This window comes from Neoarius graeffei, chromosome 4, assembly GCF_027579695.1.
Source record: "Neoarius graeffei isolate fNeoGra1 chromosome 4, fNeoGra1.pri, whole genome shotgun sequence".
Classification (NCBI taxonomy): domain Eukaryota; kingdom Metazoa; phylum Chordata; class Actinopteri; order Siluriformes; family Ariidae; genus Neoarius; species Neoarius graeffei.
Window position 1 is genome coordinate 61,684,136 of NC_083572.1, and position 126,583 is coordinate 61,810,718.

Here is a 126,583-nt window from a genome sequence, read left to right on the forward strand (position 1 = left end):
TAATTAAAGAAGTTAGCTTATCATGGTGATAGCTACCGCAAAATGTGATGCTGTTTCTTCTGCCTCCTGCTAGACGGTTTTATGTAACTACACAAGATTTCATCAATTTTAAATGTTTTGAAGACCTTTCCATTAGTTCAGCTTGCTATCTACATATTTGCATTTTTTGTCATCTTATTTAACAGAAAAATGCCACATACGCCATCCAGTGTGTGGAAGCAAAATTCCCAAAATTCCCTAACTAAAGTTTCCATGGAAAGTTTCTGGAAATTTACCGGAAATATACCAGAAATTTTCCGCCCCTTTGCAACCCTAGGCCTAAACATGAACTCAGCCTAAGTGTTACACATATAGAATCTGAACTAATCTGAATTATACTAACTAAAAGGTGCATGCGACATACCGGTGGGCCAGTTCTGATAGACATTAGATATTATCTGGGGGGCCAAATAAAATTACACCGCAGGCCGGATTTGGCCCCCGGGCCTTGAGTTTGACAGCTATGCTGTAGGATATTTGTGTGTTGGTGTAAATGTGTTAATGTTTGGATGTTTGTTTCCTACTGCTGTCTTTCAGACGACCAATGTGGTTGCACATAGGAAGACAACTGTTCTACAAGGCCTGCCTTTCTTTATGAGAGAGACTCGGGATTCTTTCTTCAAGTCTTGCCTGGTAAGCAACATTATTCTAGCTACATTGCAATCAATTACTTAAACTAATATGCATGTTTTCTGAAGATAATACCTGACACTTTGATACAACAGGCTGGCATTTCAGTGCTATTTGGTGAGTGTTGTTGGTCCTCTCCATTGTCGGTAGGGTGTATCTACTGAGACATGAAATTGGGTTTGGCTGTTTCAAATTGTATTTTTGTGATGTGCTTTTCCTGCAGGATACTGATGTTGATGTGGAATACGCACAGCTAAAGCAAGGTACCCGCGGGGTCTTAAAAACTTGAAAAAGTCTTAAATTTACTATTAGAAAATTAAGGCCTTGAAAAAGTATTGGATTTCGTTTGCAGGTCTTAAATTTTGTGCATCAAGTATTATTTTCCCCCTCTCTTATTTTCAGTCCCGCAAACGAATAGTATTCCGTTTCTCGTGGTTAATGTGTTCCGCCCAATCAGAAGTGGCTGCTCTGTCACAATGTCAGCAAAAAAAACTTACCGTGGGCGGGTAAGGGAGACTAGAAAGTCGAGGCTTCAGTGATGGGCAAATGTCGATTTAATCCTCTGTGGGTACAGAATGCTAAATATGACGGTTCAGCCAGTGCCAGGGAATATGTGGGAAGCACAGTGCACTCTGTGCAGGAAGACATTTAGACTTGGAACCAGGGGCGCAGATACGTTTTTTGAACTGGGGGGACAAAGCTGCCAGCAAACCACCCCCACCCCCAACATGTGTTGAAATTATGGCAGGGAACGCCAGATTAAACATTAAAACTGCCTTCTGAGCACTGTATCTACAGGCTACCACCGAAAGAAGGAGGCTACCAGAAAGGCATCTCTACTCCGTATGATTTTACTTTCACTACGACATTACTTTGAACAGACTATCAAAAAATTGCAAGGTGATATGATAAAGTAAGGCACAGTTTACTTACAGTCGTTTTTTGAAAAAACGATGCAATCGTTTTCTGCCTTTTCGGTTTGGCACCCTTCATCATGCCGTGTTGGGGTCCTGAACTAGGAGCTGTCCCCGATATGCCTGTCAAACTTGTTGTGGGTAACCATAGCAACCAAGCTCGAGCTCGCAACCTGTGCAGTCTGCGCAGCTCAACCAACTGAATATCAGTCTTTGTTTTGTTTTATGTGAGTTGTTGCAACTATGTATGTACTGCTGTGCACCTCAATAAACCGAATGGTAATTAGTCTTTTGATTTTTCCGTGAGGTTTGCCTTATGCAAAGAAAGACAGCATAGACGTTTTTTCCTCCATATAAGTGGGGGGGACCGAACGAGGTGAATTTAAATCTGGGTGGGACGAATCCCACCCGTCCCACCCTCTATCTGCGTCCGTGCTTGGAACCACGGGGCAGATGGCCTTAGAATCCCATATGAAGAGCCCCAAACACATGGCATTAATGGAAGTTCGTTTGAGGCAGGCACCAATAACCAACTTCTGTGCGCCATCGACCTCCTCAACCTCCTTGGCTAGTGACGTTAACGTTAGCAATGCACCGCCACAGACACAACAGCCAGCAGGAACTATACTTTGCGGGTCAGCACTGACGCTTAAGGCAGAGGTAATATGGGTTTTAAAGACTGTGTCAGACCACCACTCATATACCTCAAATGAGGGAATCAATAATCTTTTCAAGAGTATGTTCCCAGACTCGGAAATTGCGGCTACTTTCTCATGTGGGAGCAACAAGACCGCTTATATCACGAAGTTCGGTCTTGCCCCTTTCATCACGAAGGAGCTGACCCAGCATGTCAATGAGGCCGCAGGTTTTGTGGCAATGTTGGATGAGAGCCTCAACAAAACAACCAAAACGAAACAGCTAGACATCCATCTGCGCTACTGGGCCGGTGACCACGTTCAGTCGAGGTATTTTGGCTCGCAGTTCCTGGGTCATGCAAAGGCGGTGGACCTGCTTAATAACTTCAAGGTAATTGGCTACAGCTATCTTTTCTGAAGTATGGTGAATGTTTGGAATGACTTTGCCCAAAGTAACAATATCTTTGTATTGCTGTTAGCCTGCAGTTTGTTGCTGGACTGTCATGTGTTTATTATATCTTGACCAAAATAGCCGACAGGACAACCGGACACAGAGGCGCGCGTCCTTTACAGGGGATCAACATTGGAATCTTATCGGTCATCGAGGATGACGTGGCCAGAGCTGACAGCAGTGCAAGTGTAAGATGTCTTTCTGTCATTTTGGAGGAGCAAATTGTCCTTGATGATGTCCCAGACCTTCAGACTGCCATGGCCTTGCTCTTTGGACTGCTTTATGTGTTGAACATGAAATATCCCGAGAACCTCAGATATACTTTCGAAATCCTCCAGAAGGCATTCATGCATCTGGACACAAACCTTTCTGCAAGAGTCCTCTCCTTCAGAAACAAAATGCTGAGGTTCTAAGAAAGAGGTGTGTGTGCGCGTGCGTGCGTGCCTGTTGTAGAAAGCAAGCCAAACATGTTTTAAGGTTCTTTGTTCTTTGGCTATTTCTCAATGTTTGCTCAGTTTGAAACATGCTACTTTGAAAATTTTGCCACTTTAACTACCATTTTAATACTATTTTAAGCCCATACACAAAGAGAAGGCTATTACTTATATTTGATCATATTTTATGTTTCACTGTGACACGTTTTGTCTGTTGACTTCCTCACTGGAGTCTAACTATGAACAATACAAAGATACAATGTTAACTAGTTCCCAAAACAGAGAGAAGTCAAAGGTATATATCTCATCTCATTATCTCAAGCCGCTTTATCCTTCTACAGGGTCGCAGGCAAGCTGGAGCCTATCCCAGCTGACTACGGGCGAAAGGCGGGGTACACCCTGGACAAGTCGCCAGGTCATCACAGGGCTGACACATAGACACAGACAACCATTCACACTCACATTCACACCTACGCTCAATTTAGAGTCACCAGTTAACCTAACCTGCATGTCTTTGGACTGTGGGGGAAACCGGAGCACCCGGAGGAAACCCACGCAGACACAGGGAGAACATGCAAACTCCACACAGAAAGGCCCTCGCCGGCCCCGGGGCTCGAACCCAGGACCTTCTTGCTGTGAGGCGACAGCGCTAACCACTACACCACCGTGCCGCCCCAAAGGTATATATATATATATATATATATATATACACACACAGTGGGGCAAAAAAGTATTTAGTCAGTCACCAATTGTGCAAATTCTCCCACTTAAAAAGATGAGAGAGGCCTGTAATTTTCATCATAGGTACACTTCAACTATGAGAGACAGAATGAGGAAAAAAAATCCAGAAAATCACATTGTCTGATTTTTAAAGAATTAATTTGCAAATTATGGTGGAAAATAAGTATTTGGTCAATAACAAAAGTTCATCTCAATACTTTGTTATATACCCTTTGTTGGCAATGACAGAGGTCAAACGTTTTCTGTAAATCTTCACAAGGTTTTCACACACTGTTGCTGGTATTTTGGCCCATTCCTCCATGCAGATCTCCTCTAGAGCAGTGATGTTTTGGGGCTGTCGCTGGGCTACACGGACTTTCAACTCCCTCCAAAGATTTTCTATGGGGTTGAGATCTGGAGACTGGCTAGGCCACTCCAGGACCTTGAAATGCTTCTTACGAAGCCACTCCTTCGTTGCCCGGGTGGTGTGTTTGGGATCATTGTCATGCTGAAAGACCCAGCCACGTTTCATCTTCAATGTCCTTGCTGATGGAAGGAGGTTTTCACTCAAAATCTCACGATACATGGCCCCATTCATTCTTTCCTTTACACGGATCAGTCGTCCTGGTCCCTTTGCAGAAAAACAGCCCCAAAGCATGATGTTTCCACCCCCATGCTTCACAGTAGGTATGGTGTTCTTTGGATGCAACTCAGCATTCTTTCTCCTCCAAACACGACAAGTTAAGTTTTTACCAAAAAGTTCTATTTTGATTTCATCTGACCATATGACATTCTCCCAATCCTCTTCTGGATCATCCAAATGCTCTCTAGCCAACTTCAGATGGGCCTGGACATGTACTGGCTTAAGCAGGGGGACACGTCTGGCACCGCAGGATTTGAGTCCCTGGTGGCATAGTGTGTTACTGGCCTTTGTTACTTTGGTCCCAGCTCTCTGCAGGTCATTCACTAGGTCCCCCTGTGTGGTTCTGGGATTTTTGCTCACCATTCTTGTGATCATTTTGACCCCACGGGGTGAGATCTTGCATGGAGCCCCAGATCGAGGGAGATTATCAGTGGTCTTGTATGTCTTCCATTTTCTAATAATTGCTCCCACAGTTGATTTCTTCACAACAAGCTGCTTACCTATTGCAGATTCAGTCTTCCCAGCCTGGTGCAGGTCTACAATTTTGTTTCTGGTGTCCTCTGACAGCTCTTTGGTCTTGGCCATAGTGGAGTTTGGAGTGTGACTGTTTGAGGTTGTGGATAAGTGTCTTTTATACTGATAATGAGTTCAAACAGGTGCCATTAATACAGGTAACAAGTGGAGGACAGAGGAGCCTCTTAAAGAAGAAGTTACAGGTCTGTGAGAGCCAGAAATCTTGCTTGTTTGTAGGTGACCAAATACTTATTTTACCGGGGAATTTACCAATTAATTCATTAAAAATCCTACAATGTGATTTCCTGGATTCTTTACCCCATTCTGTCTCTCATAGTTGAAGTGTACCTATGATGAAAATTACAGGCCTCTCTCATCTTTTTACGTTGGAGAACTTGCACAATTGGTGGCTGACTAAATACTTTTTTGCCCCACTATATATATATATATATATATATATATATATATATATATATATATATATATATATATATATATATATATATATAAAATCATATTTTCTATTATGTTATGTACTGTGGATTTTTTTTTTGTTTTTTTTTAATCTGCTGACTTGTGCAACTGTAAAAAGTCTGTTAATTTGCCAAGTAGTAGACAAAGAATTCTACAATGTTAACTTGTTTCAAACACAGAGAGAAGGCAAAGGTATATTTTTATTTATAATATTTTATTTTACATTGTGAGACTTTTATTTATAACTGCTGGCTTTTATTCCTGAAAAAGTCTATGCTAACTTGCCAAATTGTGAAGAAAAATAAAGATGCAATGTTAACTAGTTCCAATTTCATTACCTTTTCATTACCTTACAGCCAGAACCAGAAACTGACACTTTAGAGACGTTGTATAGGAGTATAGACTAAGCTTTCCTCAACAGAGGCCAGGGAATTCCCTCCTTGTATGTCGGTATTTGTTTCTGTTTGTGTAATAATAGGCAAAGTGAAGTAGAACTTAAGTGTTGAGAGGTTTGTGTTAACTAAAAAATGTAATGCACACTAAATCATTGTTAAAAAAAAATAGTCAAACCAACTTAAAAATGTAACGCAACCTGCTGCCAAAGGATTTTGAGTAAACTCAACTTAGAACCATGATGTGCCAACTTGCTCTTCTAAGTTAATTGGCATTATTATTTCAATTTATTTCAACTAAACAATTTGTTGGACTGAACTTCTAAAGTCAAGTCAACGTAAAATACTCTTCTATGTGAACTTAAAAGAATAATTTAGTTTTTGTGCCAACTTGCTTTTCCAAGTTAATTGGAATGATTATTTCACTTTATTTCAACATCACAATTTGAATGCGCTGAACTTGCTAAATAAAGTAAGGTCAACATAAAATACTCATCTGTGTCAACTTAAAAGAGCAAGTCAGCACAACAATTTGGCCCGGAGTTGAGTTTACTCAAAATCCTTTGGCAGCAGGTTGCGTTACATTTTTAAGTTGGCTTGACTAATTTTTTTTTACAGCGTATGAGACTGTGATGTCAGTGACAAAGTCCAGGGAGAGGTGAGTCTTTCAGGAACTGGAAAGGGTTCCATGGTGCCATCTGAGTGGTGATGAAGTGTCTTTGCCTGGGCACAAACTCAAAGATGACACATGTTGCTGCAGATCAGCATGACAAGATGGCACCAGTACCACCAGTCAAGGAGCAACTGATGGGTCATCCCAGGTTGTCCCACAGCCAAAGTAGTGAACTTGCAGCTCATAGTCCTTGTGGTTTTACAATTTTCTTACTGGGTTTGTCAGAAGTCACAGGGTCATTGGCAGCAACCTCCTGGATCTCTCAGTTAATGTATCCAAGGATGGGAGTAACCAGGCAGGTGGGTGGTATGATGGGTCTGGCAGTGGTTTCTGAGAGCATAGACTCTCAGACACAAGACAGGGTATCTGCATTGGCGTTCTTTTTTCCAGGTCAATAGGAGACAGTGTTAAAGCAAGTAAAGACTAAAGCCCACCTGGCTTGGTGAGGAGTGAGACACTGGGCCTTCTGATATGCTCCAAGTTGCAATAGTACTGAAGTTCCTGATGAACCTTCTTTTTTTTTTAAAAATGGTCTTGAGGTCCACTGAGTAATTGAAAATAAGCCAATAGAGCCCTGAACCCCAAATCACGAGGTCTGGCCCACACTGACCCATTGGCACTAACTCATCTGTCATGTAAAGTGTGCAACATGTGAAATAAATTGCGCACTGCTCTACTTAATTTTGACTTCATCTCACACCATACACTTGACCGCCGACCTACACTAACGTGCGTGTAGATATCAGAAGACGTGCGTATTCTGTATGGTCCTCGATGAGCTAGCTAAAGCTGCCTGTCATCTCTGCCTGTTATTACCAGAAAGTAACAGATAATCATTAATTATCCTCAACCAAGAAGAACATGGCCGACATGAAAAAGCACAAAGTTGACCAGGAAAACCATCAGTTTAAATCTGACTAGACTGATCAATGTTGTTTTATTTTACCAGACCACGCCATTGTTAAACCAACATGCTTGATATGTATACAGACCGTAACTGTCTGTGTAAAAGCAAATAATATACAGCAGCACTTCGACACTATGCATCCTGCAGGTTTTAATGCTGACTACTCTACAAATTCACTGATTAGTGAGCGAGCACCCATTGTCCATCTGTCAATCTTATTGTAGTATAATAATAATTACAAAAATAATACTAATAACTTCATTTGTATAGCATTTTCATACTGAAAATGCAACAGAGCTTAATTAAAAAGAACAAATAGATGAAATAACAGAACAGAAACAGTGGAAAATGCAGTACTACCGAAACACAACAAACTATAATTGGTAAAAAAAACAAAAACAAAAAACAATTAAATAAAATAAAGAGAAATTACAATAATACAAAAATAAAAGCAAATTATATTGTTTGCCACAAGAAAAGCGAATAATACAATTTGGTATTTATAGCAGGGCGGCACAGTGGTGTAGTGGTTAGCACTGTCACCTCACAGCAAGAAGGTTCTGGGTTTGAGCCCCGTGGCCGGCGAGGGCCTTTCTGTGTGGAGTTTGCATGTTCTCCCCGTGTCCGCGTGGGTTTCCTCCGGGTGCTCCGGTTTCCCCCACAGTCCAAAGACATGCAGGTTAGGCTAACTGGTGACTCTAAATTGAGCGTAGGTGTGAATGTGAGTGTGAATGGTTGTCTGTGTCTATGTGTCAGCCCTGTGATGACCTGGCGACTTGTCCGGGGTGTACCCCGCCTTTCGCCCGTAGTCAGCTGGGATAGGCTTCAGCTTGCTCACAATCCTGCACAGGATAAGTGGTTACAGATAATGGATGGATGGGTGGATGGTATTTATAGCCTGATATTATTTGGTAAGCACATACAGTATTTTAAAATTGTCAAACTGATAATTATGTGTTGGTGTGCTATTGAGATTATTTAACCCCATATTTTAAAAGTGACAAACTGAAAACTTCTCTCTGTCTTCCTGTCTCTCTTCCTGTGTGTGTGTGTGTGTGTGTGTGTGTGTGTGTGTGTGTGTGTGTGTGTGTAAATACTGTACGTCCTCCAGTCTGACTCTTTGCTCATTCTCCCTTGACTCTTCTTGAGGTCAGTGTGGTTATAGAGATGCTGTTGATAGCTATGTAGAAAGCTGTTTAGACATTTTGCAGATGCTTGCACTGTTTAACAATCAACGTTGTTATTGTTAGTATGCAGACATACACTTACTGGCCACTTTAACAGGAACTTGTTCTTGATTCTAAGATTACTGTTCTTGGCTGGCAGGAGTGGAACCCAATGTGGTCTTCTGCTGTTGCATGCTGAGATGCTTTTAAGAAGAAAAAAACTTTATTTGTCACATGCACACTCAAGCACAGTGAGGTTCACCCTCTGCATTTAACCCATCTGAAGCAGTGAACACGCGCACACACACCCAAGCAGTGGGCAGCCATACTACAGCGCCCTGGGAGCAGTTAGGGGTTAGGTACTGTGCTCAAGGGCATTTCAGCCCAAGGCCGCCCCATGTTAACCTAACTGCATGTCTTTTCTGTTCACCAAGGTGGTAAAGAGTTGCTATGAATTGCGATATCGTTCCTGGAAGCGAACCAATCTGGCCATTTTCCTCTAACCTCTCTTATCAACAAGGAGTTTTTGCACCATTCTGTGTAAACTCTAGAGACTGTTGTGGTGTGAAAACCCCAGGAGGTCAGCAGTTTCTGAAAGACTGAAACCAGTCCATCTGGCACCAACACCCATGCCACAGTGAAAGTCCCAGAGATCACAATTTTTCCCCATTCTTAGATTGATTGATTGATTGATTGATTCCGAACAGTAAAGAAGATCTCATCTCATCTCATCTCATCTCATCATCTCTAGCCGCTTTATCCTGTTCTACAGGGTCGCAGGCAAGCTGGAGCCTATCCCAGCTGACTACGGGCGAAAGGCGGGGTACATCCTGGACAAGTCGCCAGGTCATCACAGGGCTAGTAAAGAAGATATAAAAACAAACAAAAAAACAAAAAATAAAAATAAAAAATGCAATCATCAAAACATCATCATAAACAGAATAGCGTAGCCACAAGGCAATAACATAATAATGTTCGGAAAGGATTAGGAAGAAGTAAATAACTTATCAAATCCTAACCCTCTATACCACCGTTAATCAAACGTCACTTTCCACCATAATAAACTATATATATAAAAGAAAGCAAAATCAACGACAACAAAAAAACATACCAACATACCAAGACATACCAACATGGTATAATATCGCCCAAATCAAATAATATATATACAAATACTTATGCTATGCATATATACACACATACAATACATATATACAGTACATACATATACACAATCCATACGTACACAGACACCCATATCATAATTATGCATATTATATAATTATGCATATTATATAATATATCCGAATGTACCCATACCCACATATATACACTTATATTATCAATAGCATGTTATTGTAATTCCTCCTCCCTATACCTCATAAAGATCTGTTCCTTATACCTTTTTTTTTAACTGGTTTATAGTTGTACGTTTCATGAGCTCCACATTCAAACTGTTCCATAGCTTTACTCTACAAATAGAGATACTGAACATTTTTAAAGCTGTCCTAGCACTGCGAATTTTAAATTTCAATTTCCCCCTAAAATTATAGCCCCCCTCTCTATCCGAGAACATTGTTTGGATATTCCTTGGTACTTAATAATTCCTTACTTTGTACATTACTAAGGCAGTTTTATATTCTATAATATCCCTGAATTTTAAACATTTTGAATTTAAGAATAGTGAATTAGTATGATCTCGGTAACCAGCACTATGAATTATTCTTATAGCTCTTTCTTGAAGTATAGTTATTGCATGAAGTGAACATTTATACGTATTTCCCCACACCACTGAGCAGTAATTTAAGTACGGTAAAACCAGGGAACAGTAAAGAATACGGAGTGAATTATAGTTCAGGACATGCTTAGCTTTACTCAACACAGATATGCTTCTTGATAGTTTCATTAGTATGTATTTTATATGTGATTTCCAATTAATTCTATCATCTATTATTACCCCAAGAAATTTATTATTAGAAACTATTTCAATATCAACACCATCTACCTGTACATTTATTGCCCTATTTATTTTATAATTATTAAATAACATGATTTTTGTGTTAGACAGATTTAATGATAATTTATTTTGATCAAACCAACTTTTTAACCTGCACAATTCTGAAGAGATTTTCTAACTCATGTAAATTTGTTCCAGAACAAAACATATTTGTGTCATCTGCACATAATACCATCTTAAATATCTTTGATACATTGGACATATCATTTATATAAAGAATAAACAGTTTAGGACCCAATACTGACCCCTGAGGGACACCATAATCAATATTTAAATGAGTTGAGACAGAGTCACCCAACTTCACAAATTGTGTCCTGTTGCTCAAATAACTTTTTATCCAATTTAATACAACTCCCCTTATCCCATATTGTTCCATCTTATTAATTAATATATCATGATTAATAGTATCAAAAGCTTTTTGAAGATCAATAAATATCCCAGCAACATGCTTCTTATCATCTATAGAGTTATTCATCTCATCTCATTATCTCTAGCCACTTTATCCTTCTACAGGGTCGCAGGCAAGCTGGAGCCTATCCCAGCTGACTACGGGCGAAAGGCGGGGTACACCTTGGACAAGTCGCCAGGTCATCACAGGGCTGACACATAGACACAGACAACCATTCACACTCACATTCACACCTACGGTCAATTTAGAGTCACCAGTTAACCTAACCTGCATGTCTTTGGACTGTGGGGGAAACCGGAGCACCCGGAGGAAACCCACGCGGACAACATGCAAACTCCACACAGAAAGGCCCTCGCCGGCCACGGGGCTCGAACCCGGACCTTCTTGCTGTGAGGCGACAGCGCTAACCACTACACCACCGTGCCGCCCCTATAGAGTTATTGATTTCTTCAATTGATTCCATTAGTGCAATCTCTGTTGATCTATTTGCTCTAAATCCATATTGACCATCACCGAGTAGTTTGTATTTTTCAGTGAATTTATCTAATCTGTTATTGAATAGTTTTTCAAGAATTTTGGAGAATTGAGGAAGTAAAGAAACAGGTCTGTAATTTGTGAAGCTGCATTTGTCCCCAGATTTATACAATGGAATTACTTTTGCTATTTTCATATTGCTTGGAAATGTACCGGTTTGAAATGACAAGTTACAGATGTGTGATAATGGTTTAGAAATCCCCCCCAATAATAGTTTTCATTAGTTTCATATCAATATCATTACAATCTGTGGATATTTTATTACTACATTTATTAACTATATCAATAATTTCCCTCTCATCTACTGGTGAAACATAGAACAAGAATTCCTCTTTATAATATTATCTATACAATCATCATTTGTTACTGGATCAGAGATATTTTGAGCTAATCTTGGTCCAACATGAACAAAAAAATTAGTAAAACTATTAGCAACTACCAGTACATCCATGTTATAATTTTCGATACCTTTGTCATTAAAGTATTTAGGGTAATGTATTTGTCCAGAACCATCTTTAATAATACTATTTAATATATTCCATATTCCTTTAATATTATTTTTGTTATTATATATTAATTTACCATAATAATCCTTCCTACATCTCCTTATGATACTTGTTAACTTGTTTTTATATTTTTTATATTTATTTTCTGCCTCTTTGGTTCTTAATTTAATAAATTCTCTATATAGAGTGTTTTTCTTCTTACAGGCATTTTGTAATCCCTTAGTAATCCAAGGTTGGTCATTATAGTTTTGTTTTGTACTATATTGCTTCAGTGGGCAATTTTTATCATATAATAATTTGAATATAGTTAGAAAGTTATCATCTCATCTCATCTCATTATCTCTAGCCGCTTTATCCTGTCCTACAGGGTCGCAGGCAAGCTGGAGCCTATCCCAGCTGACTACGGGTGAAAGGCGGGGTACACCCTGGACAAGTCGCCAGGTTATCACAGGGCTGACACATAGACACAGACAACCATTCACACTCACATTCACACCTACGGTCAATTTAGAGTCACCAGTTAACCTAACCTGCATGTCTTTGGACTGTGGGGGAAACCGGAGCACCCGGAAGAAACCCACGCGGACACGGGGAGAACATGCAAACTCCACACAGAAAGGCCTTCGCCGGCCACGGGGCTCGAACCCGGACCTTCTTGCTGTGAGGCAACAGCGCTAACCACTACACCACCGTGCCGCCCAGAAAGTTATCATATGCTCTATCAATGCTATTCTCTATATAAACTGATTCCCAGTCTTGTATTAATAAATCATTATTTAATGCAAACATGGCCTCCTCAGTCCTAACTCTTCTATACTTAAGTTTATGGTCTGTCACATTTCTCTTATGATTACAGTCATAAATTGTAAAAACTGGTAGATGATCACTATCACTGATTAATATTCCACTTATAATGTTATCTATATCATTGGTAAATATATTATCTATTAAGGTAGCACTATGGTCAGTAATTCTGGTGGGTCTGGTAATTTTTGGGTGAAGACTCATACTGTACATGGTATTAATAAATTCCTCAGTCATACGGTGCTTATTAGGGTTCAACAGATCAATATTAGTATCCCCACAAATGAAGATAACTTTTTTATTATCTACTGTAAATGTCTTTTCTACCCAGTCCTTAAACGCCTCTATACTAGTTTCTCGCGCTCTATATATACAGCTAATTAATACATTTCTACTTTTTTCAATATTAATTTCGATTGTTAAACATTCTAATAAGTTATCAATCACTGTTGTCATGCCATCTATTAACTTATAATTCAAATTACAGTCCACATACACCACCACTCCTCCTCCACCTTTATTTTTCCTGTTTATATAATTAAATTCATATCCAGCCAGTTCGAAATCCACTCCTTTCTCCAGGTCAGTCCAGGTCTCCATTATGGCAGTTATGTTGAATGGATGAGTAAACTGACTTAAGTATTTCTTGATGTGTTTGAAGTTAGTGTACATGCTTCTGCTGTTGAAGTGTATTATTGATAATTTTCCCACAGCCTTAGTGGCAGAGCATTTTTTAAGGATTTTCCACTAGGAGACCAACTGGTCTGGGCAATACAATCACAGGCCCCAGAGTCCATGCGGCTGCACTGCTGTGGCATATTCTGTGATGCAAATTGCCGCATTACGAATCCTCGTTTCAGCCAGCATAATATCAACATAGTTAATGCAGTGCCAAGTTACCATAACTTCATCATAAGTATGGTAAAATACTAAAATTACACTATGAGTTTAAGTTATTGTTTTATTAACTTTCATAATATTATATATTTTAAAAAACAGTGAAAAATAAGAAATAAGAAAATCTTCAATTTTATTGCTCAATGTGAAACATAGTATCAAATAACTGTATATTTAGTCTATAATTTGGAAATTGGAACAGTCTTGACAACCTAACTTCAATATTTCTTAAACATTCCAATCCAAAGAAAACAGTCTTATGAATTTGGACCAGCAATTCAAGCATCTCCCATAATCCCATTTCAGGTTTACCTTTCAGCATCAATCTAACATAACTTGGTTTAAAATTTGGTCTCCCATGCCCCTTTTTCACCAAAGCAGTTCCAGGGCTGGTTGGGGGCCAGTGCTTAGTTTGGAACCGGGTTTTCTGTTTCCACTGACAAAGAACTGGCTCTGGGGCCAGAAAAACCAGTTCCAGGCTAGCACCAACTCTCTGCTGGGCCAGAGGAAAGAACCGCTTATGTCAGCAGGGTGGCGGAGTTGTTAAGACCACCAACAATAACAAGACCACGAAAGATCGCCATTTTTAAGCGCCAAGAAGCAGCAGCTGTACAAACGCAAAGTCATCCATTATTATTATTGTTGCTGCTGCTTCTTCCGTGTTGTTTTTGCTTCGATATTCGCGCCAAGGTTTATGCAAACGTAGCGACATAACTGACGTATACAGTGACGTAATGACGTGGCTTCCCTTAGCACCGTGAGCTATGGAAAAGCAAACTGGTTCTCAGCTGGCTCGCAAGTTGAACGAGTTGTGAACCAGCACCAGCACTGGCCCCGAACCAGCCCTAGAACTGATTTGGTGGAAAAGGGGTATCAGTGAAGCTGGTTTGGCATTGACTAGGAGACCAAATCTGGCCACTGGGAGACCATTTGGTCTCCCAGTAACTATGTTAAAAAATGCTCTGCTTAGTGGACTGATTGTACTGTTCCTCTTTGTAATAGTGGCAATTGTCCTTAATCAGAGCCTCCAGGATTTCGCGATGTTGCAATTTGCAACATCAACGCAAATTCAACCAATCCCTGCAAATTCAGGGCGGTGTTGTAATTATATCCAATCACCGCAACTTTCCCGCAAATTTGACCAATCGTTGGCTTCGTCTTGAGGTGACGTCGACAAACTACCTTCCACCTTACTTCCGTATATACGTTCAAGAGAAGCAGCATGTGCGAGTCAGTGTTTATGTAGGCTTGAATTCTGTTACTGAAAGTGTGTTATGTTTACAGTGAAGGACTGTGTGCACTTTACATTATTTTTTTACTTAATACAAGAAATTAATGGATGGCAACATTTTTGCCAAAATGGTATTTTATTTTCCATTGTTTAGGCAGCTTCAGCATCATACTGTGAGATTCTGTTCAAATTGTTTTTTTCTTCTACAACCCCGATTCCAAAAAAGTTGGGACAAAGTACAAATTGTAAATAAAAACGGAATGCAATAATTTACAAATCTCAGAAACTGATATTGTATTCACAATAGAACATAGACAACATATGAAATGTCGAAAGTGAGACATTTTGAAATTTCATGCCAAATATTGGCTCATTTGAAATTTCATGACAGCAACACATCTCAAAAAAGTTGGGACAGGGGCAATAAGAGGCTGGAAAAGTTAAAGGTACAAAAAAGGAACAGCTGGAGGACCAAACTGCAACTCATTAGGTCAATTGGCAATAGGTCATTAACATGACTGGGTATAAAAAGAGCATCTTGGAGTGGCAGCGGCTCTCAGAAGTAAAGATGGGAAGAGGATCACCAATCCCCCTAATTCTGCGCCGACAAATAGTGGAGCAATATCAGAAAGGAGTTCGACAGTGTAAAATTGCAAAGAGTTTGAACATATCATCATCTACAGTGCATAATATCATCAAAAGATTCAGAGAATCTGGAAGAATCTCTGTGCATAAGGGTCAAGGCCGGAAAACCATACTGGGTGCCCGTGATCTTTGGGCCCTTAGAAGGCACTGCATCACATACAGGCATGCTTCTGTATTGGAAATCACAAAATGGGCTCAGGAATATTTCCAGGAAACATTATCTGTGAACACAATTCACCGTGCCATCCGCTGTTGCCAGCTAAAACTCTATAGTTCAAAGAAGAAGCCGTATCTAAACATGATCCAGAAGTGCAGACGTCTTCTCTGGGCCAAGGCTCATTTAAAATGGACTGTGGCAAAGTGGAAAACTGTTCTGTGGTCAGGCGAATCAAAATTTGAAGTTCTTTATGGAAATCAGGGACGCCGTGTCATTCAGACTAAAGAGGAGAAGGACGACCCAAGTTGTTATCAGCGCTCAGTTCAGAAGCCTGCATCTCTGATGGTATGGGATTGCATTAGTGCGTGTGGCATGGGCAGCTTACACATCTGGAAAGACACCATCAATGCTGAAAGGTATATCCAGGTTCTAGAGCAACATATGCTCCCATCCAGACGACGTCTCTTTCAGGGAAGACCTTGCATTTTCCAACATGACAATGCCAAACCACATACTGCATCAATCACAGCATCATGGCTGCGTAGAAGAAGGGTCCGGGTACTGAACTGGCCAGCCTGCAGTCCAGATCTTTCACCCATAGAAAACATTTGGCGCATCATAAAACGGAAGATATGACAAAAAAGACCTAAGACAGTTGAGCAACTAGAATCCTACATTAGACAAGAATGGGTTAACATTCCTATCCCTAAACTTGAGCAACTTGTCTCCTCAGTCCCCAGACGTTTACAGACTGTTGTAAAGAGAAAAGGGGATGTCTCACAGTGGTAAACATGGCCTTGTCCCAACTTTTTTGAGATGTGTTGTTGTCATGAAATTTAAAATCACCTAATTTTTCTCTTTAAATGATACATTTTCTCAGTTTAAACATTTGATATGCCATCTATGTTCTATTCTGAATAAAATATGGAATTTTGAAACTTCCACATCATTGCATTCCGTTTTTATTTACAATTTGTACTTTGTCCCAACTTTTTTGGAATTGGGGTTGTATGAAGCCTGAGCCATTTATTTTATTAGTTTATAATTATTGTTTAATTTAGTCTTCAGGAGAGACTGCCTACACACAGTACTAGTATTAATAATTTTTCTTTCTTACATGAAAGCTGAGGCATTTGTATTATATTTGAAGGTAACTTCATGTTGTGCTGTGAGGTTCTATGCACTTTAACTTTTGAACCAACAGGTGCATTTGGATAAGTAAAGCCTATTTTTCTGCATTTTTGTAGTCCTGGTAATCTTTTATATTGGTAAAGTTGTTTATAGGACCATTTCTCAGTGTCTTTGTTTTTTTAATCAATAGTTTTTCAGTAATAACTTAATATTTAACATATCACTCAATTTTAATCTCAAAAAGAGAAAATCGCAACAATTTCTCGCAACTTTCACTTCCTCCCGCAATGTAATCGCAACAAAAACCTAAAAAACACCACAACTTTCATCGTAATTTTGGAAAACCCCCCACAACATCAGACATTTTAGCCCGCAACAATCACAAAAAAGGCCCACGAAATTTCAGGGCTCGACATTAATGGTTGTCCGCTTGTCCAGGACAAGTGATACTTTATGTTGGACAAGTTCATCATCTCAGTTACTTGTCCGATCGGACAAGTGCCAAAATACACCGATATTCGGGTTACATATCAAATTTATCAGTTTATTCACATGATTTCCGAAGCATTTCACTCGACATATTGTTTTGATGAATCGCTGGATGTTTCTATTCGGAAAGAGCGATGTGCGCATGCGCAATATTCTACTTGCGAAACCGGCCAATACCACTTGGCCAATGGGGTCAGAACACGCAGAACTCAAGGGTTGATAGATGAAGATGAATAGAAACTTTATTTGTATCCATTCATCTGTGAGTCAATAGAGGTGTGGAGGTTTTCATAAGATATATTATCTTGTCATTTGATAACTAGATTTCAGTGTATAATAATCAGTGATTTACAGTATTAATCAGTCAATGTTGTTATCAGTTGTTTTTATTTGTAGCATTGTTGTTATTTGTTTCTCTTGTCCAAACTAGTGATATCTCATCAAGTCATAAATTTTATGAGAATGTTACTTTTTGTGATATTTGTTACTGAACTGCAGAGTACTGATCTGTGTATATATAATGGTTGGTGTTTCTGGATCTCATAGTATAGTTATTCTGTTCTTAAAATTTTATGTTCATAATTTCTACTCTATTGGAATATATTGCTTCTGAACTTCAGCATAATAATTGGTGAATTATGGTATCAATCAGTCTGTTTTACTATATTTTTGAACTTTTGCCTCAGTATATCAAGTATTGATTACTTTTGATTCATAGATATTATGCATATGTTGTGAATTCGGAAACAAATGCAATAAAGATTGTTGGGTTACAAATAGTTTATTTGTGGGGGTTTTTTCTCAAATATTTCTTTGGACAGGTCAACTTCACATTTGGACAAGTAAATTTCCTTTCAACTTGCCCGACAGGACAAGTGGTTTCAAAAGTTAATGTAGAGCCCTGCGAAATCCTGGGGGGACTGCTTAATGGTTGAAAAAAAAGTTATTGTCCGGGTCTGTGTCATTTTCTGTATCCAATAGTTTATGGTCAGTGAATTCATGTGATTTCGGTTCCAGGTTTTCATAATCAACAAGCATTTGCGTGAGCCGAGTAGTGTTCCGAGTAATGGATGAAGGAGTTATTTCGGTGTGTGTCATGGCTGGGTTTGGTGTAGTGTCACGTCGGTATTGATTACCGTACAGTCCCGATAGCATCACTGGTATTTGTCCAAGTCCTCGATGTTCCGTATGACCAGAACTCTCGCCTCCTCTGGTGTCCCGTTCAGCTTGGTGAAAACTTTGCAGTTGGTGATCCATGTCGATTGAATTTTGTTTTCCTTCTTCAGATGTCATGCTTTTCTGGCAATGTCAGCATTGTGTTTTGTCAGGTGCTCGTTGATGTAGACGTTTGTCCCTTTCAGTTTTCTTCCTTGTTTCAGTAGTGTAGCTTTATGTTTCCGGCTGATGAATCTCATGATGATGGTCTGTTTGTCTCTGGTGTTCCTCCTTGGTAGCGGGTGGCAAGCCTTGATGTTATCGCAGTCCAGGTGAATTCCCTTGGACTGCAGGAAAGCAGCTACCTGCTGCTCCGTGGAGCTCACATCCAGCTCCCCGGGCTCCTCCCCGCTGATAGCGGTCACCGCCTGAGCGTATGACCGAGGTTTTACCTGGAGCCCGGTCACGACAATGTCGTTCATTCTGGAGTATTGCTCCAGGTCGGCCACTCAGCTTTCCAGGTCGGCGATCCGCTTATCCTTCTCCACATTCTGGATCCGCAGCGTTTTCACTTCCGCCACCAAGTCCAATATGCTCTTCTGCTGCAGCCTGACAGCAGAAACTTCTTCCGTTATGAAGTCGAGTGACTTTTTTATGTCATCGACTTCCTCAGCAGTGGGGATCTTCTTTGGGCCCATATAGCCCGGTAGCAAGTTGCTGGGACAACCAGCTTTCGCCGTCAGCTGTTAGCACAGCTCTTATGTTTGAAATGAACATTAACTGAAGCTCTTGACTTGTATCTGCATGATTTCATGCATTGTGCTGCTTTCAAGGGATTGGCTGATTAGATAACTGCAGTAAACAGCAGGTGGATGGGTGTATGTAGAAAACTTTGTAGAAAAGTTGACACAGTTATCTTTACCTCAGGATACTCAGTCACCTAGTAGGTGCCACTTGCTGTAATGTCATTGTTAATCATTGTTTTTTGCTGTACAGTCAGTAAAAATGTTTCTGGTTTGAGTCAGACATAAAAATGTGTGTGTGTGTGTGTGTGTGTGTGTGTGTGTGTGTGTGTGTGTGTGTGTGTGTGTGTGTGTGTGCAAGGATGTTTATTTTTCAATACTGGTGGGTGTGTGAGTGTTTAACCCTGGATGTTTTGGTCCTTGGATTGGCATGCTTGACATAATTTGGCCCTTGGGGAAAACTAATTGGGGACCCTACAGTAGAGCATGTCCTAGAGAACAAAACTGATGTAGGATTGGAAAATGCATTCTACAAAAAAAAAGAAAAAAAAACACAGGATGTACTGTTCACCAACTGCTAAAGAGGTGTTCAAGTTAAGACACTTTTTACTTCGACTCCAATCCTACATCATCCAGACCCATCACACAGGTTCAGGCTGTGATGTCATAACAGGAAAGTGAACTAAATGAACTCCACCCAAGCACCTATTACTTCAAGAGGATGACTTTTGTGGGATGGAATGATGGCACAAGCAGCCAGAAATTGCCACAAAATAGCTGGCCCTGGAGGAGTGGAGGCACAGACCCAAAGGTCCATCCATTCTTCCATCATTCTGACCAGTGGAACCTGTAGTCTATCAGGAGACTCTCTTTTCTTGCCAAACCAGATGGGCCATGTTTATCACTTGTTACAACTTCCCAATATCATAATGAGCATGTTCAAAAACAATAAAGCTGAGGTTTTATTTTGTATCACACTAAAGAATAATTAACATCAGATGTGATTCTGAAGGTTTTTTTTTAATGCACATGAGAGGTGCATTACATATGGTAGTTATGTTTTCATTTTAACAAACATTTCAATCTACACCAATTACAAATGCATATGTGTGTAGGGCTGTAGGATGTGGATTGAAGGTCTTAGACTCAAGTCTGGTTTCGAGACGTTTTCTGTATTGACTTAGGCTTGTCTCAGATTTATTGGCATGTGTACTTGGACTTGTCTGGGGTGGCATGGTAGTGTAGTGGATAGCACCGTTGCCTCACAGCAAGAAGGTTCTGGGTTCGAGCCCAGGGGCCTTTCTGTGTGGCGTTTGCATGTTCTCCCCATGTCTGTGTGGGTTTCCTCTGGGTGCTCTGGTTTCCCCCACAGTCCAAAGACATGTGGTTAGGCTAACTGGTTACTCTAAACTGTCCATAGGTGTGTGTGTGAATGGTTGTTTCCCAAGCCCAGAAATGGGAGGCCTGTGGCAGGAAGGGCATCCGCCATAAAACTATACTCCAATTAATATAACATGTGGATCATAGTCCTGACCTGGCAACAGTGCTGGACAAGGGAGAAGATGTTGGACTTGTCTCAGTTTTGGGCAATAGTGTCACTAAATATGGTGAGTACTGTATGTAAAATAATGTTCATGTTTTCTTTTCTCATCCACAAAGTTTGACAATAAGTAATTCCCTTTTCTAGAAAACACAGGTAAATCATTGGTTGAAATGCATGAATGATTTTTAATTTCCCTGAGAGAACCCGCCCAAAGGGATCAATAAAGTTCTATCTAATCTAATCTGATCCCAACTATCTGAAGTAAAGGTTTAGCCTTGAAAAAGAATAGATGGTTTTCAGTCAGGTTCCAGATTCACTCTTGGTTTTATTTGGACTCCAACTTGACTTGGCTTCGACCCCCTTAAGACTCAACCTCGACTAGTCATGGTCTTGAACTTGTCTTGCACTTGATAGCGGTGGTCTTGAGTACAGCCTTCTTCCATTTGTTTGTTGTAATGTTCATATATACAGTGTATATTGACCATTTGGTTAAAAAGTATCTCACTTTATAAACCATTCAGAGAATATCCAGTGGTCCATGTTATATCCATCAGTATTGTCCACTCAGTCTACCTCCACACCCATGGGAATGGCTCAGACACAGGAAAATCCAAAGATGAAGGCTTGTTTGATGCTTGTCATGCCCATTCATACATCAAGGAAAAGGCCCGGCCATGTCAGACCAAATATCCTGACTGAACACTTCCAACCTCAGTCATGCATCTAACAAAATAAACCTGCAACAATGCAAAGGAGCCCTAAGCAAGCCTACCCAAATAAACAAGCTCAATCCCAGTCACAGTGCATTCCACAGTCATTCATTCAATGTGCAAAGTCAACAAAGAACTGTGTCCTTGCTATATTTTTAGTGGATAAGTTAGCCATCTCTTTTGTTTCCAGAAATGTTCCTTGATTTTACTTGTTTTTTTCCACAAACACAGCATAGATTTTGCCAAATCCTAATATACTTCGCAGTGCTCTATCAGACATAAATGGTCTTGTATACAGCTGCTATTATTCATATCAGTTATGAAATAAATAGTAATAAAGGCAACAGTTAAATCAAGGGAATGAAGTGCAAAAGTAAAATTCATCATTGTTCATTATTTTAATGGAATAGCTACCAACTTTATGGTATAAAGTTTTGTTTGTTTCCCTCTTCATAAGTTCTAAGACAAAGGAGTGATTTAAAAGCAAAATTTAGCATCAAGTCATAAAGCCTGTTACAAGATTTGTGCATCTATTTTCATAATTTTTTTTCACAATGTTTTTCCTTAACAACTGATATTAAGAGAGCATATGTTGGGTACGCGGCACGGTGGTGTAGTGGTTAGCGCTGTCACCTCACAGCAAGAAGGTCCGGGTTCGAGCCCCGTGGCTGGCGAGGACCTTTCTGTGTGGAGTTTGCATGTTGTCCGCGTGGGTTTCCTCCGGGTGCTCCGGTTTCCCCCACAGTCCAAAGACATGCAGGTTAGGTTAACTGGTGACTCTAAATTGACCGTAGGTGTGAATGTGAGTGTGAATGGTTGTCTGTGTCTATGTGTCAGCCGTGTGATGACCTGGCGACTTGTCCAGGGTGTACCCCGCTTTTCACCCGTAGTCAGCTGGGATAGGCTCCAGCTTGCCTGTGACCCTGTAGAACAGGATAAAGCAGCTAGAGATGATGAGATGAGAAACTGACAAATAGCATGTTTTCATCGACATTTGAAACATTTCATCGAAGTTCAAAGAAACTAAAAGTCATCATTAATGTTCCTTATAGCTTTTAGGACTATGCTCTCTCTCTCACTCTTACACACACACACAAATGTTTTTATTTGGAGCCAACAGCAAGGCAATAAAACAAGATCCATACACTTTGGGAAGAGTCAATAAGGTTTGCAAGGCTTACTTGTGCCAATAAATACATTTGAGAATGAAACATGAGGTTGACACTTAAGGACAAACAAAATGTTGTCGTTTCTATCTCGCCTTACACCAGCCAAATCTCTCTTCCCTGCATTAACACTGCCAGGTTCATTGGGTGTGTTCTGTGTTAACACAGGCAAGCTTGGCAGGTAATCTTCATGTGCTGTACTGCCACCATGTTAGTGTACACACACACACACACACACACACACACACACACACACACACACGTCTTTCTATCATGGTGAGAACATAAACCTAGCCCTAAACTTAAAGCAGATATGCAGAACCTTTATTTTTAAATAAATTTCTGAGTGGATAGTATCTCCATCCTTGACTCTTGTATGCTGCATAAATGGGAATAAAAATATATATATTTTTGAGAGTTAAAATCGACCGCAAAGTTGGCATTGGAGCTGCCCCGCTGAGCCAGCCAGCCCTGAGTGCATGACGTCACAGCGGTAACCAGTTTTAAGACCGAGGCCTTTGACAGCTATAGACCAAAGTCATAGAAATAAAAATTTATGGTGAAAGTAAGAAATACTGTTACCGACTTGCTCAACTAAGACTGATTTGACTTCATTGATTGTGGGTTGACTCTCATTAAAACAGGATGGGTGTTATAACTTATGCAACATACATGTACATGCATGCATTTTCACTGATAAAACGTAAAAGGCTAATTAAATAATCAGATGAACTGAGACAATCACATTCTGAAGCAAATGAAATAATCTTATACCAGTAACTTAAATACACAATACAAGTTACATGTATTAATCTAAATGCAGGTAAACAACGAGTGTTGTTTTTTTTTTTTTTTTTGTATCCAAATGAGAACTGCAGCTTACCCGTCTGTGTTCTCGCTTCTTGAAGGCCGACTTTGTGGCCGATTGTTTTGAAACAATCTGACTTTCAGTTGTTCGTTCAGTTCTCCGTTCATTCGCTTCTTCCACGTAAGGGTGAGATGACAGTGATATCCAGTTTAGAAATCAGACGGCTGCTCCACTCATTCTCTATTTTGTCCATATGGAGTACTCCGCCATTACTGCTCGGCTCAGGCAATTACTAAAACCCGGGATGAAATGGGACGTCACTGGTTTTAGCAACAACCGTGGGGAGGTCACTGCCAGAGTGATATGTCGCGTCCCGTTCCATCCCGGGTTTTAGCAACAACCCTCGGCTCACATTCCAGAACTGGTGCAACTGAACTTTCCTTTTTAAAAAAATAAATCAATAAAATAAATACTTTCCTTTTCTTGTAGTTTTCTTTCCCTTTAATTGTTGGTACTGCACCCTCTTTCAATACGGGCTTATAACCAACGCTCCTCAACAGATCAGAGGTCTCGTACGAGTCTTCAGTAAAATGTGCAGAGCAGAGGAGAGACCACTTCATCGGCGTCCAATGTGCCCGTGAACTTCTCGCAAAATGCGTCCAAATCTTTGCAGTTTGAACATTCTTGGGCCATGAATGCAACGTAAATCTACCTTCTGTCGTGTTACTGCACCGGCCAGCAACACATCTCCGTGGCATGGCGATAAATTAGCTCAAAATGGAGGATCGGCGTTGCAGTCAGCTCTGTGTTTTAGTATAGCGGAAATGGCGATGAGACCGATAGACTTCCTGCTGTGACGTTACGGATGTCAGGGTCATTCACTCAGACCACTACCTATATAAATCACTTTAATCGTAAAAATTACTATATTAGATTTATTGTTAACGCTTAAAACTATTCCTGTGCCATTCTTGAGGTCTCAAGGCATTTATAAACAAAAGTGAGGCCATGGTTCTGCGTATATGCTTTAAGTTCTGTAAACAGAAGGAAACTATTGGCCTTTTTTTTTTAAATAAAAGCTGCAGTATTGTTTAAAAAAGGGAAATAAAAAGTAAAGTTTTCCTAGCAGGGAAAGATGGAAATGAAGTTTTATCTGAAATTGATTTACAATTGCCCTGTGATGACCTGGCGACTGGTCCAGGGTGTACCCCGCTTTCGCCCGTAGTCAGCTGGGATAGGCTCCAGCTTGCCTGCGACCCTGTAGAACAGGATAAAGCAGCTAGAGATAATGAGATGAGATGAGATGATTTACAATCATCAGTGTTACCTTTTAAATGAACAGGCAGAGAAAGAATCCAGACTAAAATGTTTTCTCAGTTCACAAAACTGCAATATAAAACATTTTGTTTCTCCCCAGATATCCAGCATTCTGTCCATGCTCATCAGTAGTCATCCTCTTTTCACCATGTGCTTACATTTGCATCAAATAAGATTTTTTGTTTGTTTGTATTTTTGTTACAGTTGCTGGTGAGTATTATATAATCTGATGTCCCAAGTTGAGCATATTTAGGAAGCGCTTAATATAGTTTAACTGAAAAGAATGATAGCACCCCATGATATTTTTGCTATGTGTTGTGTGTCATATTTAAACATTCAAACTGCATTTGTCACACCAGTTACTCCAGAAAACTGAGTGAATGTGGTCAATCTTGTTTTGAGTCTTGCGTCAATGTGTTTTTTTAACATTCAGGAACAATCAGCACTGTTCCCTGGAGTTCTACCACACTGCAGGTTTCCTCCTCACCCTGAGATCTAACACTGCACTCTTGTATCCAGTTGCTATCAAAGATTTGGATTTGTTTGGTCAGCTGTTATTCTCTTGTGAAAAGAGAACTTTGTAGGGAGAAGTCCTTCAGAGGCAGGGTTTGGTTCTAACCCAAACATTATATCAATATTTTGGACTAAAGAATTGTGCTAAATACATAGAGGATAAAATCCTTGTTCATCAGTCATATGAGTGAGATTTCAAGAGCTTAAAGAATCTGTAGGAGTTGAAATATGTTTTTAAGTAATTACTGTATTTTAGGGCAGCACGGTGGTGTAGTGGTTAGCGCTGTCGCCTCACAGCAAGAAGGTCCGGGTTCGAGCTCCATGGCTGGCGAGGGCCTTTCTGTGTGGAGTTTGCATGTTCTTCCCGCGTGGGTTTCCTCCAGGTGCTCCGGTTTCCCCCACAGTCCAAAGACATGCAGGTTAGGTTAACTGGTGACTCTAAATTGACCGTAGGTGTGAATGTGAGTGTGAATGGTTGTCTGTGTCTATGTGTCAGCCCTGTGATAACCTGGCGACTTGTCCAGGGTGTACCCCGCCTTTCGCCCGTAGTCAGCTGGGATAGGCTCCAGCTTGCCTGCGACCCTGTAGAAGGATGGAGCGGCTAGAGATAATGAGATGAGATGAATACTGACAATAGTATTGGAAATCAATTTTTGGCAAACTATTAAAACAAATGCCATCTTAAAGCTAGACGGCCTTTCGATTTCATAAAATCAGTGAAATTTAGTTCCCTCTGAAACTTGGTCATTGTGATATACAGTATGTTTATTTCTGTAATATCTAAAAAAAAAGGCCATTTTGTGGCTGGGAAGTTATTTAAGTTATTATTGAAGGGATTCCCGAGCAAATAATGTGCATGAAATTGCTCGCTTAGCACAGTCAAGCAAACAGAGGAAGTCCGTGTGTGCATGCACAGGTTTACCTTCTTCTTTTAGGTTTTATAGCAGCTTGCATCCACAGTGTTGCATTACTGCCATCTACAGGTTTACCTTGACTGTGCACTGACAGTTACATCATTCTGCCGCTAAACGAACAGCTGATCACACCAAGGTGCTCGCTGACTGCTGATATTTATTAGTTTGGTCCTGCATTTCCCTTCCTTTCGAACATAACGTCTTTTTTTCTCGCTTTCTGTTACTGTAGTTGATCTTTCACATTTCATTTGCATACTCACATCCTCCATTTTTCTCTCCTGTTTCAAATTTGTATCCCACAATGCCTTGTATGAACAGGGAAAGCCCACCATGTGATGCATGACATAGTATTTTGAATTGGGTCATGGTGAAGCAGGAAAAAATAGCAGAGAATTTAGGGCCATGTGGCCCTAAATTCATTAATTGTTCTATTTAAAAAAAAACCTAATTAAATTGGAAGTCTGTGATTTGAATTCAGTAGCTTTTGGTCCACTAAACAAAAATAATTGGGTGTCAGGAAAAATTCTTTTTATGATCTACACTTGAAAAATCTGAAAGGTAGTCTACCTTTAAATATACACCATTTTACTACATCTTTGAAACCCTCATACATGCACACCATTATATTATATCACATATCCTCTTTCTCAGTTTATCCTGAGTTAACCTCACACCTTTCTGTGCCCTGAGAATGGTATTTGGCACATAGTTTTCTGCCAGGCCTCAGTAGCATTGCTGAACAGGATCAGACCTGTTCCATTCAGATGGCTCCACACAACATGCCAAACTATAAAGATCAGGGACAGTGTATGGTCTTAAACAAAGTCGTATTGCAAATCATAATATTGTCATTTGGCCATGGTGAATGGCATAACCCTGTCATTCACAGCATGTGGATTTAAAAAAAATTTCAGGGCTAACTCCCGACAAATTAAAGTTTCAGAAGTGATAAATCTGAGCTTAAACAATATCAGTACATTCAGATCAGTACATTTGCAGATCAGTATGCAAATCTTGGTTTGCCAAAACTAAAGTTGATATGTCAAACTACATAACTGCAACAGCAGGGGGACATTAGAATAAGAGGGATGTGGAACAAAATAAGGAATGAAAAAAAACAACAAGAAGAAGAAATAGGAACAAACATCTGAAATCGGATAGGAGGGAAGTTGAAAGGAGACCTGAGCGTGTTGACATGAAAGAGCAAGTAGTGCAAAAGAAAAAGAGAAACATGAAGCATAAAACTCTAAACCTGCAACCACATGTCGATAGGCATAAAATTGAAAGATCATTTGCAAGTCTGTAGGGGCCATAAAGCAGAAATTAAAAGGAAGTAAATACTAGGCGTGTGCATATTTGGAGATATAGTACAATGTTGAACTTCTTAGACCAAAATGATCAATGGAATTTCTTTAACTGTTACCTCTATGTTAACTACACCATGGCAGATTTGTATTGAGTGGATTAAAATGAAGGCAAAAATTTCCACTAACTTACTTTTGACAAATGTTTGTGGCACACCTAAGGCACACCTGGTAATTGAAAAGCATTCCAGGTGATTACCTCATGATGCTGTTGTACAAGTAAATAGTGTGCAAAGCGTCATCAAGGTAAACAGTGGCTACTTTGAAGAATCTAAAACATGAAACATATTTTTTAACACTTTTTTTGTTTGCCACATAATTCCATATATGTTCCATATGTTATTTCATGGTGGCACAGTGGTGTAGTGGTTAGCACTGTAGCCTCACAGCAAGAAGGTCCGGGTTCGAGCCCCGTGGCCGGCGAGGGCCTTTCTGTGTAGAGTTTGCATGTTCTCCCCGTGTCCGCGTGGGTTTCCTCCAGGTGCTCCGGTTTCCCCCACAGTCCAAAGACATGCAGGTTAGGTTAACTGGTGACTCTAAATTGACCGTAGGTGTGAATGTGAGTGTGAATGGTTGTCTGTGTCTATGTGTCAGCCCTGTGATGACCTGGCGACTTGTCCAGGGTGTACCCCGCCTTTCGCCTGTAGTCAGCTGGGATAGGCTCCAGCTTGCCTGCGACCCTGTAGAACAGGATAAAGCAGCTAGAGGTAATGAGATGAGACGTTATTTCATAGTTTTGATGTCTTCGGTCTACAATGTAGAAAATCATCAAAATACAGAAAAATCTATTAATGAGTAGGTTTGGTTATGTGTGTGTGTGTGTGTACAGTGGTCATGAGGCTGGGATCTCCTCAACTATGCCACTGTTTGAGATATGCTTCAATGAGACTTTTGACTCAACCTCACCACAGTAATATAAATAAGTGGGTTTTTTGGAGTTAGCTTGGTTTCCATTAGTTTCATGGCTCTTGGGCGACCCCTGTGGTACAATACTGGTGGTGGACACCTGTGAAAGCTTCTTTTCCATCAGTTATTTAAGAAAATGAAAATGTAATATATTCTAGTCTCATTACTTGTAAACTAAAATGTTTCAAACATTTTTCTATTTTAATATTGATAATTATGGCCTACAGTGCAAAAAACCCCACCCCATATCTCAAAATATTAGAGTATTTCATTTTGAGTTTGGGTAAAATATAAATATGGTATAAATACCATGTATCCCTCAGTCTAGTTGATTACATTACAGACATTTAGCGGACACTCTTATCCAAAGCGACATAAAACATACCCAGAGTAGCCTAGGAAGCAGTTGAGGGTTAGGTACCTTGCTCAAGGGCACTTCAGCCATTCCTGCTGGTCCAGGGATTCTAACCTGCAACCTGTTGGTCCCAAATCTGCTTCTCTAACCATTAAGCTATGGCTTCAGTGCATGCAACCACAATCATGGGGAAGACTGCTGACTTGACAGTTGTCCAGAAGACACTCATCGATACCTTCCACAAGGAGGGTAAGCCACAGAAGGTCATTGCTGAAAAGCTGACTGGAAAAGGTGCACAAGCAACAGGGATCACTGCAGCCTTGAGAGGATTGTCAAGAAAATTCAATTCAAGAACTTGCAGGGGCGTAGCTGGGTGTGTGTGTGGTGCCCAAGGGTGCCCGTGACCCCCCTTTGTCGGACCATACATTTTTTTCAATAGCTGCATAAGAATATTAGAAAAGCGCCCACTGTAATTTTTATAACATTTTTTTTTAAACTAGATTGTCACCTCAGCCTTATATGGACTTCCTGTGGTTTGGATGCACAAACCCAGTTCTGCACAAGCGCAACACGATCGCACTAAAAAGAATGGTCAAGCTGCCAGTGTAGCTGCAGTCTTTAGTTGTGAATTACAAGTATTTCCTCTTGTGTTAATAATTCGCCATGTCAAAACAAGCGAAATTTTCCTCCTTCTTTCGATGTGAAGAGAGGTAAGCAATTTATTATATATATTTTTTCCATCAAAGTTGCATTTTGTGGCTTCGAAGCTAAGTTTAGTGTGGTGTTTCTAGAACACAACATCAAGAAAACATGGAAGAAACGGTAATAATGGAAGAGCCGGTTTCTAAGCTACCTAAAACTAGCAATGGTAATTAGTTTTTGTTACATATTTTTCGTAGTTCTATTCTAGTACTAAGTCCATTTTTTTATGATAAAACAGACTCAAAACAAGATACATCATCGCCTTCGGCAGACCAAGAAACACCGGCCCAAGCGGCAGTTGCCAGTGAATGAGCTTGGTTGGCTTATGCTATGGTCACTGTTGTTTGGTTTGATAGAATTAGCCCAAAACATTAGTACGGTCAGTAAGCTCAACCATTCTTTTTGGTTGATGTAGGCTTTCTTGATTTGCTAGATGAAATAATCTTTTTGGCCGATGAGCAGTAAGACAACAAGAATAGAGAGATCTGCATCGGTTGACTAGGGTAAGATGTCAAGCTGCTATCCATACACTGCCGGATAAAGCTGATTTGGCCTAATCATTTTCTGACATCTCAACAGCTCGCAACATGAGATGAAAGAATGACGCAAAGACCATGTTATTTTCTCAAATGTATTCAATGTATTTTTTCATTTACAAACCTGCGGGTATGTACTCAGGCTGCCAGTCAGTGTGTGACACCCTTGAAAAATCCCAGCTACACCCCTGACTTGGGAGAGCTTCACAAAGAGTGGATTGAGGCTGGTGTCAGTGCATCAAGAGCCACCACACACAAACATCTTCAGGAAAGGAGCTACAACTGTCATTTTCCTAATACCAAGCCACTCCTTAACCAGAGTCAACATCAGAAGCAAATGGTTTGCTGACCATTATATTAATGTGCTCGATTGGCCAGCCAGCTCACCTGACCCATGGGGTGTTGTTGAGAGGAAGATGAGAAACACCCAACCCAAAAATACAGATGAGCTGAAGGCCACTATCAAAGCAGCTTGGGCTTCAATAACACCTCAGCAGTGCAGCAGTGCCACAGGCTGATCACCTCCATGCCACAAGGCATTGGTGCAGTAATACATGGTAAAGGAGCTCCAACCAAGTATTGAGTGTATAAATGAACATACTTTTCAGAAGTTGAACGTCTCTGTATTGTAAATCCTTTTTTGATTGATACAACCCCATTTCCAGAAAAGTTGGGATATTTTCCAAAATGCAATAAAAGCAAAAATATGTGATTTGTTAATTTGTGTGAACCTTTATTTAACTGACAAATGTACAAAGAAAAGATTTTCAATAGTTTTACTAACCAACTTAATTGCATTTTGTAAATATAAACAAAGTTAGAATTTGATGCCTATAACACATTCAAAAAAAGTTGGGACAGAGGCATTATTACCATTGTATTACATCACCTTTCCTTTAATAACGCTTTTTAATCATACGCCTCCTTGGGAAACTTGGCTGCCCTAGAAAATTCATGAACCTCATCTGGCTGTTCCATGAAGACATGACAAGTACTCTCAAATGGAGAAATGTCAGAGACTTTCAAGATCACCACTGGTGTTAAACAAGGATGTGTGTTGGCCCCTGTGCCAACTTGTTCTTCACCCAGGTGCTCCTGCACATGCTTCAAGAGCTAAACCAAGGAGTATACATCAAGTACCGCCTTGACGGTTCACTCTTTGACCTCAGACGCCTCACAGCTAGCACTAAAACTTGCAGAAGGCTGATCACTGAAGCACTTTTTGCTGATGATTGTGCCCTGATGGCCCATCACAAGGATCATCTCCAACTAATTGTGGACAAATTCTCTTGAGCATCCAAACTATTTGGGCTGACCATCAGCCTTGGGAAAACAGAAGTGCTGTTGCAGCCTGCCTCAAACCAATCACCTGCTCAACCATACATCACAATTGATGGCACGCAATTCAATAATGTTGAAAGCTTCAAGTACCTCAGCAGCACCATATACAATGATGGCTCACTTGACAAAGAAATCACTGCAAGAATTCAGAAAGCCAGCCAAGCAATTGGTAGACTTTGGATAAAAGTCATGCAGCAGAAGGGAATCTGCCTTGCCACCAAGCTGAAGGGTTAGTGCAGTTGTTCTTTCATCATTACTGTATGGATACGAGACATGGACCCTCTACCGATGACACCTCAAGCGCCTGGAACAGTTCCACACTCAATCTCTTAGATCAATCATGTACATTCGCTGGTAAGATCACATCACAAACCTCGAAGTCCTGAAAAGAGCCAATACAATTAGTATAGAATAAAAAAATCCTGAAGACTCAGCTCCGCTGGTCCAGCCACATCATCCACATGAAAGAAACCAGACAACTCTTCTATGGTGAACAGGTGCAAGAAAAACAGAAGAGAGGACAACAAAGGAAAAGATACAATGACTGAAAGCTCATTTGGCCTGGACAAACCTAGATCCAAGTCAGCTGGAAGCGGCAGCAGCTGACCGCAGTGGGTGGCACACTATCAGCAAAGCAGCTCTCAAGAAATTTGAAGAAGGTCAATGCCAAAGAGTCAATGCAGTGAGAGAGAGATGACATGCTAAAGCAGCTGCCCCAAACTACCTGAATGGACCCCCTTGCCCTGTATGCAGCCAGATATGTGCATCAGACTTTGGGCTCAGAAGGCACATGCATATCCACCGCACCCATCACTCCTGAGACACTCTATTTGCACAACAGAAGTCTTCTTCGGCACCTGAGTGACAATCAAGATTACAGCACCTTTCCTTTAATAACACTTTTCAATCCTATGGGATCTGAGGATACTGATTGTTTCAGTTTTGCAATTGGAATTTTTGTCCATTCTTGCTTGATACAGAACTTCAGCTGCTCAACAGCCCGTGGTCACTGTTGTCTGATTCTTCTCTTCATGATGCACCATACAGTCTCAATAGGAGACAGATCTGGACTGGCAGCAGGCCAGTCAAGCACACACACTCTGTGTCTATGAAACCACACTGTTGTAGCCCATGTAAAATGAGGCCTGGCATTGTCCTGGTGAAATAAGCATGGACTTCCCGGAAAGACACGTTGCCTTGATGAATATGTCTTTCTAAAATCCCAAAATATGCCCCAATATATCAGTGGTACCTTCACACACATGCAACTCACCCATGCCGTGGGCACTGATGCCCCAATACAATCACAGATTGTCACTGGCTTTTGCACCTTTCTCTGATAACAAACTGGATTGTCATGTTCACCTTTGGCACTGAGAACTCAGCGTCTGGTTTTCCTGAAAACAAGCTGAAATGTGGACTCATCTGACCACAGCACATGTTTCCACTGTCTTTCAGTTCATCTGAGATGAGTTCGGGCTCAGAGAAATCAGTGTTGTTTCTGCATAGAATCGATGAATGGCTTCCTCCTTGTGTAATACAGTTTCATGTTGCATTTCTGGATGCAGCGGCAGACTGTGTTCAGTGATAATGGTTTTCCAAAGTACTCCTGAGCCCATGTGGTTATATTTGTCACGTTAGCATGACGGTTTCTCAGGCAGTGCCGCCTGAGGGCTTGAAGGTCACGCACATTCAACAGTGGTTTCCGACCTTGCCCTTTATGCACTGAGATGTCTCCAAATTCCCTGAATCTTTTCACAATATTATGTCCTGTAGATTTTGAAAGACCTAAAATCCTGTGTTGAAAAATTGACTTACAATTCTTTCACAAATTTTGGCACAAAGGAGTGAGCCACAACCCATCTTTGCCCATCAATATCCAAATCTACCATAAAGAGAAGACTGCATGAAAGTAAATACAGAGGGTTCACTGCACAGTGCAAGCCACTCATAAGCCTCAAGAATAAAAAGGCTAGATTGAACTTTGCTAAAAAAACATCTAAAAAAGCCAGCACAGTTCTGGAAGAACATTCTTTGGACAGATGAAACCAAGATCAACCTCTACCAGAATGATGGAAAGAAAAAAGTATGGCGAAGGCGTGATACAGCTCATGATCCAAAGCATACCACATCATCTGTAAAACACGGCAGAGGCAGTGTGATGGCTTGGGCATGCATGGCTGCCAGTGGCACTGGGTCGCTAGTGTTTATTGATGATGTGACACAGGACAGAAGCAGCCGGATGAATTCTGAGGTATTCAGAGACATACTGTGTGCTCAAATCCAGCCAAATGCAGCCAAACTGATTGGTCGGCATTTCATAATACAGATGGATAATGACCCAAAACATAAAGCCAAAGCAACCCAGGAGTTTATTAAAGCAAAGAAGTGGAATATTCTTGAATGGCCAAGTCAGTCACCTGATCTCAACCCAATTGAGCATGCATTTCACTTGTTAAAGACTAAACTTCAGACAGAAAGGCCCACAAACAAGCAACAACTGAAAACCGGTGCAGTCAAGGCCTGGCAGAGCATTAAAAAGGAGGAAACACAGCGTCTGGTGATGTCCATGAGTTCAAGACTTCAGGCAGTCATTGTCAACAAAGGGTTTTCAACCAAGTATTAGAAATGAACATTTTATTTACAATTATTTAATTTGTCCAATTACTTTTGAGCCCCTGAAATGAAGGGACTGTGTTTAAAAAATGCTTTAGTTCCTCACATTTTTATGCAATCATTTTGTTCAACCCACTGAATTAAAGCTGAAAGTCTGAACTTCAACTGCATCTGAATTGTTTTGTTCAAAATTCATTGTGGTAATGTACAGAACCAAAATTAGAAAAATGTTGCCTCTGTCCAAATATTTATGGACCTAACTGTATAAGCCATAATCATCAAAATTAAAACCAAAAAAGCCTTGAAATATTTCACTATATGTGTAATGAATATAGAATATATGAAAGTTTACCTTTTTGAATTAAATTATGAAAAAATGAACTTTTTCACGATATTCTAATTGCTTGAGATGTACTAGTATAGACTTCACTGTTACATACACCATATTTTGTTTTATTTTATTTCTAATGGAGGTCTAAAACTTATATTGTTTAGAAGTGCAGTATTATTTAGCCACTATGAAATAATAAACAAATAACACCAATAAGAAAGCAATCTATAAAGCATACTTTGATGAAAATCTCACTGGATCAGTTATTCAGCCATGTAGATAGAACAAATACAGCAGAGTAAGGAATTTGGTATGATGTGTTTAAATGAAAGGTTTGACCTCAGAATGCTGTTAGATTTCTTCCTTGAAGAAACCATTGATCTAATATGGCTGTATTAATCCTGAAATCTGAAGAACGATTGAGTTTGTCAGTTGAAAGCAAGTTGAAACAGCACTTTCTTCATGTAACAATGTGATTAAATGATACTGAAGAGGAAACTTTCCCATCAGTGTTGAAAAATGGGGAAAAATTATATATATATATATATATATATATATATATATATATATATATATATATATATATATATATATATATATATATATATAGACACACCTCAGGGACAACAAACAAGTCTGGGAGATCTATCCTTGGTTCCTTTGGTCTGTGGCAACAGCATGAGCTCTCTTAAATCTGCAGAAACATCCTTCAGTTGCTCATGATGAAAGATATGGGAGAGGAAATGAAAAAGTACGAGTAGAAGATTTGAGCAGGTTGTAGGCAGCAGAAAGAAAGATGACTAAAATGTTCGAAAAGATTAAAAAATGGGACGGGATCAGATGAATCTAATGAAGAAAGCTCATTTCTCATGGGCAACACTGATTTGGTCACCTATTTAAAAAAACAACAACAACAACAACATGTGCCTTTTATACAACTGTCTTAATATACCAAAATTGTATTCAATACCAACAACAGATACATTTAAAAATGTAGAATTTGAAAAGATTATGTCATGCCTCCAGTTGGGATGATTTAGATCTTTTGAAAAACTGATTTCAAACGAGATAGTCTGGAAAACTTTGAAAATTCTCACTTTATGTGACATGAATATAACCATTAGATGGCAGTCTGTATACATAGAATAGAGCCACTGACCTACTTTTGGTCCTTGGACTCACTCTACCATTGAGATCCAAAACAAAGTGTACTGCTGTTTGCATGGAGCAATCTGATTTGTTTGAATCAGTAATGCTTTTTTAAAGCTGAGTAATGCTTTGTATGCAAGTGACTTAAACAGTCCTGTGTTTGAGCTGATGTTTTTTTTTTTCTTTAAGGTCAGTGAGGTTATAATCTTTGGCTGTTGTTTAGTGTATGTGCATTCTCATTTGGAGGTGTGGGTTTATGGGCGGCATGATGGTGTAAGTGGTTAGCATGGTCGCCTCACAGCAAGAAGGTTCTGGGTTCGCGGCCGGCAAGGGCCTTTCTGTGTGGAGTTTGCATGTTCTCCCCGTGTCTGCATGGGTTTCCTCCGGGTGCTCCGGTTTACCCCAAAGACATGCGGTTAGGTTAATATGGGATGGCCTTGGGCTGAGGTGCCCTTGAGCGAAGCACCTAACTCCAAACTACTCCCTGGGTGCTGTTAGCATGGCTGCCCACTGCTCTGGGTATGTGTGTGCTCATTGCTCACATGTGTGTTCACTGCTTCAGATGGGTTAAATGCAGAGAGGAATTTCACAAGTGTGTGATGAATAAAGTTGTGCTTTCTTTCTTTCATACCCCCCTTTTCTGTTTTATTATTATGATCATCCCTTCCTCTTGTTAAAAAGTTATGATATATAAACTGTGCCACTTTATCAAAAGAGTATTAAGCATGTAAAGAAAAGACCCTCAGCATCGCAGAAGACATTTCTCAGTAGCATGACTGTACCAGTGGGATGAGCATAGTGCACAGAGACCCCTCACCCCTATAAATAATTCATCTGGTTTTTTATGAATTATGCATGCTCTATTACATCCCCACATAATATGATGCTCACGTCAATTTGGAGGCCCATTGCTCCTCCAGTTGACAACTATCAAATCTACCATGCAGGTGACATGTGATCCTGTGGCGAATGCCCCCAGCCTCCCACCACGGGGCTTATGGGAATTACTGCCTTACTGGAAAGGAGGTTAAGGCAGCGGATCACTGTGTCCGGAAGCCCAGTATCTGGGGAGCTGTTGGGGACTATATAATTAAGTACTGGTCAAACAGAATATTACAGATGAATTATTCAGCATTACCATAGTGATGACTGCAGTCCTTTATTTCCATTTTATATATCTGACTCAGGATATGGAGAGAAAATTGACTTTTATTCAGCTGGAGAATTCAGCTATTCCAATGCTGTGGTGCAATTTGGATTGTGAGGAAAAATGCATGTACATTTACAACAGTTGGAAAATGGCCTTATCCAGAGCAATTTTGTAGTCTTCATCAAAATTATATCCTTCTGCTAGTATAAACAGGTTAGGGTCTAAGAATACTGTATTGTCAAGTTATAAGGGTCAAGTTAAGAGTTAGCACAGCAAATGAAAAGGTGTTTTTTGTTTTTAATTATTAATTAATGCTGTAGGAGTCTGGTAGGGCTAACGTTTGCTTGTGTGACTTTGCACAACTATGGTTCCAATTATTTAAAGAAATAATGTGGAATAATGTGGAAAATTAAGCTTCTTCTCTGAGTGCCTGATTTTTTGGATGGGTCACAAAAATGCTTCAAGGAAGTAATATGTATAGCAAAACCTCCTTTAACACACACACACACACACACACACACACACACACACACACATTAGGTCATAGTGGAGATGTTTGAAATGTCTCACATCTCCCCCTCATACCCATAAACACAGACACACAAGGACATCACCCTTAGGGCCAATCAAAAAAAGATAAAATTAGCCCTTCGACCAATCAGCTTAACCCTCAGACCCGAGCGCCTGCATTTTAGCGAGATCTTTATACCCCATTATTTGAATACATTTGCATATATTGAAACACACAGTAAAAGCAGCCCCTCCCCCAAACACGAATCGCAGGCCACACTCCCTTATATCACGTCAATGTGTATAATAATGCAGAAGAAACAATAAATTATCAAAGTGCAAAGGAATTATGGGAACTGTATTAATATTATTTGCATTATAATTTGTAATCTTTATGGATTGGACCCTTGTCAAACAAGTTTTTTGGCCTTGTACGTTTTTATTAAACAACTGAATTTCATAAGCCTGACATGGCAAATCATATTTCAAGGTGTTTTTAAGACCCATAATATATAACACTTAAAGTGTGCTAGAAAAGTGGCAACAGATTGAATTATATCATAATTAGCTTCGAGAATTATACATACAATTATACTTATTTAACATCTACAACAAAAAAAAAACACAGAGAAAAGGTGGACAAATTAAAGAATCTGTACAAAAATATATATTTTAATGCTCAATGAGCGACTTATTACGGTGAGTAGAAGTGTTAAAATTAAATCTGAGGAAAGTGTAGTGAGTGTATTGCGACACTGATCTCCACATCAATGTTACACGGCCAGATGACACACCATTTACAAATCATATTCGAGCAGTTTAAAATGTGCAGCAGTGCATATAAAATGACTCTGCTGTGGTATTAAAGCTCTGATTCTACAGTTCTTATGTGCTCATGTTGACTATATTACAGTTTAATCATTATTTGTCCAGGAGTCTATTTTCACAATGGACATTTATTTTCTATTGTTAAATCAAATATGTAAAAGCTTTTTTTTTCTTTTTAAGGCGAGACTCAGGCTGATATAATTTACTAAATATGAAATTTATCCATAGAAACATCTCACTTTAGAGGTAAAAGACCCTTTAAATATTTTTTTGTATTCCCTGCAGCAGTCGTGTTTATTTTGCATGTCTTCAGTGCATTTGCATGGCCCATCAAAGCTCGCTCATTTCAAGCAAGGCGCCATAAAAATGCCATGCAAGGGTTAAATCTCTTTGTGTTGCTATGGTGACTTCCACAGACTAGCAGTGCTGCTGGACTGACAGGCGCAGAGGACAGGAGGAAGAAGGAGGGGTTTGGGAGAAATAGGTGGGCCACAGTGCTGCATTATGCCCACCGATTGGTTCGAATGGGGTCCCATGTGACCATAGGAATGCTAATGCCTGGATTCCCCTCACCAACCCCCTCCTGCTGCTGTCTCTGGTTTGTGGCGAGTGTACAGCAAAAGCACAGCCCAGAAATGGTGTAGGAGACCAGGAGAGGTGGAAGAAATCAAACCCCGGGGACAGACAGACAAGGCCTAAGGCTTAAGCTAAAGGTAGGTCAGTCTTGGTTTAGGTATAAGACTTTTCATTTCCATAAACCTGGCTCTTGAGTACTCATGGAGTATGTGTGTATATATCTGTGTGTGTGTAAGTGCGTGTGTTTGTTTTCTCGACGAGTGCCAGCATGCTTCCAGGCTCTTTTGAAAGGAGCGAGCTCACCAGATCTGACAGTTTGATGGATGGCATTGGAGCTGTGATGCAAGTGACCCACTTCTGGGAAGTCACTATTTTGGAGTAGATTTGCCTGTTAGTTCCTAAAGCTCAGATCAGACTATGGCAAACGCTCCTGCTTCTTCATGCATGGAGAGGAGATCAGAATGTGCTGAGGTTTCTGGATCAGTCTTTGCACCTCTGTATATAGAGAAACTGAGAGTGATTCAGACACTAACAACATCTCCAGATTATGAGGCTGATGCTGAGTTATTTGAAAGTAGGAATCCTTTAAGCCCTATGTCTGAGACAGCCACATGGCTAGCATCAGGGGTCAGGGCCAGGTCCCATCATGCTTATAGAATGTAAAAGTGCAGTACGCCAGGTTGAAAACACTGCATTCAAAAGCCCATGATGCACTAGTCCCACTGAATGTTGATATATTTTCTCTGGCAATGCTGACGTGGGTTTGAAGCCAGATTACAACTCAGCTTGAAAAGAATTAGAAATATGCCTTAACCATGCCAAGCCACCAAAAACAACTGCATTTTATTAAAGTAGGTATTTTGGACCTGGATCAACAGGTTCTGTTGAAGTTATACGATTGAATCTTAGACTTGTTCTTTTTCCATCTTTTTTTTTAATTACTTACGTAAAATAGATGTCCGTTGCTCTGCTGATTGCTCAGATAGTGCAGTACAATTTATGCACCATATAAAATGTAATTTTAATCATTGATTAATGCTGGATGTAGCCAGGCTTCCATTCTTTTCCACTGCAGTTCTCCACTGAAAGTGCTTTTATCTAATAATCTCACTGAGCTCATGGCATCATGGCCGAGAAGCTCAGTGAGATAGACTGAAGGTTAATTGCAGAGGGACTCAGGCTTTGTGCACTAACCATAGACTACATGAAGGAATTAGGAGTTCGAATGTCTATCTTTTAACCTGGGGTCAAAGATTAAATCAATGAGAGAGAGAGAGAGAGAGAGAGAGAGAGATCAAAAGTGTTAAAATAAGATCTCTGAATGCATGACAACAGGGCATTAGTAGAGAAGTGCAAATGTCATACATTCCCAGTGGTAGACCAATCAGTTGTGTCTACACCTTGTGTCCTCAGGCTGCTGTTGAGCTGACAGGATCTTCCTGGTCCAATGTTTACATTCTCTTATTGGGCTTCAGCAGTGCTCTGCTCTCCGTGCATCGCAGCGTTCTGACATTAACAACAGAGGCTTCACATTCAAAGAACACTGGCTGACATTTTCCATGGTATTGCAGCCAGCACAAGTGCTTGTGTCAGCCAGCATTTGTAAAATGTGTGCTGGTGTCCTGGGAAATGGTTATTTGTAAAGGCTAGTAGCAAAACAGCTCTACTGACCATGAGATGTACTAAAAAGGAATCCGAATATCTATGATTTTTATGCGGACAGCAGAAATGTCGGGAATTTGTTTTTCTTTCGTCAAAGGTTACTTGAAATTTATAATGTATGATATACAGAATAGAGAATCAGAATTCATCCCTGGTTGGAAGAGAAGAATAATCAATTGACTGAATATCTAATTATTAGAACAATATTCACATATAGACCTGCTCTATTGAAGTGTTTTCATGTGACACAGAATATCTCATCTCATCTCATTACCTCTAGCCGCTTTATCCTGTTCTACAGGGTCGCAGGCAAGCTGGAGCCTATCCCAGCTGACTACGGGCGAAAGGCGGGGTACACCCTGGACAAGTCACCAGGTCATCACAGGGCTGACACACAGACACAGACAACCATTCACACTCACACTTACGGTCAATTTAGGTGGGGTTTACATTAGACCGTATCAGCGGATCATCAGATTAACGTTTTTAAAACGATTAGTGTGCACACAGCAACGCCAATACACGATTCGCGTGCACACAGCAACGCCAATACACGGATACGCTCGGCTCCGCAGGCATCCTGCGCTCCAAATCACTCCGCCCTGAACAGCGAGTGCCCTCTGGAGGGTGCGCACTCCGGCCCTGCGCAGCTCACAGAGCGCGCGAGTGGAGCGCACGAGCAGTGATTTGGGACTGAGCCGCTGTGTGTGTGATCTCAGTGCATGTCGGGCATGCGCGTCACTTACCACTTGCAAGTGGAAGGATGGCAAGCCTAAAGACAATCATAACTACACAATGGGCAGTATTTGCATCAGTATTTGCAGTATTTTCATACTTTTATACTCTTTAATGAAAGGTGATACAAGGCGGAAGTCCGCGCCGTTTTTCAGCAGTCGCGTCACATGACCAACGCCAGCGAATCAGGAAGGTGGATGTCACAGTGACGTTGTCCAATGACGACGCCAGCTAGAGCTCAGCACAGCGTATCCACGTATTCTCAATGTTTACACAGCACCGGACCAGACACGATCTGAATTGAATACGTGGACGCTGGCGGATTCCTGTTTCCCGGCGTTTCCAGGCGTTTTAATGTAAATGGACAGTGCATCCGCGAAGAAAACAAGACAGATACGGTCTAATGTAAACTTGCCCTTAGAGTCACCAGTTAACCTAACCTGCATGTCTTTGGACTGTGGGGGAAACTGGAGCACCCAGAGGAAACCCACGCGGACACGGGGAGAACATGCAAACTCCGCACAGAAAGGCCCTCGCCAGCCACGGGGCTCAAACCCGGACCTTCTTGTTGTGAGCCGACAGCGCTAACCACTACACCACCGTGCCGCCCGACACAAAATATAAAATAAAAAAAAATGCCATACACATGGATGGAAAGGAATACTGTTCACAATAGACTGTGCCATCATTAGAAAGCAGTTCTGGCATACGAAGCGTCTACCCGAGTGGTGCTTCCATCAGGTTTGGAGGTCCATAGGATCTTGTTAGTACCTGTTATAATCTAGTCAGCATTAATAAAAATGAGGAGGCCTCCGGTAACCCATGTCAGGGTATACTTTATTCATGGCTTTCTCATCCAGACTCCATCAAGCTCCCCAGCATTGATCTCTGGCTCCCATGAGATCCACAAAGTCGCTTGAGAATACATTTCTCTGACTGTATAAGCTCCCATTCCTACTGAGTGAGGAAGCAGAGGGATAGCAATTAACGAAGCCTCAAGGGGCCCTGAGGCAAAGTGAGGCATGGGGGCTCTTCTCATAGACCCAAATACATATACTACTGCCCAATTAAAAGTCAATAAAACATGACTGAACAATCAAAAGTCTATACCTTTTGTACATAATATAATAATATGCATTATAGAACATTTATTTTTGTTTTGTTTTTAAATAAAATACACTATAAAACTTTTATTGGTCCATTATCCTAGTTTACACCACAGCATTTTTGACTTCTTGAATCTGATTATCAGAAAGTGTTGGTTAATTTTCTATAATAGCACAGCTTTGACAAAAGTGCTGGCTGTAATTCAAATGATTGGTTTATATTACTGTGCTTGTTCTGAGACAGGTTCATTTCTGTTGTTACATAACACAGGAAAAAAAAAACTCGAACTCATTGATATGGTGAAGCTTTCTGGCAGGAGATATTGATTTAACATTTGTTGAAGAAGTCTTGGGTGTCAGCGCTTGGTAAAAATCAGTAAAGTTTCCTCCATGGGAGAGTCCTCAGGACAGGGGACTTTGCACGTTCTGCTTTCTCAGTAACATAACATGCTGGGTTTTTTTTTTTTCTCATTAACTTCAAGAGAGAGAGAAATAAGAGACTCTGGTAAGGGAAAGATTGTTTATACCTGCTGTAAAGTGACTGATAACAGGAACCAACCTTAAATCTACGACATTACTTATAATTTTAAATGTTTAAAACTATGATGTTTCATTCATTAATATATTTTTAGAAACTGTAATAGTTGACATATTGCCATAAGAGTAATAAAGCATTTTGGGACATGGTGTCTGGACGTTGAGCTGTATCACACCACGTAACAATATGCCAAGTTGTGCTTTTGTTCCTTATATACAATATAATAAAGTGTCAGGAAGCAATGAATCATTTTGATTAGCTCCACCAACTTTGTTGGAGGAGGTTATGTTTTTGCCTCTGTTTGTTTGTTTGTTTGTTTGTCTGTTCCCAACGTAACTTAAAAAGTAGGGAACAGATTTTGATGACATTTTGAGGAAAGGTGGACCATGGGCCAAAAAACAATTGATTAGATTTTGATGCAAATCCTGATATGTATGTAGATCCAGGATCCAGATATGTACACAGATCCAGGATTGTTTTTTGTTTGTTCCCAACGTAACTCAAAAAGTAGTGAACAGATTTTTGATTAAATTTGTTGTACAGCCTTAGTATTATCCTCAGTTCATTTGATTTCATTTTCATGTTGATAATATGTGGTTTGGGAGACGTATCCAGTCTACCGAGTGCCCTTCTAGTTTCACTCTGGATTACATCACACTTTTCCATGTCAAGGCCTGTCCATGACCCTGCTTTTAAAGGGATCCTCCAGCAGATTAACTCTTAAACTCACTTTAAGTAAAAGTATTTGTAGATTGCAATGGTCAAACATTCGTTTTCAGAGACCAAATAGTGTTCTAGAAAAATACATTTTTATTAAAATACCAGACGGGCCTCCCGCGGAAGTGACGTATGCGATGATGTGACTTAGCGGAAGCTTGGAGCAACTCAGCTGTTTATATCCTCTGCTTACATCATGGTTTTGCTAGTTTTACAAGTATTTGTACCAAATTTATAGGATTTTAAATAAGTAAAGTATGCCTCATTGCGCAGTATATAAATGCCAAATTGATGTGTAAAAAAGGATGAGAAGATATCTTTTCACTGTTGACCTGGCCAGAATCGTCTGACTATTTGCAAGAAATGAATTCATGCCATCAGAAGACCTCAAAACAATCTGCCTGCGATGCCCTACTTATGCTCCGAACATTTTGAATCATCCTGTTTCGATGAATCAACGGAATTAAAAGTAAGATTAATGGGGGCTTCCAGAATAAAAAGAAAGAAAAGATGATGCCGTGCCAACAATATTTGCCCATCGTTCCGTTCCAAATGTTCGCCGATGCAGTGTTGAGCGGCAACAGAGACAACAACACCAGGAGGTTAGTTTCGACTTTGTTCGACAACGGTTCTTTATAGTATAACATGGACGGATCCAGCCCAAGAATCTGACAGATGCACATTTGCAGAAATATTTTCACTAATTTTAACAGATTGTTATGGATTTACACTGGGGCATAGAGCACGCCGAGCCCTTTCCAAAGAGGGCAGCCACAGCCCGCTATGACGGCGGCTCGGCCCGGTCTGTTGGTTGAGCATGGCTATAGCCCATGTAGCCGGCTTGCGGTAAAGTAAATAAACGCCCCATGACCGATGCCAAGTGGTGCACATATATTTCTGCACGTGCATCAGTCTGGATCCATCCCTGGTATATTATCAGTGTCTTACCTGGTGAATTGTAATCGGCATTCCAGTGCGTTGTAGGCTCTTCAGCGTATACTGGAAGAAAATACGGGTAACTGACGTTAAAGAACAATCACAGACGGATCAAGAGACGGAGCATTCGATTGAGCTTCAGGTACGGTCGACTACACTCCATATAAGAGAATTACTCAGAACATTTTGCATGAAACTCACTCATTTTAAATTTCCAAAGTTTTATTTCATGGTAGTTTCATTTTCATTTATGTGCTTGGAACATGAATTGACCGGAAAGAGGGATATTGCTGTGCAAATAGATGAACCAGTCAGTTTTGAAGTCCAGACAGAGACAGTTGTCTTCGAACACAAGCTTATCCAGTGTTCTTTGTTGGGAGATAAAAGTGTCTCATTAGATGATTTGTTTGCACTCTACTAGCAAAACCACAATGTAAGCAGAGGATATAAACAGCCGAGTTGCTCCAAGCTTCCACTAGGCCATGTCATCACATGCATCACTTCCACAGGAGGCCCATCTTGTATTTTAATAAAAATTTATTTTTCTAGAGCAAAAGTGAAAGGTAAGATGTGAGACCAGCTGTGATGTATGGATTGGAGACGGTACCCTTAACGAAGAGACAGGAGGCAAAGTTGGAGGTGGCGGAGTTGAGGATGTTAAGGTTTGCGATGGGAGGTTGGACAGGATAAGGAACGAGCACATCAGAGGGACAGCACATGTGGAGAGCTTGGGAATTAAGCTAAGATAGATGAGACTGAGATGGTATGGGCACATCCTGAGAAGAGATGTTTCTGTGGTTACCGAGTAACTTCCTTCCGAGAATATATGGCATCCGTTATTTCGAGATCTCGAGAAAACAAAACAATTATTTCATGATCTCAGCTGGATCACTGTATCTCCGTTGGTAGAGATGAAGCCGGACCAGTCTTCTGCGGAGGTGCCGCGGACTAATTTTGAAATTATCCCTTATTAAAAGACTTAATGCAATCTCTCCCTGTGTCAACCCCTGATCAAAATATTGCCTTATTAGGTGATCGATTATTCCAGACAGTCTAATGACCAAAGTTGCGTCTATACAGAATGAGAAATAGCCCCAGAGTCAGCATATCACAAGTCTCTTGGCGCACCTGAATGAACCATTTCTCAGCTGTTTACTCGAGATCATGAAATAATTGTTTTGTTTTCTCGAGATCTCGAATTAGTTGTGTTGTTTTCTCGAGATCCTGAATTAATTATGTCGTTATCTCGGGATAACAAGGTGAATAAAAAAAAAGGATTATATGAAGGGCCTCTCTCGGCTTCCGTACGGATGAAACAGCGTGTGTGTGCTTTTTGTTGTCAATGTACAGTCTGTATTTCTGGTGGTCATTTATTCAGTTGAATCGTATAAAACGCGCGAGGCAGTTGAGAAAGAAACAAACGAATCTCCGTTCTTCACTATTTTATTCAGCGAAGACATCGATTGAGGTGTGTGACTTTGCGCATGCGCATTATATTTGTATCGATACAGAACCGCTTCATCTGTCCACACTACAGCGAAGCGATACAGTACCGATACGAAACCCATACATTTGTGGGTTTCGTACCGATACAGTTATACCGCTACAGTACCGGTATAGTTGCTAGTGTGGACAGGTGTTGCGGTACGAAAGTAGTTTCGTATCGGTACAAAATCCCTAGTGTGGACAGGGTATAATATATTAAAGCAGGCACACAGAGTGTCTGAAATGTTGCAGTGACATGAGTAAAGAGCTCAGCACCAGTGATCATCATTAGGGTGAATTAGCACCACTTAAGACCACATCATCATCAGTTTGCTACATCACCAACTACAAACATGGCATGAATCATCAGTGCAATCTCTAATGAGGGGATTTAAGACTTTAACTGTACTTTCAGTCCAATTTCAGTAACTTACTACATGCACCATGGTGGGAAGTCTAAAGACTACAAAACCAGAAGTGGCTATTTCTTCATGTCTCTGTGTTTTGTCTACCATGCTGTCCTCCCTTCCCCCACACACTCACGCTGACTGGCTGAGTGGGTAACTAATGTGGATCAAACCCAGAGCAGACAGACAGCACTCCCCCCAATCCCATCTCATCCTGCAGCCTCATCTCTCTGTCTCTGCTGTGCCTTCTCTCATCATCCCTTTGCCTACCTTCGCATCCCTCTCTCTCTCCCATGATTGCTTTTTGTCTTTATTTTTCCCTCATTCCTTTCCACTCCTTCTCCAGTCCCCCATTCCCCCCCACCCCATCACCACCACCACCACCAGTGCTCACATCGTAGATTTATTGCTTTTCCGCTATTCCTCTCAGCTTCCATACCTGGTTTATAATTTTTCTCTATGTTGTAATGCTCACATTCATTTGCCTTTGGTTATTCATATTGTTCATTCATTATTCTTCCTCTATCACTTCTCCATTTTTCATCCCTCCCCTTTCTCTGTTCCTTTATGTTCATTTCTCTTCTTGATTCTCTCCATATACCCATATTCTCTCTCTCTCTCTCTCTCTCTCTCTCTCTCTCTCTCTCTCTCTCCAGCGCCCTTTCCACACTCTTCTATTCTAATTTATCTCTTTCCGCCAGCAGCTAATCTATATGGTAATAAGCAAACTGCAATCAATGACGTACATGCCTGCATGAGTGCAATCAATATGATATTTTACTCACATGACGGAAATTTCACAGTGACACGAGCAGACGTAATTCTGAAAGAATAAGTGGTTCAATTTACCAGCCCTGATAACAAGATCCACTTTCCTCAGTTGAAGCCAGAAGTATCCTGTGTATTTATTTTCAATTTGAGACACCTCCGAATGGAAAATGGCAATTATTGACCATTGAGTGTTGAGATGCAGCAGCACTGCTTGATATTCCCCAAAAACAACACTGACCTGTTAGTTCGAGAGAGGTCTCTGCACTCTCGCCAGACCTTCTTTCAAGGAATAGCGTGTCTATAATTGCATCCCAGGTGCCATACACCTATTGTAGTGTTGATTAGCAAAAGGAGATCTCATTAAATAGAAAACTGATTTAAGCACCACCTTGTGGATTTCCTTGTCCTTCTTAAAATAGTTTACTCTTCCATTAATTTAGCCACAGCGCCTTCTCCTGTCATATATTACAGTACAATAAATTAACGACTTAAAACACTGCAGACGTTCAGTCTGAAACCTGAACGCCAAACGTAAAATCCCAGTGTCCTGGGATCACACTGACAGCGAGCTCTCTTCTGGAATTGGCCTTGTCCCTACATTTTTGGCAGCACCATCCTCATCTGCTTCATGTTAAGGGGGTTGGTGATGCTTATGGAAAAGGATAAAAAATCATCTTCATTAGAGGAGATCCAATTGGCCAATCAGCATGCAGCTCTGCATCCGGAATTCCAAAAGGCACCCCCCGTTGGCTGTCGCTAAGAAACCACATAATCAGGGTGGAAAGAGGCAGAGGGCTTGCATGCATGCTTGTGTGTGAGAGGGAGAGTGTGAGTTGGCCGGGACAGTGGATGCTCGTTTTGAGGAGGCAAGACTGGGATACTCACACATGCACTCACACACACGCGCGCGTCAGACAAAGAAGCGACAGGCTCCCGGGGGATGGGGCTCACCACAGGAGCGCGTGCTGGCCCACAGAGGAGGTACGGTAGGAACTGAGCTTTGTCTGCAAGATGAGCTTCTTCTCTCTTCACCTGGATGTCTCTTTATGGTTATTTTTGCTGCCATTTTATTTCACCGTACATCTCTTCCTCACACATCCTGCTAACTTTCCACGTCACATTTTTTCATCTGTTTACATTTCACAGTCAACCAGCTCAATTTGAGTAGTAATAGCTCAAGCAGTCTACACTTCTGAGTTCATATTTATCTTAAGATTGATATGCTAGAGATATCTACATCATTTGTATTTCTCCGCATCCTGAAATCACCCCAGCACATCAGCTGTTAGGAGAATGAAAGCGCAGACTGTAGAGATTGGTTTGACTTGGCATTGGACTTACAGCTGTGAGCATCTGGGTGGGCTGTCTGGTTTTACACCTGGAGGAAGAAGAGCTTAAGTCAGCGTGACAGCTCGCTTCTCACCAACAGATCTACACAAACACACAACATAAACCCAACAGATGCTCAATATGCCGTGTGAAGATATTTATCGATTTAGGTGCTCTGGTTTTCATTGTGGATGACAGATGTTTTGACATCTCTTATAGCACTTCAGTGTGTGTTATTTTATTTATTTATTTATTTATTTATTTATTTATATTTTCCCCCCCAGAGGTTAGAGCTTTCTTTGCTGAAGGCACTGAGATTTTTAAAAGAAATTTAGAATGACTTCAAACGAACTACAAGGACAGTGATATTGACGATGATGATGTGTGATGACGGTAGTGATGAGAAATGAATGCTTTTCAATTACAAGAAGCTTCAACAGACATCTGATTACTAAACTGGCTATCACTGGTGTCTCAGTGTCTTATAAACAGATTTCCACTCTCTGTATCGCAATAACACTATTCAGATCATCCTGCGAGTTTTATTTCCCTGGTGTATTTTCAGCCATGTGCAATAATGAGACCCTGTTCTTATATTTAGAATATCTAATTACCATGACTATAATTCATTAACTTCTCATAGTGAAGGAAATTGTCTGTAGGGATATGGGCGCATAGAAACGATTTCTCATGTGACATTCCAATTAAACAGTAGAGAGGGGTTGATAATTTGCTTGAGCCGAAAAGGAGAATGATAGAATGATTGACAGATTGAGAGTGAGGAGGAAAGGGGTTTGTATGAAGTGTCGGTAGGAAATATGGTAAGCAGTGTGTAGGCTTAGTCCGTGTGTGTGTGAGAGAGAGAGGTGAGGTGACCAAATGAGGCAAAGATAACTGAAGTCGGTGTTTTCCAAACAACCCCATATCTTTTCCTTCCCGTTTCCTTATTCTGACCTCTCGGCTTCACTAAGAGGAGGTGGGGGCATGCACAATTCTATTAATAGAAGATTGACGTTAACTGTGTTGTGTGTGTGTGTGTGTAGACTTTGCGGAAGATAGATGGTGCTTCAGTCCAAGTGGCCACTTCCCATCCATTATCCCTGATTAGCTATGATTATATAGCTATTGTTGGTGTTTTGAGAGTGACTTTGAAATATCTCCCCATCAAGACAGCCATCTCCGGTTGATCGTGTGATAGCTGTGTTGGTCATGCTTCAAACAAACACACATAGCTAAAATGCCTAAGAGCATAATGACTAAGGACCAAGAAAAAGGCCATTTTCACAAAAATGACTTCTAAGACCCAGTATTCTGTTGAGGGGAAAATGTTTATTGAGACACAGTTCTCAGAATCAGCTCTTTCGGGAAAGAATTACAATTAAAAGCATACTTATATTTTTGATTGTCGTCATACAAATATCTGTTCAGGCTGACATCTCAGACAGGACTATTAATACAACCGTCAAATATAAACAGGCTATTAATAGCATGTTTATATTTGATGGTTGTATTAATCAACAATATAAGTTGACAATCAAAAATATAAGTATGCTTTTAATTGTAAATTGTTTTAACTGTAAAAAACGATTTGTTGTTTTAACTTAAAAAAGTTAGTACCCGGCGGCACGGTGGTGTAGTGGTTAGCGCTGTCGCCTCACAGCAAGAAGGTCCTGGGTTCGAGCCCCGTGGCCGGTGAGGGCCTTTCTGTGCGGAGTTTGCATGTTCTCCCCGTGTCCGCGTGGGTTTCCTCCGGGTGCTCCGGTTTCCCCCACAGTCCAAAGACATGCAGGTTAGGTTAACTGGTGACTCTAAATTGACCGTAGGTGTGAATGTGAGTGTGAATGGTTGTCTGTGTCTATGTGTCAGCCCTGTGATGACCTGGCGACTTGTCCAGGGTGTACCCCGCCTTTCGCCCGTAGTCAGCTGGGATAGGCTCCAGCTTGCCTGCGACCCTGTAGAAGGATAAAGCGGCTAGAGATAATGAGATGAATGAGATGAAGTTAGTACCCGGGCTGCCTTAAAATTTTGAGTTCATCGAAATTAATATAGTAAGTTAACACAACGAGGTGAACAATTTAACTTACTATATGAATTTCAATGAACTCAAAAAAAAAAAAAAAAAAATATATATATATATATATATATATATATACACACTATAAAAAAATTATATATATAAATTAACCCAACTGAGCCCGCTAGTCTATTCTTTGTTTGCAATAGACGTCACTTCTGCTAGTGAGCCGCCTCATTATGGATTCAGATTTCCACCTGATGGATAGGCATCGTATTTGTTTAAGCCAGTATCTCACTGGGCTGCGACAGCTTGCGTGAAATTGTGAACATCACTCGCGAGAGAGTTTCAAAAGTGTCTTGAAACATTTGCCGCTTTTCCACTACAAACGCGGCTGAGCCGTGCCGTGCCAAGTCGAGCTGAGTCGAGCTGAGCGGGGCTGTTGGAGTTGCATTTCGACTACAACCGCGCTGAACCGTGCTGGCTGGAAGTGGGTGGACACATTGGGTGGAGTTAGCGAAAGTGGGTGGACGTCACGTGATGTCGTTAAGCAGCGCAAACAGTGACATCAGTGACAGTGGCGGAACAAGTCAGAGCCGGGCCGGGGGCGGGGCAAATGACCGGGTCCTTTATTAAAGCTTATCATAACATCATTTTAGGCTACAAAATGTCCGCAACTGCGGTGTTTACCAATTTCAACACTACCGGGTGCAACTATGTTATTTAGTACATCAAGTCCTTCAAACGAACATGTAACTCAGAAACAAAAAACATTAGGATACTGTACATGGCTCATAATAAAACAGCAATAGCCTATACTGCGCACATTATTTGAAGGGCATACGAATGAGCGCTCAGAGGTTGCAACGGTGACAGGAAGAGTCAGAAATAAAAGGAGGGCGGTGCAAACCTCACTGAATGCACTGTGTTTACCAATTTCAACACTACGGGGTGCAACTATGTTATTTTGTACATTAAGTCCTTCAAACGAACATGTAACTCAGAAACAAAAAAACATTAGGCGACATACTGTACATGGCTCATAATAAAACATCAATAGCCTACTGCGCGCATTATTTGAAGGGCATACGACGAGCCTTGCGCTCCGCGAACTCGTGCACGATGGTCTGTATGTCACTGATTCAGTGATCTTTTAAGCGGTAGTCTCACGACCCGGATAGTAAACAATAAACATGGAGGACATGGAGTCGTTAGTGTTGCTGGTCTTGGTGCTGTGGCTTGTTGTCACCGACAACGCCAACAGATACTGGCAAGAGCGTATAGATGAGGCGAGGCACATAAGGCTTCAGAAATTCTCGTAATTCATAATTATTCTCCTTCCGGGTTTGCGGTGTTTACAGATCCCAGCGCGCTCGCGGGGCGTGTGTGGGCATGTGAGGACACGCCTCCTCACCAATCAGTGCACAGGGGAGTGTCTGCTCACGCCCCCAACCTCAGTCGGCACGGTTTGGCTCGCTTCAGCCCCACTCCAAAACGGTGCGAGTTTTAGGGGCTAAGCAGAGCTGAAGCGAGCTGAGTCGTGCTGGTTTTTGGTAGTCGAAACGCGAGCCGTGTCGGGCTGAAGTGAGCTGAAGCGAGCTGAAGTGAGCTGAAAAAGGGTAGTGGAAAAGGGCCAATTGGCGGGGCTTCTCAATTTCCTCGCATGAGTCGCAAGTGTCACTCCTTCGTCGCTGAAATGCTGAACATGTTCAAAAAATTAGTGCGACAAAATTTCTCTCAAAATAGCCACAAATGCGTCGCTGGTGTCGCAAAGCCGTCACGACTTTACTTTACTTTATTTTAATTGCATTTGGCAGACGCTTTTTAAACCCAAAGCGACTTACAATCGAGAACACAAACAATAGCAATCAAGAATCATAAACAATCAAGGATATAAACAGACATAAAAAGTAGGAGTACATCATCATACAAGAACAGTAAATAACATCATGCAGTAAGAATGTCACGAAACATAAGTTTTTACTAACTTCTTGAAGGATGATAGAGATGACCCTTGTCTAGTGGCTAGTGGTAACTTGTTCCACCATTGAGGGACAATCACTGAGAACAGCTTAGACTGGGAACATTTTGTGTAGACAGGAGGTATGGCTAGACGGTTCTTGTTGAAAGAGCGCAACGTCCTGGTAGGGACATATGGCTTCAATAAGATATTCAAATATGCCGGGGCAGTTCCTAAGATAGTTTTGTAGGTGAGAGTTAGGGCTTTGTGCTTAATCCGAGCTGCCACCGGTAGCCAGTGCAAATCAATAAATAGAGGGGTAACATGAGCCCTCTTTGGTTGAGTAAATATAAGGCGAGCTGCCGCATTCTGGACCATTTGCAGTGGTTTTATTGCACAAGCAGGTAGGCCCGCCAGAAGAGAATTACAATAGTCCAGAAAGGAAATTACCATGGCCTGTACCAGGAGCTGAGTGGCATATTGAGTCAGGTACGGTTTGATTTTTTGTATGTTGAACAGCGCAAATCGACATGATTTAGCCACTGATGCAATATGGTTAGAAAATGATAGACGGTCATCTATCATGACTCCCAGGTTTTTGGTGACCTGGGGCAACTGTAGTAGGGCCCAGCTTGAGATTGATGTTATGACTGATTGACTCTTTGGCTGGAATTACTAGAAGCTCCATTTTAGACAAGTTCAGCTGCAGATGATGTTCCTTCATCCATGTTGAGAGGTCTGCAAAGCAGGCTGAGATGCGTGCAGAGATTGTAGAGTCTTCCAGCCGGAACGACAGGTACATCTGGGTATCATCGGCATAACAGTGGTAGGAGAACCCGTGTGAGCGGATGACACCTCCCAAAGAGGTGGTGTACATCGCAAACAGGAGAGGTCCTAGCACTGAACCTTGGGGTACACCTGTAGAGAGGGTGTGAGTTGTTGATAGTTTACCTTGCCATGATACATTAAAGATCCGTCCAGCGAGGTAGGATTTGAACCAAGAGTGTACAACACCCGTGATTCCCATACTCGAGAGTATCCTAAGGAGTATGCTGTGGTTGACTGTATCAAAGGCAGTCAACAGGTCCAGTAGGATGAGTACAGAGGACAATCCCTCTGTTCTTGCCATCCTTAGAGCTTCAGTTACCGAGAGCAGGGTGGTTTCAGTAGAGTGACCACTTCTGTAGCCAGACTGCTTTGGGTCCAAAAGATTATTTTGATTTAAAAATTCTGTGACCTGTTTAGCTACTGCCCTCTCCACAGTTTTTGAAAGGAAGGGAAGCAGCGAGACAGGTCGATAGTTTTCAACCTGGGCAGGGTTGAGTGTGGACTTTTTTAGTAGCGGCGTCACTCTTGCTTGTTTGAAGGCAGAAGGGACGGTACCAGAGGCTAAAGAATTGTTCATAATGGATGTAATCGCTGGAACCACTGTTGGAAAAATGGCTTGGAGTAGATTAGTGGGCAGAGGGTCCAGCTGGCAGATAGTGGGGTGACTTTCCTTAATTAACTTTGATACATCACTCTCTGAGAGTGGAGTAAACTCAGAGAGTGCTGCACCAGAAACTGTTTGGGTGGTAGTTTGAAAGAAAGTGGAAGGGTCACCAAATTGCTTACTAATTACAGCTACCTTTTCTGTAAAAAAGGAGGCAAAATTGTCTGCAGTGAGATTTGTGACAACTGGAGGTGGGGGAGGGTAGAGTAATGATTTAAAGATAGAGAATAGCTTCCCTGAATCTGTGGTGTTGGTGATCTTGTCATTGTAGTAGGCCATCTTCGCAGTTCTTACAAAAGAGGAGAAGGAAGCAAGTAGAGATCGGTATGCTTCTAGATCGTTGGGGTTGCTTGTCTTATGCCACTTCCTTTCTGCTGCTCTCAAGGTGGTGCGCTGGGCATGGATGGTGTCTGTCAGCCATGGATGGGGTTGGGTACAGCGTGCAGGTTTTGAGGTTAAGGGGCACAGGGTGTCCAGACAAGATCTTAGAGTAGAGGTGAATACCTCTGTAGCCGCATTAACGTCCAGCGAGTCAAGTGTGCAGAGAGGAGGCAAGGCCGCGACGACAGCTGAAGCAAGACTAGTAATTGGCAGGTTACGTAGGTTACGTCTGAAGGTGACCATGGTAGGAGGGGTGGACAGTAGTTCAGGGAGGGAGATAGTAAAACGAACAAAGTAGTGATCAGAAATGTGTAGTGGTGTAACAGTCACTTCCTCCGCTACACAGTTCTTTGTTAGGATTAAGTCGAGTTGGTGTCCATTCTTGTGAGTTGGAGAGCTAATTGCTAGTTGTAGGTCAAATGCGTGTATAAGAGTGATGAAGTCTGTGGCATATGATTTGTTGAGGTGAATGTTGAAGTCACCGAGGACGAGTAAGGGACAATCTAGATCAAAGATGGAGGAGATCAAGATGTCGAGCTCATCCACGAATTCACCCAGTGGTCCTGGGGGGCGATGATGATAACAGTGACTTTAGCTGGAGCTGTCACCTTGATAGCGTGGTACTCGAAAGACTTGTAGATGTTGTTAGGCAGCAGTGTAGTGTAGCTCCACTGATTGTCAACTAGGATCCCAGTTCCTCCTCCTCGTTGAATTACCCGAGGGGTGTGTGAGAGGGAATGGGTAGATGACAGTGCTGCCGGGGTCGCTGTGTCTTCCGATTTAAGCCAGGTTTTGGTGAGTGCCAGCAGGTTCAGAGACAGACTGCTGGCATAGGCAGAGATGAAGTCGGCCTTGTTAACAGCTGATTGGCAGTTCCATAGTCCGACAGCGAAGGACATAGATCTGGCAGGTTGTAATAACTGAAGGTTAGACAGATTTCTGTACCGAGTGGTGCGGTAGAAAGGCCTACGTCGCAGGTGTAGCACAGGGATCCTTTGGAAGCACATTGTGCCTGTAAGTCAGTAGTGATATAATATCTTGCCTTGTCAGTTGTGTTGCTCAGTTGAGTTACACAAGTGAAGTTACTGGTCTTGACTCTCGGGTCTTCACTCGAGAGCCAAGAGATGTGCTTATTGTTCTCCAAAGCAGCCGCTGAGTTCTCTGCGCTGTTGAGGTTGGCGGCTGTTGTTCTTTTCTGTTCGTATTTTGAAGCCTCGCTCTGCTCCGCTCCATCTATCCTGCTCCTGTTTCTCTCGGTTAAAAAGCACTTAACACGGTTCACCATGCAGCTGAATATTATTATTTTCCCATTGTAATTTACTTTGCTACTTTTAAAATCAACCTGGCAGCCAAAATTCTCTCAAAAGCTTCTGTTTTTAACGAAGCAACCCTGGCAGCCATGTTTGTTTACAAACTGCGGACACGGGGAGTGTTACTGTTTGTGTTCAACACAAAGACATGCAGGCTGACGAACCCTTCTCAAGTCAGTTTCCATGAGGCTTCCTCTACTTCCCTGCCTGCCGAGGGAAAGCCAGGCTGCGACAGCCTGCGACTAGTTGGAGACACAACAATTGCGGTAAAATATGCGAATATCAATTCACTGATTCCAAGTGAAAATTGTCACTAATTTGCATATTTTATCGCAATTGTTGTGTCTCCCAACTAGTCGCGGGCTGTCACAGCCCAGTGAAATACTACCCTTACAGTCGCTTGTGTTTCGCCTCCAAATATGCCAGATTGTTGCTCTGTATTTGGATGTTCAAACTGATCAAATCGAGAAAAAAACGAAAGGTATGATAGGATACCAAAAGAAGTCATACACAAGGGTGAAAGGACGAAAAATATCTCAACGGAATCGAGAGTCCACAAGGTCGTGTTTGGAGCGATCATTTTGTTAAAGGTACGTACATCAACTTTATGGATCTAAAATTAAAACTTCTAATGTTAAATGAGTTTTCTTAAGTTTTGGATGTCGTAAAATAAACTATTGATGAAACGATGAAACTAGTTTGTAGGTCAGAAGCTCAGACTTGAATCACATACTACACTTACATTACTTACCCTCGGAAAAAAATTGTCCTTTAGAAGTCTTATTCCAACGTCACGAACCCAGCCACAAATGAAAAAGTTATAGGCTTCAAGACTTTTGAAAGCTTTCATTTGATTCTTCGTGTAAAACGATGTTTGGATTACCAGATCATTGGAAATGTCTGGAAACTGTATGTTTGGAAAGTTGTTGAAATCTCTTGAAAAGTCTGATTTTTTTACGCTGTAGGGGTCCAGGCCAGCGCATAAATACAGCACATTTTTTCTTGATATCTTGATTTTGATTTTGGTTCTGGTCCATTAACATAGTCAGATGTAGAATGTTTTCCACAAGATGATGACAGACGGATACTTGGCTTGGACGCCATCTTTGATTGTTGCCAGTCACTGGGAAACAGGAAGTGAACCAGGAGGCAAAAAGTCACGTGATTGCAAACAAAGAATATTAACTCTTCCCCCCCCCCCCCCCTCAAAATCTAATAAATAACCTACTCAGTTTTTAGATTTCTGTGATTTTCATGTTGAAATATTCCTCAAATGCTGCCACCTGCTGAAATCTACCTCAATTTATAAGACTTTTTGCTCTGCCATACAATTTCTAGAAACTATAACAAACAGTACTGTTCAAAAGTCAGAGTTCACTCTAGTTTTCAATGAAATGGCCGTTCAGTACTTACTGTTAAATAAGTGGTGACAAACAATAATGAAGAGGAAATGTACAGTACATTAATTCTATTTTCAAGCAGCCATTTTCCCATCATTATTGTTCATCGTCATTATTCATAAATCACATAAAATACTTCGCCAGTAAAAACAGTATGAAATCTGTAAATATTTCATTTGTAATATTGAACTTTAATTTTGACCTTTATAAGTAAGCACTACATATCATCAAGTTCTCATCTCATCTCATTATCTCTAGCCGCTTTATCCTGTTCTACAGGGTCGCAGGCAAGCTGGAGCCTATCCCAGCTGACTACGGGCGAAAGGCAGGGTACACCCTGGACAAGTCGCCAGGTCATCACAGGGCTAACACATAGACACAGACAACCATTCACACTCACATTCACACCTACGGTCAATTTAGAGTCACCAGTTAACCTAACCTGCATGTCTTTGGACTGTGGGGGAAACCGGAGCACCCGGAGGAAACCCACGCGGACACGGGGAGAACATGCAAACTCCGCACAGAAAGGCCCTCGCCGGCCACGGGGCTCGAACCCGGACCTTCTTGCTGTGAGGCGACAGCGCTAACCACTACACCGCCGTGCCGTGCCGCCCCATCATCAAGTTATTAAACAGAATTAATGAATGGCCATTTGATTAAAAATAAAAGTGTAGTCTCTGACTTTTGCACAGTACTGTAAGTGCTCATAAGAAGCCAAGCCAAGAATCCTTTATTTGTCACACATACACTCAAGCACAGACTTAGGCATACAGTGAAATTTAACCCCTGCATTTAACCCATCTGAAGCAGTGAACACACACATGCACACACAAGTGAGCAATGAGCACACACACATACCCAGAGCAGTGAACAGCTATGCTACAGCGCCCGGGGAGCAGTTGGGGGTTAGGTGCTTTGCTCAAGGGCACTTCAGCCCAACCTCAGGCCATGGCTACCTCATGTTAACCTAACTGCATGTGTTTGGACTGTGGGGGCAACCAGAGCACCCGGAGGAAACCCATGCAGACATGGGGAGAACATGCAAACTCCACACAGAAAGGCCGCTGGGCTCGAACCCAGAACCTTCTTGCTGTGAAGTGACAGTGCTAACCACTACACCACCGTGCCACTGGTGGTGTAATTATATATTATAATTACATTTTATGTCTCATAGCTCTAGAGTTCTTGGTTTAATCCTGAGCTCAAGTTTCTGTCTGTGTGGAGTTTCACATGTTCTCCCTGTGCCCATGTGGATTTACTTCACTTTCTCCAGTTTCTTCACACCTCTCAAAAAATATGCCAGTAGGTGAAGTGGCTACACCCCTAGCTCTCTCTCTCTCTCTCTCTCTCTGTGTGTGTGTGATGGACTGGAGTCCCATCCAGGATGTGTTCCAATCTCATACTCAGGATAGGTTCTAGATCTGCTGTGCCTCTAACCACGATAAAGCAGTTACTGAAGATTCATTTGTTTTCAAGTCATAGCTCTATATGTTTTATACCTATTATGTAATAGACAAGAATGTGGCATGTCGCTGATATGTAATGAGCTGAGATGTAGAGTACCAGTCTAAAGTTTGGACACGCATTCAAATTCAAAGTTTTTATCTATTTTTATTAATTAAAAGACACTTCATGTTTTAAAGTAATAATGGATGTCATTTCTCTTTACTTAAATGATTCTTGACGTAATATGGATTACTACAGTTAATGTATTATTTACTATTTACTGTTTGATCTCAAATGCATTGAGAAGGCCAGAAATTGCACTAATTACCTTTTGACAAGGCAGCTGTTAATTGTGTTCTGGCAATAATTAAAAGTATTCCAGGTGATGACCTCATGAAGCTGGTTAAGAGAATGCCAATAGTGTGCAAAGCGTCATTAAGGTAAACGCTGGCTACTTTGAAGAATCTCAAATATCAAACATATTTTGTTTAACACTTTTTTGTTTACCACATAATTCCATATATGTTCCATGTGTTATTTCATAGTTTCGATGTCTTCGGTATTGTTCTACAATGTAGAAAGTAGTCACAATACAGAAAAACCTCTGAATGAGTAAGGGTGTACAGACTTTTGACTGGTACTGTATGTAATTAGTTTGTATGTAGTAGGGAACTTTATGGTAAAATTGTAATTACTAGTATCATTTGATATGTATGAAATAGCACTTTGGATATTCAAGTATATAAAATCACATGTGCAGTAGTTAGCACTGTCGCCTCAGAGCAAGCAGGTTCTGGGTTTGAACCACTTGATCAACTGGAGCCTTTTTGTGTGGAGTTTGCATAATCTCTTTGTGCTTGCATGGGTTGCCACCAGGTGCTCTAGTTTCCTCCCATAGTCCAAAGACATGCAAATTAGGTCAACTGGCTACTCTAAATTGGCCATAGGTGTGAATGTGAGTGTGAATGGCTGGCTGTCTCTCTTTGTTATTCCCGTGATAGACTGGTGGCCTGCCCAGTGTGTACCTCGCATGTCACCCGATGTCAGCTGGGATTGGCTCCAGCTCACCCATGGCCCTCAATGAATAAATTGTATCGACAACGAATGAATGAATGAATGAATGAATGAATGAATGAATGTGAAACTATAGTAGTACTTGCCAGAAGGCAATAATTCCCTGGAAATTACTATGTAGTGGGCAATGATACAGTACATACACGACATAACTGCTGCATTCTTTGCAAGTTGAAAATGTAAGTACATAATTAGTGCAAAAGAATACCAGATAACCCAACTGATCCAATAATTACATCCATATCTTATGAAAAATAAGTAAGTACACGACCGTTCAAAAGTTTGGGGTCACCCAGACAATTTTGTGTTTTCCATGAAAAGTCACACTTTTATTTATCACCATAAGTTGTAAAATGAATAGAAAATATAGTCGAGACATTTTTCTGGCCATTTTGAGCATTTAATTGACCCCACAAATGTGATGCTCCAGAAACTCAATCTGCTCAAAGGAAGGTCAGTTTTATAGCTTCTCTAAAGAGCTCAACTGTTTTCAGCTGTGCTAACATGATTGTACAAGGGTTTTCTAATCATCCATTAGCCTTCTGAGGCAATGAGCAAACACATTGTACCATTAGAACACTGGAGTGAGAGTTGCTGGAAATGGGCCTCTATAGACCCTTTTCAGTCACGTGACCTTCGTAAACGCGACCACCATTTTGGACATGTAGCGGACTTCGGCTCGAATTGGTTTGAATGCGAGGAAGGCGACAAACGGAGAACATACAAGAAAAAGGAGCGAGATGCAGAAAACACCTTCACTATCCAGCGACGTAGGGCATTTACAGGGCGAGCAGAGGGAGAAATAACAACAGTAACGACACATTAGCAACGCCGTACAGAAATAACGGTTTATGGCACAGACCCTTTCGGTTCTCGCTCATCTAGCTGCTACAATGACTGCTTAGACTGCAACAATAATACCTAACACACATTTAAGTATCCGTCGTAAAGACGTGAAACTCGTCGAGTGACGAGTGTGTTCATTGATCAGCTAACACAATCTAAAAGTAGACATACCATCACACTGCCCTGGCGCTGTGTACAGTTTACCGTCTATGGTTTGTGCACTCACTATTTGCCATTACTTTCTCCAACCGTTGTTAGAGATTACAGGGAACGGCCTGGATTTAAGAGACAAATACATGTTCCTCTTGTTTTGAACACTTAGCCCATGTTTACATTAGACCATATCAGCGGATCATCAGATTAACGTTTTTAAAAGCGATTAGTGTGCACACAGCAACACCAATACACGATTCGTCTGCACACAGCAACACCAATACACGGCTCCGCTCGGCTCCGCAGGCATCCTGCGCTCCAAATCACTCCGCCCTGAACAGCGAGTGCCCTCTGGAGGGTGCGCACTCCAGCCCTGCGCAGCTCACAGAGCACGCGAGTGAAGTGCACAAGCCACGATTCGGGACTGAGCCGCTGTGTGTGTGATCCCAGCGCAGATCACTTACTACTTGCAAGTGGAAGGATGGCAAGCCTAAAGACAATCATAACTACACAGTGGGCAGTATTTGCATCAGTATTTGCAGTATTTTCATACTTTTATACTCTTTAATGAAAGGTGATACAAGGCGGAAGTCCGCGCCGTTTTTCAGCAGTCGCGTCACATGACCAACGCCAGCGAATCAGGAAGGTGGATGTCACAGTGACGTTGTCCAATGAGACGCCAGCTAGAGCTCAGCACAGCGTATCCGCGTATTCTCAATGTTTACACAGCACCGGAGCTGACACGACCTGGATTGAATACGTGGACGCTGGCGGATTCCCGTTTCCTGGCGTTTCCAGGCGGTTTAATGTAAACGGACAGTGCATCCGCGAAGAAAACGAGACAGATACGGTCTAATGTAAACGTAGCCTTAGCTTAATTCCCAAGCTCTCCACATGTGCTGTCCCTCTGATGTGCTCGTTCCTTATCCTGTCCAACCTCCCATCGCAAACCTTAACATCCTCAACTCCGCCACTTTCAACTTTGCCTCCTGTCTCTTCGTTAAGGGTACCGTCTCCAATCCATACATCACAGCTGGTCTCACTACTGTCTTATACATCTTACCTTTCACTTTTGTTATTTATTCCTTTCATTTGTCGATTTAGTAGTAGGTCCTCTGTAAGCATGTGGTAATACGAGTCTAAAACAGAGTGCATTTCGTGCATGATACTTGCATGATAATTGATAACCATTCTCATATTTGTGGCATTCAGATCATAACCAGATGTGGACAAATTTACAAAAGTATTAGGTTCATGAACGAGTCACCAATTTGCAATGCAAATGAAATGGGACTGTATTGTAATTAGACAGTAAGTATTTCATTGTCTTTTCTGGGTAATTATTTCCTTATGGTACCAAGTACTATCGTTTGTACATACATTACTAAAACCAATCTTGTTCTATCTAGCGTGTACCAGAAAATGCTGATAATTAAAGCATACTTCCCTAATACATACCAGTTATTTACACCATATGTTTTATTATTACCTACTTACTACATACTTACCTATTAATTACTACTTACCATTCTATACAATAAAGCGCTAAAGAATTATTACTCACATTTTGCCTTTTAAATATTTCAGCTATGTTGCATTAATTTTACTTAACCACAGGAATAGAAATAGTTTTTGGTGGTGAACTTTTTTTTCACCTCACTGTAAATGTTCAAGAAAATTCTTTGTAACCAAAGATTAAAGGCATTTTTGGTTAAACACCGCTCTGCTTTTTCCAGTGTGGGATCGTGCTTCTACAGAAGCAGCTACATCTACAGAGAAAGATTGGGAAAACATGCTTTAGTAATTTCCCTGTATCCTTGATATTTGTTAAAACAGTGGCTTTGAAATGTGAGCAGTGTCTGGAAAGGATGATAACAAGTTCAGTTAATCTCATAAAAGATTAATTAACACTACTTCTCGCAAGTCTAAACATACAGAGCTCTTTTACAAACACAAAACTATGGTCATTGAGTTCAAGAATGAAAATCAAATACCATTACTACTACTGTCACTTATCTTTTTTTTTTCCCCGAGACTTCACTTGACTTTTGATTTCAACACTTGCATTTGGACTTCACTGCATAATTGAGTAGGACGCTTGTAAGTAACAGGCAATGCTGTAAATATTAATGTAATGGTAGAGGGTGCTGACTCAGATGGTGACACAATGACCTGTGCTATCTCTACATGTATTTACTCATTGTGACTCTTGGTTTCTCTCTTTTATCTATTTATTTAGCTTGCATAGACTGTGCCAGCGGGGCAGTCGTGGGTCAAAGCTGAGGCGTCAGGGTGGCACTATGGAGGGCGAGCAGGGTCCTCCTGCTTCCAGTGCCAGCATGGCAAACACCTCCAGCTCCTCCACGAACACTACAACTTCTACAATCAGCACCAGCAGCACCCCTAACACCACCAACACCACCAACACCACTGTCCCTAGCAGCAGCAGTGCCATCTCAAGCACCAGCACTAGCAGCGGCAGACAAACTGTTTCCCAGATATCAGTATACAGTGGGATACCCGACCGACAAACTGTACAGGTGAGACCACACACACACACACACCTAAAGTTCATTTACTGCTACACAACTGAACATGCAGCCATTTATGTAACTGATACAGACTCTCCATAATATTGTGCTTCTCATTTGACTAATTAATTGTAAAACGTCCAAACACACTGGGAATTGTAAACCAGAAATGCTGCCACCCATTTAAACCCTTACACACCTAATCAGATTTGTAGCCTCAGCTTCACGAATTCTCATTCACACCTTCTTGAGTGTTGAAGTCGCGTCAACAGGCCCATGAGTTCCTCACATCAACTTGACTGTGCTGCCTTCTACTGGACAACTCTGAGCACTGAATATCACTTCTACACAAAGATGTGTGAAAAGCTCAGCTGGCTACTCCATTATAATCACATTATGCCCTTGACAGGCATTTGCCGATTACTTTATCTGCTTACCATGCCGTCCTTTTTTAGTCTAGATCAACCTTGACCTTTGACCTCACAGACAACTCATTTCCCTTAGTTTAAGAGTCAAATAGAATTTGCTGCCATAACCTGCCTTGGATCTTCTGCCACATGGACATTATTCAATATTATCAATGGCACACATTCAAGAAAGGCAATGTCTATAAGTTTAGAACTGTAATATTTGTTTTAACTAGTCAGTGTTTCAGGTCAGCATTAACACATTCTACAAAACGTTGCTGCATTTCGTCCTGCCCCTGGCCCCTGGTACATTCTATATGCATCTGCATGCATATGGGTACATTAGCCATTCAGACTTGCATGTGTGGTGTTCAGGTTACGCTCCACCATGCTGCTACTGAGTGCAGGGGTCAGAACCTCCTCTTCCTGTTGCTTAGCAACTATACAGGACAACCAGGTGGGAGGAGCCAATAGGAGCCTGTTAGGAGAAAGGGAAATGAGCTGTAGGACTCACTGTGTGTGTGTGTGTGTGTGTGTGTGTGTGTGTGTGTGTGTGTGTGTGTGTGTGTGTGTTCCTGAGTAGTGGAATGACAGTGTGGGAAAGCATGCCTCAAACACGCAGTAGTACAGCCTGTTACTACTGTAACTGCACTCTGATTTTTAATAGTTGAAGGTTCTTTGTCATTTTTGGCTGCTTGGCAAGTCCTGTTCGAGGTTATTTTTCGATGCTCACTGTTGGAAAACCATATCTAAAATAGGCTATAGGAATTTTGGAGCATTTGAATTACAACCCCGATTCCAAAAAAGTTGGGACAAAGAACAAATTGTAAATAAAAACGGAATGCAATGATGTGGAAGTTTCAAAATTCTATATTTTATTCAGAATAGAACATAGATGACATATCAAATGTTTAAACTGAGAAAATGTATCATTTAAAGAGAAAAATTAGGTGATTTTAAATTTCATGACAACAACACATCTCAAAAAAGTTGGGACAAGGCCATGTTTCCCACTGTGAGACATCCCCTTTTCTCTTTACAACAGTCTGTAAACGTCTGGGGACTGAGGAGACAAGTTGCTCAAGTTTAGGGATAGGAATGTTAACCCATTCTTGTCTAATGTAGGATTCTAGTTGCTCAACTGTCTTAGGTCTTTTTTGTCGTATCTTCCGTTTTATGATGCGCCAGATGTTTTCTATGGGTGAAAGATCTGGAGTGCAGGCTGGCCAGTTCAGTACCCGGACCCTTCTTCTACGCAGCCATGATGCTGTAATTGATGCAGTATGTGGTTTGGCATTGTCATGTTGGAAAATGCAAGGTCTTCCCTGAAAGAGACGTCGTCTGGATGGGAGCATATGTTGCTCTAGAACCTGGATATACCTTTCAGCATTGATGGTGTCTTTCCAGATGTGTAAGCTGCCCATGCCACACGCACTAATGCAACCCCATACCATCAGAGATGCAGGCTTCTGAACTGAGCGCTGATAACAACTTGGGTCATCCTTCTCCTCTTTAGTCCGAATGACACGGCGTCCCTGATTTCCATAAAGAACTTCAAATTTTGATTCGTCTGACCACAGAACAGTTTTCCACTTTGCCACAGTCCATTTTAAATGAGCCTTGGCCCAGAGAAGACGTCTGCGCTTCTGGATCATGTTTAGATACGGCTTCTTCTTGGAACTATAGAGTTTTAGCTGGCAATGGAGGATGGCATGGTGAATTATGTTCACAGATAATGTTCTCTGGAAATATTCCTGAGCCCATTTTGTGATTTCCAATACAGAAGCATGCCTGTATGTGATGCAGTGCCGTCTAAGGGCCCGAAGATCACGGGCACCCAATATGGTTTTCCGACCTTGACCCTTACGCACAGAGATTCTTCCAGATTCTCTGAATCTTTTGATGATATTATGCACTGTAGATGATGATATGTTCAAACTCTGCAATTTTACACTGTCAAACTCCTTTCTGATATTGCTCCACTGGGGATTGGTGATCCTCTTCCCATCTTTACTTCTGAGAGCCGCTGCCACTCCAAGATGCTCTTTTTATACCCAGTCATGTTAATGACCTATTGCCAATTGACCTAATGAGTTGCAATTTGGTCCTCCAGCTGTTCCTTTTTTGTACCTTTAACTTTTCCAGCCTCTTATTGCCCCTGTCCCAACTTTTTTGAGATGTGTTGCTGTCATGAAATTTCAAAATGTCTCACTTTCGACATTTGATATGTTGTCTATGGTCTATTGTGAATACAATATCAGTTTTTGAGATTTGTAAATTATTGCATTCCGTTTTTATTTACAATTTGTACTTTGTCCCAACTTTTTTGGAATCGGGGTTGTACTACACACTGTGTTCATTTTCAAATTTGTACACATTTTTATGATTACAGTGCACTTTGTTACTGTACTTGAGTCAAGTTTTGAAGTATCCATACTTTAGTTGTATTTTTCTTCGACTGAATACTTTTATTTACTACGTTTTAAAAAGAAAAATCTACTTTATACTCACTACATTTTAAACATGACATCAGTACACCTTATTAAGCATATCTGTGACTTCATAAGCTGGTTTTTTAGCATCAGATAGCTTCAGGAAGTTGATCAAAATTCTTAACAGAACTAGACTTTTTTTTTTTAAACAGTTTTAACAGCAAGACTGAGGCCGAATATTCATCACTGTAATCTACCTGCTGCTATGTATACATGTTGGATTTGTCAACTTTGTATTGCTACAGCTAACTATTAGCTTTCAACTAGCTTGTTTAATCAGAGTTATTATCATGCAAGCTAACATGTGAGAGGCCCAGAATAAAGTGGTTGTTAATTAGCCTTAGCTAATGTTTTCACATATTGATTTTGTGGTATTTTTGATCTTTGTGATTTTGTAATATTTTGTGATATGAAATAATTTTCTACTTTAAACTGACTGCCTTGGGTTTGAAGCTTTTACTAGAGCATTTATTTAGATGAGAATTTGGGTACATTTGCCACTTGTGATAACAGATAATTCAAAGGTACTGGATTTTTAAAAATATTATATATCAGCTCATTTTTCTTACTATGTATAACACTCCACTAGAAATAAGCCAGTATCTCATTGGGCTGCAACAGCCTGCAACTAGTTGGAGACACAACAATTGCGATAAAACGTGCGAATTAGCGACAATTTTCACTTGGAATCACACTGAATTGATATTCGCATATTTTACCGCAATTGTTGTGTTTTCAACTAGTCTCAGGCTGTCGCAGCCCAGTGAGATACTGGCTCGCACTTTCTGTCTCACGGAAACTGACTTGAGAAGGGTTCGTGACGGCTTTGCGACACCAGCGACACATTTGCGGCTATTTTGAGAGAAATTTTGTTGCACAAATTTTTGAACATGTTCAAAATTTCAGCAACGAAGGAGCGACACTTTGCGACTCATGTGAGGAAATCAAGAAGCCCCGTGAATGTTTCAAGACACTTTTGAAACTCTCTCAAGAGTGACGTTCGCAATTTGTCGCAAGCTGTCGCAGCCCAGTGAGATAGCTACTGGCTATATAGAAAGTGAACAAAATATATAGGGTAAGGGTCTTTTTTGTGATGGTTATTTGCTTTCTGGAAGGCTTTGAATTTTCAGTTGTTCCTTTCTTGGCCAAAAGAGGGAGACAAACAAACGACTCAAAGGCTTGTATCAAAAATGGAGAGAATTTTTAGTTGGGTACAACACTGAGCTCTATATAAAATCTGGAGAGCTCATAGGCTCATCAGAGTGAAGCCAGCTGGCCGCCATCTTACCACTCCCATCGCGGAGCGGAAGTCATTTTGACTCCTGCAAGCTACACAAAATTGGACAAATTATTTATGTAGTTGGTGAGAAAAATTAGAAGAAAAATGCCTACATGTGCAGCAGCAAACTGTACAAATCGTCAGGTCAAAGGTTGTGGACAGACATTTCACCTGTGTGTGTGTGTATGTGTATCTCATCTCATTATCTGTAGCCGCTTTATCCTTCTACAGGGTCGCAGGCAAGCTGGAGCCTATCCCAGCTGACTACGGGCGAAAGGCGGGGTACACCCTGGACAAGTCGCCAGGTCATCACAGGGCTGACACATAGACACAGACAACCATTCACACTCACATTCACACCTACGGTCAATTTAGAGTCACCAGTTAACCTAACCTGCATGTCTTTGGACTGTGGGGGAAACCGGAGCACCCGGAGGAAACCCACGCGGACACGGGGAGAACATGCAAACTCCGCACAGAAAGGCCCTCGCTGGCCCCGGGGCTCGAACCCAGGACCTTCTTGCTGTGAGGCGACAGCGCTAACCACTACACCACCGTGCCGCCATATATATATATATATATACACACACACAGATGGACAGTAACAAAGTACATTTACTTGAGTATGGTACTTAAGTACACTTTTTGAGTATCTGTATTTTTTTTTGGAAACTTGTGACTTTAACGTCATTACATTTGAAAGGCAAATATTGTACTTTTCACTCCACTGCATTTCTATCAAGTTCCTCATTACTACGAAAAAGCTTTGAAAGTGGATGTTTTTTCTTTTCTTTTCTAAAATGTGATGGTTTTTCGCAGGTGACACTGAGACAGTCTATCAGTAATCACTAGGCTGACGTCACGTCCATAGACTGGATAAAATCAAGTTCAATGATTTCTCAGCAGCGTTATTGAACACGATCAGTTGATGGCAGAATGAAAGGAGGCAGTTCTTCTGGGGAATGCACGCATCTATGGCCCATGAACCCATGTTTCGGTTTTCTGAAAGGATTAAAGATTCGTTTAGTTTTAAATGTTTGCTTTGTATGCCGAAAACGAACCACATCACGGCCTACAAAAACTCGCCGTCCAACCTGCGGAAGCATATTGAGGCATATAGAAGTTTTATTCCAAGAGAAAGCTTGTAATGAAGTTGTCTGTGCTTTTAGAGCTAGTGGTAACGTTGCAATACCTGTGCAGTCTGGTTAGTCAAATGACTTTCGATGGATTTGCCTGCCAAGTTGCCATAGCCTTGTCCACGGCTAACGCTAACACATAGCTAGTTATCTTGGACACTATTAGTTAACATGTAAAAACGGAGTTACACTAACATGAATAATGTTAACTTATCTGAAGTGCTTTCAGAAATTTGTTTGAGCATAATCTTGCCAAATAAACAAAATGTAGAAATCTTTCTTTTCGAATAACATTGGCTACTCAATATGATTTCGAGTTTGAAAAGCATTTGCTAGCATGTCAGGTGGAGCTTCACTGACTAGCTAGCTTAACCTTAAACCACCATGATGGCACAGCATACGTTCATTTTGTCTCATTCTCATCTCATCTCATTATCTCTAGCCGCTTTATCCTTCTACAGGGTCGCAGGCAAGCTGGAGCCTATCCCAGCTGACTACGGGCGAAAGGCGGGGTACAAGTCGCCAGGTCATCACAGGGCTGACACATAGACACAGACAACCATTCACACTCACATCCACACCTACGGTCAATTTAGAGTCACCAGTTAACCTAACCTGCATGTCTTTGGACTGTGGGGGAAACCGGAGCACCCGGAGGAAACCCACGCGGACACGGGGAGAACATGCAAACTCCACACAGAAAGGCCCTCGCCGGCCCCGGGGCTCGAATCCAGGACCTTCTTGCTGTGAGGCGACAGCGCTAACCACTACACCACCGTGCCGCCCCGTTCATTTTGTGAATTCACAAAATAATCCAGTCGGTTGCTTCAGAGGCATGAGGTATTATAAGCGTTGTGACAGTAATACAACAATGTGGTGACAGAATATGTACTTTTAATACTTAAGCATTTTTAAAAGCAAGTACTTTAACTTAAGTAAAAATTTGACTGGACAACTTTCACTTGTATCGGAGTAACATTTGACCAGCGGGATCTGTAGTTTGACTTAAGTAATGAAGTTGGGTACTTTGTTCATCTCTGTATATATACAGTACCAGTCAAAAGTTTGGAAACACCTTCAAATTCGATGTTTTTTCTTTATTTTAATTAACTAAAAGACACTTCGTGTCTTAAAGTAATGACTGACTGTTATTTCTCTTTACTTAGCTGAGTGGTTCTTGACATAATATGGATTACTACAGTTGTCAAACAGGGCTATTTACTGTATTTTTATTATTTACTCTTTACTGGTTGATGGTGTCAAATGGATTAAGAAGGCAAGAAATTCCATTTTTGACAAGACACGCCTGTTAATTGAGAAGCATTCCAGGTGACTACCTCATGAAGCTGGTTCAGATAATGCCAATAGTGTGCAAAGCTGTTATCAAGGTAAATAGTGACGACTTTGAAGAATCTAAAAGATGAAACGTTGGTTTTTTTAACACTTTTTTGTTGACCATATAATTCCATATGTTCCATATGTTATTTCATAGTTTTGATGAGCTCAGTATTGTTCTACAATGTAGGGAAAAAAATAAATAAAAACATCGAATTTGAAGGTGTTTCCAAACTTTTGACTGGTACTGTATATATATGAAACTATATGAAATATGGAACTATACGAAAGAGAAAGTTACACTGTATAAGAGAAAAACAAATAATCTCCGTAAAAATAATTATAGTAGTAAAAAAAAAAGAGCCATTCAAAAAAAATGATCAGAGACTGAACTGGAAAAGGAAAAAAAAAGCAATAACAGTGAAAGGGAGCACTATAAAGATATGCAAGGAATGTGGGTAAAGTTGAGAAAATAAAAGGAGGTAATGAAAAGGGGGGGAAGTACTGAGATACTTTTCTTGGGGCTAATTTGATCGGATACCACAATTTAACACAAGCCAAATACACGCAATGGGGTGGTAATATGGCAGCCAGATGGCTTCACTCATCTCTACAGTGGGGAATGGGCTCTGAGCTCTCCAGAGTTTATATAGAGTGCAGTGGGCTAGAATTATTTCTAGGTTTAAAGATGTTAAACTACAGAAAATTGAACCACTCATTACAGAACACCAGTCTATCTTGTGTTTTCCATATAATTAGGACTAACTAGTGCCATTAATATTCGTTGCCTTACTTCTGTGTGTGTGTGCTTTAGGTGATTCAGCAGGCCTTGCACAGGCAGCCAAGCACAGCGGCGCAGTACCTGCAACAGATGTATGCAGCTCAGCAGCAGCATCTAATGCTTCAGACAGCAGCACTGCAGCAGCAGCACCTCAGCACAGCTCAGCTCCAGAGTCTGGCAGCTGTACAGCAGGTGGGTTGGGTTGGGTTGGGTTGGGTTGGCATGCTGAACAATGCTACTCAAAAAGATTAAAGAGTATGGCAATCATCCCTCATCATCTTAGGCCCTTTTCTCTCTCCTCACATCTCTCTATTTCTCTCTCTTAGGCCAGTATAGCTGCTGGTAGGCAGAGCTCGACCCAAAACGGCACCTCATCCACCCAGAGTGGATCCTCTCAAACTACAGTGAGTCCACAACCATCAGTTGCCTGTGTAAAGCTGATCACTGTAGCAAAAGTGCCCACCAAATTATCATAGATATTGTGTCTGTATGAATCTGCAATATCGAGTGTGCAACATAACACGTTTGCTCTTTTTCTCTCAGATTAATTTAACAACGTCTCCTGCTACAGCTCAGTTAATAAGCCGTGCCCAGAGTGTAAACTCCTCCCCTTCCGCAATCTCTCAGCAGGCAGTGTTACTAGGCAACGCCTCAAGCCCCACCCTCACGGCCACCCAAGCACAGATGTACCTGCGTGCCCAGATGGTGAACTAGCACATACACTGCATGCAGTACAAGCAATAACAAATATTAACAAATAATCACATGTTCATAATGAATATTATAATATACCTTAGAATATTAACATTCTAGACCAGGTACTTATGCCAAGATTACGCACAGATATTACCATCAAATTGAAGATAGAAAATATATTTATTTAAAAACATTTATTATAACATTTATTTAAAAAAAAACCCAGAAAATATTGCTATAAAAACTAAACTGGAAACTAGAGCTGACATGTTTATAATGCTACACACATAATGATCTGATTTTAAATCAGTAATCTGATTGTACATTAATTTGGGGGTTAATATATCATTACGAATGGTTGTCTGTGTCTATGTGTCAGCCCTGTGATGACCTGGCGACTTGTCCAGGGTGTACCCCGCCTTTCGCCCGTAGTCAGCTGGGATAGGCTCCAGCTTGCCTGCGACCCTGTAGAAGGATAAAGCGGCTAGAGATAATGAGATGAGATGAGATATATCATTACATTCCAGTCAAACACTAGTGCTACTTTTGTATGTGGGGATATTACACGGTTGCGCTAAGATATGAAGTTTATCTTCAAATGGTGAATATATTTCACAAGTGAGTGAGGTGAATGAGTGAAAATATTTTCAACATGAGAAGATAAACTTCATATATTCGCGCCACCGTGTAATGTTCTTGAGATTATATGGACACACCTACAAAAATACGTAAGTTAATAAAAAATAATTTTAAGTTTGAACCGGTTCACTATTTTGACAACACGCGGCAAGTCAGCGGGAAAACATTGGGAGTGACATTGTTGAAGTGAAATATCAGAAATTATTCGATCCACATTCACTGGATATGAGCAGTCACACGCTCTGATTGGCTACTGTACTACTAAGCTATCAGATCATATACCGTGAGTAGAGAAAAACAAAATGGCAGAGCATTTTGCTGAACCAACCGAGGACAAAATAAAAACTCTACTCGAAACCCCCCCAAAAAACAAAAAAAGCAACAAAATATGGAATAAAAGTATTTGATGGTAAGAAAGTATCTTTTTTATTTTTCAAGAATTATTATTATAGCAATTTTTCACAAATTTCTACTGTCATTTCGCTGGTTTGTTTACATTCTAAGCAGAAATGATTTTGTCGGATGTTTTGTAGAAAGTATTTATTTATCAAACTTGCAAAAAATAAAAATGCTCTGTTTCTCAAAATCCAGTGAATATGGATAGAATAAAACAGTTATTCCACTCAATCTTATCGTGCACGGCTTATAGCCAACTCACGCTTTCACGCCTCGTCAGCTCTCAGCTCATGTACGACTCCATTTCCTGGAATAACTGTTAAGTATGTCACTCAGATTCGTCATGTATTTCATATGAAAAATGTGAGATCTTCAACACAAGAAGATAAACTTTATGTCTTCAAGCCAACGTGTGATTTTCTTTTTATTATATTGGCACATTCACAAACAAAAATTACCCAAATTTATCAAAACAATTCATAGATTTCCTCATGAGTGCCATATATATATATATATATATATATATATATAATTTACCAGCTTAAGGTTGGTCCGTATGGTGAAATACCGTGACCGAGGTCTTGAAAGTACTGAACGAGGCCCTCTGGGCCGAGGTCAGTATTCAAGGCCGAGGGCACGGTATTTCACCATACGGACCGACCTTAAGCTGGTAAATAATATATTTATTTTTTTCTTTACCAAATTCTAACAGAAAACGAGAGCGCCCGAAAGGGAAAACCGAGCCGAACCGCCATTTTGAATCCTCATTCACCGCTGTAATGCAAATTGCTTCCTCCTCGGTATACAAGTGCACTTCCATGGCAGGAAAAAAAACTACATATTGCCACCTATGTAGTCCCCTATTTATACAAATAGGAGTCATTCAGGATTCAGCCATGTTTTTGCTCAGCGTTAGCAAATTAGAGGTTTTTAGCTTTCTCCCGAAATGTTTTCTTTAATTTTGTCTTCCTCAGGGTAGTAAAACTTGCTTTCGCTGTGAACACTGTCGTTATCACTATCCATGCTGTAAAATTAATGCTATTCTCCTGAGAAATGCGAAAATAAATGTTGACAAAAATTGCTACTATGTTTGTTGTTATGAGCGAGCGAGTCGCCAGAGGTCCATAACTGGGGTCCGTAACTGGGGTCCATACCGTAGGATACGGACCCGCTCGCCAGCCAATCAGAGTGCAGGATTTGGACCGCGAAAAAAATAAATATATGTTATTTACCAGCTGGGAGGTCTGTATGGTGAAATACCGTGACCGAGGTCTTGAAAGTACTGAACGAGGTCCTCTGGGCCGAGGTCAGTATTCAAGGCCGAAGTCACGGTATTTCACCATACGGACCGACCTTAAGCTGGTAAATAATATATTTATTTTTTTCTTTACTAAATTCTAACAGAAAATGAGAGCGCCCAAAAGGGAAAGCCGAGGCGAGCCGCCATTTTGAATCCTCATTCACGGCTGTAATACAAATTGCTTCCTCCTCGGTATACAAGTGCACTTCCACGGCAGGAAAAAAACTACATTTTGCTGCCTATGTAGTCCCCTATTTATACAAATAGGAGTCATTCAGGATTCAGCCATGTTTTTGCTCAGCGTTAACAACAGTTAGAGGTTTTTAGCTTTCTCCCGAAATGTTTTATTTTATTTCTTCTTCCTCAGGGTAGTAAAACTCGCTTTCACTGTGAACACTGTCGTTATCGCTATCCATGCTGTAAAATTAATGCTAGTCTCCTGAGAAATGCTGGCAAAAATTTATAAGATTTTTGATAATCTTATAAATAAATCTTATTTTAAAAAAAGATAAATGTTGACAAAAAAACCTACTATGTTTGTTGTTGTTGTGAACGAGCGAGTCGCCAGAGGTCCGTAACCGGGGTCTGTAACTGGAGTCCGTATCGTAGGATACGGACCCACTCGCCAGCCAATCAGAGCGCAGGATTTGATGGAAACCGGACCGCAAAAAAAATAAAGAGATTTATGTCACAGCTTTGGTTCTCCATGTCCCGGATATAGCACATATGGAAAATACAAGTGGTGTATTTCCCAGTAAAACACTCGTGTGTGTGTGTGTGTGTGTGTGAGATATATACTGTATATAAAACTGATGAAAAAGGATCTGATGAAAGCCACATTATTTGTTGTGTATACTGATAATAATTATAGATTTTAATTATTTAAAAAAAATAATTAAAATACTTTGTCATGAATCCAATGCAATTCTTATTTCACTCAGACCAGGTAATGCTTTACATTCTTACATTACTTATACCAATTACTGAAGTGTTTTTTTTTTTTTTGTGTGTGTGTGTGTGTGTGTTCCCAGGCTCAGCAAAGTAATCTGGTGCATGTAGCTCGAAGTCTTGGCCGAGCTGTTCCTCTCTCCCCCCAGCTCATCCTCGCTCCAACAGCTACTGTGACTGCTCTCCAATCTGACACAAGTGCAACTAACAACACACAGTCTGCATCTGCACAGGTATACACACACACACACACACACACACACACACCTGTCATACTTTCCAGAAACAAATACTCATTGTATTGTACTTTCAGTGTCATATAAATTCACACAGTCATGTACTGTGAGTAAGGAATAAAACAAGATAGGGCATGTTGTTATCGGAAAATAGTGAACACCAGGGTGTTATGATGCAGCCCAAGGGGATGCTGAATTACTGTTACCACCCTGCAGTTGATTATTTTCCTATAACAGCATGTCCTGAAGTGTTTTATTATGCCACAGCAATTTGCCAATTATTACAATTGTTTATCTGTTACAAATAACACACTGTATGATTTTATCCGGTTATTATTATGTTTAATGTTGCAAAATGTCCATGAAACAGGATCGTTCCTGCTCAAACTTACATTGTCACAGCTGTAAACAGATGTTCTCTCGCCAGTCAGACCTTTTCTCTCTCCTGAAGTTGATATAACAAAAAATGCAGATTATCGTGTTACCAAGAAACTGCAAAGTCCTCTGTCAATAAAGATTTTCCCATGTCTGAAATCTTTAAGTCACATCTCCACATCTCCTGTCACTTTTCAATCTGTTTATATGGCGTGTCCGCCTACAAGATGCTGTTACTAAGTTGTTACTATAGAGACAATCATGTACAGGTAGTCGTCGACTTACGGCCTATGCAACTTACGACCGATCGACTTTATGACCGTCTGGCTACGACTGGCGAGTGTTTCCCAGCTGAGCTAGCTGAGCATACGACAGTTTCCGCCCCAGCTCTCGGCATCGCCCAGCATCCAGCCTCTCGCCACGCACGCTGCTCAGTGTGAGCAGTATCCCGGTACAGATTTAGTTCTAAAACATAAAACGATTTGCAAGGATTGAACAGATGGTACATGACGCGCTTTGTCCATATCGTGAAATTTATGAGGAGAAAAAGAAACAAACAATTCAGATCATACCTGTCAACTTTGAGGTTTGAAAAAAAGGGATATTTCCCAGATTTTTAACTCAAATAAGGGAAAATTTCGGAAAGTCATACCCTTCACCAAAAGTGGGTGTGTAGTTGAATGGGGGGCAATTTTCTATCTAGTATTTGTGATTTCCTGTACTCTGGTGCATGTTGGTGATAGCCAAGACCCAAACTCAATATGCTTATGGTTTATAGAGTGCATTTGTGAATAAACTATACATTTATTTTTATTTGCTTTCAGTGGTACCAGTTATTTCCCAAATTAAGGGCTAAAATACGTATCTTATGTTAAAATAAGAAAGGTCATTATATAACCAGTCAATAAATTCAATTCCATTGCAATTTATTATGGTTTTACCATAGTCATGGCCTCGGAACGATAGATAGATAGATAGATAGATAGATAGATAGATAGATAGATAGATAGATAGATAGATAGATAGATATTAAACCAAGAGTGATTTAAAATGGGTAAGTTTCAGATAGAAAATAAAATAGACAATGAGTGGATAAAACAGTTAATACACCAATTAGTTTACACTAGGCTATTTATGAGGTCTTAGCCAGGACATACTTAATGTAAACATGTGTAGCTTACCTTTGATTATTTGGGAGGCTTTTGTTTTCCCCATGGAAAATTTCTTTGCGATGGAAGAGTCTGGGAACATTCCAGCCACGCACTTGTTGAAATCACCAAAGAAAGAGAGGCTAATGTTTTTCTTAGCTATTAGCATCGCCATCTTCACCTCAGATCTAATCAGTGTTGCCAGATACTGCTGACGTTTTCCAGCCCAAAATATGTTCAAAACCCGCCAAAATGCACTTGAAACCACCCAACTTGGGCGGGAAACCACCCAATCTGGCAACACTGGACCTAATCACTTGCTCAGCCTCGCCTCCAGACGGAGTTCTGTAATTACTGATGCCTGAGAGGGCGGGGACGTGAATTCATGGCCTGACTTCCTGCTGTAAACTCCCGTCAGAGGCGCGTCATGAATTCTGGACCTACCGACTTTTTTATATTGTGAAAATACAGGACTTTTATATAATGTGAAAATACGGGATATTTTCGGGAAAATAAAAAAACGGGAAGACAGCGGGAAATAAGTCAAAATAAGGGATTTCCCGGGAAAAACGGGAGGGTTGACAGGTATGATTCAGATGAGACTTACCATGTTTATGAAACGAACAAATGCTCCCGCCAGCCCAAGCGCTGCAACAGCTGATGATGACGTAGACGACCCACAGCCAAGCACCAGTGATGCCAGCGGTCACTAAGTTTTGTATTTTGCTATGTTTTACATTTGTATTTTGGTATGTTTCAAGCTAAAATGTTTTCTATTTTTCACACCTGTATTTCGTATTTTTTGTTTTGCACATATTAAACGAATTGTACTGTACGCAGTGTAGTATGCAGTGTTTGACTTAAACCAAATAATGAGCCAAGGTAATGAAATAAGAAAATGTTGATAAAATAAGACTTTAAGATGATTACAATATCATTACACATCACAAGATACTTACGTTCATTTAACATAGGCCGACTTACGACCAGATCGGTTTACGACCGGTCAGTCGTAACCAAACGCAGTCATAAGTCGACGACTACCTGTACTGGAAGAAACCCATAATTATTAACCTTGTAGCTAGAACTACTTTTAGAGCTGCTGTTGAGGATAATTAATCAACACTTGTTGGTGATTCAGATCTCAGAAATGAACAGTGCTGCAGTGTAATTTCATACAGTGTAAAAAAAAACCTGTAAATTTCAGAGTCATTTACTGGCAGCAGGGTTGCCAGTAAAGTACTGCAATCTTTATAGGAAACAACTACCATCACTGAGTGGACTCACATTAAATGAGTGCCAGCTAGTTGTGGTGACTCAGTGGTTAAGGCTTACAGAACAGAAGGTCATGTATTCAAATCCTACCACCACCAAACTATCGTGATTTGGTCCTTAATCTTGAGCTCATTGGTTTCCCGGATCAATTGGAAGTAAATTTTTTCCAAGCATCAACCAAATGAGCAAATGTGCTGGATTATTGGTTATTTCATACTGTGTAAGATATTACAGTACCTTACTGGCAGGTGTGTACTGTTGTTTACTATAAAAAAAAATTTTAAAGCTAATTTGCTACATAATTATTAAAACTATATCAGGTTCCCAGTGACGATCTGTGGTCCTGCAGTTAAAATAAATCATTCTTCAAATGTGCCTCCCAGGTCCAGAATCTTGCCCTTCGCAGTCATCAGGGGGCGACGTCCTCCTCTCAGTCCACTGGTCTGCAGGCCCTGAGCCTTAAGCAGACTCCTGTCTCCATCCAGCCCACTCCACTTATCAAGACCCCTAGCCAGAGTGCCTCCAACTCAGGGACCATCACAGGGAAGAGTGGGCTCCCCGTGGTCACTACAGATGGAGGAAAAAAACCAGAGACTGGAGAGACTGAGGCCAAGGCAGTGAATATGAGCCGCAGTGTGACATCTTCTCAGCCCCTTATCGCACCAAGTAAGAACCAGCTATGTGAGAAAAACTACGAAAAATATGACCAACAGGATAAACAAGTGGTTTTTCTGATCTTTTTACTGGGCTCAGCACATGTGGCATTGAGCTTTGAAATAAAAAAGCAAAATATGAAAACACAACAGAAGATCTAGTTCTGGCTGATTATAAATCAGCATAACGTGGTTAACAGCTGTACAGCTCTCGTGAAGTGATGTCTGTATTTGTTCTCAGTCCTGTTGTAGAACCCAGTCGTTGAGTATAAATGTTTTTATTATGCCTCTGCCACCGTAAGGTGCAGGAGGCATTATGTTTTCGGGTTGTCCGTCTGTCCGTGCATGCATCCGTGCGTGCGTCCGTCCCGAAACCTTCTGTCCGTCTGTGCGTGCGCCCGTCCCGAAACCTTGTGAACGCGATATCTCAAAGGCTAATGAAAGGAATTTCACCAAACTTTCATCATTTGTGCGCTTTGGGATAAACATGAACTGCTTAGATTTTGAGATCAAAAGGTCTAAGGGCAAGGTCACTATGAGGTCAAATGTCTATCCGAAAACCTTGTGAACACAATATCTCCAAGGCTGATACAAGTAATTTCACCAGGTCAAGATTACTGTGAGGTCAAATGTCCATCCCCAAATCACAACTTAATAAGTCGTGTGGTCTACCAGGTGGATGCATCCCCATCGCCGCCGTTGGCGTCGAGTTCTATCTAGTTCTATCTACACTCACTGGATATGAGCAATCGTGCACTCTGATTGGCTACTCTACTACTAGGTTATCAGTTCATATACCGCAAGTAGAGAAAAACAAAATGGCGGAGCGTGTTGCTGAACCAACTGAGGATGAAATACAAACTCTACTCGGAAACAAAACCCCAAAAAATACAAAAATTCAACAAAATACGGAATGAAAGTATTTGATGGTAAGAACATATCTTTTTTTTGTATTGTTCAAGAATTATTTGTCTTTATGTGTCAGCCCTGCAATGACCTGGTGACTTGTTAGGGCGACACGGTGGTGTAGTGGTTAGCACTGTCGCCTCACAGCAAGAAGGTTCTGGGTTCAAACCCAGTGGCCAATGAGGGCCTTTCTGTGTGGAGTTTGCATGTTCTCCTCATGTCTGCATGGGTTTCCTCCGGGTGCTCTGGTTTCCCCCACAGTCCAAAGCAGGTTAGGCTAATTGGTGGCTCTAAATTGACTGTAGATGTGAATGGTTATTTGTGTCTATGTGTCAGCCCTGCGATGATCTGGTGACTTGTCCAGGGTGTACCCTGCCTCTCACCCATAGTCAGCTGGGATAGGCTCCAGCTTGCCTGTGACCCTGTAGAACAGGATAAGCGGCTACAGATGATGGATGGAAGAATTATTATTAAAGCATTTTTCACAAATTGCTCCTGTCATTTTGCTGGTTTGTTTACATTCTTCATCTTTAAGCATTAAAATTTGTTGATTTTTTTTTTTAGACTGGTTCAAAAGCTCAAAGAAGTTTGAAAATTACACAACTGAAATGTCCAAGGAAGAATTAAATAAATGTCTAAAGCTATTCTATACCTCAGCACAACAGTAAGATGGCACTTTCAACAAAAAAACAACACTATAGTGAATTCATACAGCCATCGATAGGTTTTTAAGGAGTCTGCCTAAGCCGAAATGATTTTGTCAGACGTTTTATATAAAGTTTTTATTTATCAGATTTGCCAAAAATAAAAATGCTCAGTTTCTCAAAATCCAGTGAATGTAGATATAATAAAACAATTATTCCACTCAATCTCATCGTGCATGGCTGATAGCCAACTCGGCACTACAACGCCTTGTCGGCTGTCAGCTCATGTATGACTCAATTTCATGGAATAACCGTTAAATATCCCTAGTGTGTGCCCCTTTATATGCCACTCAAACCTCTGTATAAACCTGACAAACACTTCACAAACCTGATCATGCTCACTTGCCTGTGCTATCTGATTCTGAATTACTAACTGATGCCTGTGCTAAAACTGTCAAAGATTCTGACTGCTTTATAATACTGGCTTTGCTGTTGATGACATGTTAAAGCTTGCAGATTCCGTTAAATGGTAGACGGGGCCATCTCTGGTCTTAAAAGCACACCTACAAATGTTTTGTGACCTTAGTATTATTAGGTTCTGTCTGGGTTTAGAATGAATGAGAGATAGCACCTTGTGATGCTAAGAGTATAATCGTCATTAACTGTTTCAATTAGTACTTCATGAGTAAATCAAGTTTCTGTGTGTTTTGTGTGTGCACAACTCAGTTAGGAGCTTTCCAAACACTATTTTTGTGTGAACTTTTTAAAATGTGTAGGGAAAATATCACAAAAACTTTTTATGATCAACCAAGGTGGAAAAATGCAAAAATGAGTGAAAGAAGCCAAGATTTTCCAAGTAAATTATGAAGTATGAGGTTTTAAATTGAATGTGACCAGCTTTTATAAAACACTTTTGCTAATTAGTTGGGATGAATGGCCAGGGGCCCTACAGGTCTGCTACATAGCTGCTCAAGCATTGTTCACAACATACAGAAGCACCTCATCTAAAACCTGGCTTGTACAATGCTCTCCCAGAACTACTTGCTTGGTTTGTATTCCATGGTGTTACACAGACAGTGTTGGAAAATGAATAATAGAGTGGTTAGCACGGTCACTTCACAGCAAGAAGGTTCTGGGTTCGAGCCCAGCAGCCAATGGGGGCCTTTCTGTGTGGAGTTTGCATGTTGTCCCGGTGTCTGCGTGGGTTTCCTCCAGGTGCTCTGGTTTCCCTCACAGTCCAAAGACATGCGGTTAGGTTAACATGGGGTAGCCATGGCCTGAGGTTGGGCTGAAGTGCCCTTGAGCAAAGCACCTGTGGCAGCGGGGGCGTGGTCAAGCGTCGGTCTGTGAATGGAGGGCGGAGTAAGGGAAGGTAAGTGGTAGTATCACTGCACCTGATGTGAATTAACCTGTGTTTGTGTGTCTCCTCCAGTGACCGCGCCCCATAAAAGGAGAGAGAGAGCAGAGAAAGGGAGCTCTCTCCTGACCTGAATGCGTGTGTGTGTGTGTGTGTGTGTGTGTGTGTGTGTGTGTAGTTTGGCGCGCAGGTCGAGAACGTATTGAATTTCGTTTTTACTAGTTGAAGGTCCCTCCTCCCAATTTTGACGTAACACATCCAAAATGCCACGCGGCTTACGCCCGTATAATCATTCGAACGGGGAGAACCCTGTGGAGGCTTGCGGGACCTCTTGCACTGCGAATAACAGGGGCTCGAGCCATTTATCCCAGTTATGTGCGTCTTCGCTTACAAATTTTCTAATTATATTTTTGAGGGTCCGATTAAACCGTTCAACTAAGCCATCCGTTTGTGGGTGATAAACGCTGGTGCGGATAGGCTTAATTCCCAGTAACCCATACAATTCGTGCAGTGTGCATGACATGAACGTAGTGCCTTGATCAGTCAGAATCTCTTTGGGGATTCTGACGCAGGAGATGACACGGAAGAATGCTTCTGCGATACTACATGCTGAGATATTGCGAAGAGGCACTGCTTCCGGATATCGCGTTACACAGTCCACCAGAAATAAAATAAAGTGATACCCTCATGCTGACCGATCTAATGGCCTGATGAGATCCATCCCAATTCTTTCGAACGGGGTCGTGATTAATGGAAGAGGGCGCAAAGGCGCTTTTGGAATGGCTGCGGGATTTACTGGCATTCGCGACATGCCGTACACCACCTACGGACATCGCCGCGAATCCCTGGCCAGTAGAACCTGGCCATTATTTGGGCTAGTGTCTTATCCTGCCCCAAGTGTCCGGCCATGGGATTAAAGTGAGCCTCCTGGAATATGAATTCCCAGCGGCTCTTTGGGATTAAAAGCTGGGTTATTGGTTCCTTAGTCTGAGTGTCCTGCGTCACTCGGTATAATCTATCTTTAAAAATGGAGAAATAGGGGAAGGACGGTGTGGCGTTCGGCTGGAGAGTTTGACCATCGATTACTCTCACTTGGTCAAACGCATGCCGCAGAGTCTCGTCTCGTGACTGCTCTAACAGGAAATCCACAAGGGAATCCCCGAGAGAGGGAGGAGGAGCAGGCTGCTCCTCACTCTGACACGGTGATGACGTAGACGGCTCTGTGACAGCCGCTCCCGCCAATGCCACTCCGGGACCTCCCCTCGCTAAACTATGGCAGGCCCCACTCTTTACTAGATGCGCCATTAATTTCCCAAATCCCAGCCAATCAGTCCCCAGAATTATCAAGTGGGTAAGGCGAGGATTAACTGACGCCTTTACTCTAAATTTTTCCCCTCAAAATAGAATGTGGACTGACACTAAAGGGTAGTTGTGAACATCCCCATGCACACACAACACCTTCACCAATTGTGCTCTCCCCACTGCCTCGTCTTGCACCAGGCTTTGGTGGATTGAGGTCTGATTACAACCGGAGTCCACCAAAGCCTGATACCTAGCCCCTTGGATACTCACCAGTATGCGATACGCTCCGGCCTAATCGAGGGCGGTCCCTGGCACGTCGGGGATCCAGACCACCGCGCCCACCTCCATTGTCGAGCACTGATGCTGGAGGTGCCCCGGTTCCCCGCAGCGCCAGCATACCGGCCCAGGCTCTCTCTCTGCACCGGTGTTCCAGACACCACTCACCTGAGGGGGAGAAGACATAGACAAGGAAGTAGGAAATGGGAGGACACCGTGGGTCCAGCGGGCCGGCTGGGGTGGAGCCGGCCCCTGCCTCCACGGTGGGGGAATGGGACGAGGACGGGGAGCAGAGGGAGAGGGAGAGAGAGAAGAGAGGGAAGAAGAGGAGACATGCTGTCCTGCCGTCGGGACGGCCACCATATGGTCCTCCGCCAGCTCGATTGCCTAATCCAGCGACGCCGGGCGATGGCACTGGACCCACTCCGCTGTTCCTTCCGGAAGTCAGGTGACGAATTGTTCCAGCGCCACCAGGTCAATGATTCCCTTGGCATCGTGGTTGTCGGCCCTCAGCCACCACCGGCAGGCGTCCTGGAGTTGCTAGCCAAACGCGAACGGCTGGCCGACCTCCTCCAGGCGCAGCGCACAGAAGCACTGCCATTGCTGTTCCGTAGTGTGACCAACACGTTGGAGGACGGCCCTGCAGAGATCCGCGTAGACCAGCCGGCTGTCAGCGGGGAGCTACAGCACGGCCAGCTGCGCCTCGCCCATTAGCAGGGGGAGGAGGCGCGCCGCACGCTGTTCGACCGGCCAACCCCACGCCTCTGCTGCCTGCTTAAAGAGAGCGAGGAAGGCTTCGGGGTCATCATGCGGACCCATCTTCATTAGAGTGAGGTGGGGAGGGTCCGCAGCGGTGGTGATCGGGGACCCCGCAGATGCGAGCAGGTGCCAGAACGCCTGGCGATCTTCCTGCTGCGCCAGCACCAGGGCTTCGAACCGTTGTTCCTGCTTCTTCCGGAGGGTGATCAGCGCCTGGTGCTGGCTCTGTTGGGCCGTGGCGAGGGCATGGACCAGGTCATTGAAGGGGGAGGACTCCATGGGGCTGTCTCCTTCTGCGCTCTGGCCTGGGTTTCAGCACCACTGTAAAATTAGAGCAGGTGGGTGGAGCACAGAAGCACGGCAGGCCAGAACTGAGTTCTCACGAACTTTTTATTTTGTATATACATATAGCTTTCCAGCTTACTCTCTCACACACACACACACACACACACACACACACACACACACACACACACACACACACACACATGCATTCAGGTCGGGAGAGAGCTCCCTTTCTCTGCTCTCTCTCTCTCTTCTTTTATGGGGCGCGGTCACTGGATGAGACACACAAACACAGGTTAATTCACATCAGGTGCAGTGATACTACCACTTACCTTCCCTGACTCTGCCCTCCATTCACAGACCGATGCTTGACCACGCCCCCGCTGCCACAGCACCTAACCCCCAACTGCTCCCTGGGCACTGTAGCATAGCTGCTCACTGCTCTGGGTATGTGTGTGTGCTTATTGCTCACTTGTGTGTGCATGTGTGTGTTCACTGCTTCAGATGGGTGAAATGCAGAGGTTAAATTTCACTGTGTACTCAAGTCTGTGCTTGAGTGTACGTGTGACAAATAATAAAGGATTCTTGGCTTCTTAATCATTCATTCAACTCCACTGCTTTATTCTGGTCAGGGTCATGGTGGTAGGGCTGTAGTCAAGACTACCACTATCCAAGATAAGCCCACGATCCAGAATAGCCACTGGGGCTTTTCCACTACCAACGCGGCTGAGTTGGGCTGAGCCGTGCGGTGCTGAGTTGGGCTGAGTCGAGCTGAGTGGGGCTGTTGGGGTTGCATTTCGACTACAACCGCGCTGAACCGTGCTGGCTGGAAGTGGATGGACACATTGGGTGGAGTTAGCGAAAGTGGGTGGACGTCACGTGATGTCGTTAGGCAGCGCAAACAGTGACATCAGTGACCTTTTAAGCGGTAGTCTCACGACCCGGATAGTAAACAATAAACATGGAGGACATGGAGTCGTATGTATATTTATGTTGGCAGTCAAAGCTGCCATTTTCCGGCACTTATGAAATGCATGTGTAACATGCACATTATCACATACTATCTCAATTCAAACATACATGCAATGATCTTAAAACATATTCTACACAAACACTTTGTATTTTGTCCCCTGGGCTCATTACAGGGGTTGTTCTTAAGGGGCCTCATAACCCTGTGGTCAGGTCACTGTGGTCAGGTCACACTGTGGTCTCATTACGCGTAGCACCATCGAGATTTTTCTGAATATGCTCCTCAGCCACAACACAGAGAAACGTCTGTGTCTCCACGATGGACCACTGGCTGGCCTTTCCTCGCTTGGGTTGGTCTTCCATCTTCTAGTTTTCTGATCTTCTTCTTCTTCTTCTTCTTTGTCATAATTCTCCTTCTTCCGGGTTTACGGTGTTTACAGATCCCAGCGTGCTCGCGGGGTGTGTGTGGGCATGTGAGGACACTCCTCCTCACCAATTAGTGCACAGGGGAGTGTCTCCTCACGCCCCTAGCCCCACTCGGCTCGGTTGGGCTCACTTCAGCCCCACTCCAAAACCGTGCGAGTTTTGGGTGCTGAGTAAGGCTGAAGTGAGCTCAGTCGTGCTGCTCTGAGATAGTCGAAACGCGAGCCGTGTTGGGCTGAAGTGAGCTGAAGTGAGCTGAAAAAGGGTAGTGGAAAAGGCCCACAAGAGTATTAAGGGCGTCAAGTCCAAATAGAAGCAAGACCAAGTCAAGATCGAAACTGAAAAGTATCAAATCCTTCATAAGGCCAAGTCTTGACTTCAACTAGTTGGTACTGTGCCAATGATAATGCTTTGTTTTCTCAAAAAAAGAATTGCATCTTGTCAAACTATGTGCATAAGCAAAGAAAAGACAACGCAAACATTATTTTTACAACTGCTCAGTCAAGACTGAGATCATATTTAGTGAGACCAATGCCCAAGTCCAAGTCAATACAGAAAACATCTCGAGACTGGACTTAAGTCCAAGATCTGAATCAAGTCCTACAGAACTATGTGGTGGTTCCAGACCTTATCCGGGGAACCTTGGACGCAAGGCAGGAATACACCCTGGATGGGAGGCCAATCCATTGTAAGGGCACCGCACCACACACACACACCTAGGGGCAATTTCAAATAGTCATTTCATGTACCAGCATGTTTTTAGGAGGTGCAAGGAAATCAGAGAACCTGGAGATAACCCACATGAATACAGGAATAATATGCAAAACTCAGCGTCGACAGTAACCTGAGCTCAAGCTCAAACTGGGGAACCTGAAGAAATATTACTCACTGCTGCTATTTGTCTGACTCTGTTTTTTTGAACACAGGCCAATGTCTGGCATGTACTTTGAGTATCCTCTTACCCCACTCATCTTCAGGATTTTCGTATCATAGCATCACTGATTCATTTCCTTTTGATGACTTTTCACTTCAAGTCCATAAAATGTTTACTAGAAGCTCAGTGAATTACATGATTGATTACATCTGCTTGCTAGAGTAAGGTAGGCTAGCCATATCATTTATTGTACTGTAGAATGATTGCAGTCTCTGTCGAGGTGAGGTATCAGACACACCCTGAATGTCGGAAACAGGCATAGTTGCTATAGCAGAAATGTCTACAGAGGAAATCTGTATCAAGGGAATGTCGGTTTATCTGTATGCTTGGATGTGCACTGAGACAGAACGTAATCTCCCATTACCTTATGAGCTTGCACACTTGACTGCACAGAGTAGTACTAAAGAATTTACTTCAATGTAATTTAAAGAAATTGCTGTTTTTCATTTAACTGTCAAGATTTGAATGGAGTAAAGGTATGAAGTCCAGTAAGTCACTGGTCATTAGCGTAAAATTGCTCGTTATATAAAATGTATGCATATGTCATGGCATTGGCAAAAAAAAAAAGTGTCCGGAAAGTCTGGGGTTTTCCAGGGCCGGGTTCAGCAATCTGGAAGGATTAACTCATCAGCCTTATTTCGGTAAGAGAAAAGAGAGAGAGGGCGAAAGAGTGTGATGAGGAAATCGAAAGAGAGTGTGGGAGAGAGAGAGAAAGAAGTGGGAGGGGATGGTCATCTGGATTGAGTCATCTGAATCCTCTATCCCACGCCATCCAGAGGAGAGAGAAATTACATTCCTTCTCACATTTTCATTCTATTTGTTATAAAGGGAGGCTCAGTGAGAGCCATAGCTCTGCTGCTTGTATTCAGCATTCAGTAGTAGATGAAGGGCACCTCTGCTCCCGACAAAACACACACACACACAAAACTATCCAGTCTGTCAACACTACAATGTCTCATAATGATTCCTTGCAGCACAGTGTGTGCTGAAGGAGTCTGAAGTTGAGCTGAATTGACCCTGTAGTTAAACACAATTTCCACCACACGGCTATTAAAAGCACCAACAGTTCTGGGTTGCATTGCATTTTTCTTGGATACAGTACACTCCAAAGCAGAAGCAGATCAACTGCTTTCAATAAAACATAACAGCACTTTGTATACGTATGATCATGTTATTATTTCATTATTAACTTAAAAACGTCAGACAGGAGACTAAAAAATGGATGGTTCAATTCATCGAGACTTTCAAGGGTGGAAATCATAAATCCATTAGCTCACCCACTGAACAATGACGCCACTGATGTGCTTGCTCATTCCCATGTTTTGGTTGCCCAGAAATCTTTACTCGGCTAATAAAGTATGGTGAGTTATGGTGGTTAGTAAGTGCATTAATACAGACACAAACACGTGCAAAAAAATTATATTTAAAATATTTATACCAGGGGTGGCACGGTGGTGTAGTGGTTAGCGCTGTCGCCTCACAGCAAGAAGGTCCTGGGTTCGAGCCCCGGGGCCGGCGAGGGCCTTTCTGCATGTTCTCCCCGTGTCCGCGTGGGTTTCCTCCAGGTGCTCCGGTTTCCCCCACAGTCCAAAGACATGCAGGTTAGGTTAACTGGTGACTCTAAAGTGAGTGTGAATGGTTGTCTATGTGTCAGCCCTGTGATGACCTGGCGTCCTGTCCAGGGTGTACCCCGCCTTTCGCCCGTAGTCAGCTGGGATAGGCTCCAGCTTGCCTGCGACCCTGTAGAAGGATAAAGCGGCTAGAGATAATGAGATGAGATGAGATATTTATACCAAAATGTTTGCTTTGTAGAAGTGAGTAGGGTGTTTTTTTCTTTCTTTCTCTGGTTGTTAAATGAACCAGAATTACATAAATCAATTAAAGATTGCAGTAAGGAATTGAGCCAATCTAAGACTATTTAATTTGCCATTTTCATTCAAGATTTCAAAGCTTTATTTGTCACATGTGCATTCTTAACTAATACAGAGTTGCAGTGAAAAGAGATACATTTACATGTGCATGATCTCTCTAGCATATGCCCAGATTCAACCCCAAGCCCTGATCAAGCAGCAACCACAACAGTTTGTCATTCAACCCCAAGCTCCACCCACTCCTCGAATGCAGACACAATTACTACAGACTGCCTCAATCCAGCCACACCCACAGACTGCCTCATTTGGCCTCCAGAGCTCCTCAGCTGGAGGACCTGTCCCCGTCCTTCCTAAACCGCCAGCCCTCAGCCAGGGATCCTCTCCGAGCCAACAAGCTACTATCTTCCATTCCACAGTGAGCCAGCACTCAGGCCTGAGCCAGTCTAAAGCACAGCCTGTCCAGCTTACAGCCATCAACCTGCAGATCCAGCCTGCACAAAGCCAGGTATGCTACCAACACCACTCTCACTGACTGGGCATACAAGCCACTGTTGACTAATGCTCTGTCCAAAATGGCACCCTAACCACTAATCCTCACGTTAATGCATTAAAGTTACACTAGGAATGAACACAATTTCTGATTTAACCATACAATTTTGCAATTTATTAAAATAATTATATGGAAAATCAGTCATATAGTAAATACATTGTTGGTCCACTTGAGATATGTCCAAAACCACACATTATTGACTACAGATTCTGCAAAGTGCATTGTGGGTATTGTGTACCCACTAGATACATAATATATCCATTGTTACTACAGAACATTAAGTTTATGAGTGCACTTGAGATTCCTGACTGTGCTTTTCGACATGACTACAAAAGCTTATTTTCAAATAAATATACTGAACGGCATGCAAGTTTTGGATACAGCCTGAGTTTTAAACCAATGAGGTAAAAGGCTTCTCCTGTTCTGTGCCTCTAACCCACACATCTTCAAATCTCATTTGGTCTCAGGCCTCCAGACTTGCTCAGGACAGTAAGGATAAGCCCACATCTCTGGTAATAAGAGAGATTTGCCAGCCTCTTGGTGCCCAAGTACCCACATCTGCCACATCACAGGACACCAATCCTCCAGAGCCACCTAAAGCTGACACAGGGACTGCCACAGGACAAACTCAAGGTATCACGGTCTGAAACATCAGCGTTATACGCTTTTTCAGGGATTCTTAATGTTGGCCATGGAGTATCATGGCTATAGCTGAGGATTTGAATCAGATGGGATGGGAGAAGGGAGAACAGACAAATGTGCAGGGGTGTTTTCAGGGATCAGGATTGATGTAATCAGGAGAGTCTTACTTTTTTCCTGATACCAGTAGTACTGTAATCCAACGGTGTCTTATTGTGACTAAGTGATTTACTAAATATCTTAGTAAGGTGTTGGGCCACAGGTAGCTGCCAGAACAGCTTCCGTGCACCTTGTGATAGATTCTACAAGTCTCAGAAACTAGTGTTGTCATACTTGAGATTGGTCTTGGTCTCAAGACCGGTCTCAAGACCTCTTTTTGAAGGTTTCAGTCTCATCTCGGAATTAACTACATTTTCACTTGGTCTTGTCTTGGTCTCAGACATAGAGGAATCGGGATTTTATTTCAGGACTGGTTCAGACCACAATTGCAGAGATATCACTATATTTCCTGTGCATTGTCTGATTTATTTGTTAATATTAGGGCTGTCGAAGTTAATGCGATAATAACGCGTTAACGCGATCTCAATTTATCGCGATTAAAAAAAATAGTGCCGTTAACGCAAATTCTAATTTGGCCCTGTGAGTCACCCGTAGTTCCTGTTGAGGCTTGTCGCGCGCTGCTTCAATAAGAGTACGTGTGAGTGATGGAGAAAGGTCTGTTAAATGGGAAGTTTCATTTCAAAAGTAGAGTGTGATTGAGCATAGACATATAAACATAGACGCCGCATTCTGCGTAGAATCATACGTCATCCTCGCCGCCATATTGGATGTGGCAAAGTGGAGATTCTTCAACCGTCTCTGGTATAGCGTCTAGACAGTAGCCGAGAATAAAGATGCCTCATTCATGTGCTGCGTTTAACTGTACCAACAGGTTTACCGTCCAAACGAGATCACATGGGATTACCTTTCACAGGTGAGACTGGAAAAATACTTTTCATTGTATTTGGTCATTATAACATAATTTTACAAACAGATTTTCCTGACTTTGTGGCTAATATGAAGTCTCGCGCATAATAGCCGCTTGGTGAAACCTGTCTCCAAACAACGAAGTATTTCCTTCGTAACTACGCTGATAACACTTTGTGTTTTTGTCAAACATTGGAGCTTTGTATTCATTCTGAAGGTTTATTGTTATTAATATTGAATAAAAAGTAACTGGGATACATCATTGTTAATTATCATTCAAATTTTAGGTAAATTATTTTAATTTGCATCTTATACGGATTTTATAAGGGAAATACGGATTTGGGAGGTTGGTTATACAGGTTTGATTGACCAAAGGTTGACATGTATGTTTATAACCATCACATTAAAAGTTATACGTGTTGTTTTGATGCCTGTTTGTTTCCCAAATATATATGTGTGTGTCTTAATGGGTGAATAAAAGGCATCGAGTTAAATATTATTGTAGAAAGGGGCTTTATGAAGTTCAGTCCATTTACTTGCATTGGTTTACGGGGAAGATTTGCCACATCCAATATGGCGGACACTCTGATGTATCCCAGCAACAGGGCCACCAGCTCAATGCGGCGTCTAAGTTTATATGTCTATGGTGATTGAGTTGGTTTTGGTATGCACTTATACTTTTGCAAAGTGAGATTTCAGTATGCTGTAGCACTGTGATATGACACTAAATGTCTTTATTGAAGTCCAACTGCAATTTATTTTTGTTTGCACAGCACTGTGAAGTCCTATAGGCTGTGACTGAATACAATTCCAGCACAACTGAAGTTTTATTTCATTTTAATTTTCTTTTGTCACACATGTCTGAACTGAGACACAGTAGTATGTGACTACATGTTTTATATTTGAGACTACAGCTCCCTAATCCATCACAAAATCCAATTTTGTGTTTTGTATGTTCAGTACTGCCTAGTATGTGAGTGAATAAACTGCCTTACCATTTTCTCTTGTCCCAGCAGTTTTTAACAAGTATTTTTAGCATAAAATGTGTTCACCATTTTAATTGTAACATTTCGCTTTAAAAGCCTTATTCATTTACATAGATTTTAAAAAATGCGATTAATCGCGATTAACTATATGAAATTCTGAGATTAATTGCGATTAATTTTTTTAATCGTTTGACAGCCCTAGTTAATATAATTTCTGTGATTGGATGTAAAATTTCCTGCTTCAAATGCAACTAATAATGTGACTCATTGCTAATTTTAAATTTTTGTTACTGTTAACAGCTGTCACTCCTCCCCGCCACCCTTTACACACCCTGGTCTTGTTCTGGTCTTGGCTTGGTCTCAACCTGCCTTTGTTTTAGTCTTGACTTATTCTCAACCCCTCAAAATCTTGCTCTTGTCTTGGTCTCAGTGCACTCTGGTCTCGGTCATGGTGTGGTCTTGGTTTAGGTGGTCTTGACTACAACACTCTCCGGTACTGAACGGGAGGAAATAACACCATTTTCCTAAAGGATTGTGTTTTGATGATGGTGGTAGAAAGCGCTGTCAAACATATTGGTCCAAACTCTTCTATAGGCATTTGGTTGGGTTGAGATGTGGTGAGGGGCGGCACGGTGGTGTAGTGGTTAGCACTGTCACCTCACAGCAAGAAGGTCCGGGTTCGAGTCCCGTGGCCGGCGAGGGCCTTTCTGTGTGGAGTTTGCATGTTCTCCCCGTGTCCGTGTGGGTTTCCTCCGGGTGCTCCGGTTTCCCCCACAGTCCAAAGACATGCAGGTTAGGTTAACTGGTGACTCTAAATTGACCGTAGGTGCGAATGTGAGTGTGAATGGTTGTCTGTGTCTATGTGTCAGCCCTGTGATGACCTGGCGACTTGTCCAGGGTGTACCCCGCCTTCTGCCTGTAGTCAGCTGGGATAGGCTCCAGCTTGCCTGTGACCCTGTAGAACAGGATAAAGCGGCTAGAGATGATGAGATGAGATGTGGTGACTACAAAGGGCACAGTATAAGATTTACATCAAACCATTCAGTTATATCAAGTCAAGTTTATTTGTATAGCGCTTTTAACAATAAACATGGTCGCAAAGCAGCTTTACAGAATTTGAATGTAGCCTTCACTATACGAGGTACCAGCAGATAGCCTGCACCTTTTGATCTAAGTAGGCGTGGTGGGTCATAGAGGAGCAGAAGTTCACTCAGGTACTGTGGTGCGAGACCATTCAGTGCTTTAAAGGTCAATAGTAGTATTTTATAATCAATACGAAATTTGATTGGGAGCCAGTGCAGTATGGATAAGACAGGGGTGATGTGGTCATATTTTCTAGTTCTAGTAAGGACTCTTGCTGCTGCATTTTGAACTAACTGGAGATTTTTTACGCACTTATTGGAACATCCGGACAGTAAGGCATTACAATAATCCAACCTGGAGGTAACAAAAGCATGAACTAGTTTTTTCTGCGTCATGTAGTGACATTAAATTTCTTATCTTAGCAATATTTCTGAGATGAAAGAAAGCTATCTGGGTAATGTTATCAATGTGAGTTTTGAATGAAAGACTGGGGTCAATAATCACCCCGAGGTCTTTTACTGCTGCACGTGAAGAAACAGAAAGGCCATCCAGAGTCACTGTGTAATCAGAAAACTTACTTCTAGCTGTATGTGGTCCTAGTACAAGTACTTCAGTCTTGTGAGAGTTAAGCAGAAGGAAATTAATAAGCATCCAGTGTCTAATGTCCTTCACACATTCCTCAATTCTATTAAGCTGTTGTCTCTCATCAGGTTTTGCAGAAACATACAACTGTGTGTCATCAGCATAACAGTGGAAACTAATACAATGTTTATGAATAATATCACCCAGAGGTAACATATATAAAGAAAAAAGCAGTGGACCCAAAACAGAACCTTGTGGAACACCAAACTTTACTTCAGTATGTCTAGAAAAATCACCATTTATATCAACATACTGATAGCGATCAGTTAAATAAGACTTGAGTCAGGAGAGGGCTGTTCCCTTAACTCCCACAACATTTTCCAGTCTATCCAGAAGAATGGAATGATCAATGGTATCAAATGCTGCACTAAGGTCAAGCAATACAAGCAGCGAGACACAGCCCTGATCAGACGCCAACAGTAGGTCATTTACTACTTTAACCAGAGCTGTCTCTGTGCTATGATGAGGTCTAAATCCTGACTGATATATTTCATGGATGCTATTCCTATGTAAATATGAGCATAACTGCTGTGCCACAGCTTTTTCAAGGATCTTGGAGATAAAGGGGAGGTTTGATATTGGCCGATAATTGGACAGCTGACAGGGATCAAGGCCAGGGTTTTTTTTTTAAAGATATATTTTTGGGGGGCTTTTTTCATCTTCATTGGATAGGACAGTGTAGAGACAGGAAATGAGTGGGAGAGAGATTGTGAAATGACCTCAGGTCGGAATCAAACCCAGGTCCCTGGATTTATGGTATGGCACCTTAGCCACCTGAGCCACGACGCCTCCCAAGGGCAGGTTTTTTAATCAGGGGTTTGATAACTGCTAGTTTAAAGGATTTGGGTACATAGCCAATCGTAAGAGAAGAATTTATTATTTTTAGAAGCGGTTCAATTACTTCAGGTAATTGAACCGCTTAATTAATTCAGTTTCTTTTAGGGGAGTAAAACATTCTAATTGCTGATCTGATACAGTTATATTGTTAACTACAGGGTCACTTACACTGACTGACCTTAAATTAGTAGTTTGAATTTTTTGTCGGATATTCTCAATTTTGTCATGAAAAAAATTCATGAAGTCGTTGCTACTACATACTGCAGGTGTGCATGTGTCTATAGTGGACTTATTCCTGGTTAATTTTGCTACAGTATTAAATAGGAATCTAGGATTATTTTTGTTATCTTCTCTTAGGGAGGAGAGATATGTTGATGTAGCAGCACTAAAAGCTTTTCTATACTTCATGAAGCTCTCCCTCCACGCTAATTTGAACACTACCAATTTTGTTTGATGCCATTTACATTCCAATTTTCGAGTGGTCTGTTTTAAAGTGCGAGTGTCATCATTATACCAGGGTGCTAATTTTTTGTCTCTGACCATTTTCCTTTTAAGAGGAGCTACATTATCTAAAGTATGGCGGAACGTTGACTCGAAGCATTCAGTTGCCTGATCAAGTTCTGCAGGGGCTGACAGTGACCCAATCAAAGTTGATAACTCTGGGAGATCATTTATAAAGCTCTGTGCAGTAGTTGACGTGAATGTACGTTTAATACAGTAGCGTGATGAGGTGCATATATTATTACTCAGACATATTTTGAATGAGATGAGATAATGATCTGAGATAACTTCAGACTGTGGAAGTGTGACTATATTTTCTACGTTTAACCCGAATGTTAGTATTAGATCGAGGGTGTGACCACCATTATGGGTCAGTCCTATGACATTCTGATTAATCCCTACTGAATCTAAAATGGACACAAACGCTGTTTTCAAAGGGTCTTCTGGGTTATTGAAGTGAATATTAAAATCTCTGACAACTAAAGCTTTGTCTAAGGAAATAACCAGATCTGAGATAAAATCTGTAAATTCAGAAAGAAACTCAGAATATGGCCCCAGGGGCCTGTAAATAATAAGTAACAGAATTAACTGGGTAGACCTATTTTTCGAGGATACATACATTATATGAGTATGAAGAACTTCAAATGTATTAAATTTATCACCAGGTTTTTGTGTTACACCTAGATAATCATTATAAATAACCGCGACACCACCTCTTCTGCCAGTTAGACGAGGCTGGTGTATATAATTGTATCCAGGAGGACTCGCTTCATTTAATGCTATATATTCATTTGGCTTAATCCATCTTTCAGTTAAACAAAGTACATTAAACTCCTGATCAGTAATAAGTTCATTAACCATCAGCGCTTTAGATGTAAGAGATCTAATATTTAATAGCCCCAGCTTTAGATCAAAGGTGCTGGCAGCAGCTGTACAGTCAGTCTGATCTAATTTTATATTGATTAGGTTACTGGAACAAACTCTCTGAATATTTCTACCTTTTTGTTGAGCTCAGGGAACAGACACAGTCTCGATGTCGTGAACCCTGAGTGACGACTCTGTGCAGCTAGCAGACAGTCGATTTAGCCTGTTCGTTTGCTCCCTGGCCTTGGCTGTGGATTGTCAGAAATTAACTAGGCCTGTTCTGAGGCTATGGCCTATGCTGCAGGAAATGAGAGCAGCACCTTCCCGAGCGGGATGGATACCGTCCCGCCCTAACAGGCCAGCAGTGCCCTCAAAATTAGCCCAATTATCTATAAAGCCCACACTGTTTTCAGAGCACCACCTGGACAACCAGCAGTTCAGCGACCATAACCTGCTGTAAGCTACATTGCTACACCACACTGGGATGGGGCCAGAGCATACTACAGCATCGGACATCGCCTTCACTAATTTAAACACCTCTACAAAGTTACTCTTAGTAACCTCAGACTGACGAAGGCATATATCATTAGCTCCTGCATGGATAACTATCTTTGAGAACCTGTGCTTGCCTAAGAACCTAAGATTACCTGCTATGTCCGGCACCCTGGCTCCCGGTATACACCTGACTAAAGCTGCTGGTGCCCCTAAAGGCTGAGCTAATTTCACGTGCTGTATGATAGAGTCCCCTATAACCAGAGCTCTTTCAGGTTTTTCAGTGGGTGCATCACTAAGGAGAGCAAACCTGTTCAACACATGATGTGGAGAGGAGTGGTGCTCCCATGGGCGAGCCTCAGCGGTAGCTTTGGCTCTACGTTTATGCCGTCAAGTTGTCACCCATTCGCCCCGCTGTAAGGGCTCTAATGCTGGAGTTGGGGGATTACTAACTCCACCTAGGGCATCCAGACTTTCCCCTACAGAAACTACACTGTTCTCATTCTCACTGACCTTCTCTAAAGCCTGGATACGCGCTTCTAACACTATAATCTTCTCCATCAGAGAGCTAACTAATCTGCACTTATCACAAATAAAGCTATCGCTAGCAACGGAGGAAGAATGACTAAACATCCTGCACTCAGCACACTGAACAGGCTGAAAGTGTGCCATGATGAAAGGATTCACGTACCTTAATCGAAGATCTGTTGATATTAAAGCAGATCCGATGTGGATGGCCTCTGCTTGTGGTCTTTACACAGGAGGAGAAAAAAAAGAAAGCTTCCGGTCTCGGCGTTCTTCCAAAAAAAGAGAGAGAAAAAAATGGAAAAAGGAAAGCGAAAATGGAAAGTACAAAAAGGAAAGCGAAAGTACAATAAAAAAATGAAGTGGATACTGGAAAATTATTTGTAGAAAAAATAAAAAATTAGTAATTAACGCCAACACTCATGGAAAAAAGACTCGTCGCAAACAACTCGGGAACCAGGAAGTGCATAGCACAGAATGCGCATGCGCAACCCAATCACCGTTTCAGAAGCATATCAGAAGTCAGTTATATACAGTTATATATACTGTATATGGACTTACATAGGCCATAAATTGTTTTCTCCTTTGCTACTGCCATGTCTTTTTTCATAAAGCCCTTTAAATACACTTCAGTAAACTCTGAACTACATTCAGAGCTGAAAATCTGACAACCCTTTATTACCCTTATGCAGCTTGTAATGACAGAACAGAACATGCAAAACTAAGGTCATCTTCTTATAAGCAGCATTTCAGATATGAAATATTTAATATAGATTACAGATTAACCTTACAGCCAGCGATGAGACATTCAGTTCTGAATATCCTATAAACATCACAGCATGTAAGCCAAGCAAGCCATATGATTATTTCCTCAGAAAATGAAGTAGTGGTTTAGAATGTTGCAGCCACAGCTGTAGGAAAAAAATATATTATTCATTTCTATTCCTCCCACACATAAAAAAAAAAAAACCCTGACTTCTTCCAGTGTGTTTGTGTGTTGAGACAACTCCTTAGGGGGAGTTGAAGGGGTGGTGAACTAGAGCAGGAGGGTGAGTTTCTCATGAAACAGGAGGCAGGGTGTAGTTCTGTTCAGTGAGGCAGGGAACAGAGTGGAGAGGCTGCACGATTAGCAGCACTGGAAGATTCAGTGTGCAGTTTTTTCTTCATCGACTCATGAAATGAGAGCACTTACACGCTTTCACACAGAACTGGACAGTGCTGCTGAAGCTAAGCAGGTTTTAGTCTACCTTGGTGAGCAGTTTGCCTCATTACATGCTGTTACATACCGGTTTAGTTGCTTGGTGTTGGAAGTTTATTTCTAGAACAGTGTGACAGTACTATCCTTTCATTATTTATAACTGTCTTAAATCAAATTCACAACTGGTTTGAGGTAAAATCTCATTTAAAATGTAGTTGCTTACACATCACAGACTTTAAAATAGTTACAAATAACCCAGTACTTATTCAATAAACCAGTACTTATTCAGTACAGTTCTTATTGTCCAACCATAGCTCATCTTAATTAGAGACAATGTGCTTCAGATTTTTGCTGTCTCTAAGTCTGTAATAGTGTTATGTCATCCTGGTCATTCTGAAATGTTGGCGAAGTGATGCAGCTGTTTACTCAGTCTCTGAATTAAGTGGTAGTAATTAAGTTATTGGATGTGCAGTGTAATTCTGATTAACGAATGATTTGCTGTAGTTTTGTGTCTGATGCAGTAACCGGTATAGAGATTTAAAAAAAAAAACACTTTGGCATTTTCATGTAGGTGCAGTGGAGACCCCGAGCACAGCCACCATGCCCCCCCGAGGAGAAAGTGAGTTGGCTAACGGTGAAAACAAACCACCTCAGGCCATCGTGAAGCCCCACGTGCTCACACATGTGATTGAAGGCTTCGTCATCCAGGAAGGCGCTGAACCATTTCCAGTGAGTACAATCTACTGTTACATTGAGAGTTAAAAATCTGGCCAATCAAAACAAACAAAACTAGACAAACTGGGAACAAATTTCATGAAAATTTCCCTTGAAAACTTGCAGCATAACCTGTAAGATCAACCGATGACAGCATCAATTAAGGCCAGATCAGATCAGAGCTGTTCAGTCACAGAACAACAGAACTGCTTTTGTGGGACATCCCTGCAAGCCAAACAAATGTGTAAAGGCCCACTTCTGGGCCACGGTTACCACTTTCATCTGGCCCACACAACGCAGTGGAATGGCAATAATGAACTCATCTGAATCTGGCAGCCAGAACACAGCCAAACTCAACCTTGATGAAACCATATGTCTGGGATGATATAGAGGGCCAAAGGGTTTACAGTTATTTAGCACAAGTCTTTTAGCACATGTCTCTTAGCACAACTCTAAGTTCTTTAGCACAAGATCCAAGAACCCTTAATCTTTATTATGAATACTTACTGATCATGTTTGAAGGTGCTTGATGGAATTTTTTTAAAAAGAAAGTTGCCAAGATTCCGATATAATTTGAGTAAGTTTTTAGGAGTAGATTCCACTCTTAGCCAGCAAAACACATGTTGTCAAGCAGGGCAAGAGACATAGTCCCCCGGTTAATTAATTTGGCAAATGCATAATTATTGACAGTCTGTTGAATTTGTGATATGATCAGAAGTGACTGAAGTTATCTATGAAGGTGCCCACAATTCAAGGTTTGTTATGGCTTAACTACAAATATCCAAAGACACCAAAGAATCGGATTTTCAGTCCACGTTTCAGGGATCAACAACTGATCCTTAACATGCACAGCAGCAGAAATTCCAGCTTCCAGTCCCTAAGCAATCATAATAAACCCCTTCCTATATCAAGATGAGTATTTTTTTTTATTATCGTGACCATAATCCAGAGTTGTGCTAAAGAACATAGAGTTGTGCTAAGAGACTTTAGAACTTGTGCTAAAAGACTTTGGATTTGTGCTAAAAGACTTTTGTGCTAAATAACCGGATACCGGCCGAAGACCGTGTCCATGTTAAGGAGGGTACATTTAGAAAGGCATATTGCACATATTGATTTCCACACTGAAATGTCATTTTCATCCATTAAAAACTCATCTTTTTTTAAAACATGCTACAGGGCTGGATAAATCTGAGATGCTTTAAATCATCCGAGTCACTCGGAAGTGTAGGCTAAGTGATAGAGCTGTCTAGTAAGACACTGAGTCATTAAGTAAGACCAGGCCACCGGACAAGTGATGTAATTCTGAAGATGCTTCACTGAGGGGTTTCACCACTACAAATCCTCCTCATACACTTTGTGTAGATGAGGAAACCAGTACATTCAAAATAGAGGATGAGTTCATTTGAGTTGATTTGACTGTTGTTGCCAGTGCTACCTGTTTCAGTCACTTTTCTTACAACTGAATGTATAATTTAAACCCAGTATTCCTGTATGCAAGACCACTGCTCTATGATGGACCTCTGCATGCTCCATGTCAAATATAGGGGCTGTTTCACAATCAGGGTATACTTTTCAGGTCCACAATATTCCAAAAATCAAACCTCAGGTTTTTGTGTTTCTCTGCTGCCAAAAGTGACCTTTTGAGATGGAACTTAACTTCAGTACTTTCACGTTGCTGTCTTTAAGCCATTCTGTTCGAACGTAGGAAGTATGCTTGGGATCATGACCCAGTTGTGACCAGGTTTTAGCTTTCTGGCTGATCTATTTGCTGAAGTGCACCAGTCCCTTTTCCAACAAAACAGCTCCACAACATGATGCTGCCACTCTCATGCTTCACAACTGAGATAATGTGTTTTGGATTAAAAGCCTCACTCTTTTTCCTCCAAATTTTATACGGGCTGTTTCACAATCAGGGTATACTTTTCAGGTCCACAATAGTCCAAAAATCAAACCTCAGGTTTTTGTGTTTCTCTGCTGCCAAAAGTGACCTTTTGAGATGGAAATTTACTGCGCAGAATTTCAGAGCTACAGGTCATATACTGGGCGTGTTATTTGTGGTAAGAAGACGGCATATAGTACATTTCTAAAACTGACCCACTTTCTTGTAGTCTACAAGAATAACATATACAAAGTGAAAAACTGTTGAAATGCATGTAATTTTAAGTACAAATTTTCAAGTACCGTGAAGCAATGTTTGTACATGGTGGTAACTATAATAACTGAAGTGGTGACGATCCTTGTGGTTTTCTGGAGAGGACACTTTTTGACAAACACATTTCAACCACATGTGACGCTCTGCTGTAAATGTGTCTTGCATCTGTTTCAAGTCATGTTTATTACTGTGCAACAACAGAGTATTCTGCTTCAAAAGAGACAAATATTTTCTTTAAAAAAATCATTTACAGGGGCGGCATGGTGGTGTAGTGGTTAGTGCTGTCGCCTCACAGCAAGAAGGTCCGGGTTCGAGCCCTGTGGCTGGCGAGGGCCTTTCTGTGCGGAGTTTGCATGTTCTCCCCGTGTCCGTGTGGGTTTCCTCCGGGTGCTCCGGTTTCCCCCATAGTCCAAAGACATGCAGGTTAGGTTAACTGGTGACTCTAAATTGACCGTAGGTGTGAATGGTTGTCTGTGTCTATGTGCCAGCCCTGTGATGACCTGGCGACTTGTCCAGGGTGTACCCCGCCTTTCGCCCGTAGTCAGCTGGGATAGGCTCCAGCTTGCCTGCAACCCTGTAGAAGGATAAAGCGGCTAGAGATAATGAGATGAGAAATCATTTACAACCTCATCATATGGTGAGTGTTTTCTGGAGAGGATATTTTTGATGAGCAAAGGATACTGTCTGAGGCACTTAGTTTACAAAAAAAAAGTGTCTTGCATCTGTTTCAAGTCCTGTTTTGTTTTTTGTTTTTTTACTGTGGAACAGAGTAGCCTGCTTCAAAAGAGACAAATATTTTCTTAAAAAATCATTTACAACCTCATCATATGGTGAGTGTTTTCCGGAGAGGACATTTGTGATGAGCAAAGGATACTGTCTGAGGCACTTAGTTGACAAAAAAATGTAACTTCCACTTAAATATCTTTCTATTGTGAATGAAAGCATACGTCCCAAAGTAAAACCTGGTTAGTGCTAAAAAATGCAATTCTGAATTTAACGAGTAAAATCTAAGTGTAATAATTAAAGTAGAATTAAATGAAATGACCACAAGGTCAAAACTGAGGCCGCATTTGACTCTTACAAATATTGATAGGGACTTATAAGAGACATTACTGCTGTAGGTAGGGCTGGTGTGTTCCTGTAAAGTAAGGTATAAGAAACTCCAGCTTGCAGTTAGTTGGTGTTATTCAAAAAGATAATCATGACTGTGAAACAGCCCATAGAGTCTCTTTGTACTACAACCCCGATTCCAAAAAAGTTGGGACAAAGTACAAATTGTAAATAAAAATGGAATGCAATGATGTGGAAGTTTCAAAATTCCATATTTTATTCAGAATAGAACATAGATGACATATCAAATATTTAAACTGAGAAAATGTATCATTTAAAGAGAAAAATTAGGTGATTTTAAATTTCATGACAACAACACATCTCAAAAAAGTTGGGACAAGGCCATGTTTACCACTGTGAGACATCCCCTTTTCTCTTTACAACAGTCTGTAAACGTCTGGGGACTGAGGAGACAAGTTGCTCAAGTTTAGGGATAGGAATGTTAACCCATTCTTGTCTAATGTAGGATTCTAGTTGCTCAACTGTCTTAGGTCTTTTTTGTCGTATCTTCCGTGTTATGATGCGCCAAATGTTTTCTATGGGTGAAAGATCTGGACTGCAGGCTGGCCAGTTCAGTACCCGGACCCTTCTTCTACGCAGCCATGATGCTGTAATTGATGCAGTATGTGGTTTGGCATTGTCATGTTGGAAAATGCAAGGTCTTCCCTGAAAGAGACGTCGTCTGGATGGGAGCATATGTTGCTCTAGAACCTGGATATACCTTTCAGCATTGATGGTGTCTTTCCAGATGTGTAAGCTGCCCATGCCACACACACTAATGCAATCCCATACCATCAGAGATGCAGGCTTCTGAACTGAGCACGGATAACAACTTGGGTCGTCCTTCTCCTCTTTAGTCCGAATGACACGGCGTCCCTGATTTCCATAAAGAACTTCAAATTTTGATTCGTCTGACCACAGAACAGTTTTCCACTTTGCCACAGTCCATTTTAAATGAGCCTTGGCCCAGAGAAGACATCTGCGCTTCTGGATCATGTTTAGATATGGCTTCTTCTTTGAACTATAGAGTTTTAGCTGGCAATGGCGGATGGCACGGTGAACTGTGTTCACAGATGATGTTCTCTGGAAATATTCCTGAGCCCATTTTGTGATTTCCAATACAGAAGCGTGCCTGTATGTGATGCAGTGCCGTCTAAGGGCCCAAAGATCACGGGCACCCAGTATGGTTTTCCGGCCTTGACCCTTACACACAGAGATTCTTCCAGATTCTCTAAATCTTTTGATGATATTATGCACTGTAGATGATGATATGTTCAAACTCTTTGCAATTTTACACTGTCGAACTCCTTTCTGATATTGCTCCACTATTTGTCGGTGCAGAATTAGGGGGATTGGTGATCCTCTTCCCATCTTTACTTCTGAGAGCCGCTGCCACTCCAAGATGCTCTTTTTATACCCAGTCATGTTAATGACCTATTGCCAATTGACCTAATGAGTTGCAATTTGGTCCTCCAGCTGTTCCTTTTTTGTACCTTTAACTTTTCCAGCCTCTTATTGCCCCTGTCCCAACTTTTTTGAGATGTGTTGCTGTCATGAAATTTCAAATGAGCCAATATTTGGCATGAAATTTCAAAATGTCTCACTTTTGACATTTGATATGTTGTCTATGTTCTATTGTGAATACAATATCAATTTTTGAGATTTGTAAATTATTGCATTCCGTTTTTATTTACAATTTGTACTTTGTCCCAACTTTTTTGGAATCGGGGTTGTACTTAACTTATCATAACCTATTTGCTTGTGCACATCACTTCAAGCCACATGGTCAGTATAAATGACAGAAACTTTCTAGGCCAGTGCTTTGCATATCAGTATTAGATATCAGATCTCTAGTCATATTAGTATGGATGAAAAAAAAATATGTTTAATTCAAAAAATATATAATAATTGGTTAAATATACAAAGGAGAAATTCATGTACCACTGCTTCTCCAAAAATCATAATATTGTGGAAAAAGTTCAATATTTTCCATCAGTTATTTAAGAAAGTGAAAATTTAATATATTCTAGACTCATTACATTTAAACTAAAATGTTTCAAACATTTTTCTATATTAATTTTGATAATTATGGCCTGCAATGCAAAAACAAACCCATATCTCAAAATATTAAAGTATTTCATTTCGAGTTTGGGCAGCACGGTGGTGTAGTGGTTCACACTGTCGCCTCACAGCAAGAAGGTCCTGGGTTCGAGCTCAGTGGCCGACGGGGGCCTTTCTGTGTGGAGTTTGCATGTTCTCCCCGTGTCTACGTGGGTTTCCTCTGGGTGTTCCGGTTTCCCCCACAGTCCAAAGACATGCAGTTTAGGCTAATTGGTGACTCTAAATTGACCGTAGGTGTGAATGTGAGGTGTAAATGGCCATCTGTCTGTATGTGTCAGCCCTGCAATGACCTGGCGACTTGTCCAGGGTGTACCCTGCCTCTCACCCATAGTTAGCTGGGATAGGCTCCAGCTTGCCCATGACCCTGCACAGGATAAGCGGTTACAGATAATGGATCGGTGGATGGATTTTGAGTTTGAATAAAACAGCATAAACACCGTGCATCTCAGTTGAGTTCAGTACACCCAACCACAATCATGGGGAAGACTGCTGACTTGACAGTTTTCCAGAAGATGATCATTGACACCCTCCACAAGGAGGGTCAGCCACAGAAGGTCATTGCTGAAAAGGCTGGCTGGAAAAGGTGCACAAGCAACAGGGATGACTTCAGCTTTGAGAGGATTGTCAAGAAAAGTCTATTCAAGAACTTGGGAGAGCTTCATAAGCAGTGGACTGAGGCTGGTGTCAGGGCATCAAGAACCACCACACACAGACATCTTCAGGAAAGGAGCTACAACTGTTGCATCCCTAATATCAAGCCACTCCTGAACCAGAGAGAATGTCAGAATTGTCTTACCTGGGCTAAGGAGAGAATTAACTGGACTGTTGCTCAGTGGTCCAAAGTCCTCTTTTCAGATGAAGGTGAATTTTGCATTTCATTTGGAAATCAAGGTCCTAGAGTCTGGAGGAAGAGTGGAGAGGCACAGAATCCAAGGTGTTTGAAGTGTAGTGTGAAGTTTCTGCAGTCTGTGATGATTTGGGGTTCCATGTCATCTGCTGGTGTTGGTTCACTGTGTTTTATCAATTCCAAAGTCAACGCAGCTGTCCACCAAGAGATTTTAGAGCACTTCATGCTTCCATCTGCTGACAAGCTTTATGGAGATACCGATTTCCTTTTCCAGCAGGCCTTAGCACCTGCCCACAGTGCCAAAACTACTACCAAATGGTTTGCTGACTATGATATTACTGTGCTTGATTGGCCAGCCAACTCGCCTGACCTGAACCCCATAGGGAATCTCTGGGGTACTGTCAAGAGGAAGATGAGAAACACCTGACCCAAAAATGCAGACAAGCTGAAGGCCATTATTAAAGCAACCTGGGCTTCAATAACACCTCAGCACACCTGATCGCCTCCGTGCCACACCGCATTGATAGAGTAATTTGTGGTAAAGGAGCCCTATCCAAGTATTGAGTGTATAAATGAACAGACTTTTCAGAAGTTGGACATTTATGTATTGTAAATTCTTTTTTGATTGATCTTAGGAAACATTCTAATAATTTGAGATACTGGATTTCTGATTTTCATGAGCTATAAGCCATAATCCTCAAAATTAAAACAAAAAAAGGCTTGAAACGTTTCACTTTGCATGTAATCAAGATAAAATATATGAAAGTTTACCTTTTTGAACTAAATTACGAAAATAAATAACTTTTTCGTAATCTTCTAATTTTTGGAGCTGCACTAATAAACCATAATGAACATTTTGGGGCACGAGTCACCTCAACTGTTTTGTTGTATATCTTTAAGGAAAACGTTCATTAATAGCATGGACATTTCTCACAATCACCATGACTCTTTACATCCCTCAATCCAGTGACAAAGAGTAGATTATTTCCCTGTTTGTCTCTTCAAGTCCACCAACTAAACTGTTTGTTTGTTTTTGTTTACTTCTATACATGAGGGTTAATGACTAGTGACAGCACTTAGGTAAGCGAGTGGATACACTCGTTGGAGCATGACAGGAAGGACGTTGTTCATTTTAAATAATATTACATTTTTAAAAAACCACAAATGAGGGACACTGTTTTGTGTGTTTAATTTTGGGGTCAACATGGTTGTCAAATCTGCATGACAAATGCTACCCAAGAGTAATAAAAATGCACTCAAACTTAAAAAGCAGCTCAACACCAAAACACAATATTTCCATCCTAACTCTGTGGTACTTTTAAAGTCCAACTATAATTTCAAAAATATAACATTTAAAAGTCCAACAACTTTCATGAAGGTAGTATTAAAATGTATTATATCTGGACACAGGTTTTCTAGTCTAACCAGCAGATTTAAAAAAAGGTAAACTAATGACCGAAGCCAAAACGGTGGTGTAGCAATGGTGGTGTAGTGGTTAGCACGGTCATCTCACAGCAAGAAGGTTCTGGGTTCAAACCCAGTGGCTGGCAAGGGCCTTTCTGTGTGGAGTTTGCATGTTCTCCCTGTGTCTGTGTGGGCATCCTCTGGGTGCTCTGGTTTCCCCCACACTCCAAAGACATGTGGTTAGGTTAATATGGGGTGGCCTTGGGCTGAGGTGCCCTTGAGCGAGGCACCGAACTCCCATCTGCTCCCTGGGCACTGTTAGCATGGCTGCTCTGGGTATGTGTGTGTGCTCATTGCTTGCATGTGTGTTCACTGCTTCAGATGGGTTAAATGCAGAGAGGAAATTTCACAAGTGTTTGATGAATAAAGTTGTGCTTTCTTTAAAAGTCAGCCAGTACCCAGGGAGGACTGCAGGCCTGATAACACTATAAGTTACTCTTGTGAAGATACAAAACCATAGTGTGTACAAAGGATAAGACAGATCACTGTATAGTTAATTACTGAACTTTACATTAATGTCATTTAGCAGATGCTCTCATCCAGAGCAATGTACAACATGCCGAGAGCAGCCTGGGGTTAGGTACCTTGCTTAAGGGCACTTCAGCCATTCCTGCTAGTCCAGGGAATCAAACCAGCACTCTCTTAGGCTACGTTTACATTACGTCGAATCAGCGGATCATCAGATTAACGTTCTTAAAACGATTCGCGTTGACACTAAAACCGTTAGCCGTGCACACAGCAACACCAATACGCGGATACGCTCGGCTCCGCAGGCATCCTGCGCTCCAAATCACTCCGCCCTGAACAGCGAGTGCCCTCTGGAGGGTGCGCACTCCGGCCCTGCGCAGCTCACAGAGCGCGCGAGTGAAGTGAACAAGCCACGATTCGGGACTGAGCCGCTGTGTGTGAGATCCCAGCGCATATCACTTATTACTTGCAAGTGGAAGGATGGCAAGCCTAAAGACAATCATAACTACACAATGGGCAGTATTTGCATCAGTATTTGCAGTATTTTCATACTTTTATACTCTTTAATGAAAGGTGATACAAGGCGGAAGTCTGCGCCGTTTTTCAGCAGTCGCGTCACATGACCAACGCCAGCGAATCAGGAAGGTGGATGTCACAGTGACGTTGTCCAATGAGACGCCAGCTAGAGCTCAGCACAGCGTATTCGCGTATTCTCAATGTTTACACAGCACCGGAGCTGATACGATCTAGATTGAATACGTGGACGCTGGCGGATTCCCGTTTCCCCGCTTTTTCAGGGGGGTTAATGTAAACGGACAGTGCGTCCGCGAAGAAAACGAGACAGATAATCTAAAGGTATGCAATACAGTATAGATTTCTCCGTGCACAATTCAACCAAAACCTGCCCAGTTAGACCCCCAGTCGAGATTCAGGAAGGATGTGAATGGTGAGTGTCATGCTGCCCTCATGTGGTCTATTATTGAAGAAAAAAACTGAGTATCTTTTTTTTTATATAGGTACACTAACTGGACACCTCAATACAAATACCCGTACCAATCCTCAATCAGGCAATTATCCAAACAGCCAATCATGTGGCAGGAACACAGTGCATAAAATCATGCAGATACAAGCACTTCAATTACTCTTCCCATTAAACCATGGTGTAGATGGACTGTTTTGAGTATTTCAGAAACTGCTGATCTCTTATGATTTTCACACATAACCACTGCTGGAGTTTGCACTGAATGGTGTGAAAAACCATTAAAAAAAATCCAGTACTCATCACTTCTGCAGGTGGGAAAGCCTTTTTGATGAGAGAAGTCCGAAGAGAATGGTCAGACTGGTTTAAGCTGACAGCAAGGCTAATTGAAACTGGTCATTTGAAGTTTGGAAATACACTATGGCCAAAGGTTTGGGGACATCCAACCATTGAATCCATATGGCCTTTTTGAACAATCCATTCCAGATTTAGTTCCCCTTTGCTGTTATAATATCCTTCAGTCCTTCAAGGATTTCCACTAGATTTTGGCTGTGGGGATTTGCTTATTCAGCCACAAAAGCATTAGTGAGGTCAGGCAGTGAGGTCGGATGAGGAGGCCTGGTGTGCGGTCTGGATTCCAGTTCATCTCAAAGGTGTTCAGTGGGGTTGAGGTCAGGGATCTGTGCATGACACTCAGGTTCTTCCATTCCAACCTTGGCACATCATGTCTTCATGGACCTCGCATTGTGCACAGGGGCATTATCATGCTGGAACATATTTATGCCCCTTAGTGAAGGGAAATTGTAAAGCTACAGCATGCAAAGACATTCTATACAATTGTGTGCTTCCAAATTTGTGGCAGAACCACAACAGTGGGTGTGATGTAGGATGTCCACAAACTTGGGGCCATATAGTGTACGGTACATCACCTGGTCTTTTTGCAATCTTCTCCAGTTTTGGTGAGCTTGTGCCCATTGTAGCCTCAGATGCCAGTTTTTGGCTGATAAGACTAGAACACAATGTGGTCTTCTGCAGTTGTAGCCCATCCACCTTAAACTTCAGCATGTTGTGCCTTCTAACATGATTTTCTGCCCACGATGGTTGTAAAGAATGGTCATTTGAGTTATAGCCTTCCTCTCTCCTTAAAACAGTCTGTCCATTATCTTCTGGCATTGCTCATCAACAAGGCATTTTTGCCCGCAGAAGAACCCCTCACTGGATGTACCGTATTTTGTGTTTTGCACACTTCTGTGTAAGTTGTATGGACTATTATGTATGAAAATCCCAGTATATCAGCAGTTTCTGAAATAGTCAAATCAGCTAGTCTGGCACCAATAACCACGATCCAGTCAGAATCACTGAGATCAGATTTCTCTGGTGTTTGATGCAAGCGTTAACTGAAGCTCTTGTCATGTATCTAAAGGATTTATGCATTGCTGATAAATAAACAGGTGTATAGGTGTTCCTATTAAAAAGGACAGTGAGTGTATATTGCCATAATGGTCAGAGCAATCATTAAAATTTACAGCTGTTTTGTCTATTCGTCTCCCTTAAATAATACCTAAATAGCAAAAATAAAAATGTACAACATTATTGTGTATTTATGGGTAATTGTACATGCTTGCAGGTGGAGAGGCCTCCAGTTCAGACAGACAGCCTTAAGAAAGCAGAGAAGCCTTCAGACTCACAGAAAACCCCACTGAACAACATCCCCACCACCACTGACTCTGAGCCCGAGGAGCCCTCACAACAAGGTGGGAAGTGAACCCTTAAATATGAACTCTAGCTTACAGATTAATCAACTATTGTTTCACATGTAGTGGAATATCTTAAGCATTTACTGATTTACATATGCTAAACAAGGGCGGCACGGTGGTGTAGTGGTTAGCACTGTCGCCTCACAGCAAGAAGGTCCGGGTTCGAGCCCCGTGGCCGGCGAGGGCCTTCTGTGTGGAGTTTGCATGTTCTCCCTGTGTCTGCGTGGATTTCCTCCGGGTGCTCCGGTTTCCCCCACAGTCCAAAGACATGCAGGTTAGGTTAACTGGTGACTCTAAATTGACCGTAGGTGTGAATGTGAGTGTGAATGGTTGTCTGTGTCTATGTGTCAGCCCTGTGATGACCTGGCGACTTGTCCAGGGTGTACCCCGCCTTTCGCCCGTAGTCAGCTGAGATAGGCTCCAGCTTGCCTGCGACCCTGTAGAACAGGATAAAGCGGCTACAGAATGAGAATGAGATATGCTAAACATTTCAGAGATTAGATTAAATACTTATTCCATAAACGTTATTTTTGGGTCTCAATCATCTTCAACCTCCTCTTCATTTGGTCCCATTTCAAGGTGTTGGGGTTTAAGCCTGCTTTTTGGATGTGTGCTTTATATTGTTCTCAGATCCAGCAGTGAGAGATGAAGAGGAGCCAGAAGAGCCCAAGCTGACATGCGAGTTGTGCGGCTGGGTTGACTTTGCCTACAAGTTTAAAGGCTCCAAGCGCTTCTGCTCTGTGGTGTGTGCAAAAAGGTACAGCAATTGGATGCTAATGTTGAATTTAACTTCTGGGTGCAAGAGGTTTCTGTCCTCATTTAGTAACCATAGTTTGTGTTGCTCTTTACCAGGTACAATGTCGGGTGCACCAAACGCATTGGCCTCTTCCACCCTGACCGTTCCAAAACTGCCAATCGGTGGAGACGAAGGTCACACAATCGAAGTTGCAGAAGTACAGAGGCAAAGAAACAGGTTAACATCTTCCCAACACAACACATTCACAAATTGACATTTAGTTCAATATAATGAATTGATGAATATTACATAATGCTTTGTCCATTATTCACTTTATATAAACTACAGATTATAAGTCTAGAATATTTAATTATGTTATTTATTTTAAAACCACTGCATGGTGGTGCAGTTATTAGCTCTGTCGCCTCACAGCAAGCAGGTTCTGGGTTTGAACCTGCCAGCCAACCAGGGCCTTTCTGTGTGAAGTGTAGAGTTTGCATGTTCTTCTCGTGTCTGTGTGGGTTCCCTCTGTGTGCTCCGGTTTCAGGGACATGTGGATTAGGTCAACTGGTTACTCTAAATTGCCCATAGGTGTCAATGTGAGTGTGAAGGGTTGTTCATCTCTGTGTTAACCTTGTGATAGATTGGAAACCTGTCCAGAGTGTAGCCTGCCTTTTTCATCCGAAGTCGAGAGGGATTGGCTCCAGTAGGATTGGCTCCAGCTTCCCACGCAACCCTGTCAGATAAGCAGTATAGAAAATGGATGGATAGATTTATTAATAGTTATTTATAAGGAGGATCTAAGGCTCATGGGATTTGTAGGCTGCAACTTTGGGAATAGACATGCTCCAATAAAGTATATGCTTCATTGTGTGCTGTGAGCATCCTGATCAATCTCAAATTTTCCAGATTAACAGTGTTTATGTGGGTTGATGAATCACATGTTCTGTCAAACAGAATTATTTTGGAACAACACAAGCAAATATCCAACTCGCACATAATCAGCACACTAATTTATCTTTTATTACAGGGGAAGTTTGAAATGTCAGTTGCAGTAATTGAGAATATAATTGCAATGTGGGGTGGCACGGTGGTGTAGTGGTTAGCGCTGTCGCCTCACAGCAAGAAGGTCCGGGTTCGAGCCCCGTGGCCGGCGAGGACCTTTCTGTGCGGAGTTTGCATGTTCTCCCTGTGTCCACGTGGGTTTCCTCCGGGTGCTCCGGTTTCCCCCACAGTCCAAAGACATGCAGGTTAGGTTAACTGGTGACTCTGAATTGACCATAGGTGTGAATGTGAGTGTGAATGGTTGTCTGTGTCTATGTGTCAGCCCTGTGATGATCTGGCGACTTGTCCAGGGTGTACCCCGCCTTTCGCCCGTAGTCAGCTGGGATAGGCTCCAGCTTGCCTGCGACCCTGTAGAACAGGATAAAGCGGCTACAGATAATGAGATGAGATGAGATGAGATGAGATTATTTAAGCTATACTATGTGCACTATATGGCCAAAAGCTTGTGGACACCTGACAATTACATCATATGTGGTTGCTGACCATCCCAACCCAGATTGAGTCCCTCTTTGCTGTTGTAATTACATCCACTCTTCTGGAAAGGCTTTCCCCCAGATTGTGAAACATAGCTGTGGGGATTTGCTTATTCGTTCACTGAGGTCAGGAACTGATGTTGGATTAGAAGGACTGGAGTGCAGTCGTTCTTCCAATTGATCCCAAAGGTGTTGAGTGTGGTTGAGGTCAGGGCTCTGTGTAGGCCACTCTAGTCCAGACCATTCTTCCACTCCAACCTTGGTAAACCATGTCTTCATGGACCTCGTTTTTTGCACAGGGACATTGTCATACTGGAACAGGTTTGTGCTAGGCCCATGAGTACCAGTGAAGGGTACTATGCATACAGTATATAGTAATGCTACAGCATACAATTACATTCTATACTACTGAATTAAATATGTGTGCTTCCAACTTTATGGCAGCAGTTTGGGGAAGATACACATATGGTTGTGATGGTCAGGTGTCCACAAACATTTGGCTATCTTCATTTACAGTCTACACCTCTGTCACACTTTGCAGAGGCTTTCTGTGTGCCAGCAGTCTCAGGGTGAGTCTGTATCCTCTCCGCTCCCCTCTCAACCCAGTCAAGGAGAGTCCAGTCCCTGCTCAGACATCTCCAGTTATGAGGAGCCACCATCTCCTCTATCTGCTGCTAGCTCCAGCCCTGTGGGGCCACCCCGAGGGCCCTCCACCTCCGATCCGGAAGACGTTCCTACACTCAGCGAGCACTTTTTGCCATGTGATCCTACCAAGTGGAACGTGCAGGAGGTGTTTGAGTTCATCCGCTCTCTGCCAGGTCAGTGATTTACAAATGGATCTTGGGAGATCATTTTGGCAAGAGCATTTGACATACAGTGCCAAACAAAAGTTTGGACACCCCTACTAATTTGATAGTTTTTCTTTATTTTTATTAATTAAAAGACACTTCATGTCTTAAAGTAATGATGGATGTCATTTCTCTTTACTTAGTTGAGCGGTTCTTGACATAATATGGATTACTACAGTTGTGCAATTGGGCTATTTGCTGTATTTTTATTGTTTACTGTTTGAGATCAAACACATTAAGAAGGCAAGAAATTGCACTAATTAACTTTTGACGAGGCACCTGTTAATTGAAAAGCATTCCAGGTGACGACCTCATGAAGCTGGTTAAAATAATGCCAATAGTGTGCAAAGCGTCATCAAGGTAAACGCTGGCTACTTTGAAGAATCTAAAATATGAACCTTATTTTGTTTATTTTTTAACACTTTTTGTTTACCACATAATTCCGTATATGCTCCACATGTTATTTCATAATGTTGATGTCTTCAGTATTTTTTTTTATTTTTATTCATCCTTTATTTTACCAGGAATGTCCCATTGAGATACATTATCTCTTCTTCCAGGAAGTCCTGGCCAAGGTGGCAGCAAATAAAACGTTTCAATATACATAGACAACATACACATAGAACATGCAATATTAACACACATAAGCACACAGGCATTCCAAAAAATGAAAATAAACACAGACTAACAGACTAAGCACATAGACATTCCAGATGTCAACATTCCAGTTGTTATGGACAAGAAACAATAAAAAATGAATTAAAGATATAAGGGTTAAAAATTATGAAAAACAATGGCACTGTTGTGTGAGAACTGAGTTTAAAAGATTTTTAAAGGCATTTAGGGAGGGTAGGGAGTCCAAATTTAAAGTATTTTGTAATGTGTTCCACTCATGTGCTGCATATGAACTAAAGGCAGATTTGCCCAGTCCGTCCGTGTAGGTGGAGACTGAAGGAGGAGTTTTATTGATGAACGTGTACTGTAAGTGTTAGTGCAGAGTGTCAGTAAATTGCATATGTACTGAGGTAGTTTACCCATTAAAGCCTTTGCAATAAATACTAGGCTGTGAGATTTCCTTCTAAGCTGTAGTGATGTCCATTGCACCATGTTATATAGATTACAGTGATGTGTTCTTGCTGCAGCACCAATTACAAACCTCAAAGCAGAATGATAAACAACATCCAGCTTTTTCGGATAGGATGAAGATGCATGCATGTATATGCATCTCATCTCTCATTATCTCTAGCCGCTTTATCCTGTTCTACAGGGTCGCAGGCAAGCTGGAGCCTATCCCAGCTGACTACGGGCGAAAGGCGGGGTACACCCTGGACAAGTCGCCAGGTCATCACAGGGCTGACACATAGACACAGACAACCATTCACACTCACATTCACACCTACGGTCAATTTAGAGTCACCAGTTAACCTAACCTGCATGTCTTTGGACTGTGGGGGAAACCGGAGCACCCGGAGGAAACCCACGCGGACACGGGGAGAACATGCAAACTCCACACAGAAAGGCCCTCGCCGGCCACGGGGCTTGAACCCGGACCTTCTTGCTGTGAGGCGACAGCGCTAACCACTACACCACCGTGCTGCCTGAATGTATATTATATCACCATAATCTAATACTGAAAGGAAAGTGCTCAGTACTAATCGTTTTCTGGCAGTGAAAGAAAAGCATTTTTTCAAATGGTAGTAAAAACCTAATTTAGGACGAAGCTTTTTCAATATACTTTCTATATGGACTCCAAATGATAACTTGTCATCAAGCCAAATTCCAAGATATTTGTAAGAGGGTACCCTCTCTAGTTGAGTGCCATCTAGTGTTAAAACAGTATACTCGGTAGAAGAGCGTGAGCGAGTAAAAATCATAAATTTTGTTTTTTTGGCATTTAACACCAGTTTTAATTTGACAAGGGTCAACTGTAATGAGTTAAATGCACACTGTAAGGAATCCATTGCTACTTGCAGTGATGATGCAGTGGTATAAAGGATTGTATCATCAGCGTAAAGGTGAATTTTTGCTGGGTCTAAACCCATGCACATATTATTTACGTAAATAGAAAACAATGTATTTTCTACAATGTAGAAAATAGTCACAATACAGAAAAACCTATGAATATGTAGGTGTGTCCAAATTTTTTGACTGGTACTGTAGTTATAAAATAAATACTTGCTATGATTTTGTAACTTACTTTTGTAATGACATTGAGATTTGTTCTGTCGACATGGCAGGTTGTCAAGAAATTGCGGATGAATTCCGTTCTCAAGAGATTGATGGACAGGCCATGCTGCTACTGAAGGAGGACCATTTAATGAGCGCTATGAACATCAAACTAGGTCCAGCGCTCAAGATCTTCGCCCGCATTAACATGCTCAAAGACTCCTAGCCTCAGAAGGCAGACTGAGAGAGTGTGTGTGGGTGTGCGAAAGTTTTATGCGTTTCTCAGTGGTCATCTAAAGGTGACCTCACAAATACAAATGCACTATAATGTTTTAAGAACTGTACCTCCTGAAGGTCAATAAATGGAAGGAAACAAAGACAAAGTATCTATGAAAGATGGCACAAATACCAATGTCCGCTCACAAAGTACACAGTACCTTTGAGAATGCTGAAGAGCAGTACATCTGCACGTGATGTTTAAAGACACTCTTGATACAGGGCTAACAGATGGCACAAGGTCTAAACTTCAACATCCAATATACGTCCATATGTGAACAGAGTAGCCTGGATTGTACTTCCATGACAACAAAATTTCAGCATTTTATACCTTGTCCTATTTACAACTGTATAATATTGTTGATTTCAAAAGTTATTTTATCTTTTTGTACATGCTCGATTCTTTTATATAATTATGTTCAAGTAAATTATTCATATGTGTGTATGTGTGTGTGAAAGTGTGTCTAAATTAAACCACAGAATTGGTGCCAAACAGTATGGGAAAATCCAAATCACTAATTAGTCACTACATTGTGTTGATTAGAGTTTTAATCCAGATGAATGAAAATCAGTATAACAACTTTTACAATGGGAAAGGCATTGTGGGTATTCCTTTCCAAACATGCCTTTTTACTGGGCAATACCTTGATTAGGAAAAATCATCAGCCCAAAGGACAGCCCTTCCTCAGTGAGACCTTTTTTGAGACTTTGGAATGATAAGATCTTCTTTAACATGTTGCAGGATTTCAGTGTGTGTTACTAGACAGAATTGTAATAACGTTTTGTGTCTTTGTTGGGCATGCCTTGTGAAATGCCTGTATTTATCAAATGGATTTAAATTGGTAATATAATTTTCATTTTTAAATGAAAAAAAAAAAAGTTGTTTTGCATAACATTTTTTGCACAGTATTTTTGGACACCTTTTCACCCTCCTTTGTAGAAAATATGTATGGTTGCCAATTAGCTCTGTATTATATCAGCTTTTAAAGCTGCACTGAGCGATTTTGACCACAGCGAGCCAACCGCTAAAATAAAACAGGTAAGATTTCATGTGCTCTCTTCAGACCTCACTAAACACACTGGGGAAAAAAAAACATGGCAAAGATACAGAAAGTATGTGACAGGTACATATTTACTTCCAAGGAAGCAGTTGACCATTTATATAAAAATTGGTTTAAAAATATGCACCATGACCGACCATAAGAAATACAGCAATGACTATTAGGGTTATGAAAAGTTGCTGGTGGGTGAATGATTGATTGTAGCTGCTATAACATACAGTGGTGCTTGAAAGTTTGTGAACCCTTTAGAATTTTCTATATTTCTGCATAAATATGACCTAAAACATCATCAGATTTTCATACAAGTCCTAAAAGTAGATAAAGAGAACCCAGTTAAACAAATGAGACAAAAATATTATACTTGCTCATTTATTTATTGAGGAAAATGATCCAATATTACATATCTGTGAGTGGCAAAAGTATGTGAAACTTGCTTTCAGTATCTGGTGTGACCCCCTTGTGCAGCAATAACTGCAACTAAATGTTTCCGGTAACTGTTGATCAGTCCTGCACACTGGCTTGGAGGAATTTTAGCCCATTCCTCCATACAGAACAGCTTCAACTCTGGAATGTTGGTGGGTTTCCTCACATGAACTGCTCACTTCAGGTCCTTCCATAACATTTCGATTGGATTAAGGTCAGGACTTTGACATGGCCATTCCAAAACATTAACTTTATTCTTCTTTAACCATTCTTTGGTAGAACGACTTGTGTGCTTAGGGTTGTTGTCTTGCTGCATGACCCACCTTCTCTTGAGATTCAGTTCATGGACGGATGTCCTGACATTTTCCTTTAGAATTTGCTGGTATAATTCAGAATTCATTGTTCCATCAATGATGGCAAGCCGTCCTGGCCCAGATGCAGCAAAACAGGCCCAAACCATGATACTACCACCACCATGTTTCACACATGGGATAAGGTTCTTATGCTGGAATGCAGTGTTTTCCTTTCTCCAAATATAATGCTTCTCATTTAAACCAAAAAGTTCTATTTTGGTTTCATCCGTCCACAAAACATTTTTCCAATAGCCTTCTGGCTTGTCCACGTGATCTTTAGCAAACTGCAGATGAGCAGCAATGTTCTTTTTGGAGAGCAGTGGCTTTATCCTTGCAACCCTGCCATGCACACCATTGTTGTTCAGTGTTCTCCTGATGGTGGACTCATGAACATTAACATTAGCCAATGTGAGAGAGGCCTTCAGTTGCTTAGAAGTTACCCTGGGGTCCTTTGTGACCTTGCCGACTATTACACGTCTTGCTCTTGGAGTTATCTTTGTTGGTCAACCACTCCTGGGGAGGGTAACAATGGTCTTGAATTTCCTCCATTTGTACACAATCTGTCTGACTGTGGATTGGTGGAGTCCAAACTCTTTAGAGATGGTTTTGTAACCTTTTCCAGCCTGATGAGCATCAACACTTTTTCTGAGATCCTCAGAAATCTCCTTTGTTCGTGCCATGATACACTTCCACAAACATGTGTTGTGAAGATCAGACTTTGATAGATCCCTGTTCTTTAAATAAAACAGGGTGCCCACTCACACCTGATTGTCATCCCATTGATTGAAAACACCTGACTCTAATTTCACCTTCAAATTAACTGCTAATCCTAGAGGTTCACATACTTTTGCCACTCACAGATATGTAATATTGGATCATTTTCCTCAATAAATAAATGAGCAAGTATAATATTTTTGTCTCATTTGTTTAACTGGGTTCTCTTTATCTACTTTTAGGACTTGTGTGAAAATCTGATGATGTTTTAGGTCATATTTATGCAGAAATATAGAAAATTCTAAAGGGTTCACAAACTTTCAAGCACCACTGTAAGTAAAAACAGGAACTAATTTGTTTCATAGACATTCCATATCATTAAATGTAACTACAAATTTTTAAAAAGTAAGGGGTATCATTCTTTAATTTTTTTTTAAATGGTAGCTTTTACAAATTGTGGTATAAAGGGTAAAAACAATTGTTAGTCATCATCATCATCATCTTTAGCGTCCCTCAGGATGCACGCATCTGGGGGGTTGTGGGTTGGCTATTTTCCTCCACTTCTATCTATCCTGGGCAAGGTTCATGGCCTTATCTAGAGTCAATCCTTTTCCCACGAGGTGTCGGCTGATGGTGTCCCTCCACCTCATCTGGGGGCATCCTTTGTTCCTTCTGCCTTCCACAGTATGTTCAAATGCCCAACAGGGTAGTGTATCGTTGGGCATTCGGAAGACATGTCCAGTCCAGCGCAATCTGGCTGATTCAGTGTCTTCCTCAATTGGTCTCAATGCCATTGCCTGATGCAAGACTTTTAAAGGCACCTTGTCAACCAGTCGCTTTCTCATGATCTTTCTGAGATAGGTATTATCTGCGAATATTAGGTGCTCATCATCCTTCTTCTGGGCACTGAGTGTTTCTATTCAATATAGCAGGCTGGGTCTGACACAGGTCTTATACACTTTGCCTTTAACATGTACAACCCCGATTCCAAAAAAGTTGGGACAAAGTACAAATTGTAAATAAAAACGGAATGCAATGATGTGGAAGTTACAAAATTCCATATTTTATTCAGAATAGAACACAGATGACATATCAAATGTTTAAACTGAGACAATGTATCATTTAAAGAGAAAAATTAGGTGATTTTAAATTTCATGACAACAACGCATCTCAAAAAAGTTGGGACAAGGCCATGTTTACCACTGTGAGACATCCCCTTTTCTCTTTACAACAGTCTGTAAACGTCTGGGGACTGAGGAGACAAGTTGCTCAAGTTTAGGGATAGGAATGTTAACCCATTCTTGTCTAATGTAGGATTCTAGTTGCTCAACTGTCTTAGGTCTTTTTTTGTCATATCTTCCGTTTTATGATTCATCCATATGATGTTTTCTATGGGTGAAAGATCTGGACTGCAGGCTGGCCAGTTCAGTACCCGGACCCTTCTTCTATGCAGCCATGATGCTGTAATTGATGCAGTATGTGGTTTGGCATTGTCATGTTGGAAAATGCAGGGTCTTCCCTGAAAGAGACGTCATCTGGATGGGAGCATATGTTGCTCTAGAACCTGGATATACCTTTCAGCATTGATGGTGTCTTTCCAGATGTGTAAGCTGCCCATGCCACACGCACTAATGCAACCCCATACCATCAGCGATGCAGGCTTCTGAACTGAGCGCTGATAACAACTTGGGTCGTCCTTCTCCTCTTTAGTCCGAATGACACGGCGTCCCTGATTTCCATAAAGAACTTCAAATTTTGATTCGTCTGACCACAGAACAGTTTTCCACTTTGCCACAGTCCATTTTAAATGAGCCTTGGCCCAGAGAAGACGTCTGCGCTTCTGGATCATGTTTAGATATGGCTTCTTCTTTGAACTTTAGAGTTTTAGCTGGCAACGGCGGATGGCACGGTGAATTGTGTTCACAGATAATGTTCTCTGCACAGCAAAATCCCCAGTGTTGAATTAACACCCAGAGTGTTGACTTAACACCCTACTGTGTTTATATAGGTCCAATTGGACACAAATTAACTCTGAAAGTGTTAATTCAACACTGAGGAATTTGCTGTGTGGAAATATTCCTGAGCCCATTTTGTGATTTCCAATACAGAAGCATGCCTGTATGTGATGCAGTGCCGTCTAAGGACTTGAAGATCACGGGCACCCAGTATGGTTTTCCGGCCTTGACCCTTACGCACAGAGATTCTTCCAGATTCTCTGAATCTTTTGATGATATTATGCACTGTAGATGATGATACGTTCAAACTCTTTGTAATTTTACACTGTCGAACTCCTTTCTGATATTGCTCCACTATTTGTCGGTGCAGAATTAGGGGTATTGGTGATCCTCTTCCCATCTTTACTTCTGAGAGCCGCTGCCACTCCAAGATGCTCTTTTTATACTCAGTCATGTTAATGACCTATTGCCAATTGACCTAATGAGTTGCAATTTGGTCCTCCAGCTGTTCCTTTTTCGTACCTTTAACTTTTCCAGCCTCTTATGGCCCTTTTCCACTACCCTTTTTCAGCTCACTTCAGCTCGCTTCAGCCCGACACGGCTCGCGTTTCGACTACCTCAGAACAGCACGACTCAGCTCGCTTCAGCCCTACTCAGCACCCAAAACTCGCACGGTTTTGGAGTTGGGCTGAAGCGAGCCAAACCGAGCTGAAGGGGCGTGAGCAGACACTCCCCTGTGCACTGATTGGTGAGGAGGAGTGTCCTCACATGCCCACACACGCCCCGTGAGCACGCTGGGATCTGTAAACACCATAAACCCGGAAGAAGAATAATTACGAATTACGAGAATTTCTGAAGCCTTATGCGCCTCGCCTCATCTATACGCTCTTGCCAGTATCTGTTGGCGTTGTCGGTGACAACAAGCCACAGCACCAAGACCAGCAACACTAACGACTCCATGTCCTCCATATTTATTGTTTACTATCCGGGTCGTGAGACTACCGCTTAAAAGCTCACTGATGTCACTGTTTGCGCCGCTTAACGACATCACGTGACATCCACCCACTTTCACTAACTCCACCCAATGTGTCCACCCACTTCCAGCCAGCACGGTTCAGCACGGTTGTAGTCAAAATGCAACTCCAACAGCCCCGCTCAGCTCGACTCAGCCCAACTCAGCACGGCACGGCTCAGCCCAACTCAGCACGGCACGGCTCAGCCCGACTCAGCCACGTTTGTAGTGGAAAAGCAGCATTATTGTCCCTGTCCCAACTTTTTTGAGATGTGTTGGTGTCACGAAATTTCAAATGAGCCAATATTTGGCATGAAATTTCAAAATGTCTCACTTTCGGCATTTGATATGTTGTCTATGTTCTATTTTGAATACAATATCAGTTTTTGAGATTTGTAAATTATTGCATTCTGTTTTTATTTACAATTTGTACTTTGTCCCAACTTTTTTGGAATCGGGGTTGTAGACTGATTGGCTTTGTCATAAATGATAGGTGAGAGCTTCTTCCAGGCACATGCTGCTGCTTGCTTTCTGTGAGTGATCTCCTCTTTTGCTTTGCCATTTTTGGAAATAATGCTTCCAAGATATTTGAAAGACAGCTTCTCTTCAAGCTGTGTGCCTCTGATGACTATTGGGGTACTCTGGGTATCATTTCTTGAGAAATGTACCACCTCAGTTTTCCCAATACTGACTGCCATGCCAAAACTCTAGATCATCCCATTCGGTGACCATGTTTTGCAGAGCATTTATAAGGATTTTCCACTAGGAGACCAACTGGTCTGGGCAATACAATCACAGGCCCCAGAGTCCATGCAGCTGCACCGCTGCGGCATATTCTGTGATGCAAAATGGTTCACCAATCACCATACAGACAAACACGCTACAGTGACTACACAGCTATCAAGAGCAATTACCAAGCACAAATGTTATGACACTCAGAGTTACACAGTAATGACATCGGATTCTGACATCAGCCATCTCAGTAACCAAATTTTAGTTTTGTTTTTCTTAACCAACATGATCTTGTGTGTATATCTTATAACATAGATCTTTGTTTTCCTTGTTAAATGTATACTTACATGGTACTTGGTTAATTAATTGCAACTGATTGAACCAAATGATAAGACATAACTTGGTTTAAAATTTGGTCTCCCAGTGAAGCTGGTTTGGCATTGACTAGGAGACCAAATCTGGTCACTGGGAGACCATTTGGTCTCCCATTTGGTCTCCCATTTAGTCTCCCAGTAACTATGTTAAAAAATGCTCTGCGACTCTGATATTAGTTCCAAGTCATCTGCATAAAACGGCTTATCCTGGGGCCTATCTACCTTGCTCAGTCTACTGATATATTCAGTAACAATGATGAAAAGGAAAGGGCTTAGTGCAATTGTTAGTGTTGAAAAGTTATTGTGGTATTAAGGAAATAAAACTCTTCAGGATGGGCTGTTATAGGAAAATAATCAACTGTTAATTATTTTGCTGTAACATCATGACCAATGTGTCTTGTTTGTTTTGTAGCACTTTTATGTATAACACATATGAATAACTCTGATGACCAGACTGACATCAGGCTGCTTGCTGTCTATTTGAACTGAATTTTTGGTGATATCCTGCTAAGCGCTTGCTACAAGTTGGCTACAGTAAATGAAATCCTGAGCAGTAACTAGAGCTATATTTATCAATGAGGAAGTGAGGAATCTAAGTCTTTTTAAGCTAGCACCTTTAATGACCAGTTGATGGTACACAAGATATTAATTGCTCAACGTGCCTGCATTTTTGGCTAGGTTTACTGAAGGAACTATGTGGTCATACAGGGGTATAGCTAATATTTTTCAAAGGGGGCGCGGGGGGGGGGGGGGGGGGGGGTGTCACACACTGACTGGCAGCCTGAGTACATACCCGCATACACTGAATACATTTGAGAAAATAACTCGGTCTTTGCATTATTCTTTCATCTCATGTTGCGAGCTGTTGAGATGTCAGACAATGATTAGGTCAAATCAGCTTTATCCAGCAGTGTATGGATAACGGCTCGACATCTTACCCTGGTCAACCGATGCAGCTCTCTCTATTCTTGTTGTCTTGTTTTTCCATATAACCATGGCTCGTGTCAAAAGCAAATGTTTGACATGCATGTTAAGTTTGGACAACACTACTGCCCACTCCACTTGTTTAGCACAGTCTTAGTTCCTCAAACATGTTTTCTACGGAAGTCCATTCTTGTAAAGAATAGCGATCTAAATTTGGCATCACACAAATCAGTGACAACCGCAGAGAGTTCAAAATAGCCAAAGCTGATACAATATCAACAGTGCCACAGCCGTCTATCTTATAAATACGAAGACTTGGGTGGATTAACGCAATAGCAGTCAGCAGTTCTGAATCAAACTGTCTTCAGATTCGTAAACTAAGTGTTTCCAGATCTTGCAAATAACTACAGTTGCTCAGAATGTTTGTAGCAATTATATCACTTACATTATGGCAATTAAATACAACTCTTTCAAATGCACTAAATGTATTACAAAAGAAACGTCTTCTGTGAGAAAGTTTGCCGACAAATCTAAAATAACAAGGTTTGAGCAATTTCCCAATATTTGTGTAAAATTGAATTTAGTAAACTGAAAGGTGAAATGTTCAAAATTGCCGTTAAAATAAAGATGGTGAAAATGAGTACAATGCGTCTCAAAAATGCTCTTAAAACTATGGATGGTGTAGAAAGGAGGACGTCCTGTATCTTCTAACATGAAATGTTTCCATAACACGGCCGTGTGAGATAGCTGCAGCAGCCTTTTGCAGGTACTCAACAAGCTATGGAACACTGCCGAGAGCGGTAGGTGCTTCATAATCTCCAAGATTATTTCATCTGACAAATCAAGAAAGCCTACATCAACCAAAAAGAATGGTTGAGCTTACTGACCGTACTAATGTTTTGGGCTAATTTTATCAAACCAAACAGTGACCATACCGTAGCATAAGCCAACCAAGCTCACTCACGGGCAACTGCCGCTTGGGCCGGTGTTTCTTGGTCTGCCGAAGGCGACGATGCATCTTGTTTTGAGTCTGTTTTATCATAAAAAAATTGACTTAGTACTAGAATAGAACTATAAAAAATAATTACCATTGCTAGTTTTAGGTAGCTTAGAAACTGGCTCTTCCATTATTGCTGTTTCTTCCACGTTTTCTTGATGTGTTCTAGAAATGGCACAATAAAACTTAGCTTAGAAGCCACAAAATGCAACTTTGATGGAAAAAAAATATATACATTGCTTACCTCTCTTCACGTCAAAAGAAGGAGGAAAGTTTCACTTGTTTTGACATGGCGAATTATTAACACAAGAGGAAATACTCATAATTCAGAAGTAAAAACACTGCAGCTACACTGGCAGCTTGACCAGGCTTTCTAGTGCGATCGTGTTGCGCTTGTGCAGAACTGGGTTTTCGCGCCCAAACCACAGGAAGTCTATACAAGGTCATAGAAACCCTAATGAGGCTGAGGTGACAATCTAGTTTTTTAAAAAATGTTAGAAAAATTACAGTCGGCGCTTTTCTAATATTCTTATGCAGCTATTGAAAAAAATGTATGGTCCGACAAAGGGGGGGATCACAGGCACCCCAGGACACCCCCCCAGCTACGCCCCTGTCATAAACAGGGATTTGGTGCGATTGTGATGGAAATATCAATGTCAGATTTCCACAGATTTCCTCTTACCAGAAATTTCTTTTACCAAGACAGTTATGGCATCTACGTTGGTCACATCAGAGGTAGTTTTAAACAATCCAGATACAGATTTATTTCAGCTTTAAGTGAAATTCAAGTGCCTTTTTGCCCCTGTATATTGTATGCCATGGTATAGTACATGGAGAATTCCATGCAACATTAATAAAAAAAGAGCAATATTTTATATATATATATATATATATATATATATATATATATATATATATATATATATATATATATATATATATATATATATATATAAAACAGTGAACAAGTCTGGTTCCTCCTTAGGAAGTACTGAAGGTACCACAAATATCAAGAATAACAATTAAAAAAAAATTGGGCCCACACACTGCATTGTTAAGAAAAGAGTCACAAATTAAATGCCAGGGATGAATGAACTTTGGTCCAAATTGTTCAAGCAAATCCAATGACAGCAACAAAGGAACTGATGAAGACCTTGGTACCAAAGTATGTACAGCCACCATAAGAGAGTCCTACATTACCATGGCTTACAGACTGCCAATCAAGTAAGAAGCTCTTACTCTAAGACCAGCATAAAACAAAGCTAGATGGAAGTTTGCAGGTGATCATTAAGATGACCTAGCCTTCTGAAAGTGTTCAAATTGCTCAGATTATATGGGCCGGGCTGTTTCACAGTCATCTTTCACAGTTATCTTTTTGAATAACATCAACTAACTCCTGCAACTAGGTCCAGTGTGTGTGAGTATATATATATATATATATATATATATATATATATATATATATATATATATATATATATATAAAACCCTGATTCCAAAAAAGTTGGGACAAAGTACAAATTGTAAATAAAAACAGAATGCAATAATTTACAAATCTCAAAAACTGATATTGTATTCACAATAGAACATAGACAACATATCAAATGTCGAAAGTGAGACATTTTGAAATTTCATGCCAAATATTGGCTCATTTGAAATTTCATGACAGCAACACATCTCAAAAAAGTGGGACAGGGGCAATAAGAGGCTGGAAAAGTTAAAGGTAGAAAAAAGGAACAGCTGGAGGACCAAATTGCAACTCATTAGGTCAATTGGCAATAGGTCATTAACATGACTGGGTATAAAAAGAGCATCTTGGAGTGGCAGCGGCTCTCAGAAGTAAAGATGGAAAGAGGATCACTAATCCCCCTAATTCTGCGCCGACAAATAGTGGAGCAATATCAGAAAGGAGTTCGACAGTGTAAAATTGCAAAGAGTTTGAACGTATCATCATCTACAGTGCATAATATCATCAAAAGATTCAGAGAATCTGGAAGAATCTCTGTGCGTAAGGGTCAAGGCCGGAAAACCATACTGGGTGCCCGTGATCTTCGGGCCCTTAGACGGCACTGCATCACATACAGGCATGTTTCTGTATTGGAAATCACAAAATGGGCTCAGGAATATTTCCAGAGAGCATTATCTGTGAACACAATTCACCGTGCCATCCGCCGTTGCCAGCTAAAACTCTATAGTTCAAAGAAGAAGCCGTATCTAAACATGATCCAGAAGCGCAGACGTCTTCTCTGGGCCAAGGCTCATTTAAAATGGACTGTGGCAAAGTGGAAAACTGTTCTGTGGTCAGACGAATCAAAATTTGAAGTTCTTTATGGAAATCAGGGACGCCGTGTCATTCGGACTAAAGAGGAGAAGGATGACCCAAGTTGTTATCAGCGCTCAGTTCAGAAGCCTGCATCGCTGATGGTATGGGGTTGCATTAGTGCGTGTGGCATGGGCAGCTTACACATCTGGAAAGACACCATCAATGCTGAAAGGTATATCCAGGTTCTAGAGCAACATATGCTCCCATCTAGACGATGTCTCTTTCAGGAAAGACCTTGCATTTTCCAACATGACAATGCCAAACCACATACTGCATCAATTACAGCATCATGGCTGCGTAGAAGAAGGGTCCGGGTACTGAACTGGCCAGCCTGCAGTCCAGATATTTCACCCATAGACAACATCTGGCGCATCATAAAACGGAAGATATGACAAAAAAGACCTAAGACAATTGAGCAACTAGAATCCTGCATTAGACAAGAATGGGTTAACATTCCTATCCCTAAACTTGAGCAACTTGTCTCCTCAGTCCCCAGACGTTTACAGACTGTTGTAAAGAGAAAAGGGGATGTCTCACAGTGGTAAACATGGCCTTGTCCCAACTTTTTTGAGATGTGTTGTTGTCATGAAATTTAAACTCACCTAATTTTTCTCTTTAAATGATACGTTTTCTCAGTTTAAACATTTGATATGTCATCTATGTTCTATTCTGAATAAAATATGGAATTTTGAAACTTCCACATCATTGCATTCAGCTTTTATTTACAATTTGTACTTTGTCCCAACTTTTTTGGAATCGGGGTTGTGTGTATACACACACGCACACACACACACACACACACACACACACGTGTGTGTGTGTATGTATATGCTGGAGTTTACTTTACAGGAACACACCAGCCCTAGTTACAACAATTATGTCTCGTATAAGTCCCTATCAATGTTTGTAAGAGTCAAATGCAGTTTTGACCTTATGGTCATTTCATTTAATTCTACTTTAATTATTACACTTAGATTTTACTGGTTAAAAATCAGACTTACCAGGTTTTACTGGTAGTAAAGTAAAACCAGGTTTAACCAGGTTTTACTTTGGGACGTATACTTTCATTCACAATAGAAAGATATTTAAGTGGGAAGTTACTTTTTTTGTAAACTAAATGCCTCAGACAGTATCCTTTGCTCGTCACAAATGTCCTCTCCGGAAAACACTCACCATATGATGAAGTTATAAATGATTTTTGAGAAAATATTTGTCTCTTTTGAAGCAGAATACTCTGTTGTTGCACAGTAATAAACAGGACTTGAAACAGATGCAAGACACATTTACAGCAGAGCGTCACATGTGGTTGAAATGTGTCAAAAAGTGTCCTCTCCAGAAAACCACAAGGATCATCACCACTTCAGTTATTATAGTTACCACCATGTACAAACATTGCTTCACGGTATTTGAAAATTTGTACTTAAAATCACATGCATTTCAGCAGTTTTTCACTTTGTATCCCTTGCTCTTGGGCGGCACAGTGGTGTAGTGGTT

At 41.4% G+C, this 126,583-nt stretch overlaps 1 protein-coding gene and 1 long non-coding RNA gene across 3 annotated transcripts; one reads left to right on the forward strand and one right to left on the reverse strand.

The window, feature by feature from the left end:
* The first annotated feature begins 38,565 nt into the window (after window positions 1–38,565).
* phc2b (polyhomeotic homolog 2b (Drosophila)) lies at window positions 38,566–115,147 on the forward strand. 2 transcript variants are annotated; one of them, XM_060919448.1, is made up of 15 exons: window positions 38,566–38,781; window positions 62,649–62,949; window positions 70,404–70,562; window positions 70,697–70,774; window positions 70,914–71,075; window positions 74,433–74,582; window positions 77,767–78,049; window positions 87,924–88,267; window positions 88,780–88,945; window positions 97,617–97,774; window positions 108,528–108,654; window positions 109,288–109,414; window positions 109,510–109,630; window positions 111,473–111,749; window positions 114,017–115,147. In XM_060919448.1, the coding sequence occupies exons 2-15, from the start codon at window positions 62,710–62,712 to the stop codon at window positions 114,169–114,171; spliced, it is 2,547 nt and encodes an 848-aa protein (XP_060775431.1). In that variant the 5' UTR covers window positions 38,566–38,781; window positions 62,649–62,709; the 3' UTR covers window positions 114,172–115,147. The 2 variants fall into 2 exon arrangements, with proteins under 2 accessions (XP_060775431.1, XP_060775432.1); XM_060919449.1 differs by lacking the exon at window positions 38,566–38,781 and adding an exon at window positions 55,992–56,077.
* LOC132885122 (uncharacterized) lies at window positions 73,844–96,102 on the reverse strand. Its single transcript, XR_009654553.1, has 3 exons — window positions 96,014–96,102; window positions 74,978–75,030; window positions 73,844–74,574 (listed from the first exon to the last, which is right to left on the reverse strand). It is a non-coding gene; the product is annotated as an uncharacterized LOC132885122 (long non-coding RNA).
* Window positions 115,148–126,583: the final 11,436 nt, after the last annotated feature.

Coding starts and splice junctions, on each gene's coding strand:
- phc2b (XM_060919448.1), top strand. CDS start 62,710: ATGGAGGGCGAGCAGGGTCCTCCTGCTTCCAGTGCCAGCATGGCAAAC. Junction 70,563..70,696: donor GTCTGGCAGCTGTACAGCAG/GTGGGTTGGGTT, acceptor TCTCTCTCTTAG/GCCAGTATAGCTGCTGGTAG. Junction 70,775..70,913: donor GTGGATCCTCTCAAACTACA/GTGAGTCCACAA, acceptor TTTTTCTCTCAG/ATTAATTTAACAACGTCTCC.